Genomic DNA, 144,179 nt, shown 5'->3' with positions numbered 1-144,179 from the left:
TCCTGTAAATCATGAAGTTAAAATGCAATTTCATTTTCGTTCAAATTAGTAGATAGTACGTGAGATACAGGTACTGTCTAAATGTTACAGAATTTGTAATACATTGTTTTCGCAAAAATATCCCTTTGAAATTACGTGTTGGATCTGGTTCTGGTATTTTTGACGCCTTGTCACTTCCATCGGGAAGTGTAATTAAACGTGTAGACTATGTTCACTCAGGCCAAAGACTTCTGTGTAAATTTCAACAATCCAAAACCGATAGTTTTATATACATCAAATGCATTCTGTCGTCATACACTAAACAAATTGCCTTTTTTTTGTTTACAATAATGCAATATCACTGTCTTTATTAATGTTCACAGAAACAGAAGCAAATGTATATTGCGATATGTAATAACACTATTGGATATTTAGTGTGTCTAAACTGTTTCACAAACTTTTTACCATTCTTATCTACGTATGTATTTTGGACACATATACGCACGCACGCACATAAATGTTTACTGTTGAGATGGATATACTGGCACTGGCATGAAAAGCATCATAGTTAATATACTTACATGTCTCAGCCAAAGATTTGATGTCAAGATCTGGTTCTTTTCAGACTGAAAAGAAAAATAAATAAGAATTCCATACTGTATTTGATAATACCTATGAAATGCATACAGAAGGGTTAAAGCATTAAAAATATTGAAAAATGCTACCTTTTTTAGAAAATAACAGTCAAGTTCCAATGTCCCTTAAGCAATTAATGTTAGAACAATCAATTTAAATATTTATATATACACTACATATCTGGAATAACTAAAATGAATATTTCCTAATTGGTTTTGTTTAACACTCAGCAAATACTTACTAGTTTCTAACGCGCAAGTTAAAGTTCTGAAAGTAAATCAATCGGTAATATTTTGTTGTTCAAAATAAAAATCTCTAGTTCCAACGGACCATCTGGATAGAATCACATATGCCAATTCCAAGAGAATATCAAACGAACAAAACACACTGGAAAACTTTTCAGTAATAAAAATTGACAACTGTTCCTTTTCTCGTTTTAATATAGTTATTTTTGTCTGTCTCAAAGAACCTAGACTGGGCAAACTTGTTTCAGTTTGATTTTATTGACGTTTAACATGTCATCCAATTAAGAAAGCAGGGAGGTTGATGGAGTACTTCATGCTATGTCTCACGCAATAGCAAATTTATAATAAACAAAAAAAAAAAACAATTTTCTTTTGATTTTCTATTTCTCAAATAAATGATCGTACTTTTCTTTTAGGAAATGAAAAGTAGCGCTAATGCACAATACATCACGAACTTCATTCGTATATGCCATGGCTCAGTTCAATGAAATAAGTCTCAACAAATTTCCTAAAATTGGAGAAGACACATAATGGTTTAACTGGGAAGGATTGTTCTGTGTGCACTTCCTACATGATTATGTTAGTCAGTACAAAGTAATAAAACAAGTGTAAGGAAAACCTCCGACTTCATGTATGCTCTGTGTGAAAACAAATATAAATTCAAATTCAAGAAATTGAAGATATATCTAGAATTCGAAATTTGTATTTCATAATTGATTTATAAATATTGCATTTCCATATAATCTGTACACAAACTTTAGGAGAATAACACGTAAGATAATATGCTTGTAATCGAGCAATTTTACAAATTTCTCTTGACAGACCCTTTTATTTTAGATATGCCAGAGACAACCACCAATTATATCTTTAATTCAGATGAAGAGAAAAATAAAAACAGAGATTCCTCAGGCATTCTTAAAAGCTACTTCTGGTTTCTGGCTGATTTATAGACAATATTTTACAGAGACATGATCACCAGAAAACAGTTAATACATCTCCATTAATACAAGAAAACCATTGATATAGATATCTCTCAGTTACTATAAAACCCATAAAGATACAATTGAAAAGAATCTCTCCTTTCTCGCGTGATTCAAGAACATTAGAATTCAATCTTTTTATTAGAACATCTTCGAAATTACATACCTTGATCATAACGTGAGCGCTAAACGGGAACATGGACATTTCACTAATCGAACAAGTATTTGTATTGAAATACTTCTTGTAATCTTTGTATTCTTCAGTCAAATGATAAGAAAAGAAACAGACATTCTTATTTATTTATTTGGGTTTTACGGCGCACCAACACGGTATAGGTTATAACAAACAGTCTTAGCAGTTTTGCGGAAACGCTAGATAACGTATGATTTTGTTTTCAAAAGTTAAATGATGATCTAACCTTAATCTTAAGCTGAATCAAAGAAATTATTATTTTATTCCATAGATATTCTGAGAATTTTCAATTATTTCTTTCCTTACCGCACTATATATATTCATTTGCGTTAGAGAGTAAAATATCACCATCGTCACTAAATATAAAATATCAAACTGTTGTAACGAGGTATTTACTTTGTTATTTAAATGAAATCATTGGTAATAAAATAATTAGATGAAAAAGTATGTAGGAGAATTCTTAGTACATGCATTATAGTACAATAACAAATAGTAGTAGTAAAAACACACACTGAAAAGCTTTTGAAACACGCGTTTTTTAGGAAAACAGCGCTGACCTTTAATTTTATTTTTTATTCAAAACTTCAGCATAAAAGAGTCCCACTTTAACTATACGGCATGAGGATTCATTAACAACATTTTGTTTGCAATCTTGAATTTATGAATATGCAAATAAAATAGAGTAACTTCGGACGATAACATATTTGGTAACAACGCAAAGAAACTAAGAAATCTGATAGTAGATGGTTCCATTGTCAATGGTTGTAGAATTAAAATCAGTGCAACTAATGTCCCATAAATTTTATGCTAGAAAAAACAAATATAGTAGCTGTCCAAATAGACAGCATACACAATGACAGAGTTAGAAAAGCACTACATTTGATATTGCATTTTTTCTTACACAGTCAAAGCCATAAAGGGAGGTAATAAAACAACATATTCAATGATAGTTCGTAGTCCTACTAACTGAAAGAGATATTCAAACCTTTGACAAAAATATAAGTAAACAATTACCGACAAATAATTAATGACTTTTGTTCGTAACAAAACAACTGGCAGCCACATTAAAATCAAAGTATTTATGAAGAAAAAAACAGACGGATGGAAAACTGTTAGTGCACAATGTAAGTGAAATTCCGTATTTTGTTGTTCTGGGCACATACTTTATAAACCAGCAAAAAAGGCAGTCTTTGTGGCTGCTGTAAATATCTCACCGTTCTTGGACTAATTGTTGTTAAAATTTCTGTTCCTTTATGGAGTTCATTCAATGCATCGGTATACAGAATTCCACTTAAGTCTGTGCTAGGGGTGGGGGCATGAAGGTGTGTTGCATCTTTTATTACCTCTTGGGAACAAACTCTAACAAACCGAGTCTGCTATTAATATGTTTGACTGCTTCCAAAGGATCTCCTTATAGCTTTATTACTGATTCAAATGGAGTTACTATTGTCTGGAAAAAAAAATAGAAGAATAGAGAGGTTTCTGGCGGCATGCGACTCTCGAAGTATTTCAAAATCAAGTTAAATACTGAGATAAAAACTAGAGAAAAAAAAAACAAATGATATATAACGTCTTAATGTTAATCAAGCGGTCAACCAATATTCGTACCAAATATTCAAGAAACATCAGATGTCATAATACAATTATTCAAATAGTATTAACGATGCGCGAGTCTATTAGGAAGCAATTACCGGCTAGACTTTATCAAGCACCAGATCTGATAAAAGTCCTTGCACCAGAAACAAATTACAGAAATAGGAGACTTTGGAAAAGAAACGAAAGATAAACCGACGTAAGCAGATCAAACGGAAAGGGCTGGTCTAAAAAAACTCTTTGTTATTATTATCATAATTTCATATAATGGTAGGATTTTGTAAGGAAAGTGATATGAAATAATTCAGTTGACAGTGGGGCATGAAGACTTACCATTAAGGCCATTTAGTTCTTAAAATTCAGTTTTAAACCCTTAAGAAAATATGTGTATCATTTCAAATTTCAAAATAATCTAAGCTGTGTATTAAAGTGGTATAATTAAATATAGAACAAAATATTGACGGTGCATTTAAGAAGATATCAATCGTTGAGAGTAAAGATTATCCTTGCTATCGTTTGCAAATATAGTAAAATAGGAGTTTATAAAAAAGAGAAATTTGATAACGTTTTTCAAATATATCTTGTGAGCCAAGTAAATATCTCAGATATCAAATAATAGAAAAATACAATGTCTATTTCAACTTTTTTTTATTCATGTATCAAGTATTTTAATCACTTGTTGACATATTGTCTAAATATTTTCACTGTTTTGCTAACCTGTCAAGGAGATTTGTGAAAATTACATTTAAATAAAAAAAAATCAAATCTGTATTCTTTCTTACTCATACACTTGAAAACCCTTACTCTGGCTGTCTCTTTAAAAGAGTTGTCGTTAAATAAAATTACTTCCATCTGCTAAATTAAACTGGTACTTGTACTACTGTTGCATGTTACCTTGTATCTCCCTTCCAAACTTATCATATTCAACCCTTACAGATTTCATTTTTTTTTTTTCAAAACAGAAGTCTTTAAGTGCCGTGTGGCGGTCATAAAGAGTCAGGCAATACTTGGACTCATTGGTGTTGTTTATAATTGTCCTTTGGGATCATGGGCCCCGTTCAATGTTATTTTATTCAATGATATGGTAAGCTTGGGTTCATGTTCGAAAGTGGAGGGATGCTTGAACGTTGTCCCTCGTGGCCGGGCTTTGTCGGACAGAGGTATTGTTTTGCTTCGTTGCATTTTGTGCTATCAGTGAGTCTTCTTGTGAATTTAATTAGTATAATAGCATGAAATGCGAACAAAAGAATAACTTTTAACATCATAGTAAGATATAAATGACAAATTACTAGATCTCGTCATAACATAATTAGATTTTTGTTGTTGTTGATTTGTATATCAACTGTTTGTTAATTAGGTAGAACGTGACTTTGAATGGGTCCATCTTCCATGACTTAGTTATGAACCAGAACGTGTGTAATTACCGTAATTACTATGAACGTATTTTGAAAACATATCCCTCACTTCTGAGATAATATATAACAGACAAACATTTACAATACACCCCGAAATGAAAATATGTTTGAAAAAAAGAAAAAGAAATCTTTACATCGATTTAATTCTTTTGACCAAACAATTCCCTTTTAACGTTTAGAATCCTGCCTGTTGCGGCCAGATTTCTTTCTTTATAATCCGACAAAACCACGGAAAGATAATTATGAACGATGTTTTTGCTTAAATATGTTTTTTGTTGTTGTTGTTGTTTTTTGTATACGAAAGATTATTTTTGTATGATTTATGTACAACATTTAACAGGGATATGATAACAACAACCTTTCAAACCACTACATTTTATATGATATGGCGCTGTTAAAACTCGTTTACGACCCCAGAGTATCAGCGGTTCAAACAGCAAAACACCGTTAATATCTTGTTGAGAAGCATGTAACAAATCTTCAATGACTGAAACAACAACATAAGCTTTTAAAAGCCAATAAAATGGTCGAAAGGGAGTGCTTTTTACAGACCCCAAGAGATCGAACCATTTTATACGCGTTGGAGAGAATTGAGTGGAACATCATGCATACATAACAGGGCACCGAAGAATGCATTCTGTTTCCTAATGCTAGAAATCTGTCAGAATACTTGTATATGGTTTGAACATTTAAAATTAGTCACACTAAATGTGAACAATAGAAATAAATGCTAAAACTAATCAAAAGGCTGAATCAGACAGCACAGATATGACTGTCTGTAAACAGTTCTAAATCTTAAATTTCCACATGTATGTCCCAAAATGTTTTTGAACAGTAATATCACATTTTGTTACTATTAAGTTTGGTAATTTTTAATGGTGTCTGATTTAATCGGAATCACTAATCAAATTTAAATACGCATGATGAAAAAGACTCGAAGAATTTGATCATTACAGTAGCAGGTAAAATCATGCACATGGATAACATAGAAAAACAACATTTGAAACAATCCTGTATTTGGAAGAAAGGATCTCTTTCCTGTATGAGAAAAAACTCAATCTCTTCTTATCCGAAATTATATTTGTTACTAACACTCATACATCTGGGAAATGTAAATATGCTTTGATTTAATATGAACTGATGTATCGTATAAAAACCATGAATGCCTGTTGGATCGGAAGCGAACAACACTTATTGGCTAATAAACGATTCGAGCGCACATGATGTCAATTTTCGTGGATATTTGAAGCATTATTAGCTATTTGTTAGAAGTTTATTAGAATGCGTTAATGCGGCTGATTTCAGTGAAGAAGCGTGAGATGAATAAAATGCGAGGTCTAATAGACTCAAAGATCTCAAATCAGTACTAATGGATCTTTATTTGCATATACCGACATGGGATGTTACTTATATTACATTAGTTTCAAACGAATAAACAGCTTATATGATCCGATTGTTCTTGTTCAGCGATTGCTGGTCCAATGGTCTCGAGGAGAGAAGAGGAAAAAAAGTTATTTTCAATGTCAAATTTATGAAATCCAAAACAAAAGGTATAATTCTACAATATCTATACAAAATGCACAAATTGCAAAGGGCAAATTAGATCTGCCTTAAAATGTCTGATTTCATACTATCATACTCATATTCAGGCGTGTTGATAAAACGCAATCGCAGTCACAGAGCACTATATTGAGTTACGATAAACCCTACTCTGCGATAGTATTTATATCACATGTTTTCGCCAGAGACGCTAAGCAAGATACCTATTTCACCACAAAAGCATGTTGTGTGATAACTTTACTTTACTTTAACTTTAGCAGGAAACGAGATAAAGCGAAGATTTCTCGTCAATTAAACATCAGTCAACAATTCATATACTAGTCTTGGAGAATAACTTTGGCGTATATGATACTTGCGAGAAGATCAATCAAAGCTTGAATACGTGTGTGCGGTTTTGCTAGAGTATTTATTATATAAAGCCAACTATAAATATAATTAAGAAACAAATCACATGTGCCTAAATATCTAAGATAAACTCTGCCTGAACGCTGGAATCAGTGATGTACCATGGCCGAAGTACCTAATCCATTGACAGATATTTATATATCTTAAATGGCAGTGTGAATGGATAAGATGTATAGAACATGTTGATCATGATAATCATCCGCATTGTTTCATGCAATAGACTACTTGTAACATGAAGAAATTCCTTTGATGTGATTGGAATCAAATAAAGATGCTCATGTTCAGAAATACACTTAACTTTGGACGGGATAAACCTGCAACAAAATAAGTTGGAAGGAATAACTATACTTTTTCCTGGAAATATTTGACCTTTAATTAGAAATACTGTCTAGAATTGCCGTAGGATTTACATAGAATTTCATTTACAATAATTATAGATAGATGTCTGAGATTTTAATTAATAAATTAACTCAGAATGGTTAAGTATGTGAACTGTTGGCTTACTTTCATTTATCGCAAAGTAAGTAATCAAACATACACGTTTTGCCACGACAATTCCCTATTTTTATATTCTCACATGTGTGAACTTGCATTTAATACGAGCCCGAAACAAAACACTACTTTTAATTAATATTATATTATTTGGAGGGTGTTATTAAGCAATCAAATATATGAAATTCCGTGATGGTGTGTTTTAGTGCAGAACAAAACATAAAGATTTTTAAATGATTTAAAGGTTAATTCATATATTATATTTAGTATTATAAGTTGTTAACTTCTACTCATGTTTTATATGACAAAACAAACCTATTTCATTATGCACGTGGTCCTATGATGTAAATTTTTTTTCGATTTTGCTTCCATAACGAGATTAAACTAGTCTGGGAATACAGTAAAAAATGTTTAACTTTTTTATCTTTCGGAAATTTGACAGTATTAGAAACCTCTGTATACAAAGCCAGTTAGTACATATTAGCGGCAATTAAGAGGCATGTTTAATGCAAAAATATCTGGTACGTGTTATGGACAAAGTATAAATTATTATTGAGGACTGTAAACACATAATTATCATTTCAACTGTTTTGAATTCCAACTGTTTCCTTCTTTTCGCAGATTTTAATGAATTTCTCTTGTACTCTTCTTGACTATCTGAAACCTGAAGTCTACCACTAAACAGCAACTCTTGTTTCGATATATATACATATATAAAAGTATATTCAAATCTCTTTGTACAATTAAACACAAAACTACTACCGCATAAATAGAACTACTTATTTGATGTCTCTAGTCACGGAGCTTAAGACTTAGATAGGCAACAGTATAACTTTAATTACTTTGAAGCAAATTGGGAACGTCTGAAAGTAAAAAGAAAAAAGAAAACAAATACGCTTACAACTTCAAGTAACTGAGAAAGCCTCATGCCAAGTTTCACTGTCAGTTTACTGTCCGTTGTTCCATTCACCGTTCTTCCTGACGGTCGAATCAACTTATTATATGCGTTCTCCTGAAAATTTAAAAACAAAAGATTAAGAATTATCTAGATTTTGTTAGAAGTACTTTCGAAGAATTAAGTTAGTTTGGTATATTTAAGAGTCACTATTTTCAACAGTATTTCACTTATCTAAGAGCAGTCGGTTTACGTAACTGTTCATCCGTACTTTGGCTTATTTGTTCGGAAACTTCCCAACGTCAGAAGTGATGGGCGAATGCGACTTTAGACGTTTTGTGACTTGTTTGATCTTCTAGACCATTCGTCTCAAGTGGAGGATCGAAGCTAATTGTGACACCTCGAATTAATTTCGTTTATCTTACTTCATTAAAGTCCCAAGTCCTTGTTTCCTAGTAAATGCATACTTCTTTTATGATTAAGTGATAAAAATTCATTATGATACTGAGAAGGCATACTGACTCCACAGATAGTGTGCTATTAATGAAATTCTGAAAAGCTAAATCATAAGGGAAATATAAGCTACAAAATGTATGTGGAAATGTTCAAGATGAATTGCAACTACTACTGTGCCTTATAGACGTGTAGGAAAACATGTGATTATACTAAGAAGGTATATTTAGCTTTTCAATGTGGATTTTTTTTCAAACAATAGAGCTTTATTACATACGTCAATTTTACACAAAGAAATCATTTTGGACAAAGTAACTTTTTCAATAATCACTGTTCGCTAGTAGAGCTACTCTCACATGTCACTTTCAGACTACATCATGTTAACGATATTACTATTATTAACATAGTTAAAAATATTTAAATAATGATATATGACTAAGGAGGTACACGCACGCTTGAAAAGAATTCGTTTCCAATTAAACATTGTTACAATTACTTAATGGAAGCTCTTGTACCCCTTTTAATAGAGTTCATACTGAAAAGTTGGACAATTGATTTGAGAGATTATTTTGCATGACTTTATCTCATCAAAACAAGGTGTAATTTAGAATAATTGTTGCACAAGCTGAAGAATCTCATCAAGAAATGGGCACATTTGCATAAGATACTGCAATTTTGGATGTTAAAAACCATATTGCAGTCTTTGCGCCGCCGTTATATCATCTTAAAACCATCCAATATTTTATTAACTTCTTGAAATACCACTTAAAGAGTAGATTGCAAGCTGATGCTTGATTATAAATCAAATGTTTCTACCAAAAAACACGTTATGGGTCCGCTTCACCATAACGCTTAAATCCTGTTATTAGCTTAGATTTTCTAACACAAATTACTGTCTGGCTATATATTGCTGTTCCTTCCAAGTATAACCTTTCATCGCCCTAGGAAAATTTTTGGTTTGATTGTATGACGTCATGTTAAAAGAATCTATGAACTGTTGAAATATGGTGTTTAAAAAGTAAAGAAGAAAAAAAGTGCCAACTTCTTCTGTGGTATTACTCTTTCATACTGTACCTAGTTATACCATTGGCTAGTTATACATCTATTAAATGTGTTCAATTCAAACCCAAAATACAACAGTGTTTATACATAAAAAATGTTTATGACCGTGAAGTAGTTGACGAATTTTGGGTGAAATATAATTTTGATACATAAAAAAAAATATGTGACTCAACATACAGAGCAAAAGCTATTATCTGCAGTTCGGACGAAATTTATATGAAAAAAAAATAGCGACGCCTATGCAAAACAAATAGACAATAATTGCCCTAGATGTACTAAACTACAGTGATGCAGATTGGCTGCTTTGAGAAAGTAGGTATATAAACAGTAAATACTTGTTCATAATAGATTTACAGTCATTGCCTACTGAAGTTGAATGGATCTGTTCCTAAACATCCAGGCATTTTCAGAGATAACTTAGAAATGAATGCCAAACTCTGACAGCATGTTACTATTTTTATGTGTCTCAACAGTTATTCCAGGCTATGATGAATTACCGTCTCGGTTAAAACCGTCACCACAATATCGCAGAAAAATCCCTACAATAGGCTTACGAATATATGATAATAGATCAAGTTCAAGCATTGCATCAATACTTGATAAATGTTATTGTCCACTTTGCCAAAATGTAACAGGATAAACAATTACTTGAGCCGCGCCATGAGAAACCAACATAGTGCGTTTGCGACCGGCTTGAATCCAGACCAGCCTGCGCATCGGCGCAGTCTGGTCAGAATCCATGCTGTTCTCTTTCAAAGCCTATTGCAACTAGAGAAACTGTTAGCGAACAGCATCGATCCTGACCAGACTGCGCGGATGCTGGTCGCAAACGCACTATGCTGGTTTTCTCATGGCGCGGCTCAGTCATCTATTACATTTACGATACTCTATTCTGTGGGACAGACACGTTCAATATTTAAATATTTACATAAATAGAAACAAAAAATGCTTGTTTATCTATGTTGCAGTACCAGTGATAAAATTTCTCAAATGATGCGGCCATCAGACCAACTTAACCATTTGGCTGTATATTTAACGCTTTATTAAAAAGTTTCCATAAAATAATTTACTGTTGACATAAAGTTTCTAAAGTTTGTACTGCTAGGTACTAGTATTCTACATTAGCTTCATTTGAAATTCACAAGACGTATTACACTTCCTACTTTTCAATCTTCCAACCATTGTACAACGACACTTGCCTTATGTAATAATGGGATACCAGGACCCCTACCCGCGCATTTCTACAGGCGGACACCACAATACTCTCGACTTCCTTAATTTTCACAGCTATTTCAGCTAATTAATTACTTCAGCCAAATCTATTATTCATATTTCAATTTCAATTGATAATAAATAGTATTTTCCGTATTTTTTAAAATAATTGTTCCCGCTTAACTGAGCTGGGGTGAGAAATTGGAGTATTTTCTTCGTTTTATCGCTATGTGAAAAGGTTTTTGCGTAAATAATTACTGATTGGTCAGTTACTTGACAGGTGAGCAGAACAGCCTACCCTACCTTAAAGTGTTCAGCTGAACTCGAGGTGTGATTGGTCAGTTACTTGACAGGTGAGCATTACAGCCTACCCTACCCGAAAGTGTTCAGCTGAACTCGATGTGTGATTGTCCAGTTACCTGACAGGTGAGCATAACAGCCTACCCTACCCTAAAGTGTTCAGCTGAACTCGAGTAGTGACCGATCAGTTACTTGACAGGTGAGCATTACTGCCTACCCTACCTTCAAGTATTCGGTTACCCTACCCAAACGTGTTCTGCTTAACTCGACGTGTGATTGGCCATTTACTTAACAGGAGAGCATTACAGCCTACCCTATCCTAAGGTATTAAGCTGAACTCGAGGTGTGATTGTCCAGTTACTTGGCAGGTGAGCATTACAGCCTACCCTACCCTAAAGTGTTCATCTGAACTCGAGGTGTGAATGGCCAGTTACTTTACAGGTGAGCATTACAGGCTACCCTACCCTAAAGTGTTCAGTTGGACTCGAGGTGTGATTGGCGAGTTACTTGACAGGGGAGCATTACAGCCTAACCTACCCTTAAGTGTTCAGCTGAACCCGAGGTGTGACTGGACAGTTACTTTACAGGTGAGCAGTACAGCCTACCCTACCCTAAAGTGTTCAGCTGAACCCGAGGTGAGATTGGCCAGTTACTTTACAGGTGAGCTTTACAGCCTTCCCTGCCCTAAAGTGTTCAGCTGAACTCGAGGTGTGATTGGCCAGTTACTTGACTGGTGAGCACAACAGCCTACCCTACCCTAAAGTGTTCAGCTGAACTCGAGGTGTGATTGGTCAGTTACTTGACAGGTGAGCATTACAGCCTACCCTATCCTAAGGTATTCAGCAGAACTCGAGGTGTGATTGGCCAGTTACTTGGCAGGTGAGCATAACAGCCTACCCTACCCTAAAGTGTTCAGCTGGACTCCAGGTGTGATTGGCCAGTTACTTTACAGGTGAGCATTACAGCCTACCCTACCCTAAAGTGTTCAGCTGAACTCGAGGTGTGATTGGCCAGTTACTTTACAGGTGAGCATTACAGCCTAACCTACCCTAAAGTATTCAGCTGAACTCGAGGTGTGATTGGCCAGTTACTTGACAGGTGAGCATAACAGCCTACCCTACCCTAAAGTGTTCAGCTGAACTCGAGGTGTGATTGTCCAGTTACCTGACAGGTGACCATTACTATCTACCCTACCTAAATGTGTTCTGCTTAAATCAACGTGTGATTGGCCATTTACTTAACAGGTGAACTCGAGGTGTGATTGGCCAGTTACTTTACAGGTGATAATTACAGGCTACCCTACCCTAAAGTGTTCAGTTGGACTCGAGGTGTGATTGGCCAGTTACTTGTCAGGTGAGCATAACAGCCTACCCTACCCTTAAGTGTTCAGCTGAACCCGAGGTGTGACTGGCCAGTTACTTGACAGGTGAGCACAACAGCCTACCCTACCCTAAAGTATTCAGCTGACCTCGAGGTGTGATTGGTCAGTTACTTGACAGGTGAGCATTACAGCCTACCCTATCCTAAGATATTCAGCTGAAATCGAGATGTGATTGTCCAGTTACTTGGCAGGTGAGCATGACAGCCTACCCTACCCTAAAGTGTTCAGTTGGACTCGAGGTGTGATTGTCCAGTTACTTTACAGGTGAGCATTACAGCCTACCCTACCCTAAAGTGTTCAGCTGAACTCGAGGTGTAATTGGTCATTTACTTGACAGGTAAGCAATACAGCCTACCAAACCCTACAGTATTCAGCTGAACTCGAGGTGTGACTGGCGAGTTACTTGACAGGTGAGCACAACAGCCTACCCTACCCTAAAGTGTTCAGCTGAACTCGAGGTGTGATTGGTCAGTTACTTGACAGGTGAGAATTACAGCCTATCCTACTCTAAAGTGTTCAGCTGAACTCGAGGTTTGATTGGCCAGTTACTTGATAGGTGAGCACAACAGCCTACCCTACCCTAAAGTGTTCAGCTGAACTCGAGGTGTGATTGGTCAGTTACTTGAAAGGTGAGCATTACAGCCTACCCTACCCTAAATTGTTCAGCTGAACTCGAGGTGTGATTGGCCAGTTACTTTACTGGTGAGTATAACAGCCTACTCTACCCTAAAGTGTTCAGCTGAACTCGAGTAGTGACTGATCAGTTACTTGACAGGTGAGCATTACAGCCTACCCTGCCCTAAATTTATCAGCTGAATTCGAGGTGTGATTGGCCAGTTGCTTGACAGGTGAGCATAACAGCCTACCCTACCCGAAAGTGTTCAGCTGAACTCGAGTAGTGACTGATCAGTTACTTGACAGGTGAGCATTACAGCCTACCCTGCCCTCAAGTATTCGGCTGAATTCGAGGTGTGATTGTCCAGTTACTTGAAAGGTGAGCATAACAGCCTACCCTATCCTAACGTATGCAGCTGAACTCGAGGTGTGATTGTCCAGTTACTTGGCAGGTGAGCATTACAGCCTACCCTACCCTAAAGTGTTCAGCTGAACTCGAGGTGTGATTGGCCAGTTACTTCACAGGTGAGCATTACAGGCTACCCTACCTTAAAGTGTTTAGCTGAACCCGAGGTGTGTTTGGCCAGTAACTTTACAGGTGAGCATTACAGCCTACCCTACCCTAATGCGTTCAGCTAAACTCGAGGTGTAATTGGCCATTTACTTGACAGGTGAGCATTACAGCCTACCCTAAGGTGTTCAGCTGAACTCGAGGTGTGATTGGTCAGTAATTTTACAGATGAGCATTACAGCCTACCCTAAGGTTTTAAGCTGAACCCGAGGTGTGATTGTCCAGTTACTTGACAGGTGAGCATTACAGCCCACCCTACCCTAAGGTATTCAGTTGAACGCGAGGGGTGACTGGCCAGTTACTTGACAGGTGAGCATTAGCCTACCCTACCCTAAAGTATTCAGCTAAACTCGAGGTGTGATTGTCCAGTTACTTTACAGGTGCGCATTACAGGTTAACCTACCCTAAGTGTTCAGCTGAACACGAGGTGTGATTGGCCATTTACTTGACATGTTGGAGTAATGATATTAGCGTGAGGTCCTAGCTTACCCTTGGGTTTATCTGAACCCCGTCTTTCAATTAAGAGGTCTCCGGTTCGAAAATCACTATAGTCACCAACCTAATTTGAAACTTATGTTTCTGTCTCTAGACACCGATTCAAATGTAAATCTTTAAGCTGCTTATTTTCACAGCATTTCAGCTACAATAAATGTGAAAACAATTAAACTAAAAGAAGTGACGTACCTGTAGAAGAAAGTGATGAAGACGCTGCTCTGTCGGCGGTTTACTCCGGACCAGCATGAACACTATTAACAACACGAATAAAATATGTGCTGATTTCCCCATCGTCCCGTTAAGAATAATTTCATACGAATCAAGATGTTACACTATTATTAACTCTATATCAGTTTCATAATAAATTTGATATGGTAATATAGCCTACATACTTCAACAGAGCTCGATTATATATTTTTTACGACTCTAAAATCTTCTTAATTAAAAACAGCCCAGCATGTGCGTATAATTATGACTTTCAAACATTGCTAATATAGTTCAATGTATTGAAAATGCAAGAAGTGTACATAACAATGATCTGTAAACATTGAAACTATCAGACAAGTTTTATTTCATCTTACAGATATTTCACATTTTTAAAATTTTCTTTTAAAAAACAACTGAAGCACGCATGTGTCATAAAACATCCAAATCAAATGAAGTATCGCTATTTCCAATAACTATGTCTATTATTATGTTTCCATTCATACTCAGTTCTGAGATTTCGGACGAAGACATTACTGTCTATGTGGTTAAAGGGGAAGCGAGTTGTATCGAAAAAATACCGCCTGGTATGAATAGTCATATTACATCTCATGTCATAATTGCATAATGCAACACAAGAGGCTGAACTATATCGACCTTATGTCCAAATAAAAGCTAAAGTGAAATAACAACCCAATTATTGTAGCGGAAAGAGTCTTGGTTCAGATAGTACTGCTAGGCATGGAACAGATGCACGAGAAATTTACAAGATTCTGTCCGGCTGGCTTGCGGAAGGCCGGCGGTTCCATCCACCTGAAATAATGTCCGTATGGGTTGCTGTGGTCTTCAATCAACTTTTATTTTAAAATGTCAACGTTATTTATTTTATCAATAAACAGAGATATCCTGCTGATAAATAGATAAAACTTACATCTTACATACATGAGGTTTCCCTACTTTGGTTGTTATCAAATGGACATACGCACACGCAGGACGTACTTATCTTTCCGACAGCTTTTGAACAAGTATCTTCTTTTTAATTTCGTGGATTATTCTGACACTTGAAATGATTTTCAAAACACCAGTTTAATTAGTATATAGTTCACCTTAAGAGTGCTTACTGCCGATGGGCCCTTTGAGCGAATATAGTTCAACTGTATTCAAATCAACGTGTGTAAACTACACAGTTCATTGTACCATTTACTTGTTGCGATAACTGCACAACTGTTCATGTACATCATCGTTTTTTGTGGTTAGCCGGGCAGGGTCCACACTTGTTAGACTGGGCCGTCTTTTGAATGAATGTGTATAACACTCAATGAATTTTACTCTATTTAAATAAAGACTGAATTTATAATTATCATCATCATCATCATCACCATCATCATTATTATAATTATTATTATTATCATCATTATATTTATTATTATCAGTATTCTTATTAGGACATGTGTTTAAATCTTTCAACATTCGCCAATACTACAGCAAAATTAATGAGTAACTGTTGAAGTCTAAATGTATGCAGCCTCAATGTAGACAGAAAACTAATGAAGATAAAATCAGAATTTTCAGCTAAGGTCATCAAAAACCTACACTGACAGAGATGAAAAGTAAATCCATGGCGGCAGGGGCAGACCACTCAATAACGACATGTTTTGGTAATTTTAACCAAGACTGACGAAACAAAATATTGACATTGATTGAAATGTAATTCAGAACATCATATAAACGGGTTAACATTTTGTCAGATGTTTAATCCGTGTAGATGACAAGGCAATGATTGGGTCTTTTTGCAGTGCTATTGATTACCTTAGCAACAGCTTTTGTGCCAATAATCGCTACCAAAGAGTTTTAATATGCAAGTTACTTACGATTCGAAGTAGTTTTCCAAACAGGCTTGATATTTTAAAGTGTTCAGACAATATTCTTAAATTATGTCCGAAATTCCTGGAGACAACCCTTCCCCGAGCGACTCACAGGCCACGGCCAAAACGCAAATGCACGGAATACAAACTTGCATACAAATATTCGTACTACGGGTTAGAAAATGGCAAAGTACTGGGTTAATCATTGAAATGTATGTAAATATGTCCATTACAAAATAGCTCTAAATGTTCGACACTCTGCTACTTAGTCTGTCACAATATGCGACCAAATTTGCTTAAATAATTCTGTTAGTTTCCTTCCCATTCCCGCCACTTGCATCTTATATTAGGCACTTATAGTTTGTTTATTGAGCGGCAAATAGACCGATACATCAGCGCTCTGTAAATAATCGGGGCTGGATACACGGCATCAATCTACTTATTTCAGACGACTGATTCCACATTCCGAGTAATAAAGACGCATTCTTTGTTTAATGAAGGTGCTGTTGCATTTTGAGAAGAAAGTATCAAAGGCAGACACTTTGTTTATAAATGAGATCACTGGATGTTTTACAACGCCACAGGCGTCCCTCAACGCCAGAGTTAAGCACGAGTAAAACAGATCAGCAAGTCCAAAGAATTACAACCTGTTACAACAAAGAATACGGTGAAACAGATCTTGATGTGTAACAGACTATATAACAAATGACAAATACACAAACAAAGGTGTGTGCCTAAATAGCCAAAACAATTACAGATTATCAAATCCAGAGAACTGGAAATTTAGAGTTAAGCAAATGAAAGGAGTTAGATCTATGCAGACCCTTGACATCAACGTTAGACAAGTTATATTCTGCGAATAAGTAAAAAAACCACTGACTCATCTCAGCATCACCTAATACACAACCAGCCTTAGAACCCAGGCATACTTATACCGGCCTAAATTCCCCGTGCCAAGATGTCCAGTACCTGTAAGTGTAGCTAAACGCTCTAAATTAGTAAGGCAGTTCATAATGAGAAACAAATTATCTTATTTATTTAACAGGGAACAATGTTTACATACATCAAAAGTAGGCGAAGTGAGAGAGGTAATTAGTCTCTGTAACTAATTATTCTCGAATAGTTCCAGGAGAAATGTGAGAAATGTAACTGATCTCTGGGATATACTGGCAGTCAGAGACTTGCTGTAGAACTCGGTATCACGGTTTTGTACGCCTTGCTGTTTTTAATAATAGATAGTCATAGCTTCTATTCCGTCTAAACAGCTGATCGCATGTATTGACATTCTGCCGTTTGACTGACTGAGGCCCGATAGGGATAGCCGAATTCAGAGCTCTATGTATAGATCTAAATAATAGAGTGTCCGGTTTACTCACAACTTTGTCTATAATCTAAATCTTGCGATGATTTTACAATTTTTTGGGCGATGAAGCTTCCTCGCAGTACAGAATATTATCATAATTTAATTCAGTCCAGGCCGCAAATGTTTTTTTTTCTTCGCATCTGCACAATATAATCATCTTGATATGCAGGCGCCTCCAGTCCATTTCATTCATTATTGATAAACACTCTCCCGTACGCAGGCAAAGAGTCGGACACTTACCCTAGTAAGGGTCTCAGGTTCAAACTATTCTATTTTCACGACCATGCCTACTCCTAAGACGAAACATGTTTTTATGTGCAACAGACAGAAAAAAAAAAGAAATAAACGATCGATGTTTTGATCATTTTTACAAGATAATGATGTCGAAACACGTTTTAAAGTAATTAAACGTAAAACTTGTTTAAACCGCTTAATTCCTTTTAAACCAGTTTAACCGACCCCACTGTGAAAATTAAAGTATAGAAAAGATCAAACAAAACATATCTTTGTAACGTTAATCTTCATCAATATGAATGAAACGGATCGAATTTAACAGCTCATCATTATTAAAAGAATCTCTCTGTCAATAAATTTGGTTAAGACATCTATTATGCCTGGCTATTTATTGATTTGAAATATATTAAGTCAACAATACAATACAAAGAGGCAATTTTGTTTCAAGTACTTGCCTATATTGTATACTGTCAAAAGCTTTTAAAAAAAATGTGTTTGGTGTGTACATTACTTGAAAATCTGAAAGTGGAAGGTCATTTATCAATACAAAGTTCCTTTTTTGTGTACTTTTAAAAAGTGCTTTGACATAATATGAACAGATTAACAATATCATTCAGGTATCATCATTGATATGAGCGTTGGTGTTATTGGATACAATTTAAAAACTGGTCTACTGCCAGTATATACCTGACCTTATACATCTTTTTTGTTATTGGGATTAAAGTCACTAAAACAACTATGACTTTCATACAACGGCTTCAGAGCATTAGACCTTGCATATAATTCCGCTGGATAAGTTCCCCATGTGGAAAAACTGATTCTCATAAGATCCCAACATAAAAATTAGGGCAAATGACGGCCAGTCAGCAATGCGAACCCCTATCAAGTGCGAGGAGCGGAAACTTAGTTTCAAACAGACGGACGGCCAGCACAATAATATTGTCCATGACAGTGTCCATGACATCTGACAAAGAAACCTCATAAACAAAAGGGATCTATGGTGACTGATCTTTTTGTAGGAAAAATCACTATGAACTTGACTTTTGACCACATTACCTCAAAATCTTGTTATGTTCTTCCAATAGGCAACATGCTTCCTTGTTAAGTAAATCGGTCATAGGTAAAGAGATTTTCAAGACATGGAGTGGATATTCTTTTTGAATAAACAATCACTGTGATCTTAACCTTTTAAGCACTGACCTCAAGAGCAATATGGGTCATTCACTACCCATGTCAATGTGTCTGCCAAGTTAAGGGATTGTAGGTCAAGGGGATCCTATATCGAGTGGTAATGGTTTTTGATTCAAAAGTTACTTTGGCCTTGACCTTTGACACACTGACTTTAATCAATACAGATCAGCCATTTCCCTAGAACAATGTGCATATTATGTCTGAGGATTACATTTCAAATTCAATATTCATATATGAAATTGCTAACTGACATCTTAGCAGACAGATAATCTTTGACCCTATGACCTGAAATTCAGCTGGGTCATCAACTGCATACCAGTTATATATCTGCCAAGTTTGATGACCACATGTCAAGGGGTTCTCAAGATGATGAGCTGAAACTGTTATTTTACTAAGTCAACGGGGCTCTGACCTTTGACCCACTGTTCTAAAGAAACAGGGGTCATCCACTGCCCATATGCAATGAGCACATCAAGTTTGAGGATCATTATATATATTATGTCAAACTATTCATTAGCTATAAAACAGGGACAAAATTGCAAACAGACAAATGGACAACCAGTGCCATCTCATAATATGTCCCTTTGGACGTATAAAAATATTTTTTCTACTGACCATAAAGATTGATAAAAATGCTTATAATGGCAATATATTGGCACTGAAAGTAATAAATTTGAATTTAACTGCAATTTTGAACATCTAATCTCGTTTGCACTTTACAGGTACTATAAAGAGCTTCAACACCATGACCATCCCTTCCTCAAAAACAGGAAAGTGCAAGCACAAAGTCAAAAGGAGAACATCACTTTATTTTTTATATATACCTTTTTTATTCAACTTGGTCTAAACAAATAAACAACACTGAACTTCATTGTAAACGCATTTACATAGATAGGTACAAGTATTTCATAAAGTAAATATGTTCAATTATTGAAAATCATGTTTAAACATTTCTTAAACACTATAATTAACAATAACTTAATTCATGCTTCATTTCAATAAAGAATACTTTATCCTTTATAAATATAAGAAATGCATATAAAAACAAATATGCTCTACAAAATATATACCTTTCATTCAATTTTGCTTTTTTAATTTTCGGTTTGTTTACTTTGTGCCAAGGCACTGCATAAAATATTATTAAATTGAATTTTTGAGAACAAATTTCAGTACGTTTCATATATCAGTTTAATTACTACTGTCAGATGTTTACTTTTCTCATAAGAAAATGCCGCCTCCAGACAGCACAGACTGTCACTGTAAACAAATGGCAAATAACAGACACTTACAAAACAAAATTCAATTGAAAAATATTCAATTTAGATAAATATGACCTATCTTCTATACAACATGCTTACAAAAGTATACAAGGTGTATTTGAAAATATTTGATGACTGTAATGTAATTGATTCAGCAGATTGAAAGAGTATGCTTCTCATAAGGAATTACCCATGTTGAATACAAATATCTTTAGAGTAGACTGAAAGGGATTATTTCGAGATTTAACCCTTAGCCTGCTGGCGGCAGATGATTCTGCCCTTGCGACCAGTGCAGACCAAGATCAGCCTGCACATCCCTGCAGTCTGATCATGGTCTGCACTATTCGCTATTCAGTCAGTAAATTTTCAGTGTAAACCCCTTTTAACAGTTAATGGTACTGTCCAAATTGAAAGATGGACCAGTCCATTATAGAAATATAGCAGGGTAAGGGTTAAAAAAAAACAACAACAAAAAACAAATAAAAGCACTAAACATTATCTTTGATACAAACAAAATACTGTTACTTTTAGTGTTTAAAGGTAGGCTACATAAATATAGCAGTGTGAGATGCAGTCAATTGTTACCTCCCTTTAAACAGAATTTACACTTTTCTATTTGTACCCAATGACTTCAATGGAAGGATAGGAAGCAAAAGATTTTTACCTTTAAAAACAATACAAGATTTTGTTATTTACACACGAGTCTTTATTAGCACCTCTTTTGTTCAACAACAATGTATTTTACACACCGGACACCTCTTTGCAATGCTTTGTTTTCAGAATCAATCTAGTTCTCTTACTAAACTTATTTTCTGACTTTCAAGGTAACTGCCTATCAGTAAAAAATTAAGCCTTAATTATGGCTAAAAGATTGCAAAACATAAAACATAACAAATACATAAAGAAGCAATTGTTCTGAATAATGCTAACCTTATAATTGCTATTTTTTGCTGAAAAAGACACTAATTTTCATTATTGTTTCTTACACAATCAGAGTGAATTATGACATAAACAAAAAAACCCATCTACTGAATGTGAAATGTCTCCATTTTTTAATGACAGCATAATTCAACAGGAAATGTATGAAGATAATGTCGTCAGATTTTACTGCTTTGACTTGTGGGTGCCATTATGGCCAATACATCATAACCTACTGATCAATAGCATTTCCTGACTGTTCACATAACTCTGTTACTTTTACATGGAGTTTCGAATCCTTTCACCGAAGTCTTTGCTATACCAAGATCAGTCTAATGTGTATGCAACAGATTATCAATTGAAACAAGAGCTGTCAGAGGACAGCAATGCTCAACTATTCAACAGCCTTGTCAACTGAATGAATGTAAGTGGTGAAAGGGGCATAATTTTGTAAAAATGCAGATCAAGGTTACTGAACCTCATGAAGTTTTAATCCATTTCCACAAGTGGTTACTGAGTACAAAAACATAACCAAACTGGGATGCCGACACCGACGGGGATGCCGCAGAATGGACAAGTCCAATAGCTCTACCTATTCTTCCAATGGTCGAGCTAAAAATGAAAATTGATTTTTTTGTACCAATTATTTTTAATAAAATACACCTTTATGGAGCATGAGCTTTACTCTTGGTAAACAAACAATATGCAACAAGAGCTGTCTATAAGACATGGCACTCGACTATCTGACATCTTTCAAGTCAAACAATGGCAGTAACGTGACAAGACTTACGTAAAAGAGTCATTTTCTTACAATTTATTACAAATTAAAATTTCATTACGACAATGTAAAACTTTAAGCAAGTTTTCTTAGTCAAATAAGGGTCATAATTTGAATCAAATTCAACCAGAGTTATCTAACTTGGCTATTTCATTAGGTTTGATGGGAAATTTACTTCAGACACACACACAATTTAGATAAATATAACCTATATTCCATACAACAAACTTACAAAAAAGTAAAAGCTGTATTTAATCTTTACCCTGCTAAATTTCTGAAATGGACTGGTTCATTATTAAATTTGGGCAGTACCATTTAACATTTTGAAGGGGTGTTCTTTGAGAAGGCAAACCACTTGCCGCCAGCAGGCTAAAGGTTAAAAAGGTTGATGGCAAGTGTCTTAATTTTCTTATTCACTGATATATTCCAACTTAAATAATTCATATTTTTCAAAAAAAAATCACAGCAAGATTTATGCAATACCCTCGAGTAACCAGTTTCCATTATGGTAAGGAAACAGTGCGCAATTTCATGAATAATAATTCTATAAGCTCAAACTATTTTACTTAGATTTAAAGTGAAAATCTTTCCTGTTTTATCCCCACAGTTTCAAAACGTATTTTATGTTGATGGGTGCTGCCGTTTTTAAACATCAACCGGAACTGACTTCCGTTTAATCTGGTAGAACAGTTTTCGTTACCTTTGCGAAATGGTTGAATTAAACAGAATGAAAGGTACTGCAATAACAGAGACCCTGTAACATTCGAAATTTATTCATTTTCTATCACTTTTGACACAAATATACTGTTATAATTTAATATGCATACACAAATTAACACTCCCATTGGCTTTGCCAAAGATAGTTGGAGAATACTGCCTATAATATCGTTTTGCTAGAGATGGGCTTCTATAAACCTACAACAATTTTACAAAGAAGTTTACAATGAACAATTTAGCTATAAATAAATATGAGCGTTACCTGTGTATTAGTAAAATGCTTTGATTGACACAGATGAGCATGACCTTCTAAGTAACCTACAACAATACTTCAGGATTTTTTACACTGTACAAAAGTCTTTTCAAGTCTTTAGCCATATAAGGTAGTAGCTTTTCCTCTCCATTTCGCTAAATTAATTAAAGCGTTTGAACCAGTATTCCGAGGTCGTGACCTTCTTGTACAAAATGTAAACAATCGGCTGCAACATGCTATTTTAGGGAAACATCGATCATGTATTATATATAATTTAATGGAAGCAGTAAGGTGCATTATTGCATTAATATGTTTATACTATTTCACGTTAGTACGGGAAGTAAAACTGTTTTCTCCGCCTCCAAGTACTACATGGAGCATTTTTTGGGTGCAGAAGATGACTTGACGTTTCTGAAGTTGGCTTCCAGGTTATGACGTCAGAAAACAAAACAGTGCGCGAGCTACATGTAAATTTTCTGGTATCACGAAATGAAGGGTATCACGATTTGAGGTTAATCGAGTGTACACATAAGTACAGAGTAGTAAATACAGGGCAAGTTTTTCATAAAAATTACACTCATAGAGTACAAATGATTTTTTTAAAAACACACAAAAACTCCATGGTACAAGCAAAATACCCTATTTTTTTAGTGTTTAAAGGGAGGTTACACAAATATAGCAGTGCAAGAGGCAGCCAAGTGTTACCTCCCCATAAAAACAAACCTATTCTAGGTGCTGTTGTGCAGATTACTATCAAGGAATTCTAGCAATACTAGTAATCTGTATGCAACGGATTATCAATTAAAAAAATGTAAATCCTCACCATACCATTTTTGTAAGGATTTTTAAAAATAAAATACAATGTATATACCTTGAAACAGCAGTTTTCCTTTTGGAAGACAGATATCAACAGCCAACAGGTGCTGTCCAAACTGTGCTCTTAACTATTCATCAAGTCAAATGAGCCATAACTAGGCAAGATTTATGTAACCAGACATGAATTTGAATGGATATTAGGTGAGTCTCAGGAATGTCATTTGAAGTTCCATTCAAAAAGGGACATAATTTGAATTAAATCAAATCAAGAGTTATCTTACTTGGACAATTTAGTAGGTCTGATGACTGGAAGTATAGTGTGAATTTTAAATCCAATGCACAGCTTGTAGTTGCACTGAAAACTTTAACCAAATTTTCAAAGTTGAAAAAAGGCCAAAATTCAAATTAAATTCAACCAAGAGTTATCTAACTTGGTTACTTCTGTAGATTTGATGACTAGGAAGCCTTTTGTGAAGTTTCAATCCAATATATGCAATGCTTACAAAAATATGAACTTGCACACAAAACTTTTCCAGAAGTGAGACCCTGAGGCCGACGACACTGGTAACTGTGACCCAGGTTAATTCTGAATGTCAAGATCAATGTATTTAATAATTTATGTTTAAATATTTAATTTAATTTCAACAATGTTCATAAAAACATACTGTAACAAGAGATCACAGAGTGATCTTGGCGCCTACCAATGTGCCATTTTTGAGTGTTCCAAATTTCAAGACTTATTGACTAGCTCAAGGTCAAATTTCATTTCCGTACATAACACTGTGCATGTGGTCCAAATTCGAAAGCTGTAGCTTGAGAAATGCGAAAGTCATTAGATCAATCTTAAGATCAAAGTTCATTTCGGTAATCAAAACTATGCAAGTGGTCCAAATTTGAAGGCTGTAGCTTGAGAAATGTAAACGTAGGTCACTAGGTCAAAATCAAGGTCAAATTTTATTTCGGAATACAAAACTATGTATGTGGTCCAAATTTGAAGTCTGTACCTTCAAAAATGTGAAAGTAGGTCACTAGGTCAATGTAAAGGTCAAAGTTCATTTCGGTACACAAAACTATGCATGTGGTCCAAATTTGAAGACTATAGCTTCAGAAATGTAAAAGTAGGTCACTAGGTCAAAATCAAGGTACACATAAGTACAGAGTAGTAAATACAGGGCAAGTTTTTCATAAAAATTACACTCATAGAGTACAAATGATTTTTTTAAAAACACACAAAAACTCCATGGTACAAGCAAAATACCCTATTTTTTTAGTGTTTAAAGGGAGGTTACACAAATATAGCAGTGCAAGAGGCAGCCAAGTGTTACCTCCCCATAAAAACAAACCTATTCTAGGTGCTGTTGTGCAGATTACTATCAAGGAATTCTAGCAATACTAGTAATCTGTATGCAACGGATTATCAATTAAAAAAATGTAAATCCTCACCATACCATTTTTGTAAGGATTTTTAAAAATAAAATACAATGTATATACCTTGAAACAGCAGTTTTCCTTTTGGAAGACAGATATCAACAGCCAACAGGTGCTGTCCAAACTGTGCTCTTAACTATTCATCAAGTCAAATGAGCCATAACTAGGCAAGATTTATGTAACCAGACATGAATTTGAATGGATATTAGGTGAGTCTCAGGAATGTCATTTGAAGTTCCATTCAAAAAGGGACATAATTTGAATTAAATCAAATCAAGAGTTATCTTACTTGGACAATTTAGTAGGTCTGATGACTGGAAAGTATAGTGTGAATTTTAAATCCAATGCACAGCTTGTAGTTGCACTGAAAACTTTAACCAAATTTTCAAAGTTGAAAAAAGGCCAAAATTCAAATTAAATTCAACCAAGAGTTATCTAACTTGGTTACTTCTGTAGATTTGATGACTAGGAAGCCTTTTGTGAAGTTTCAATCCAATATATGCAATGCTTACAAAAATATGAACTTGCACACAAAACTTTTCCAGAAGTGAGACCCTGAGGCCGACGACACTGGTAACTGTGACCCAGGTTAATTCTGAATGTCAAGATCAATGTATTTAATAATTTATGTTTAAATATTTAATTTAATTTCAACAATGTTCATAAAAACATACTGTAACAAGAGATCACAGAGTGATCTTGGCGCCTACCAATGTGCCATTTTTGAGTGTTCCAAATTTCAAGACTTATTGACTAGCTCAAGGTCAAATTTCATTTCCGTACATAACACTGTGCATGTGGTCCAAATTCGAAAGCTGTAGCTTGAGAAATGCGAAAGTCATTAGATCAATCTTAAGATCAAAGTTCATTTCGGTAATCAAAACTATGCAAGTGGTCCAAATTTGAAGGCTGTAGCTTGAGAAATGTAAACGTAGGTCACTAGGTCAAAATCAAGGTCAAATTTTATTTCGGAATACAAAACTATGTATGTGGTCCAAATTTGAAGTCTGTACCTTCAAAAATGTGAAAGTAGGTCACTAGGTCAATGTAAAGGTCAAAGTTCATTTCGGTACACAAAACTATGCATGTGGTCCAAATTTGAAGACTATAGCTTCAGAAATGTAAAAGTAGGTCACTAGGTCAAAATCAAGGTCAAATTTTATTTCGGAATACAAAACTATGCATGTGGTCCAAATTTGAAGCCTGTACCTTAAAAATAAGAAAGTAGGTCACTAGGTCAATGTAAAGGTCAAAGTTCATTTCGGTACACAAAACTATGCAAGTGGTCCAAATTTGAAGGCTGTAGCTTGAGAAATGTAAAAGTAGGTCACTAGGTCAAAATCAAGGTCAAATTTTTTTCGGAATACAAAACTATGCATGTGGTCCAAATTTGAAGCCTGTACATTCAAAAATGTGAAAGTAGGTCACTAGGTCAATGTGAAGGTCAAAGTTTTTTTCGGTACACAAAACTATGCATGTGGTCCAAATTTGAAGGCTGTAGCTTGAGAAATGTGAAAGTAGGTAACTAGGTCAAAATCAATGTCAAATTTCATTTTGAAACACGAAACTATTCATATGGTCCAAATTTGACGCCTGTACCTTCAAAAAATGTGAAAGTAGGTCACTAGGTCAAAATCAAGGTCAAAGTTTTTTTCCAGTGCACAAAACTATGCATGTGGTCCAAATCTGAATGTTGTAGTTATTGACAAGAACATTTTAAAAGCTTTTCCCTATATAAGTCTATATGAACCATGTGACCCCCGGGACGGGGCCATTTTTGACCCTAGGGGGATAATTTGAACAAACTTGGTAGAGAACCACTAGATGATGCTACATTACAAGTATCAAAGCCTTAGGCTTTGTGGTTTGGACAAGGAAGATTTTCAAAGTTTTTCCTTATATAAGTCTATGTAAACCATATGACCCCCAGGGCGGGGCCATATTTGACCCTAGGGGTATAATTTGAACAATCTTAGCTGAAGACCACTAGATGATGTCACATAGAAAATATCAAAGCCCTAGGCCCTGTGGTTTTGGACAAGCTGTTATTCAAAGTTTTTCCCTATATAAGTCTATATAAACCATGTGACCCCCAGGGCGGGCCCATATCTGACCCCAGAGAAATAATTTGAATCATCTTGGTAGAGGACCACTAGATGATGCTTCAAACCAAATATCAAAGCCCTAGGCTCTGTGATTTTGGACAAGAAGGTTTTCAAAGTTTTTCCCTATATAAATCAATGTAAAATATAGAAATAAACAAAGGGCCATAACTCACTCAAAAATTGCTGAACCAGTCTGATTTTCAGGGGGACACAACTAGGGTAACAATACATCATTCTGACAAAGTTTGGTCAAAATCCCCCCAGTAGTTTCTGAGGAGATGCGATAACGAGAAATTGTTAACGGACGGATGGACAGACTGACGGAATGACGGACGGACAGACCACGGACGCAGAGTGATTTTAATAGCCCACCATCTAATGATGGTGGGCTAAAAAAAACAAAAACACAGGTTTGTTTTCCAAGCTGCAGAGTATAACAATTCTGTGATATCAGTAATGGTAGCCAATATGGTACAGCATCCCATTATAAATCATTCTGCTGAACTTGCTTTCAAAGTGTGTTGCATAGTTTACTAAATTATGTCATATCAAAAGAAAAGAATGGATCTAAAATGTATTAAAGTAAAAGAGTTAGTTGATAGCACTTGAAATGATAAAATTATAGTATATCAGATTTCTGGCATGATTCTTAGTTTAGTTTCAATATAGATACCATTTCAAAACAGTATATAAACATCTCTGAAGCCGTTTTTTTCACTAGGTGTAAATCTCTTGTAATGCCCATTCTTCTTCAAAGTGATGTAGTCAAGCATTTTTTCATATACAGTCGAAACACGGTATCTCAAACTCGCTTACCTCGAAATTCCACTTAAGTCGAAGAAATTTTCAAGTTCCGTCAAATTTCCTTCTTTATATATGTAATTCAACTCCGGTTATGTCAAAATTTGACTTACCGAGACTCCGGATGTGTCGAAAGGGATTTTCAGTCCCGTCAATGAAATTCAAGTGCATTGTGAACTTGGTAAGTCTAAGTGAGGAAAATATGCGATAAAATTTCAAACATCTCATTGTGAATGTGGTTGGTTTTTAACACCTGTCTATGCTTATTGCCTAACCAGAGAGCCATGATGCCGACATATCAAAGGTGCGGCGATAATCAAAGTGAGATGATGTCATACTTGTTTGCACGTGCAATAATGATAATTGTTTGATGTAAACATTAGATTTCTTAATCAGTGGTCATTTGTTTTTGAGACGTTATGAAAATTAATTTAAACTAATGAATGAATTAGTTTGAACAGCTGGGATCTTTGATAAGGATTATTTAGAGGTAATCACGATGTATAATGTATAAAAAATTAACTTCTTGGGAGAAAGCATCATTTGTTCAAAATGTCAGATCGAAATGCTGTCAATCCTCTGGGAAAGAAACGTGGTATTAAAAGGAACTTTGCTCAAAACATTTAAGGTTTGTATCATTTTCATTCTTCAAAAAAATAAAAACTTTGCTAAATACAAACTGTACGGAATTGTGTACATGTATAGTGCTGACAGCGTTTACACAGCATCACAGAAACAGCTTTTTATTTTTTATTAAAACTTCTCGTAACTAAACCAACTTTTTTCATCATTTCGTCCATACGTCCCTTTTCATAACTCAAATTTCGGTTATCTCGAAATAAAAAGCACGGTCCCTTGAAATTCGAGATATCGAGTTTCGACTGTATTAATTTTTCAGATTATTAAAGTGTTGGTAAGTTGATATTTGCTTAAAAATAGCCTAATTGTCAATTACTCCTGCTTAAATTCTGCTATTGCACATACTGCAAAATCTTGGATGATAAAATAAATGAATAAGGTAATTCATCCATGAATGATCACTTACTTCAAACAAATATGTCTGCAGACCATTAATTTTTTAAACTGTTTCTGTCACACAAACTGTTAGATACCTAACAACACAAGTAGCTTATTTCAGGTGTTTATTTTGGATATCTGAATCCCTTCATGGATCCCATTTTTCAATGGCCGTCATGCCATACTATGTACCATTGATTCATGACTTCACAATTTATCAGCTCATCACTAGTTGACACTGAGGTGATGTATAGCCCAAACAGAGGGTTCAAATATGTTCATGGCCACACATTCTAACTGTAGAAACGGTAAACACTGTGTAGAGATCCTTGATGACCCAGTATCAAATGTCTTCATACAAAACTCTGCAAAGTATGAATAAACTATACAGTCAGATTCTTGTCAACAAATGCAGTTTCAGTAGTTTTCTTTATAAAAGTTAAACGAACATGGGTATTTCTGTGGACTGGACTCGTAACCAATGTAGTTACTGTACAGTTTTTGGAGTTCTCAATACTGTCTGGTAAATTTAAAGAAATTGCATACATGTTCATTTAATAGCTAATGATTACTGTTTTATTGCAATTCAATAACAAGAGGGCCATGATGGCCTTATATCGCTCACCTGCTATCACTGCACTTGAGGACAAGAAGGTCCTCAGAAAAAAATATCTAAGTCCAAAGGACAGTAACAACAAAGGGAAGAAATTTAACCAAAAAGAAGAAAAAAATTCTTACAAGGTATAGATATGTCAAAAAACACCTAAAAATTGGAGGTATCATCCATGTTGTACCACAGAAAAGTGGTCTCGGTTTTTCCCTATGGCCAATAATAAAAAAGTTACTAAAAATAATCTATTTATAGTAACGTAAAAGGGAAGTAATTAAAAAAAAATATTGTAAGTGAACAAAAGAAGGATCTGCCAAATAAATATGGTGGCATAAATGAAATTTCAGATCAGTATCTTCATTAGTTACGGAGATATACCCATTTTAATTTGAAATAAAGGTAGGTAATTTGACATAAAATCAGTCCATAGTTATCTACCCTGATTGTCTCAGTCCAACTAATAACAATAATGAAATTTCAATTAAGTCCTATAAGTACTTACTGGATATAAATCCATTTTGATTACAATCAGGGGAGGTAATCAGATATAAAATAACTCAGGAACCTACGACTGGATCTGATTTGTCATGGAATCCAAGATTTATTGTTGTTGAAGATATTTTGGAAGTTTGTATCAAATAAAACCATAAATGAAGTCTCTATATGGCTGCAAAAGCCAAAATAGTCAATTTTGGACCTTTAAGGGGCCATAACACTTGAACCCAAGATGGAATCTATCCAGTTCAAGAAAGGAAGCAAGATCTTGTGGTGATACAAGTTGTGTGCAAGTTTGGTTAAAATCAAATCATAAATGAAGCTGCTATTTTACAGACAAGGTCAAAATAGCTAATTTTGGCCCTTTCAGGGGCCATAACTCTGGACCCCATTACGGGATCTGGCCGGTTCAAGAAAGGAACCGAGATCTTATGGTGACACAACTTTTGTGCAAGTTTGATTAAATTCAAATCAAAAACGAAGCTGCTATTGTGCAGACAAGGTCAAAATAGCTAATTCTGGCCCTTTCAGGGGCCATAACTCTGGAACCCATAATGGAATCCTGCCAGTTCAAGAAAGGAACCAAGATCTTATGGTGATACAAGTTGTGTGCAAGTCTGGTTAAAATAAAATCATAAATGAAGCTGCTATTGTGCAGACAAGGTCAAAATAGCTAATTCTGGCCCTTTCAGGTGCCATAACTCTGAAACCCATAATGGGATCTGGCTAGTTCAAGAAAGGAACCAAGATCTTATGGTGACACAAGTTTTGTGCAAGTTTGGTTAAAATCAAATCATAAATGAAGCTGCTATTGTGCAGACAAGGTCAAAATAGATATTTTTGGCCCTTTCAGGGGCCATAACTCTGGAAACGATAATGGGATCTGGCCAGTTCAAGAAAGAAACCGACATCTTATGGTAATACAAGTTGTGTGCAAGTTTGGTTAAAATAAAATCAATAATGAAACCACTATCGTGCAGACAAGAAATTGTTGACGGACGCACGCACGCACAGACGACGGACGAAGGGTGATCACAAAAGCTCACCTTGTCACTATGTGACAGGTGAGCTAAAAATAATGAAATAGAAAACATTTACCATCATGGCCAATTTTATTGATGTCTAATGATGTCCTTGTTCTCAATGTCATAAGCCAGGTCTGTTTTACAGCATGGTTGTCACATAACATGTAGACAAACCTCTCTACTGATGTAGATAGAGTAGGATTGAACTGAAAGAGATAGCTGTATCTAAATATCAATAAAGTATATACATGCAGAACTGAAATGAACAAATTATGTTTAAAATATAGTAATGAACTTAAAAGATACTACCAGTATGGTTAAAATATACCGCAATCAAAGAATTCAACTGAAGAAGATATAATATTGATGCCAACATTATGGACAATACGTCATATATTGAGGGTAAAGATAATTATGGCACAACTGTCTTAAGTTTAAATCAAATCCATTAAATAGCAATAACAGAAAAGTTCTTATAAAACACTGTTGGTGACAAACAATGGTCGGACATCAAAAGATCCTAAAAGCTCACCATGAGCACTTACCAAGTGCTTATGTAGCTAAAAAGGGTTAAGATTTTAAGAGAATTACTGACATGTACAAAAGATAATGAAGTTGTTATGCCTGTCTATTTTAAATGAGTGGGAAGGACTATCTTGTCTAGATAAAAGTTTTACAAACTAAACTTTCTACTGGTAATTTGTAATTACCTGCTGTATAAACACTTCTCCAGTTTGGCTAACTTCTTCTTCTAGACATTTCCATTGGTCATGTGACAGCTGGAACAGGCTCTGTACACTGCTTCCTGCTAGTGTTACCATAGCAACAGATGTGCTGTCATCAATTATTACACTAACAAATAAACAAACAATCAGATTAAGTACAGAATATTTATCAAACTGCCTTAATAGACATCATTTTATAGTCTAGCAAAACAATATTTATGCAGTGTATGCAACACTGACCTTTCTCAGACTTGCAAAATTTTTAAAGAAGTACTTTTTAAGCAGCCGTCTACAATAAACTCATCTGTTTGTTCAGATATGGTGAAACTGAACAACAGACTGTACCTGCCATAGCTCAAGGTAAAACTTAACGCTTCGCTTGACTTTCTATTCTTGAAAAACTCTACAAGATCCATTTGTAAAACCTATATACTCCCACCTTATAATCGCCTTTCGTAGGCAACTTGGTACTTAATCTTCAGCTTTAAGTATATACTCCCACCTCATGATCGCCTTTTGTAGACAACTTGGTACTTGATCTTCAGCTTTAAGTATATACTCCCACCTCATGATCGCCTTTCGTAAGCATCTTGGTACTTAATCTTCAGCTTAAAGTATATACTCCCACCTCATGATCTTCAGCTTTAAGTATATACTCCCACCTCATGATCGCCTTTTGTAGGCAACTTGGTACTTGATCTTCAGCTTTAAGTATATACTCCCACCTCATGATCGCCTTTCGTAAGCAACTTGGTACTTAATCTTCAGCTTTAAGTATATACTCCCACCTCATGATCTTCAGCTTTAAGTATATACTCCCACCTCATGATCGCCTTTTGTAGGCAACTTGGTACTTAATCTTAAGCTTTAAGTATATACTCCCACCTCATGATCGCCTTTCGTTAGCAACTTGGTACTTAATCTTCAGCTTTAAGTATATACTCCCACCTCATGATCGCCTTTCGTAAGCAACTTGGTACTTAATCTTCAGCTTTAAGTATATACTCCCACCTCATGATCGCCTTTCGTAAGCAACTTGGTACTTAATCTTCACCTTTAAGTATATACTCCCACCTCATGATCGCCTTTTATAGGCAACTTGGTACTTAATCTTCAGCTTTAAGTATATACTCCCTACTCATGATCGCCTTTCGTAGGCAACTTGGTACTTGATCTTCAGCTTAAGTATGCTAAGACCTTCACTTTAGACCTGATGACCTCTGACACTTTCCTTGTGATCATGAACTTTGACCTACTTTGACCTATTAATCTCTAATTCAATAGGGGCCATCTACTGTCTACAGGCAATAATTCAATGTTTCTTTAGTTACTGGGCAGAAACAATATTCAGTCTCTAAGTCAGACCTTCAACATACTTGCTCTCAAAACAATAGCTGCCCTGTACTGTCTACAGGAAATCATATTATGAACCATATGCTAAAGTATTCTTTAGGTATCAAGCACAAACTGTCTGCAGCCTCTAGGTCACTGTGACCTTGACCTCTGATCTCTTAAACATTTGCTGACCACAGTCAATAATGGTATGAAGTTTCACTGCTGAAGGCGTAAGCGTAAGTTATTGATGAGAAACCAATGAGAAACCAATAGTTCACCAATAGACTGACTGACAAAATGACAGACATGAGCAGATCAATATGCACTATCGGAGTATAAAAATGTTATGATAAACCTTCCAAGGACTTGGTCAATCATGTATTAGTAGTCAATATCAGATCATAGATAAAGGAACTGAACTTTCTGGTTACATATTTCACACTCACTCCTCTATATTTTTAACCCTTAGCCTGCTGGCGGCAAGTGATTCTTCCTTCGTGACCAGTGCAGACAAAGATCAGCCTGCACATCTGTGCAGTCTGATCATGGTCTGCACTGTTCGCCATTCAGTCAGTATCTTTTTAGTAAACTCCACTTAACTGTTAATGGTATTGTCAAAATTGAAAGATGGACAAGTTCATTGTAGAAATTTGGCAGGGTAATGGTTAATATATACATACATTTAAACACAGCCTCTATAATTTTAGTCTAGATTCTACTTCTGCCCTTTGTTGAATGAAAGAATGCAACATTTTTACTAGTCTACTCTCCCCAGTAATACAATCTAAGTCCTCTACACATACTGCCAGTTCAAAGACTCATTTATGGCTTTGTCTGATGTAATTCCTGTTGTCAGTCGTATTCGACAGATCTATTGTCATAGCTTGCTTGATTTGTCAAATATCTCTAAACTGACAACAACCTACCTTGCCCTGGCTAGGAATTTGTATGCTCCACCACCATTACATGCAGTATTTGAACAAGCTGTGTTAATCACTACACTTCCACAGGTCCCACACAAACATTTCAGAGAAACTTTCAGAATCTTTTCAATATCACAGATTGCCTGGAAAACGTGTCCAGTATTTGATGGAACCCACAAATCAACCAGGGACAGTAGTGGTATCTGTTTACTTCTGTCTGCTTGATTTTGGTTCAATATTTGTTTTCCAACACCCCTGAAATAAAATTTCATAAGCTACGTACGTCCACTTGTTTCCTTATACTGTGAAATCATTTAATTTCGTGGTTTTGGACAAAATGGGAATTTCGTGGGGATATGAATTCGTGGATTACAACTTTTGAACATAAAGTGAATAGGAATTTTACTTGTTCATTGGGATTAAATTTCGTGGATTGACTCAACCATGAAATCCACGAAAATTAGTCCCCCATGAAAATTAATGATTTCACAGTACCCCTGATAGAAAATATGGTAACATCTGTTTGGTCAAACATTGGTTTCCAAATACAAAATTTTCATGAAAATATTCTGGTAAATTTTGTTAGTCCAACATTTGTTTCCCAATACCTCTGAAATAAAATATGGTAACCTTTGTACTAGGTCAAAACATTTGATTCCCAACACTCCTAAAATTTAGCATTTAACATCCAAAACATTTGATTCCCAACACCCCTAAAATAAAGCATTTTAACATCCAAAACATTGGATTCCCAACACTCCTAAAATAAAGCATTTTAACATCCAAAACATTGGATTCCCAACACTCCTAAAATAAAGCATTTTAACATCCAAAACATCTGATTCCCAACACTCCTAAAATAAAGCATTTTAACATCCAGAACATCTGATTCCCAACACTCCTAAAATAAAGCATTTTAACATCCAGAACATTTGATTCCCAACACTCCTAAAATAAAGCATTTTAACATCCAGAACATTTGATTCCCAAAACTCCTTAAATAAAGCATTTTAACATCCAAAACATTTGATTCCCAACACTCCTAAAACAAGAGCTCGTCGAACACGAAATGCCCCCTTTGATGCATTCAGTAGTTGCACCAGAAACATAAATTATTTGCTCACTGTAAACAAAAGTTCTACTGTTCTGGTTCAATGTGACACTGACCTTTGACCTATTGACCTTAAAATCAACAGGGGTCATCTCCTGGTCATGATCAACCTCCCTATAAAGTTTAGTGATCCTAGGTCCAAGCGTTCTCAAGGTATCGTCTGGAAAGGGTTTAACTGTTCCGAAGCAATGTGACCTTGACCTTTAGCCTACAAATCTCAAAATCTATAGGGGTCATCTACAGGTCATGACCAACCTCCCTATCAAGTTTCATGATCCTAGGCCCAAGCATTCTCAAGTTATTGTCTGGAAATGGTTTAAATGTTCCGGGTCACTGTAACCTTGACCTCTGACCTTCTGACCTTAAAATCAATAGGGGTCATCTGCTAGTCATGATGAACCTCACTATCATCTTTCATGACCCTTGGCCCAAGTGTTCTCAAGTTATCGTCCAGAAACTGTTTTAATTGTTCCTGGCTAATCTGACCTTGAACTTTGACCAAATAACCTCAAAATCAATAGGGGTCATCTGCTGGTCAAGATCAATCTCCCTATCAATTTTCCTGATCCTAGGCCCAAGCCTTCTTGAGTTATCACCCAGAAACCTTTTTACTGTTCCTGGTCACTGTGACCTTGACCTTTGACCTACTGACCTCAAAATCAATAGGGGTCATCTTCTGGTCATGACCAACCTCCCTATCAACTTTCATGATCCTAGGCCCAAGCAATCTTGAGTTATCATCCGGAAACCGTTTAACTGGTCCGGGTCACTGTGACCTTGAACTTTGATATACTGACCTCAAAATCAATAGGGGTCATCTGCTGGTCATAATCAACCTCCCTATCAACTTTCATGATCCTAGGCCCAAGCGTTCTTGATTTATCATCTGGAAACCGTTTAACTGTTCAGGGTCACTGTGACCTTGACCTTTGTGATACAAATCTCAAAATCAATAGGGGTCATCTGCAGGTGATGATCAACCTTCCTATCAACTTTCATGATCCTAGGCCCAAACTTTCTTCAGTTACCATCTGGAAACAGATTGGTCTACATACAGACCGACATCTGCAAAACAATATACCCCTCCTTCTTCGAAGGGGGGCATAATAAAGCATTATCTGTATGTTCAGTATCGGTTTCCACAACACCCCTGAAATAAAACATGAAAACTTCTGTTTGGTCCAACATTCCCAACAACTCTGATTTTATCAATCAAAAAGCTTTTAAGTCAATTGCCGATGATATAAACCTGTCTGGTTCTCACCTTTCAGCTTCAGTACATAATATCTGGATGCTAGACAACGGAACAAGTCTACAGTAGATATTATTCAGTTGTGACAATTTTCTCTCAAGCCCATAGAACCTTACTCTGTTTCCTGGTATTAGACCTTTTTCACTGAGAATATTGCTGTCATTTAAATACACCTGAAATGATCAAATAACACTTGTTTAAAGTTTATTCATTGCATCACTTAGTTAACAGATATTTCACAATTACTAAATGGAGCCTAAATGGCTGAGGGGGTAAGGTGAATGGTTTGAAATCACTTGCCATGATTCTTCTATCATGCTGGAAACGACTGATTCTGCCTCTGCGACCAGTGCATATCATGATCAACCTGCACATCCATGCAGTCTGATCATGGTTTACACTGGTTGCCATTCAGTCAGTATCTTTTTGGTAAGCACCCACTTTAGCAGTTAAAGGTTCTGTCCAAACTGAAAGGTGGACAAGTTCATTACAGAAATTTAGCAGGGTAAGGGTGAAGTTCAAAAACTTGCTCAAGGTGAAAAATTCATTTCATAAAAGAAAGCCATCAAGGTGGCTTGCTGAAGGCTGGTAATTGCACCACCAAGATGGACTCCAGATTTTGAAACTGGAACAACATGTGGAGTCTTTCACCGATATTAAAGTTAATCATAGCTAATAAGGTCATCTCTGTAGGGAGCCCATTACACTTTGAGGCTATGTCTTAACCTTGACCTTTGAGCTAGGGGTCTGCAATTAGCGCATGACACATTGTCTCATCATGGGGAACATAAATTTTGTGCCAAGTAATATTAAAATCCCTTCATGGATGGCAGAGTTATGGACCAGACAGGAAAAAAGCCCTGTTGACCTTTGACCCACAACTGTGACCTTGACCTTTGGATCAGAGGTCCAGATTTTGCACATGACACGTTGTCTGATCATGGGGAACATTTGTGCTATGTGACATTAAAATCCCTTAATGAATGACAGAGACACAAAATAGACCCTGTTCATGCCATGTTTACATTTGACTGCTAAGTGTGACCTTGACCTTTGAGCTAGGGGTCAGAAAGTTGTGCATGACACATCATCTTATTGTGAAGTACATTTGTGCCAAATAATATTAAAATCCCTTTATGGATGGAAGAGTTATGGACCGGACAGGAAAAAAGCCCTGTTAACCTTTGACCTCCCATTGTGACCTTGACCTTTGAGCCAGGGGTTCGGGTCTTGGGCAAAAGTGATATTAAAATCCCTTTATGAATGACAGAGTTATGGACCAGATACGAAACAGACCCTGTTCATGCCATGTTAAAATTTGACTGATAAGTGTGACCTTGACCTTTGAGCTAGGGGTCTGAAAGTTAAGCATGACATATCGTCTTATTATGAGGTACATTAGTGCCAAGTTATATTAAAATCCCTTCATGGATGGGAAAGTTATGGACCGGACAGGAAAAAAGCCCTGTTGACCTTTGACCTCCAATTGTGACCTTGACCTCTGAGCTAGGGGTCCCGGTCTTGCACATGACACGTCATCTCATCATGGGGAACATTTGTGCCAAGTAATATTAAAATCCCCTCATGGATGACAGATTATGGACCAGACACAAAATTGTGGATGGACCGACAGACGGAATGATAGAAGAGCGCATTAAAAAAAGTTAGTACTTTCTAAATACAAAAGGGATAAAAAGTGGGAAATCACATATATCCCTTCTGTCACTTGAGTATTGTCATGTAAAATTTACCAGAAGGAAAAGAAAAGCTTTTTTCACAATGAAGTGTTTGTAATTAAAATATGATTAAAAGAACAGGGAAAGTTGTTCTACACATATACAAATAACTGTAACAATTTTAAAGCATTGTACAGTCATGTTTCATGAAGGACAATTATTTCTGTTTGTTTTAGAAAGGAACTACTAGATGTGTGTCAATAGGACACAGGTGCTCCCCTCCTCCTGTCACTGTACAATCAATGTTTCATAATTCTAGATGAAATATTTTTAAGACATACTGTAAAAGCATATATTTTCGCTGGGTCAAAATTTTGCGAATTTGAAATTCTGAGTACGTTCGCAAGGTTGAATATTTGCGAAACTGTAAGACTAGTATCATACTTGAATTTGAATTATACTAATGGTGAATATCTACACTAGGATTAATTTTCGCGATATGTAGGGCCTCGCGAATATAGCGAAAATTAAGCCCTCGTGAAAATTTCTGCTTTTACAGTATGCAAAACAAACTTTTAAGAACTTTATGTGCATTTTTCGCTAAGTGAAGGAGCATAACTCTGGCCTAGCTGAGTGAAATCCCAAAGAGAACACCATGTGCACAATGTTACATCCTCTAATGTTCTATGACTCTAGGTCAAGCATGGGAAACAGACTTTTATTTTTTTACTTATGTCAGATTACATTCTTACCCAAATATCTTCACTCCTGCTGAAATCCTGAACATGTAGTCTTGTATACATACAGGAACTACCTGCAACAACAGTTAAGCACAGCACCTTTAAGCTCTTTAAAAAGTAACAAAATTACTGTTGATAATAAAAAACAACAATTATTCATTTCTAAATATATAATTTTGTTTACACAGTGATTTTGTCTACTTAAACTAAACCTTTGTGGTGCAGAGGAAGGAAAATTTGCATAAGTAAGTCAAGTATTTTACTTTTTAAAGTAATATGTGGTCAAACCCTTTAAATAATTCATCAAATTTTATCCAAACCCCTCAAATAGGTTTTTATCCAAGTAATACAGATGCTTAAAACAGTCAGAAAAGAATTAATTGGCATTTAAAAGTCTTTTTTGCAATAAAGAACTATCTTTATTAATGGCTGACTGTGTAATATTAGTCAATGTTCTGTACTTTATATATCAGCAAGGTAATTAGTATACTTTCAATGATTGATAAATTCTGTATATTAAAGTGTACTGGTACACTCATGTAATGTGTGTGAGCGTGTTCGGGTTTAATGTCTTTTTCAACAATTTTTCAGTCATATAAATGACGGTGTCTACTTGTAGCAGTCAGCACAATGCCCAACTTTATAGCGCTGCCTCACTGGAATATCATTCCGTAGACATGTAACATGATTTCCCACCCAGTCACATTATACTGACACTGGGCTGAAGAGTCCTGGTACTATCAATTCTTAATACAGAGCGCCAAGCGAGGAAGCTACTAGTACCATTTTTTGTGTCTTTGGTATGATGTACTAATACAAATTAAACACTCACTATTTTTGTTTCTACAGGAATTTGATTGTTTGTTGAAAGTCAACAACTTTTAGCATAAATAACTGCTTATCTAGTATACACTAAAATCATTAATATTTTAGCCACTACATGCGATTTTGGGCCTTCCAGCGAAATTTTGTCATTCTGATCTGTAAAATACAGTCTATACCTAGCTCAATAGTTTTTGTTTCTTGAATTTTGACCCGTTATTAACAAATATATGGCGATTTTTCATTTCTACCAGTTTCTGAAATTTGAAAAGTCTGACGCTGTTTTGACATTCTGCTGACAACCAGCTGTAACGATCCTTGTTCAATACTAAGGATGGTAAATTATGACATTATGTCATTAAAATCACATTCTAAGACCCAAAATCGCACACTGTGGCTCATCTGGGGGACTGATTTTCATGCACTTTGTGTGGATTTCATATTGGTTCAGTGAAACCATGAAATTAAATTCCAGTAATCCTTTATATGCAAAGGTCAAAACTCACGAATTCATATCTCTACAAAATAGCCATTTTAGCAAAAGTAAAATATTCTTTACATTATGTCATTAAAGTCATATCCAAAGACGCAAAATCGCACACTGCGGCTCATCTGGGGGACTGATTTTCAAGCACTTTGTGTAGATTTCATATTGGTTCAGTGAAACCATAAAATTAAATCCCAGTAATCCTTTATATGCAAAGGTCAAAACCCATGAATTCATATCTCTACAAAATAGCCATTTTAGCAAAACTAAAAACTTTTCGTACCCATGAAATTAAATGATTTAACAGCACCTGAAATGCTAAATGATCAATCATAAAACTCCTGTTTTAAGCTCCTTTTATAACGCACAGTGTAGAAACAGTGAACAACCAAAACGGAAATAGCGATGTGATTATACGACATACACAGTATCTAGGTTTACACCCCGCTATTGTTTTCATTTATTTTACCGTTCAAGGGAGTTTACAAGAATTTATCTGTAAGTAGTCATTAGTTTATACATTGAAGAGATAATTCGTCTTAGATTTCATCAGTAAGTGTGTTAAGTACTCTCGTTATGTTACCGTAATCAAAAGCAATCACCAATTTCTGTTGAAACTTCAAAAAGTGTCACACGAATAAACAGAGTTTTCCCTTCCAGTTGATAATGGACGTGTACAAGATTCATATTAAATAAGTCCAGCATTGTCAATAAATTGTTCTTGTACTCATTTGTTACTAGGTATTTGTCATTCATGTAGAAATATACCGATATCTGTAGTCAAGTTTCATTTTCATATTGAATGATTTATTGAAAACTGCCCATAATGATGTGAACGATTTGTTGCGATTTTATTGAAAAAATTAAAGCAAATAACCGGAAGCGATAATAGTAATTCTTTTTCATTTAACTGTTGAAATTTGAGAAATTTTGTGGACATTGCCAGTGGTATTGGATCTGAAAGAAACATAAAACATTTGCATGCAGTTTTATCAAATACAAATGCACAAACAATAACTAAGTTGTACAGTATTTGTTTGTAATTTGACAGCTGTTTGGTTTTAGTGCCAGTTGGGTATAGTTTGGATATATATAGTTATTGTTTACTTAATATATAAGAACAAAATCGCAATTAGATTCTTCTGCCGGTGTAACATTAAATACTGACCCCGTTGAAAATAGACCCCATGGGTCCTTTTTCAACGTTGAGAATTGACCCCGTCAACATTTCAACATTAAATATTGATCAAAAGGTCCTCTTTCAACGTTGAGAATTGACCCCGTCAACATTTCAACATTAAATATTGATCAAAAGGTCCTTTTTCAACGTTGAGAATTGACCCCGCCAACATTTCAACATTAAATTTTGATCAACGGAGTCAGTTTTCAACAGGGTCAATATTTAATGTTACACCGGCTAGTTCACTTTTCTGTTGCTCCATATAAACTAAACGGTTAAGTAACAATTCTATCAACAGGCGACTGACTCCTTTCTGAATTTTGAAATTTGTAAACTGCGGACAAATTTCTGTGCTTTTAAGTCCATAATCTTTGTTATGCGACAGTATTTTGTGTGTTTGTCATCTATTTGTTTTGGGGTGAGAGTAGTGGCTTTCTTTCTCTTCCTGCGTTAATCTTTTGATCAAATGGCGAAAAAACACCCTGTAAACATTGGCTCCACCTCATTTTCATGTAATAGTCTTCAATATGAGTGGTATTACAACATATAGATTGTACATCATGCTTAGCATTTTGAAAATTTAAGTCATTTTAAAACACTCATCTTTTTTTCTATTTCTCAGGTTATAATTAAGCAGCTTATATTTTTTGACTGTTATTAGTTTGGACTGTTTAACTTGCCAAAGCCCTTTTTTTAGTTTAAACATATTTTATTCCCAGTAAAACATGTACAAATTAAATACATACATCGTAATTTGAACAAAAAAGGAAACAAGAGGGTCATGATGACCCTGAATCGCTCACCTGAGTAATATGAGCCACACGATTCAAATGACAAACTGATCCTAAAATATAAAGAAAGTAGGTCAGTAGGTCATATTCATGGTCACTATGCTTAACTGTACATGTCATCCAAATTTCAAGGTTGTATCTTAAAAAACAAGAAAGTAGGTCAGTAGGTCAAGGTCACAGTCAGGTGACCCCTAATCACTTGGGGTCATCAGGTAATTATAATTAAACAGTTTAGGAACTATGATCTAATAATTTTTAAGTACTTTTTCCTATATAACTCATATAACAAGTGACCCCCAGGGCGGGGCCACTTTTCATCCAAGGGGTATAATTTGAACAAACTTGTAAGAGATCCACTAGGCAATGCTACAAACCAACTATCATAGGCCTAGGCCTTGAATTTTAGGACAAGAAGATTTTTTAATTAAAAATAAAAACTTGAGACCCCCCGGGGCAGGGCCTCTTTTCACCCCAGGGTAATAATTTGAACAATTTTGGTAGAGGACCACAAGGCAATGGAACATACCAAATATCAAAAGTCTAGGCCTTGCAGTTTCAGACAGGAAGATTTTTTTTTAAAAATCCTATATAAGTCTATGTAAAACTTGAGACCCCCTGGGGCAGGGCCTCTTTTCACTCCAGGATAATGATTTGAACAATTTTGGTAGAGGACCACAAGGCAATGCTACATACCATATATCAAAGGCCTAGGTCTTGTGGTTTTAGACAAGAAGATTTTTAAAGTTTTTTCCTATATAAGTCTATGCAAAACCTGAGACCCCCGGGCAGGGCCTCTTTTCACCCCAGGGGCATAATTTGAACACTTTTCAGGGCCATTAGATGATGTAACATGCCAAATATCAAGGCTTTAGGCCTTGCGGTTTGGGACAGGAAGATTTTTAAAGTTTTTCCTTTGGGTTGCCATGGCACATGGCAACCACTGAGTTCTGCATGAAATTCAATTCTTTGAATAATTTTGAAAGGGTCATTCCTGTGAAGTTTGGTGTAATTCTGCCCAGTAGTTTTCAAGAAGAAGACTTTTTTAGAAATTGTTGACAGACAGACGACGCACAACACACGACGGACAATGAGCGGTCACAAAAGCTCACCATCAGCCTTTGGCTCAGGTGAGCTAAAAAGTCAGTTTAGGATTTAGTCAGTTGACTGGCTGCTATAAGCAAAGGGTTGCTGGATACAGATGGATGCAAAAGCAGGTTCAACTATATTTATTTTCACGGTTACAGACATTTTGGGAAAATTGTGAAAATTCTGAGTTTACAGTCCATGTTCAAAAATATTTTGGGCTACAAATGTAACACATAAGTCGTCTTATACTTAAATGATAAATTCCGTAATTTCAGTACATAATGTTTTATCTATAAACCACGTGTCATGTTTTATTATCATTATCTAACAACTGATTACTAACAAAACAAACTTTTCACTTATATGTTTCATACAGCGAGATCCCTATCAAAATTGTATGTTTTATTACTTTTTATAAAATCTTGTGATTACTTCCCTTTAATATCACAATATATTACTGCTTTTGATTTCAACAGAATTTCTAATTTTACATTTGCATTTGATATATACTGAAATATTTCAAGAATCTGAACCAAAAGGCTGGTTTAAAAACAGTGTTTAGCTTCTGATTTCATATATTTCCAATTGATCCTGGTGTGCAACCAGGATAGGTAAAGGGAGGTAATAATACTTTTACAAACTTGCATTTCTAATGAAAAGCAGCTAGATATATATTTGCCAATGTAAATATTTGACAAATATAACACAATAGTTTTTTTATTCATGTGATTTCTTATGCAAGGTACAATTATTTAACTCATACCTATGCTAAAATAACTCAATCTTGGTTGGGTGACCAAGACAGGAAAATCAAATTTTAAAAATACCTCAAGTGAAATTCTAACATGCATTTAGCAGTCAGTGAACACAAACAAGTGTAAATCATCATTAGTTAAACTTTCGACCAAATTTATTACTTCATCAAAATCTGATTAACTACCTTTAATTTCTGGCAGCAAAACATGTCACTAGCATGTACATGTACAATTATGTGATACAGAGAATAAAGCCTTATATTTTAACAGGAACAGACACAAGCAAGTCTCATGATTTTCTAAAAACTGTTATATCGAAAGTTTTAAAATTGGGTTAAAACTGCTTATGCAGGAAATTAATTAATAAGGAAGTATTAAACTACAGGCACTATTTGTTCCTTATTTGTTTATAGTGCTTTTAGTTTCATGTTAAAACACATTAAGCAGCTGTCAAAATAAAGAATATGAATATTTATATGGACAGAAAAACGCTACTTTATTTACTGTACAAGCTTATACAATCACAGCCATAAGGGAGGTAATAAAAACTGCTTTTGTATGATAATAGCTTCTTCTATGTTTGTGAAATATTCAAACATATTGTAAATCTTTGCGATAACATTTACTGAAAAGAGGAAACAACAAAAAATAATATGAGCCGTGCCATGAGAAAACCAACATAGTGGGTATGCGACCAGCAAGGATCCAGACCAGCCTGCGCATCCGCGCAGTCTGGTCAGGATCCATGCTGTTCGCTTTCAAAGCCTACTGGAATTAGAGAAACTGTTAGCGAACAGCATGGATCCTGACCAGACTGCGCGGATGCGCAGGCTGGTCTGGATCCATGCTGGTCGCATACCCACTATGTTGGTTTTCCCATGGCACGGCTCATATTTTTATGTTCATAACAAGTCTTCCTTATGACAGCAAGCCTAAAAGGTTTGTCAGTATAATTCATTTTATACCTAATTCCTGTAAGTGTAAAGGGAATTGATGATCTGGTCCTGTTCAAATGCCTATCTGTGTGAAGTTGCAACCTAGTATCTGCATTAGTCTTGAGGATAGCGATTTCCAAGCAAAACATTAACCTGCACTTTCCAAGTCCAAAAAGGGGCATAACTTTGCCAAACACATGTTTTATCCACCTCAATAACTCGAATAAAGTTTCAATTTAATACATGCATTGACTTTGGAGAGAGCAACTGGTATGCAAGATGAGTTTGAAGTTTTAACTTAGTATCTGCAATAAAACGTTAACCAAAATTTCAAAGTTAACAAGACGGCCAAGATGGCCCTAGGTCGCTCACCTGAGAAACACACCATAATACACCGTAACAGTGTAAACATAGACCTAGTGATTGCATGGAAAAAAATATTCTGACTAAGTATCATTAAAATTGGAGCAAACACAAGTATTTTTTTTTATTTGACCTAGTGACCTAGTTTTTAACCCCAGACCACCCATACTCTAACTTGACCTAGATTTTATCAAGGCAATCATTCTGACCAAATTTCATGAAGATCAATTGAAAAATACAGCCTCTATCACATACACAAGGTTTTCCTTTGATTTGACCTAGTGACCTAGTTTTTGACCCCAGATGACCCATATTCAAACTTGACCTAGATTTCATCAAGGCAATCATTCTGACTAAATTTCATGAAGATCAATTGAACAAGAGGGCCAAGATGGCCCTAGGTCTCTCACCTTAGAAACACACCATAACACACCATAACAGTGTAAACATGTTTGACCTAATGATTTCATGGAAAAAATATTCTGACCAATTATCATTAAAATTGGAGCAAAAAGTCTTGAGTATAAACAAGTATTTTCTTTGATCTGACCTAGTGACCTAGTTTTTGATCCCAGATGACCCATATTCAAATTTAACCTAGAGTTCATCAAGGCTATCATTCTGACCAAATTTCAAGAAGATCAATTGAAAAATACAGCCTCTATCGCATACAGAAGGTTTTTCTTTGATTTGACCTAGTGACCTAGTTTTTGACCCCAGACTACCCATATTCGAACTTGACCTAGATTTCATCAAGGCAACCATTCTGAACAAATATTATTTATTTATTTATTTTGTTGGGTTTAACGTCGCACCGACACAATTTAAGGTCATATGGCGACTTTCCAGCTTTATTGGTGGAGGAAGACCCCAGGTGCCCCTCCGTGCACTATTTCATCACGAGCGGGCACCTGGGTAGAACCACCGACCTTCCATAAGCCAGCTGGATGGCTTCCTCACGTGAAGAATTCTACACCCCAAATGAGGTTTCGAACCCACATCGATGAGGGGCAAATGGTTTGAAGTCAGCGACTCTAACCACTCGGCCACAGAGGCCCCGAACAAATATTATGAAATCCAGTGTAAAATGCAGCCCCTATTGCATACACAAGGTTTTTCCATTATTTAACCTAGTGACCTAGTTTTTAAACCCAGCTTATCCATATTCAAACTTGACCCAAATTTCATCAAGGCTATCATTCTGACAAAATTTCATGAAGATCAGTTGAAAAATACAGCCTCTATCACATACACAAGGTGTTTCTTTGATTTGACCTAGTGACCTACTTTCTGAACCCAGATGACCCATAATCAAACTCAACGTAGATTTTATCAAGGCAATCATTTTGACCAAATTTCATGAAGATCAGTTGAAAAATACAGCCTCTATAGCGTACACAAGTTTTTTCTTTGATTTGACCTAGTGACCTACTTTTTGATCCAAGATGACCCATATTCAAACTTGACCTAGATTTCATCAAGGCTATTATTCAGACATAATTTCATGAAGATTTATTGAAAAATACAGCTTCTATTGCATACACAAAGTTTTTCTTTGATTTGACCTAGTGACCTAATTTTTTGACCCCAGATGACCCATATTCAAACTTGACTAATATTTTGTCAATGCAATCATTCTGACCAAATTTCATGAAGTTCAATTGAAAAATACAGCATCTATCGCATACACAAGGTTTTTCTTTGATTTGACCTAGTGACCTACTTTTTGATCCAAAATGACCCATTTTCAATCTCGGCCTAGATTTCATTAAGGTTATTATTTTGACTTAATTTGGGAAGATCAATCGAAAAATACAGCCTCTATCGCATATACAAGCTTTTTCTTTGATTTGACCTAGTGACCTAGTTTTTGATCCCAGATGACCCATTTTCGAATTCGACCTAGATTTTATCAAGGTTATCATTCTGACCAAAATTCATGAAGATTAATTGAAAAATACAGCCTCTATCACATACACAAGGTTTTTCTTTCATTTGACATAGTGACCTAGTTTTTGACCCCAGATGACCCTTTTCAAACTCGGCCTAGATTTTATCAAGGTTATCATTCTGACCAAAATTCATGAAGATTAATTGAAAAATACAGCCTCTATCGCATACACAAGGTTTTTTTTATTATTTGATCTAGTGACCTAGTTTTTGACCCCAGATGACCCATTTTCGAACTCGGCCTAGATTTCATCAAGGTAATCATTCTGACCAAATATCATGAAGATCAGTTGAAAAATACAGCCTCTATCGCATACACAAGCCAAATGTTGACAGACGACAAACGACAGGCAGACAGACAGACAGACGACAGACGCCGGACATCAAGCGATCAGAAAAACTCACCTGAGCATTGCTCAGGTGAGCTAAAAATACAGCCTCTATTGTATACACAAGGTTTTTCTTTGTTTGACCTAGTGACCTAGTTTTTGACCACAGATGACCAATAACCAAACTCAACCTAGATTTTATCAAGGCAATAATTCTGACCAAATTTCATAAAGATCAATTGAAAAATACAGCCTCTATCGCATACACAAGGTTTTTCTTTGATTTGACCTAGTGACCTAATTTTTCACCCAAGATGACCCATATTCAAACTTGACCAAGATTTTATCAAGGCAATCATTCTGACTGAATTTCATGAAGATCAACTGAAAAATATAGCCTCTATCGCATACACAAGGTTTTTCTTTGATTTGACCTAGTGACCTAGTTTTTGACCCCAGATGACCCATTTTCGAACTCGGCCTAGATTTCATCAAGGTAATCATTCTGACCAAATTTCATGAAGATCAGTTGAAAAATACAGCCTCTATCTCATACACAAGCTAAATGTTGACGGACAGACAGGCGACAGACAGACGCCGGACATCGAGTGATCAGAAAAACTCACCTGAGCTAAAAATGAGCATAATCTCTAAAAATACTGCCGGTTGAGTTACACATCTTTTCAAACCAATGTATATTGTCACTACAAGCAACTACATTTTATATTATGTTTCAATTGAATTTCTCAAGTAATGAAGAAGAAATTAGACCTCATAACAAGAGCTGTTGGAGGACAGCAACGCTTGACTATTCAACAGCCTTGTCAATTGAATGAATACAAAAGTCAAAAAAGGGGCATAATTTAGTAAAAATGCGAAACAGGGTTATGGAACCTGCACAGTGCTTATCAGCTCATGACAGTGGACAAGTGTGTGAAGTTTCATTCCTTTCCCATTAGTGGATACTGAGATGCCAGCTTACATACAACAAGAAACGCGGCAATGCCACGAAACCAGGTTTTCAACACTTTTCATAAGAATAAACAAGAGTTCCAGAATGTCACAATATACGCCTGTCACAGCAAATTTCTTTACTCTAGCACCTGTGGTTGTTTAGTAATCATTGTAATTCTTTTGTTTTTCTAAGTCCACAAAAAAACTCCTTACCAGGTAGAGATACCTTAAAATACACCTAAAATTAGAAAGTAACAACTATGTCCACACAGAAATCCTTACCAGGTAGAGATTGGTCAAAATACGCCTCAAAATTGGATGTAACATGCATGTTGTACTACAGAAAAGTGGTCTCGATTTTTCCCTAAGTCTAGTAATGAAAAAGTTACAATATAAGCTATTTATAGTAACAACAAAGGGAAGTAATTCTAAAGAAGGAAACTGCGCAAGACACTTCGTCTCATGATGGTGTATAATTGTGCCAAGTTACATCAAAATCCCTCTATGCATGAAGAAGATATGCTCCGGACAAAGTTTTCATTCTTGTATCCTTTGACCTCTAAGTGTGACCTTGACCTTAGACCTAGGGCCTTGGTTCTTGCGCATGACACTCCGTCTCATGATGGTGAACAATTGTGCCAACTTTCATCAAAATCCCTCCATGCATGTAGAAGATATGCTAACCCTAACCCTAACCTAACCCTAACCCTATTTTTAGTAACAATGACCTTGACCTTGATCCCAGAAACCCCAAAATCAATCCCAAGCTACAACTTTATATAAGTTTTCTATACCCCAAGTTTCATCATGATAGCTCATTCCTAAGTTAAGTTATTGACCGGAAACCCTTTTTCTATTTTAAGTAACAGTGACCTTGACCTTGACCCCAGAAACCCCAAAATCAATCCCAGCCTTTGTCTTGATATAAGCTACAAACATACCGAGTTTTATTCAAATATCTTTACCGAAACAAAAGTTATTGACTGGAAACCCTTTTTCTATTTTAAGTAACAGTGACCTTGACCTTGACCCCAGAAACCCCAAAATCAATCCCAGCCTTTATCTTGATATAAGCTACAAACAAACCAAGTTTTATTCAAATATCTTTACCGAAACAAAAGTTATTGACCGGAAACACCAGTTTGACGCCGCCGCCGCCGCCCGCCCGCCTGACCAACGACATACCCCAATCTAATAACTCAGGTTTTCAACGGTTTTCGTTGAAAACCTGGTTAAAAACTTACCCAGTAAGTGGAACAAGAGGGCCAAAATGGCTCACCTGTTATCATTGCACTTAAGGACAAGAAGATTAAAAAATCATAATCAAGATCAATCAAAAGAATTATGAGAAAATATAGTTGAAATTTTCTTAATGTTACTTCAAATAAAATTATTTTCAAATCAGGCCAGTAGTTTTATGCCCGAATGATTACATCGAGCAAAATTTTGACTGATGAAGCCCAAAGGACAGGAACAACAAAGGAAAGAAATTAAAAATAAATCTAAGTCCTCAGAAAAAATATCTAAGTCCAAAGGACAGAAACAACAAAGGGCAAAATTTAACCAAAAAGAAATAAAAAATTCTTACAAGGTACAGATATGTCAAAATACACCTAAAAATTGGAGGTACCATCCATGTTGTACCACAGAAAAGTGGTATTGGTTTTTCCCTACGGCCAATAATAATAAAGTTACTTAATAAGCTATTTATAGTAACATAAAAGGGAAGTAACTGAAAAAAATTATTGTAGGTCAACAAAAGAAGGATCTGCCAAATAAAAACAAAAGCACTGCAATTGACGCAAATGCAGAGCAATATACACACAAAACAAAGTCATATGACCTTTGACCCCTAAGTGTGACCTTGACCTTGAAGTGAGCCATCCAAATGCGCTCTGCACATTGTTTCGATGAGGTGAACATTTGTGTCAGGTTTCTTTGAAATCCTTCAAGGGGTTCAACAGTTACAGAGCAGAAGGGAAATTGCTAACCAACAGACATACAGATTGACAGACACCGAGGCAATAACATAATATGTCCCTTTGGGCATATAAAAAGGAATCAAGATCTTATGGTGATACAAGTTGTGTGCAAGTTTGGTTAAAATCAAATATTAAATGAAGCTGCTATTATGCCGAAAAGGTCAAAATACCTAATTTTGGCCCTTTCAGGGGCCGTAACTCTGGAACCCATACAGGGATCTGGCCGGTTCAAGGAAGGAACCAAGACCTTATGGTGACACAAGTTCTGTGCAAGTTTAATTAAATTCAAATCATAAATGAAGCTGCTATTGTGCAGACAAGGTCAAAATAGCTAATTCTGGCCCTATCAGGGGCCATAACTCTGGAACCCATAAAAGAATCTAACCATTTCAAGAAAGGAACCAACATCTTGGTTCGATACAAGTTGTGTGCAAGTTTGGTTAAAATCAAACCATAAATGAAGCTGCTATTGTGCAGACAAGGTCAAAAAAGCTAATTTTGGCCCTTTCAGGGGCCATAACTCTGGAACCCGTTATGGGATCTGGTCAGTTCCAGAAAGGAATCGAGATCTTATGGTGACACAAGTTTTGTGCAAGTTTGATTAAAATCAAATCATAAATGAAGCTGCTATGGTGCAGACAAGGTCAAAAAGGCTAATTTTGGCCCTTTCAGGGGCCATAACTCTGGAACACATAATGGGATCTGGTCGGTTTAAGAAAGGAACTGAGATCTTATGGTGACACATGTTTTCTGCAAGTTTAATTAAATTCAAATCATAAATGACGCTGCTATTGTGCAGACAAGGTCAAAATAGCTAATTTTGGCCCTTTCAGGGGCCATAACTCTGGAACCCATAAAGGAATCTGGCCAGTTGAAGAAAAGAATCAAGATCTTATGGTGACACAAGTTGTGTGCAAGTTTGGTTAAATTCAAAAAATAAATGAAGCAGCTGTTGTGCAGACAAGGTCAAAATAGCTAATTCTGGACCTTTCAGGGGCCATAACTCTGGAACACATGAAGGAATCTGGCCAGTTCAAGAAAGGATCCAAGATCTCACAGTGATACAGTTTTGTGCAAGTTTGGTAAAAATCAATTCATAAATGAAGCTGCTATTGTGCAGACAAAGTCAAAATAGCTAATTTTGGCCCTTAAGGGGCCATAACTCTGGAACCCATAAAGGCATCTGGCCGGTTCAAGAAAGGAACCAAGATCTTATGGTGATACAAGTTGTGTGCAAGTTTGGTTAAAATAAAATCATAAATGAAACCACAGACAAGAAATTGTTGACGCAGAAAAATAGCAAATTCTGGCCCTTTAAGGGGCAATAACTCTAGAACCCATGATGGGATCTGGCCAGTTTTCGAAAGGAATTGAGATATCATGCCAATACAAGTTTTGTACAAGTTTGATCAAAATTGCTTACAAAATGTGGTCTCTATCTTGTTCAAAAGAAATTGTGGACGGACGACAAACGAACGGTGATCACAAAAGCTCACTCTGTCACTACGTGACAGGTGAGCTAAAAAGATAAGAATTAAATACACAGTGTTGTGGAATTCTTCTCCTTAATTTTTTCAAGTGTCATTAATTTGGACTGCTTAACTTGCCTTAGCCTCTGTATTTGTTTGCTAAGCACCAGTATTATTTGGGGTTTTTTCCAAGGGTGATTCTAATTTACTTGCGAATTTTGTTATTTTTATAGTTGTTTTTCCTTTAAATGGTATTCTAACAAGATTCGCAGTAATTGCTAAATAAACATATAGCGAAATCGCCTATACATTTTGATAAAATATGGTGGGCTGTTACATTTCATCCCCCATGATTGTGACATAAGAAATTCTACTTTTGTTCAGTTACACACAAAATATTTCAGGGCCAACAGGTTGAAAACAACATTTCAAAAACACAATTATGATAAAAAGTCATACTGACTTTTATGTATGACCGTAAAACACGTTTTGATCCCTACGAGCGAATTCAATTAGCTCAATTATGATTCAGCGGGGACGTCATACATGTATGACATAATGTATTGCTTCACTGTACCAGACAGAAATCAGAATTTAATCGTAATAATAACAATATGCCATTCAGTATGGACAAAATCGTATCAAAATACATTTTTGTATTTGCAATAAGTAGTACAATCTTGTGTGTAAGAATCAAAATAAGTCGTTCACTATCATTTCAATAGGTCGTGCTATACAAAGCACCACGAATTTGTGTTTTAAACGAAAAATCAGGGATGAATTAAGGCTAAAATTGTGATCAATGCAAAAGAAAATATACGAAATTCTTATAATGTGACATGCATTCAGAAAATTTGCCTTATTTTTAATAAAATTTATTTTTGGTATGCACCATCTAAACATTCACCCTTTAATCAACTGATTTCACTTAACCTACCGCTCATGTAAGTCATTTTGGACTTATATTGACTGGGAAAACTTGAAGCATGCCTTTCAAAAAACATCTCAAGGAATAAACATACCTTTATTTGGTAATTATCCAAATAACAATCGAAAATGTTAGACCACGTTTATCAGATTTCAACAAATTGTTGAAATCACATCGCTATTTCCGTTTTGGTTGTTCAATCGTTTCTACACTGTGATAACGTACTACACTTCGAATGCTCAGTGTTCAGAACAACAAGAGCTGTCCCTAAGACAGCCAAGCTCGACTATTCGAAATATTGTCCCAGAAGCAGGAAAATATTACCCAAAAAGGTTAAATATCAAAAGAGTTTTAAGTTCAAAAGGGGGAATAATTTGACCAAAATGCATATCAGTTATGGGACTTGCTGCTATCAACTAGTTTTATAACCCCGAAAGCACATGTGAAGTTTCAATTCAATATCTGCATTAGTTTTGGAGATAGAAACTTGCATGTAAAACTTTAACCAGAATTTTCAAAGTCCAAAAGGGGGCATAATTTGCCCAAAATACATGCCAGAGTTATGGGACTTGATCCAGTGAGGTTAGTAATTGATCTAGAAAAAGAAAAAATAAGTTTCAAATCTATATGCCTTTTAGTAATAGCTGTATGTACTTGCACGCAAAACTTTAACCAGAATTTGCTAAGTCCAAAAGGGGACATAATTTGGCCAAAATGAAGGTCAGAGTTATGGGACTTGCTTGCTATCAACTAGATTTATAACCCCGAAGACACATGTGAAGTTTCAAATCAATATCTGCACGCGTTTTGGAGATAATAACTTGTATGTAAAACTTTAACCAAAATTTTCTAAGTCTAAAAGGGAGCATAATTTGCTCAAAAAACATGTCAGAGTAATGGGACTTGACCCAGTGAGGTTGGCAATTGATCTAGAAAAAGAAAAAATAAGTTTCAAATCTATATGCCTTTTAGAAATAGCTGTATGTACTTGCATGCAAAACTTTAACCAGAATTTTCTAAGTCCAAAAGGGGGCATAATTTGGCCAAAATGAAGGTCAGAGTTATGGGACTTGCTGCTATCAACTAGATTTATAACCCCGAAGACACATGTGAAGTTTCAAATCAATATCTGCATTAGTTTTGGAGATAGTAACTTGCATGTAAAACTTTAACCAAAATTTTCTAAGTCTAAAAGGGGGCATAATTTGCTCAAAATACATGTCAGAGTTATGGGTCTTGACCCAGTGAGGTTGGTAATTGATCTAGAAAAAGAAAAAATAAGTTTCAAATCTATATGCCTTTTAGAAATAGCTGTATGTACTTGCACGCAAAACTTTAACTAGAATTTTCTAAGTCCAAAAGGGGGCATAATTTGGCCAAAATGAAAGTCAGAGTTATGGGACTTGCTGCTATCAACTAGTTTTATAACACCAAAGACACATGTGAAGTTTCAAATCAATATCTGCATTAGTTTTGGAGATAGTAACTTGCATGTAAAACTTTAACCAAAATTTTCTAAGTCCAAAAGGGGGCATAATTTGCTCAAAATACATGTCAGAGTTATGGGACTTGACCCAGAGAGGTTGGTAATTGACCTAGAAAAAGAAAAAATAAGTTTCAAAGCTATATGCCTTTAATTGATGGCTGTATGTACTTGCATGCAAAAACTTAACCAAGGTGTGACGCCGACGCCGACGCCAGGGTGAGTAGAATAGCTAGACTATTCTTCGAATAGTCGAGCTAAAAATACTGCAGCATCTTTAAATTTTGTGGCATAAAATTTCATGACTTTGCCCAAAATGACTATTTCATGAGGACATTAATTTATGGATTTTCACTTATTATAGTAAAATGAATGGGAACTTTGCTTGTTCGTTGAATTTGAATTTCTGCTAAAAATAGTCCCCTGAAAATATTAATGATTTCATACCAGACATAAATTTGCTTCCCTGGTACAACAAGCTGCCTAGAAGACAGCTATATCCCCCGCCCCTGTTATGGATAGCAAAAGGGTTGATGGTATTGGATGGAAGCATAGATGTTATTAAATATATTTTATAGTCCATTTATGACAACATCAATGAATTTGAAAATCATTGAAGGCATTCAGGAGATACAGAGCGAACACAAACTGGAAGGCTCAAACCTTTGACCTTGAGTTGTGACCTTGACCTTTGGCCGACTTATTTGTTCTACACATCAACTTGATGAGGTGATCATTTAACCCGAGTTTCAAGAAATTACTTCAAGGAGTTTAGGAGATACACAGTGGACAAAAAATGGAAGGCTCAAACCTTTAACTTTGAATTGTGACCTTGACCTTGATCCGATATGGCTGACTCTTCAGTTTTGCACATAGCCTTGATGAGGTGAGCATTTAACCTAAGTTTCATGAAAATCTTTCAAGGGGTTTAAGATATATGGAGCAGACAGAAGTGTAACAGGTGGACGGACAGACAAAGACAATTCCTATAACCCCCCAACAACTCATGGAGGGGGATTAATCAAATCCATTTTGGGACTGAGTGAAAGTTCACAAACACTTTAACCTAAAAATCTAAGTAAAAAGAGGGATAATTCAAGAAATATTGGTGCAAGATTTATGACCCTTGTGCCATATGATGTGGGCGATGATGAGGAATATCTATTTTAAGTTTGAAGCAAGTCCATCAAGTAATTACAGAGATAACTAGAAAGTGCATCAAAACTTTAGCCAAGGTATGTATGCAGATGGATGCTGAGGCCGGGCAGAGTAGAATAGCTCTCCATATACAGCTTATAATCTTTTTTTCCAACAGAAATCAAACTGAACAAAGAAATTGACACAAGGTGCCACAGTAAGCCATCCTGCTTACTGGGCATTTATTCTAAAAACTTCAATGTCTGATTTCATCATAAAAATAAATTAAACAAGGCAGTCTGAAAGACAGCTTAATCCCCGCCACTGCTATGGATAGTGAAAGGGTAAACCTTTGACCTTTAGCTGTGACCTTGACCTTGAACTGACGGCTGACTCATGAACTCTGCACAATGTCTTGATGAGGTGATCATTTGACCCAAGTTTCATGAAAATCCTTCAAGAGGTTTAGGAGATACAGAGCTCAAACCTTTGACCTTGAGTTGTGACCTTGACCTTGAGTTGACATAGCTGACTCATGAGTTCTTGATGAGGTGATCATTTGACCCAAGGTTGATGAAAATCCTTCAAGGGGTTTACGAGATACAGAGTGGGCATAAAATGGAAGGCTCAAACCTTTGACCCTAAGTTGTGACCTTGACCGTGAGCACGCATGACTGACTCATAAGTTCTGCACATCGTTTTGATGAGGTGATCATTTGACCCAAGTTTTATAAAATTCCTTCAAGGGGTTTAGGAGATACAGAGCGGACACAAAATGGAAGGCTAAAACCTTTGACCTTGAGTTGTGACCTTGACCTTGAGCCGGCATGGCTGACTCATGGGTTCTGCACATCATCTTGATGAGGAGATCATTTGACCCAAGTTTCATGATCATCCTTCAAGGGGTTTAGGAGATACAGAGCGGACAGACGGAAGGACGGATGGAAGGACGGAAGGATGGACGGAGATCATTACAATCCCCCACCATTTCTGGCGGGGGATTAATTAAAGTAAATTGAAATTCTTTCGAGATCCTTCACAATGTAACTTGCTGATGGATAGTGGCACAGAATGCTTTGATTAATGCACTCACAGAGGAAAATTTGATCACCAGATGTTTACATTTCTACTAACTATATGTTGTTTTTTTTCATTCCAAATAGACTTTTCCCCCAGATTTTAAGCTCAAATTGGAAGTGCACATTATAAACAGGTGCACATTTCAAATGGGTAATAGTGAAATCCAGTAAAATACAGAAACTACTTCAGTGCAATCATCAAATAAAGATTAATGAAATGTGCGACTAAATGCATAAAACAAAACAGAAATGCCCAACTGGAAAACAAATAACTAAGCATTACTAAGGAAGTGAATGCCAATGTCAATTTTACAACTGATATTACAAATTTATTTCCCTGATTAATAACTTCAAACCAAGAGAGGAAGTTATATTTGGGAAATACATTTTCAACATATTACGTCGGACAAATAAACTTCAGTTTTCTGTAAAATATAGGAAGTTATATTTGGGATTTACATTTTCAACATATTACGTCGGACAAATAAACTTTTCAGTTTTCTGTAAAATATAGGAAGTTATATTTGGGAAATACATTTTCAACATATTACGTCGGACAAATAAACTTTTCAGTTTGCTGTAAAATATAAGGTCAGTTATCTTATTCTATTCACTGTTTCTTATTTTAGTTTGTGACCTTTTCTTTCTGATTTTATTCACTATATCTTGTTCAATTGAGTGTCTTTCAGAACTTTATTCAATGTCTATTTCTTAATAACATGTGTTTTTAATTTCCATTTGTTTCGCATTATTGTAATATTGCCGAATTCTGTTTTTTGTTTTTTTAAGTTAAAACAAATTCTTTGTATAAACTGTTATAAAATAAGGCAACTGTACACACTAGCTTATTTTTTACAGTTTAATATGGATATGGGAGTAAGAGTGTGTGTGTGTGTGTGTGTGTGTGTGTGTGTGTGTGGATAGGGGGAGGAGGGGAATGGGGGGCACAGGTAAAACAAGCAACCCTCAGCCAGCTGGTTAGATTCCACTAAAGAAAGAGTTCTAAACCCCCAGTTATGAACCCAAAGAAGAGAGTGGTGATAGTGATTATTAAAAATTTGGCTGCATTTTTTTTTGTCTTTTCTTGTTCATTTTGGTATACAAATTTATTGACCATATCAGCATTATAAGACAACAAGAGCTGTCAGTGGACAGCGCGCTCGACTATTCTCAGTGCTTGATAGTATAATATAAGCAATGAGTAAACTTTAACATTACTATAAGCATATTATAAGTCGAAAAGGGGCCATAATTCAGTCAAAATGCTTGATAAAGTTGCCTCCTCCTTTTTACAGACTGGGGTCATGATGGTAAACAAGTATGCAAAATACGAAAGCAATATCTCAATGGACTTTGAAAATATTTGGGGTGGTACGCAAATTTTAACATTTATTCAAAGTAGAAAAGGGGCCATAATTCAGTCAAAATGCTTGATAGAGTTACCTCCTCCTTTTTACAGACTTGGGTCATAATGGTAAACAAGTATGCAAAATATGAAAGCAATATCTCAATGGACTTTGAAAATATTTGGGGTGGTACGCAAACTTTAACATTTATTCTAAGTCGAAAAGGGGCCATAATTCAGTCAAAATGCTTGATAGAGTTGCCTCCTCTTTTTTACAGACTGGGGTCATGATGGTTAACAAGTATGCAAAAACTGAAAGCAATCTCTCAATTGACTTTGAAAATATTTTGGGTAGTACGCAAACTTTAACATTCGTGTGACGCTCACGCTAGTTGAATGCTAACGCCCACGCCGACACCGGGGCGAGTAGGATAGCTCCCCTATTCTTCGAATAGTCGAGTTAAAAATCGTCCCCTGGTATTTCCATAAATAGGGTCAGGGGGCTGGCGAAATTAACCAATATAAAGACTACAATATTAGCGATTATTTTTATCAGAAGATAAGGATTTAGGAAAGTTCTTAGTTTCTCACAGTGAAAATACTATTTTACGACCTCAGCAACAAAATCTCTGCAAAAATAATTTGTTAACCTTGAAAAATGCGAATAATGTCACACCATCGGTATCGAGCCACAGAAGTGGCAGAGTAGAAATTAGAAGATAAAATTTCAAAAATAAAGTTATCTTTGAGGATATTTTTGCTACATCTTAATTACAACTATGTTTTATGATAATCTGCAATACTTTTTTATTCATTTTCTTTGTTTAAACCTTGAAAAAAGGATAATCTTATACCCCCCCCCCACACACACACACCGTAAAACCGGGAACTGGTGTTTATTAGTGGCTAATACCGGAAAACAGGATTTATCCTATAATGTTGATATGGAGAATGATGTGATTCAAGTACAATATCTCTGTCTTCTCCACAATATAATCACCTGCATAAAAAGCAATACTTAGGTAAACATGAAGTGCTCCTTAGAATTTTATTCCAGGCAGTTACATTTGTAAATCACCAAGTGGTCATGGTTTAAAAATTTAGCACAGCACTTACAGTAATTTATTAGGAATTGACTGAATGCTCACATAAAGTGGAATTTATAAATGCATTTCTCAAGTAAAAATCATGCTGAAATAGATGTGTGTGTAAAAGGGGTGGAGGAAATTATAGCCTTTAACCAAATATACCTAACTCTTCCTGTTACCAGTAAGAAATAATAAGTGTCCAAATATGACTTTTCTTATTTTGAGTGAGGCAGGCTTTTTAAGAAAAGTCAATCTGCATGCAGGAGTTGTTTTCCTTCAATTTCAGAAATATCTAAACATAGGTAAGGGAGATCACTGCATAGAAGATTGAAGAAAAGAGCTGTTATTTTATTAAACTAAGTCTGATTCCTTTCTTTCTAAAGCATCAACTTCAAATACTTTAATTGCTTTTATAAAACATTCACCAGAAGCACACTATGTGCAGTGCCAGTAAGATGCCCATCATGCCACTTTAAATATAAATGTTTCTTTTGCCGACAAGCTAATATAAACATTTTCAGTTGTTGTTAAAATCATGGGTCAGTATATAAAGGGCAAACACACTCTTTTTTAATTTATGCCTAAACTACTACACTAAATACATTAACTAAATAAAAGGAATTAATTTGTCTGCCTTGTTTTAGTTACTGCATTTCTGCATACATATCAAAGTCTCTGTTTTACATAGAGCTTGTATATCATACTTTACAATAAACATGACATTCTTATTTTCAGCTATTTTCTTATAAAAAAAACTACCATATACTTCCATACAATGTATTATAAATTTTACAAATTTAAATTGGATATCAACATGTAAATAAACAACATTTAGCATGAAATATATTTTATCAAAACAAAGTTATATTTGAAATTCTGTTTCAGGATGTTTCATACACCAGATCACTACCACAATATATCTATGAGGCTTTCTGAGGTCTTAGGTGATATTGGAGATAATGAAAAGATGTTGCTGAAGAGAAGAAGGGCAGCTGTACTGGATGAAATCAGCAAAACAATCATACACAGAGCAAGAAAATATCAAATGACTATCTATAATTTTGGCAGTTGGTCTGAAGGTACTACAACACCAGGACTTAGATCAGATGCTGACCAGCTTTTCACTATGGATGATTACAATGTGATACAGGACTGGTCAGAATGGACTCTAGGTAAGCATAACTACCTGATGATCCAAAATGAAACAACACCTCCTGGATATTGTCATCTACAGAGACTTAGACCTGATGCTCCACTTCCTGATACACATGAATATAATAATCACTATGTCAAGGACACTAGTGGACGGATATTGTTCAAGAATACAATCCTTGATCATATGATCCATCAACTTGCGACAGGAAGACAGCAGAGACAAGGACCATCATTAGCACGAACACAACCTGGTATAGCAGATAGTGACTTAGTATCAGCATTTCCTTGTACATCATGGCCACAATCAGCTAAAGCCTGCCTAGGTCATTTAGATGTAAACAATTGGCCCACAGCTAATATGTACAGATATATAAAAACTACAAAGTGTTTTGTTGTTAGTGTTGGCAACAAAGTCAGCGAAAATGCAGATTTTGAATGGAGACTTTCTACCTCATTAGCTGAACGGTGCTTGATGTTCAATTTGAACATTACTCAAATAAGATGTTATATCTTAATGAAAATGATTATAAAAACATACATTAATCTTGACAATGAAAGTTACATTTCCAGTTTCATGTGTAAAACTGTTTTGTTTCACTGTATAGCAAGTAAACCATTATATATATGGAAGGAATGTAACATTTTAAACTGTCTTACATACTGCATACTTACACTGAACACATGTATATCATGTAGAAACTGTCCACATTTCTTTGATCGTGAAAACAACTTGATGGCAGGAAAGCTTTCAAATAAAGTAAAACAAGAGTTACTTCAAACAACAGCAAACATGATACCATGTGATGGAATGTCACTTTTTGGAATTCAGATTGACGATGTTGGTGAAAGGCTTCAGATTAACATAATGATTGGAGTACATCATAACATTCCAAGCCCAGATGTATACACTATCAGTACTTCAGCTCATTTATTACGACAGACAGCTCGATTTATTTTAAGCACCCATAATGGAGTTATTCATGCGACAAAAGATGAAAGTTTCTTTATGAAATTGAGAATTCTGTTACATATAGTACAACATTTAACAAGATACAACAGGGATGGTGATATGTTATGTAAGGTATCAAGCAGACATCTAGCACCTCTATATTGCAGCTCTATAGGGTCCCTGATAGCCTCTCATAACATTCAAATAAACAACACAGTTTCTCCTCAAGCACTAGCCTGGCTTGAAACAGGACTGGACTCGGATGTTGCTTCAAGCAGACTTAAAGTTGCTTCTATATTGTATTGTACAGGGCTAATGGAAAGTGCAGCATTTATTCTTAATGATGTAGATCAACGATACAATATAGAAGTTACTGAGCCTCTATGTGGCTGTTACAATTTCCCTACAACACACGTCAAAACAGGATTTGGTCAGATTTCCAGTCAATATGATGAAGAAGCAGTCAAGTACATTCTAGCTTATTGTGTAAGATTTAGTAGAGAAGAAATAAACTGTGTACCACATGAACTTCAGTATGAGATGTTCAGATCAACACAGGAGGACATTCAACACAGATATATAGATGATAACTGGATGGACTGTGCTGTAGTCGACTCACTTCCATACCTTTATTTTCTACAATACAAGACATTAGGCAACCTAAACAGGCCCGAGGAACAGCAACAAGCACTGAACAAACTGATATGGGCGACTGAAACAGAGGACAATCTTGGACACAGAGAAACGGCACTGAATCTACTTGGACAGTGCATGGAACAGGAGAACAGACTAGATGATGCTCTACAGTGTTACATATTCTCCCTATGTGAAAGGGAAACAAATAATGCAGCAAAAATTCATATCTGCAGGTGTTTGGCTAACATACGTGTATAAAGACTCATTTATTGAACTTAAACAGATTAGCATCTCTGACTTATTTTGTTTTGCGCAATGGTTTTAATAGTTGTTATTAATATTGCCTACAAGGACTATACTTGTTCTTGTTCTGAGCCAATATTACATTATCTATAAGAGGGCCATGATGGCCCTATATCGCTCACCTGAGTTTAATTGCTTTCTTGAAAAAAATTCTTTGCTAAAGCTAAACAAGTAACCCCATGGGGTGGGGTCAATTTGACCCCAGAGGTCATGATTTGAACAAATTTTGTAGAAGTCTTATTAGGCAATGCTACATGTCAAACATCTAAGATCTAAGCCTTCTGGTTTATTTTTAGAAAATTTTTGAAGATTTTCCTATGTAAAATCAAGTGACCCCTGGGGTGGGGTCAATTTTAACCCCGGGGGTCATGATTTGAAATATATTTTGTAGAGGTCCGCTAGGCAATGCTACATATGAAATATCTAAGCTCTAGGCCTTCTGGTTTATTTTGAAGATTTTTCTATGTACAATCAAGTAACCCCATGGGGCGGGGTCAATTTGACCCCGGGGGTCATGATTTGAATAAATTTTGTAGAAGTCTACTAGGCAATGCTACATGTCAAATATCTAAGATCTAGGCCTTCTGGTTTATTTTTAGAAATTTTTTGAAGATTTTCCTATGTAAAATCAAGTGACCCCTGGGGTGGGGTCAATTTTGACCCCGGGGATCATGATTTGAATAAATTTTGTAGAGGTCCACTAGGCAATGCTACATGTGAAATATCTAAGCTCTATGCATTCTGGTTTATTTTTAGAAATTTTTTGAAGATTTTCCTATGTAAAATCAAGTGACCCCTGGGGCGGGGTCATTTTGACCTTGGGGTCCATGATTTGAACAAATTTTGTAGAGGTCCACTAGGCAATGCTACACGTGAAATATCTAAGCTCTAGGCCTTCTGGTTTATTTTTAGAAATTTTTTGAAGATTTTCCTATGTAAAATCAAGTGACCCCTGGGGCGGGGTCATTTTGACCTTGGGGTTCATGATTTGAACAAATTTTGTAGAGGTCCACTAGGCAATGCTACATGTGAAATATCTAAGCTCTAGGCCTTCTGGTTTATTTTTAGAAAATTTTTGAAGATTTTTCTATGTAAAATCAAGTGACCCCTGGGGCGTGGTCAATTTTGACCCCGGGGTCATGATTTGAAAAATTTTAGTAGAGGTACACTAGGCAATGCTACATGTCAAATATCTAAGCTCTAGGGCTTCTGGTTTTTGAGAAGAACATTTTTTAAGATTTTCCTATGTAAAATCAAGTGACCCCTGGGGCGGGGTCAATTTTGACCCTGGGGTCATGATTTGAACAAATTTGGTAGAGGTCCACTAGGCAATGCTTCCCACCAAATATCTAAGCTCTAGGGTTTCTGGTTTTTGAGAAGAAGATTTTTAAAGTTTTTCGTTTTGGTTGCCTGGCAACCAGAATTCTGTATGGAATTCAATTCTTTGAACAATTTTTAAAGAAGACCATCCAAGGAACATCCCGGTGAAGTTTCATCAAAATTGGTCTGCTGGTTTAGGAGGAGATGTTGTTTAAAGGAAAGTGTGGACGGCCGGACGGTGAGCGATCACAATACCTCACCCTGAGCACTTCGTGCTCAGGTGAGCTAATAAAGCCAACACTTACATTCATTTTGGCCATTTTTTCCAAAAGTCATAGATGTGAAAATCCCTAAAATGGTCCACCCCACATTTTGAACCAACAAAGTGAACTGTAAAACATGTTTCACTAATGTACCTCTCAAATCAGAACAAGAGTGCCAGCTAGAATGTCACAATATAAGCCCGTCACAGCAAATTTCTTTAAACCAGCACATGTATTTGCAAATGGAATTTTAATTTTGTGGTTGTTTAGTAATTATTGTAATTCTTTTGTTTTTCTAAGTTCACAAAAAAAACTCTTTACCAGATAGAGATACCTTAAAATACACCTACAATTTGAAAGTAACATCTGTTTTGTTCCACAGAAAAGTGGTGTTGGTTTTTCCCTACGGTCAATTATAAAAAAGTTACAATATAAGTTTTTCATAGTAACAACTAAGGGGAGTTAATCTTTAAAAAAACAAGAGGACCATGATGGTCCTGAATCGCTCACCTCTTCCCACATGACCCAGTTTTGAGTATGACGTCGTTTTTTCTATTATTGACCTATTGACCTAGTTTTCGAAAGTACGTGACCCTGTTTTGAACTTTACCTAGATATCATCAAGGTGAACATTCTCACTAATTTTCATGAAGATCTCATGAAAAATATGGCCTCTAGAGAGGTCACAAGGTTTTTCTATTTTTATATCTACTGGCCTAGTTTTTGACTGCACGTGACCCAGTTTCGAAACTGACCTAGATATCATCAAGGTGAACATTCAGATCAATTTTCATGAAGATCCATTGAAAAATATGGCCTCTAGAGAGGTCAAAAGATTTTTCTAATTTTAGACCTACTGACCTAGTTTTTGATCGTAGTTGACCTAGTTTCAAACTTGACCTAATTATCATCAAGATAAACATTCAGACCAACATTTATACAGATCCCATGAAAAATATGGCCTCTAGAGAGGTCACAACGTTTTTTCATTATTTGACCTACTGACCTACTTTTTGAAGGCACGTGACCCACTTTCGAACTTGACCTAGATATCATCAAGATGAACATTCAGACCAATTTTTATGGAGATCCATTCAAAAGTATGGCCTCTACAGAGGTCACAAGGTTTTTCTATTTTTAGACCTACTGACCTAGTCTTTGATCGTACATGACCCTGTTTCGAACTTGACCTAGATATCATCAAGATGAACATTCAGACCAACTTTCATACAGATCCCATGAAAAATATGGCCTTTAGAGAGGTCACAAGGTTTTTCTATTATTTGACCTACTGACCTAGTTTTTGAAGGCATGTGACCCACTTTCGAACTTGACCTAGATATCATCAAGATGAACATTCAGACCAACTTTCATACAGATCCCATGAAAAATATGGCCTCTAGAGAGGTCACAAGGTTTTTCTATTATTTGACCTACTGACCTAGTTTTTGAAGGCACGTGACCCACTTTCGAACTTGACCTAGATATCATCACAGTGAAAATTCTGACCAATTTTCATGAAGATCTCATGAAATATATGGCCTCTAGAGAGGTCACAAGGTTTTTCTATTTTTTGACCTACTGACCTAGTTTTTGACGGCACGTGACCCAGTTTCGAACTTGACCTAGATATCATCAAGATGAACATTCACACCAACATTCATACAGATCCCATGATAAATATTGCGTTTAGAGAGGTCACAAGGTTTTTCTATTATTTGACCTACTGACCTAGTTTTTGAAGGCATGTGACCCAGTTTCGAACTTGACCTAGATATCATCAAGGTGAACGTTCTGACCAATTTTCATGAAGATCTTGTGAAATATATGGCCTCTAGAAAGGTCACAAGGTTTTTCTATTTTTAGACCTACTGACCTAGTTTTTGATGGCACGTGACCCAGTTTTGAACTTGACCTAGATATCATCAAGATGAATATTCTGACCAATTTTCATGAAGATCTCATGAAATATATGACCTCTAGAGAGGTCACAAGGTTTTTCTATTTTTAGACCTACTGACCTAGTTTTTGAAGGCACGTGACCCAGTTTCGAACTTGACCTAGATATCATCAAGGTGAACACTCTGACCAACTTTCATAAAGATCCCATGAAAAATGTGACCTCTAGAGTGGTCACAAGCAAAAGTTTACGGACGGACCACGGATGCCGTGCGATCACAAAAGCTCACCTTGTCACTTTGTGACAGGTGCGCTAAAAATAACCCAAAAAAACAAGAGGGCCATAAAGGCCCTGTATCACTCACCTGATCTATTGACCTAAAGATAATCAAGATTAACATAATGACCAAGTTTCATTAATTAAGATATGGTCATAAATGTGGTCTCTAAAGTGTTAACTAGCTTTTCATTTGATTTGACTCAGTGACCTAGTTTTTGACCCCACATGACCCAGATTCGAATCTGACCTAAAGATCATCAAGATTAACATTTTGACTAAGATTCATGAAGATACAGTCATAAATGTGGCCTCTAGAGTGTTAACAAGCTTTTCCTTTGATATGACCAAGTGACCTAGTTTTTATGCCTACCTGACCGAGATTTGAACTTGACCTATAGATCATCAAGATCAACATTCTGACCAAGTTTCATTTAGATATGATCATAAATGTGGCCTCTACAGTGTTAACTAGCTATTCCTTTGATTTGACCTGGTGACCTAGTTTTTGATCCTACATGACCCAAATTCAAACTGAACCTTGAGACTATTAACATTAAGATTCTGACCAAGATTCATTAAGATATAGTCATAAATGTGGCCTCTACAGTTTTAACAAGCTTTTCCTTTGATTTAACCTGGTGACCTAGTTTTTGATCCCAGATGACCCAATATCTAACTCATCCAAGATTTTATTGAGGGTAACATTCTGACCAAGTTTCATTAAGATTGGACCAAAATTGTGACCTCCGGAGTGTTAACAAGCTTTTCCTTCAATTTGACCTGGTGACCTAGTTTTTAACCCCAGATGACCCAATATCAATCTCGTCCCAAGATTTTATTGAGGGTAACATTCTGACCAAGTTTCATTAAGATTGGGCTAAAATTGTGTCCTCTGGACTGTTAACAAGCTTTTCCTTTGATCTGACCTGGTGACCTAGTTTTTGACCCCAGATGACCCAATATCGAACTTATCCAAGGTTTTATTGAGGGTAACATTCTGACCAAGTTTCATTAAAATTGGGCCAAAATTGTGACCTCTCCAGTGTTAACAAGCTTTTACTTTCATTTGACCTGGTGACCTAGCTTTTGACCCCAGATGACCCAATATCGAACTTGTCCAAGATTTTATTGAGGGTAACATTCTGACCAAGTTTCATTAAGATTGGACTAAAATTGTGACCTCTAGAGTGTCAACAGTCAAATTGTTGACGATGGACAACAGACGGACGGATGGAGACAGACGGACGACGGACACAGGGCCATCACAAAAGCTCACCTTTGAGCACTTCATGCTCAAGTGAGCTAAAATCTGAATGTCCACACAAAAATCTTTACCAGGTAGAGGTCAGTCAAAATACACCTCAAAATTGGATGTAACATGCATGTTGTACTAAGAAAAGTGGTCTTGATTTTTCCCTACGACTAGTAATGAAAAAGTTACAATATAAGCAATTTATAGTAAAACTAAGGGAAGTAATTCTAAAGAAGGGACCTGCAGATGACACTTCATCTCATGATGGTGTACAAATGTGCCAAGTTACATCAAAATCCCTCCATGCATGAAGAAGAAATGCTTCAGACAAAGTCATTCTTGTATCTGACCTTTGGCCTCTAAGTGTGACCTTGACTTTAGACCTAGAGACCTGGTTCTTGCGCATGACACTTTGTTGCATAGTGGTGAACATTTGTGCCAAGTTATATCAAAATCCCTCCATACATGAAGAAGAAATGCTCCGGACAAAGTTTTCATTCTTGTATCCTTTGACCTCTAAGTGTGACCTTGACCTAAGACCTAGGGAACTCCTTCTTGTGCATGACATTCCGTCTCATGATGGTGAACAATTGTGCCAAGTTAAATCATAATCCCTCCATGCAGGAAGAAGATATGCTCCGGACAAAGTCATTCTTGAATTTGACATTTGATCTCCAAGTGTGACCTTGACCTTAGATCTAGGGACCAGCTTCTTGCCCATGACACTCTGTCTCATGATTTCGAACAACTGTGCCAAGTTTCATCAAAATCCCTCCGTGCATGAAGAAGATATGCTCCAGACAAAGTCATTCTTGAATTTGACCTTTGACCTCTAAGTGTGACCTTGACCTTAGACCTAGGGGCCTGGTTCTTGCGCATGACACTCAGTCTCATGATGGTTAACAACTGTGCCAAGTTTCATCAAAATCCCCCCATGCATGAAGAAGATGAGCTCTAGACAAAGTCTGTTGGCGTCGCCCGCCCGGGGCATTCCCATAATATGTCCCGTTTTTCAAACGGGCGAATAAAAAGGGCCATGATTCAAACCATGTTGACAGAGTTATGTACTCTTGCCTAGAGATGGAGATCATGATGATGAACGAGTTCAAAGTTTCAAAGCCACATGTCAAATAGTTTTGACAAAATATGGACTAATAGGAAAATTGTACCATTTTCGAAGTCCAAAAAGGGCAATAATTCAGCCAAAATAGTTGACAGAGTTATGTACTCTTGCCTACAGATAGGGACTGTTATAATCGACAAGTGATAAAAGTTTCAAAGCCATATGTCAAACAGTTTACACAAAATATGAACTGGCTTGAAAAACTTAACCAAGATTTGTAAGTTAAAAGGGGACATAATTCAGCCAAAATCCTTGATGGAGTTATGTACTCTTGCCTGAAACAAAGATCTGTGACATTAACCACTTTGCCCAAAAGGAGGACCCCCAAGTAAAATTTAACATATTCTATAATCATTTGATTGCAAAACCATACTTATTTATAAGTTTTCAATATATATCAAATATTACAATTTTAATTCATTTCCTTCACAAAACCTTTTGCTATGAATTTTATAAAACAGATGTCGATGTCAACTAACTGCCTTTATAATCTACTGTGTCTCACTGTTACAACTAGATGTAACTGACTTCGGTAAGGGCCATAAGTCCGGTCAAGCAAAGTGGAAAAAACAAATAACTCAGATGCACAAATTCACATGCTGGATAATATTCCTACATGAATTCATGACTAGGAGACTTTCTTGTAAAGATATATGCAACAAAATCACTTTTATGTGTATTTTTAACTAAGTCAAGGACCATAACTACAATCTGGCTGTGTGAAATTCCAAACAGAACACCAGGTGCACAACTTCACATGCTATTTAACAATCCCCAAATGTTTATGACTCTAGGTCAAATACTTTTTGAGATACAAGTGACACAAACTAACTTGTATCCCATTTATGCATAATTTTGCAAGAGCCATAACTCTGGTCTGACTGATAAAAATCCAGATCAAAATCCCATGTGCATAACTTCACATGCTGAATAATATTCCTATGATGTTTCATGACCCTATGTAATATACTCGGAGGACGGACGTTTTGGCCCGGACGTTTCGGCCTAGGATCTTTTGGCCTAGGATGTTTTGGCCAAGAAAATTTTTGAGGTAGGATGTTTTGGCCAAAACAAAATTATTTCCATAATATGCAAATTATGATTTGGACATTAATATGTTATCATATGTTACAGTATAATTGATCATTCTTTTTTAAAAAAATAATTGTGAATAAAATTTATTTTCATAACTCTTTTGGTTTGTTGTAAATGGCAAATATTTTCACATACACAAACACATACAATGTGTATATGTTTATATGTATACATATAAAAAGATTATAAAAAATAAAATACCATGAGTATGTTTTAGTATCAGTTTAATTTGTTCACTTATACTATAACATTCTTTAGAATAATCTCCAGACCATATCTTGCACGATATGGAACCACAATTTATTTTTGGCCAAAACGTCCTACCCCCAAAAAATGCCTGGCCAAAACATCCTAGGCCGAAAGATCCTAGGCCGAAACGTCCGGGCCAAAACGTCCGCTGGCCAAAACGTCCTACATTCAATATACTCTTAGATCTGTGTGACACAACTTTTATGCCTTTTTATGCATATTTTCTTTACTAAGTCAAGGACCATAATTCGGGGGGGGGGGGGGGGGGGGGGGGGTCAAAATCCCTCCACCTTTTTCTCTTTCATTTGCCCCTGCCACACACCCAAGAATAGTTGCTAAGAACTCTGTTTATTTTTTTCATTTTGACAACATGAACTGGCAATTATTTTATTTGATAGCTGCATGAATATTTATGCCACCTGCAGTCAGCTAGTGTAGAAAAATCCATAAAGAGGACTGTTTATTACCTCATGTATTCCACACAAGTGTCAACTATGCCGGTGACATTGTCTAAGACAACAATTAAACCTGGGCAATTTAACTAATCTGGCATTAAAGTCACATTGAACTGGCAGGCTACCTTTCGAGAACATTTTCAAACGCCAATGCAAATTTTCTTCAACTCGTTATTCGGCAGACGACACTTAAACCAATTTGCACACACTTAATCCAATTTGCACCGCAGTTTCCTGAGAAAACCTAAATTGCCTATATAATTACTGCTTATTTAATTATCTGTAAAGCCCATTATAAACTGACACAGAGTTTCAAAGTATCTTTAATCAGAATCTAGGTTATAGATTTATCCCTTTTTACTCTGAAATGCAACTGTTTGAAGCAATGAAGTATAAAATACTACAGTATAATAAAATTTATTTTTATAGCTCTTTGTTTGAAGTGAGAAAATCTTAAAGTTTTTCGAATTTACAGATTTTGAAAAGAACACAAATGTACGTGTTGAAATATTACAGGCCAGATATTTTTGAAAGTTTTTTTCACTAAGAAAATTCTGAGACAATTCTGACATAATAAATGTCTGTTTTGCACAATAATCATGAAACCCAGTCTCATTTCTATTTTAGTAACATGAACGATATGGGCAAACATAAAACCAAATAGACTTGCCTCCAAAATATAAACATGACTGGTACTCAAAAATTTCCGTGCCCATATTTTGTGTGCATGAATTGGGCTTGAGCCATTGCCCCGACAATGTCAGACAGTATTATTTCAGCTGCCTTACACAAACTAAATACATGTCAGAATCCATCAAAATGCAGCATTTTAAGGTTTTGAAAACATTTATAATGGGAGCCAACCCCCAACATTAGGAGGTAATTTCCCTGAATCCTGAATCCCCACAAACCAATTTCCAAGTCCAAAAAGGGCCATAATTCAGCCAAAATAGTTGACAGAGGTATGAACTCTTCCCTACAGATGGAGATCATGATGATAAAAAAGTGTTCAAAGTTTCAAAGACACCTGTCAAACAGTTTTGACAAAACTTTGACCTGTACAAAAACTGAACCAATTTCCAAGTCCAACAAGGAGCTGTGTTCAATAAACGCTTGATGCCCCCTTGCCTACAGATGGACATCATGACGATGAATGAGTGTTCAAAGTTTCAAAGCCACATGTCAAATAGTTTTGACAAAATATGGACTTGTAGGAAAATTGTACCATTTTCAAAGTATAAAAAGGGCAATAATTCAGCAAAAATAGTTGATAGAGTTATGTACTCTTGCCTACAGATAGAGACTGTTATAATTAACAAGTGATAAAAGTTTCAAAGCCGTATGTCAAACAGTTTACACAAAATATGAACTGGTTTGAAAAACTTAACCAAGATTTGTAAGTTAAAAGGGGCCATAATTCAGCTAAAATCCTTGATGGAGTTATGTACTCTTGCCTGAAACAAAGATTTGTGACCTTAACCACTCTGCCAAAAAGGAGGACCCCAAGTAAAATTTAACATATTCTCTAATTATTTAACTGCAAAACCATACTTGTTTATAAGTTCTCAAAAAATATTACAATTTTAATTCATTTCCTTCACAAAACCTTTTGCTATGAATTTTATAAAACAGATGCCAACTAACTGCCTTTATAATCTACTGTGTCTCATTGTTATAACTAGATGTATCTGACTAAGTTAAGGGCCATAAGTCTGGTCAAGCAAAATGAAAACCCCCCAAAATATCTCATGTGCACAAATTCACATGCTGGATACTATCCCTACTGATTTCAAGTTTCTAAGAGCCTTTTTTTTTTAAATACATGCAACAAAAGCACTTCTATGTGTATTTTTCACTATTAAAGTCAAGGACCAGAACTCCAAACAGAACACCAGGTGCACAACTTCACATGCTATTTAACAATCCCCAAATGTTTATGACTCTAGGTCAGATACTTTTTGAGATACAAGAGACACAAACTAACTTGTATCCCATTTATGCATAATTTTGACAATCAAGGGCCATAACTCTGGTCCGAGTGATAAAATTCCAGATCAAATTTCCATGGCATATTAACTTCATATGCTGAATAATATTCCTATGATGTTTCATGACCCTATGTAATATACTATTTTAGATCACAGGCACGGGTCCAGTGTATATTTTTTTGTTTAATATAAAAAATCCATTTTTTCACACAATTAACCTTTTATAATGTTAGTCAAATGAAAAAAAAATTGATGACAAAAAATCCAGTCACAGTATCATAATACATTGATATGATGTACCGTTTGGGTCAAAAGTCTGAAATCGCTCGAGCGATACCATAATACACGGTTAGCGTGTAAATTTACACGCTTACCGTGTATTTCAATCGGTAGATCTATAAAAGTACACGCTCACACTGTATTTTTACGCGTTTACCGGGTAAAATATACGCTTAGCGTACAAATTTATACGCTTAGCGCATATCGCTCGCTTGAGTTACACTTTTAAATAAATTAGCCAATCAAAATACATGTTACAAAGGAAGATATTTATAAAGTTTATGATTGAATTATTACTTTTAAGGAAACATACATAATATTTTCATTATATTACGAAATGTTTTGCCACTGTAAAGATGATTTCAGTCAAGTAATTTATTCTACTGTATATATGTTTTGATTAAAGACATGTATATTTTTTATTATATCTTACCTGAAAAGCCTGCTTATTCTTATTTTGGTCAGAAAAGAACAAGCATTTCAAGTCTAATTCCACACATCATACACATATAAAACTTGTACTTTACTTTTTAAAATGTAATTTGTTATCATATATCTATTTTTCTACAGCTTCAAATAATATACATGTATATATAAATAATAATAGTATTTATTTTTCTCCGACTTTAATGACATGTACATAATTGGGGAGGGGTGGGGGAATCGAGCGGCTCCATGTCACTGAAGTTGCTGTTTTAAGTGATCTACCGGAAATCATTACGTAACTTTATGCAAAATGACATGATAAAACATATGTCACCTAGGTTATCAGAACAGGAAATCCTTTCGAGGTTCACTAATTAGAGCGGATCATAAAATTTACTGAAGCATATAAGATGGCATTTAATGCCTTCGGTCATCAATGCCACTATATATGAACGAACACGGATTAATATATCACGTGGCGGAGCTGTCTTGTGAAACGAAAATAAAAATTTCACAGGATATCTAGTATTCTAAAATCTGTAAGAATATATTTGAAAATTTAATGGACATTTATTTTTAAAACGATGAACGTGTAGTAACAAAAAATGTAAATTCGTTAGATATGAACCAAGGACTTAAACTACTACTGATGGGAAATACCTAATGTCTTGAACAACTGATACGTATTAGACCTTCCTGCTAATATAAATCTATAATTTTCTATTTTTTAATTTACATGCTGGATCATTTTCATATTGAAACTGTATCGTGCGCAAAGTCATTATCCGTAATTTTAAGAATAATTATGATAAAGCTGAATTCCGCAAAAAATAGAACAAGATTTCAAGTCTAGAACACTCTTCCCTGCTGCTACACGCTCCCCTCCCCCCTCCTCTCTCTCTCTCTCTTAAATCTGACCGCTGCCATTTCATATTTTCAAATAAAAACTTTCAATTCGAAGAATCAATAGAAATGATAACAATTTTAAGATGATTACTATTTTTGAATACGGAATGAATTCATCCTCACTTTAGTATAAGTGGATACAATATGAAAGGCTGGACTTAATTGAATATTTCATTTTCAACTTTTTAATTATATTACAAGTATTATGCAAGCTTTTTGCGCAGGTTGTAAGTTCTGCGAGGTCGAGCAAGGAAATAAGACAAATACTTTGGTATAAATAATTGATCTTTAAATGTTCCATATATAATTATTTTCCATTTAGGTAATACAAATTTTAGCCATTTCGGCTATGAAATAATATTCTCCATTTCTTTGTATTTATTATCCATTTTAGTAATAAGTTTGTTAGTTACATGTACTTGTGGCCCAACCTATTTGTTTATTTTCTTGGCTGTACATGTACATTTTTGTTAGTATAAATGTAAACAGTAATAAGCAATAAAATATGATTTAACATTTTCTAGGCTTCGCGCGGCCGGTTGCCGGCTACCCAGAAATAAATATTATCCATTTCGTGAATGAAGTTATTCTCTATTTCGTTTTAGTTATAAATTATTATTCATTTCAGTAATAACTTTGTTAGTTACAGGTACGCATGATAAATATTACAGGATGTTCGCGCGGCCGGTCGTCGGCTACCCAGAAATAAATATTATCCATTTCGTCAATGAAATTATTCTCCATTTCGATGTAGTTATAAATTATTATCAATTTTATTTAAGTTTGTTAGTAACAGTTACGCATCAAATAAATAACCGGGACTTCGCGTAGCCAGTCGTTGGCTACCCAGAAATAAATATTATCCATTTCGCCAATGAAATAATTCTCCATTTTGCTGTAGTTATAAATTATTATCCCTTTCAGTGTAAGTTTGTTAGCTACAGGTACACATCATATACATAACTGGGACTTCGCGCAGCCGGTCGTTGGCTACCCGGAAATAAATATTATCAATTTCTTCAATGAAATTATTCTCCATTTGTTTTTAGTTGTAAATTATTTCCCATTTAATAATATACACTCATTTAAGAAACTACTGCTGTATGCATTCTTTTCATATTGATACAGAAGACGACCATACTACTGGTCCGCTGTGAATGCAGTCAATTTTTGCAGTTCTAAACTAAGTTTTGATTGGTCTATTCGCTCGAATTCTAAATTAGGAATCGGGTCAACGAAAATACACGTTGAGCGTGTATTTTATACGCTAACCGTGTAAAAAACACGCTTAACGTATAAATTTACACGGTGAGCGTGTAAATTTACACGCTTACCGTGTATTATGGTACCGCTCGAGCGATTTCAGACTTTTGACCCAAATGGTACGTCATACATTGAAAAGGTGAACTACGTGAGCGTAATGCTATGGGAAGCTACTTGGCAAACTTGTAGAACATTTCAAAATCAGAGTTTATACACTTGCAGCCGCCGGCCCGATTGCACCTCCGAAACATTTAAAGCCTTCCATAAATACTAAACTGACCCAATAAATTGCTTTGAAATGCACAGTACAAGTCTATACGAGCGAAATATTTCAGTTATCCCAAGTGATTTCATTCCGGATAGCAGACATGTTCCTGGTTTTTATCATTTTGTCTGGCAGCTGAAATCGCCGCAGATATTTGAAATATTTCGCTCCTATATATTCTATTGCGCTTTACAATTACATAACACACATTTAAAACATATATATTCAAAATATGAACGGAATTCTAGAACTTAGATTTAGACACATATATATTATATATAAACTCTGAATAACAAAAGAAAGTTCTAAGATACCAGGAATATATAACGGTACTTTACGGAATGAATAGAATTACGTTCCAAAATACCAGGTATATACTTTTTTTTATATCACTACAGATATTTTGTATTCAACAAGACCACACTCATTGTTTATGAAACTGTCTATACAAATGTGTTTTCAGTTTTGATCTGAAGCTAAAGGTCAATATACATCTAAAAATTGGCTGTAATATGCATGTTGTACCACAGAAAAGTGGTCTCAATTTTTCCCTCAGGCAATAAAAATTATATACAGACGGGCAACATGTCAAGCTTGCCAGCTGTTAAAAGGACCAACATTTATGATCTCAAGGTGGTGGAGATTTGTGAAATATCAAAATTCCTCCATGCATAAAGAAGAAATGCTCCATACAAAGTTTCTGGATGCTGCCCATCCCCCCTTCTGCCAGGGGCATTCCCATAATTTGTCCAAAGTTTTATGAAAATCCTTCAAGGGGTTTAGGAGATACAGAGCAATGTTATGTACAGACGGCAGGATGAAAGAATGGAAGTAGACCATTGCTATAACCCAACACCACTGGTGGCAGCAGATTAACAAAATGTTCCCAATGATGACTTGAAAGAAGGAAACTTACTCTCGTTTGAAGAACAAGCAAATATTGGTACAGAATAGAGGAAAATTGGGCGAGTTAAATAGATCAGCATTACACTAAATTAAACTCTATAAAAGACCCAGTCATAGCCTTTACTGAGACAGATAGAATATTAGACATACCTATATCTTTAGAAAAAGATTTAGGACCAAATCCTGGCTTCACTAATGTTTTGTTTATAATCCAACCTTCAAAGCTGACAAACTTATCTGTTAACCTGGAAAACAAAATATTGCCTGATAAGTACATTTTTTCTTGTAACAATTCAATTCTTTTTTTAAACAAGAGCCATGTTAGACATGGCCAATCCGCCCGCCGGGCATATTATAATTGAAGGCTAAAGTTCCTGGCAAGTTAGTGTCTGAAAGTATTCATTTTGGGGAAAGCTTTGAAGAACAGTTTAGTCGTGGTCCACATCAGGCGTTTTAAAGATGTGGAAGAAAGAATTATTCAGTGGTGAGGTGGTTTACTGCTAAATTTTATTAATTTTCATGAACAGTATAGCTACGATGTTTTTCTATATGGCTACTGTAAAAAGAAGGAATGGAAAGCTAACAGGGAACAAGAGTGCCAGAATGTCACAATATACGCCTGTCACAGCAAATTTCTTTACTCTAGCAGCTGTATTTGCAAATGGAATTTCAATTTTGTGGTTGTTTAGTAATCATTGTAAGTCTTTTGTTTTGCAAAACTTTAACCCGAATTTTTAAGTCCAAAAGGGGGCATAATTTGTCCAAAACACATGTCAGAGTTATGGTACTTGACCTAGTGAGGTTGGTAATTGATCTAGAAAAAGAAAAAATAAGTTTACTTTGAACTAGTGAGGTTGGTAATTGATCTAGAAAAAGAAAAAATAAGTTTCAGATCTATAAGTAGCTATATGTAGGCCCTACTTGCACAAAAAACTTTAACCAGGATTTTCTAAGTCCAACAAGAGTGCCAGAATGTCACAATATACGCCCGTCACAGCAAATTTCTTTACACTAGCACCTGTATTTGCAAATGGAATTTTAATTTTGTAGTTGTTTACAATGTTTTTTTTTAGAAATTATTGTAATTCTTTTATTTTTCTAAGTCCATAAAAAAAACTCCTTACCAGGTAGAGATATCTTAAAATACACCTAAAATTGGAAAGTAACATCCATGTTGTACCACAGAAAAGTGGTCTTGTTTTTCCCTATGGTCAATTATAAAAATGTTACAATAATATAAGTTATTTATAGTAACAACTAAGGGAAGACACCAGGCATGCTTCCCAGCTTTAACTGTGGAAGAAGACACCAGGCATGCTTCCCACCTTTAACTGTGGAAGAAGACACTAGGCATGCTTCCCAGCTTTAACTGTGAAGGAAAACCCCAGACGTGCATCCTGATATTATTTTAAACACAGACTAGCATCTGAGTAGAACTTTTAACCTTTTTCAAGCCAGCTGGATATCTTCCTCATATGACAATCCAAGACAGGCTTGATCGCACAAAGGACAAGAGCTGTCTGTTGAAAACGAGCTCAACTATTCAAAGAATTGATGGAAGTATGGAGTCAAAATATTACCAGGGATTTTCCAACAAAGGAAACACAAGAGCTCCGCCAAGCGGGGCAATATACACTCATAGGGTTACATCAGAGAATGGGAGCAAAATTAAAAGAACCTGATTGTTGAATCCCAAAGAACATGAACAACAAAGGGGAGAAATCCCAAATAAGAGGGTCATGATGACCCTGAATCACTCACATGAGTAATATGAGCCATATGTTTCAAATGGCAAACTGATACTAAAATATTAGAAAGTAGGTCAGTAGGTCACATTCATGGTCACTGAAAGACTGGTGTGTAAATTGACATGTCATCAAAATTTCAAGGCTGTATCTTAAACAAGAGGGTCATGACGACCCTGGATCGCTCACCAGAGTAATATTATGAGCTATATGTTTCAAATGTCAAACTGATGATTTTTAGAAATTTTTTGGAAAATTTTCCAATGTACAATCAAGTAACCCCTGGGGCTGGGCCAATTTTACCCCGGGGGTCATGATTTGAACAAACTTTATAGAAGTCTAATAGGCAATGTAACATATCGAATATCTAAGACCTAGGCTTTCTGGTTTATTTTAACCAAACTTATGAAGATTTCCCTATGTACAATCAAGTAACCCCTAGGGCTGGGTCAATTTGACCCTGGGGGGTTAAGATGTGAACAAGTTTTGTAGAGGTCCACTAGGCAATGCTACATGTCAAATATCTAAGCTCTAGGCCTTCTGGTTTATTTTTAGAAAATTTTGAAGATTTTTCTATGTACAATCAAGTAACCCCATGGGGCGGGGTCAATTTGACCCCGGGGGTCATGATTTGAATAAATTTTGTAGAATTCTACTAGGCAATGCTACAGGTCAAATATCTAAGATCTAGGCCTATTGGTTTATTTTTAGAAATTTTTTGAAAATTTTCCTATGTAAAATCAAGTGACCCTTGGGGCGGGGTCAATTTTGACCCTGAGGGTCATGATTTCAACAAATGTTGTAGAGGTCCACTAGGCAATGCTACATGTGAAATATCTAAGCTCTATGCATTCTGGTTTATTTTAAGACAATTTTTGAAGATTTTCATATGTAAAATCAAGTGACCCCCAGGGCGGGGTCAATTTTGACTCCAGGGTCATAATTTGAACAACTTTAGTAGAAATCCACTAGGCAATGCTACATGTCATATATCTAAGCTCTAGGACTTCTGCTTTTTGAGAAGAAGATTTTTAAAGAATTTCCTATGTAAAATCAAGTGACCCCTGGGGCGGGGTCAATTTTGACCCCAGGGGTCATGATTTGAACAAATTTTGTAGAGGTCCACTAGGCAATGCTACATGTGAATTATCTAAGCTCTAGGCCTTCTGGTTTATTTTAAGAAATTTTTTGAAGATTTTCATATGTAAAATCAAGTGATCCCTGGGGCGGGGGTGTCAATTTTGACCCCCGGTTCATGATTTGAACAACTTTAGTAGAGGTCCACTAGGCAATGCTACATGTCAAATATCTAAGCTCTAGGGCTTCTGGTTTTCGAGAAGAAGATTTTTAAGATTTTTCTATGTAAAATTAAGTGACCCCTGGGGTGGGGTCAATTTTGACCCTGGGGTCATGATTTAAACAAATTTGGTAGAGGTCCACTAGGCGATGTTTCACACCAAATATCTAAGCTCTAGGCTCCTGGTTTTTGAGAAGAAGATTTTTAAAGTTTTTCCTTTCGGTTGCCATGGCAACCAGAGTTCAGTATGGAATTAAACTCTTTGAACAATTTTTAAAGAGGACCATCCATGGAACATCCTTGTGAAGTTTCAGCAAAATTGACCTGGTGGTTTAGGGGGAGATGTTGTTTAAAGGAAAGTGTGGACAGATGCCGGACGGCCGGACGGTGAGCAATCACAATAGCTCACCCCAAGTACTGTGTGCTCAGGTGAGCTAAAAAAACAAGATAGTAGGTCAAGGTCACAGTCAAGTTATCCCTAATCGCTTGGGTCATCAGGTTATTATAATTCAACAGTCTAGGAAATATGACCTTATAATTTTAAAGTATTTTTTCCTATATAACTCATAATTATAACAAGTGACCCCTCAGGGTGGGGCCTCTTTTCACCTCAGGGGCATAACTTGAACAAACTTGTTAGAGATCCACCAGGCAATATGACACACCAAATAACACATGCCAAATATCAAGGCTCTATGCCTGGCAGTTTTGGACAAGAAGTTTTTTTAAGTTTTTCATTTTGGTTGCCACTGGGCAAACAGAGTTCTCACTCACGCAGCATGGAATTAAATTCTTTGAACAATTTTGAAAGCGGACCTCCCAAGGATCCTTGTGAAGTTTGGTGTGATTCTGCCCAGTGGTTTTCAAGAAGATTCTTTTAGAAAATGTTGCCTGACGCATGACTGATGACGGACGACACTGAGCTGTCACAAAAAGCTCACCATGAGCCTTTGGCTCAGATGAGCTTAAAAAGTCCATAAAAAATCCTTACTAGGTACAGGCATGACCTTTAACCTCTTAGTGTGACCTTGACCTTGAAGTGAGACATCCAAAACATGTGCTCTGTATGTCATCTCGGTGTAGTAAACATTTGTGTCAAGTTTCTTTGAAATCCTTTAAGGGGTCCAAGAGTTACAGAGCGGACACAAAATTTCTAACAGAGGTATGGACAGACGGACACTGGGGGTACTACATAATACGTTCCTTCAGGCATATAGAAATAGATATGACAAAAAATGTACCTGTCTTTGTGGATTTGGATAAGTCTTTCACTATATGGCAATGTGTGGCCATGATGGTAAGCAAGTGTTCAAAGTTTCAAAGCCATATTTGAAACAGTTTAGCCAAAATATGGAATGGTTTGTTAAACTTAACTACCAGTAATTTCTGTGTCCAAAAAGGGCCACAACTGTGCTTAAGTCCTTTTCCTAGTCCTTATCCTAGTTATTAAGCCTTGCCTACATTATGCAGACTATGATGGTAAAGCAGTGGTTAAAATTTCAAAGCCATATGACAAACAGTCTAAGCGATATCACGCCATGTACCCGGATAATCTTAACTCTGTTCAGCGACCCTAACTCAGTGCCAACATAGCGGGTGTAAAGCCGATACAACTTTGTTTTCTGTGTAATTACGATGTATAAAGGAATGTTTCTGTTGTTATATCTATCTCCATCGATCAAGTGTATATTTATTTCAAAATGTATCATGTTAAATATATCAACCCTTGTGTTTTCAGGTGGAAAAACGACGAACAAGGCAACTTTTTCAATGAAAACTTTTACAAAAAATCTTTAAAAATACTTCTATGCTTTTGATGCCTTGACTATTTTGTTGTTTGAAAGCAAAGATATACTGCTTTAAAGGCCCTTTTACACTATGTTGTTAACCCTCTACATGCTGACACAATACATGTTCAAATGTACTGGCAGCGAGAAAAGGGATAAAAACCTAACTTTGATTTGATAAAAACCGAACTCAGTTTACATGAGGAATGGATAAAAAACTAACTTACACGAAAATGCGTGTCGGATAAACACCTAACTGACTAGTATTCTATAGAAATGAATGAGTTGACATGTACATGGTCTGATTATTGTAAACATTACTTTATAAGCTTGTCTTCAAACTTTATCATTAATTTTACAAGATGTTATATGTATGCCCACTACAGTCAAACATTTTTTCATAATTTTAATATTATGCAAATAGCAATGTTTGGAAAAATCTGGATAAACCCTAAAAAATAACTCAGTATAAAAGTCAAAATTATTATATTTATATAAGAAATTATTTAATACCACCGATGTTCGAAGTTCTGTAGTCCAAAACCCTCTCTCTCTCTCTCTCTCTCTCTCTCTCACACACACACACACACACACACACACACACACACACACACACACACACACGATATTTTTATAGAGGTGTTAATGGAATATTTCTGATATTGTTTAAATGGGATTAGATTTATGATTAATTGTTAAATATGATATTTTTCAGATGGTAAATAGGGAAGAAAAGTATGTGTGTGTGGTGTAGTGGGGTGGGGGGAGTGATGCATGGACTGACGGGACAGGGGTGTGGGTATCCTTACATTTTTCACTTGTCCTTCATGAAAGCGCAAATAGACTGGAGATCGAGTTCTTTATTTAGGACAATGAAAAGAAAAGCATATCACAGTAACTGTGGTAAAAAATAAGCTGTTGAAATATTCGCCTTTTAACGTTTATAAAAGTCTGAAATCGCGTAAGCAGTGTTAGGGATCTTTTGAGGTCATGCCCGAAACACTGCCCATGCAATGGTGCAAAGCCAGATGAATTCAGAGAAAGACTCTTAAAACGTTCCGACTTGTTTTAGTCATTCTTACGATCTCTGTGTGCTTTTGATTTTAATTTGGCTGACTACTGGGTCAAATATTTCCTTTGACAGTGACTTATCGTCTCAGCAGTTGGAATTCTACTTACACACTTGTCATAATATTTTTTTAAAGTTGTTTACGTTTCTGATGTCTTTAAATGTCCTTTTAGTTCTCTGTGTGTAACCCTTGTTTTCCTTTTTTAGTTTTAGTAACAGAACGCTATATGCTAATGATGCAAATATTTTTCTTCAGCTACTTTAAGTAGTTCTTATGTTCCCTTTAGCATGTATATGATTTCTTCTTTTATGTTTTTTTTTAAATGCATGTTGTAAAATGTGACTCTTCTTATTTTTGTGTAGTGTCAGCTAATTCTTTTATGTTGCTTTAAATGTGCTAAATCTGTATGTGGTAAATTACTTTTTCCTTTTATTTGCTAGTACCTATGTGCTATTTTGTTTTAATGCGCTGTAACATGTATGTGATAATTTGTGATTTGTTTCTTATCTACTTAGAGCCAGATGCTTTATTTGATTTAATGTGCTTTAACATATTTGCATTTTATTACAGCTGTTTTACTTATGTTGAGCTTATTTACATGACTGTGTTTGTCGGAAAATAGCTTTAAGCTAGTGTTATATGTTTATACTTTTCCGACGTTAAATAAATCTGCTTGTATCTAAATCTTTTCTGATATTTTATCATAGTCACCAAGTTACAGTGTGTGCGAGACCTAGTCAAAGAACCCATTATCTTTATCACCTCCATACACTTGAAGCAACACACAATCTAAATGATATTTTATGTTTTCTCATTTTATACCTGAAAAAGTATGCTTGTCCGTGGACACACAGAATGAAAAATGCACTTGTCCGCCGGCAAAAAATCACGAGTTGGACATAGGAATCCCACATCCCTGCAGGGGTGGGTAGATCAAAGAACTTCGAGCATCAACAGCCCATAAACAAGAGGGCCATGATGGCCCTATATCGCTCACCTGTTATCATAGCACTTGAGGACAAGAAGGTCCTCAGAAAAAATATCTAAGTCCAAAGGACAGGAACAACAAAATGAAGAAATTTAACCAAAAAGAAAAAAAATTCTTACAAGGTACAGATATTACATATATAACAACCTAAAAATTGGAGGTACCATCCATGTTGTACCACAGAAAAGTGGTCTCGGTTTTTCCCTACGGCCAATAATAAAAAAGTTACTAAAAATAAGCTATTTATAGTAACGTAAAAGGGAAGTAATTACGAAAAAAATTATTGTAAGTGAACAAAAGAAGGATCTGCCAAATAAATCTGTTGACATAAATGAAATTTCAGATCAGTATCTTCATTAGTTACGGAGATATACCCATTTTAATTTGAAATAAAGGGAGGTAATTTGACATAAAATCAGTCCATAGTTATCTACCCTGATTGACTCAGTCCAACTAATAACAATAATGAAATTTCAAATAAGTCCTATAAGAACTTACTGATATAAATCATTTTGATTACAATCAGGGGAGGTAATCAGATATAAAATAACTCTGGAACCTACGATTGGATCTAATTTGTCATGGAATCCAAGATTTATTGTTGTTGAAGAGATTTTGGAAGTTTGTATCAAATAAAACCATATATGAAGTCTCTATATGCTGCAAAAGCCAAAATAGCCAATTTTGGACCTTTAAGGGGCCAAAACTCTGGAACCTATGATGGTCTCTGGCCAGTTCAAGAAAGGAACCAAGATCTTGTGGTGATACAAGTTGTGTGCAAGTTTGGTTAAAATCAAATCATAAATGAAATAGCTATTGTGCAGACAAGGTCAAAATAGCTAGTTTTGGCCCTTTCAGGGGCCATAACTCTGGAACCTTTTATGGGATATGGCCAGTTCAAGAAAGGAAGCAAGATCTTATGGTGATACAAGTTGTGTGCAAGTTTGGTTCAAATCAAATCATAAATGAAATTGCTATTGTGCAGACAAGGTCAAAATAGCTAATTTTGGCCCTTTCAGGGGCCATAACTCTGGAACCCATAACGGGTTCTGCCCAGTTCAAGAAAGGAACCAAGATCTTATGGTGATACAAATTGTGTGCCAGTTTGGTAAAAATCAAATCATAAATGAAGCTGCTATTGTGCAGACAAGGTCAAAATAGCTGATTTTGGCCCTTTCTGGGGCCATAACTCTGGAACCCATAATGGGATCTGACCAGTTCAAGAAAGGAACCGAGATCTTATAGTGATACAAGTTGTGTGCCAGTTTGGTAAAAATCAAATCATAAATAAAGCTGCTATTGTGCAGACAAGGTCAAAATAGCTGATTTTGGCCCTTTCAGGGGCCATAACTCTGGAACCCATAGAGGGATCTGGCCAGTTCAAGAAAGGAATGGAGATCTTATGGTGATACAAGTTGTGTGCAAGTTTGGTTAAAATAAAATCATAAATGAAACCACTATCGTGCAGACACGAAATTGTTGACGCACGGATGCACGGACTGACGACGGACGAAGGGTGATCACAAAAGCTCACCTTGTTACTATGTGACAGGTGAGCTAAAAAGCACAGACGAACAGCCGTTTTCGTTTGGTTAGGTGTTTATCCATTCTAAGATCGTATTTATCCAGCATTGTTTCCTATACCAGTTAGGAATTATCCGCAAATTTAAACCCACCTCATAATCAATACAATTTTTAAGCTATAAAAATCGATTTCAAACTTTGGTACTGTTAAACATTGTCAAAGAGATATTTATGGAACTAATACATTTAATAAGCAAGGTCTTACTGCAATTTCTGGTACTTTAAAACAGTTAGAAACATAAAAAGACCTTTTTTGAGTACAATTTTAATGAATTCCAGCCACATAATGTGACATTTCGATTGAAATATTTAGTACACAAAACATGTTATCAATACAGGATATTATGACTATCAAAAGTTTTACATACTCACATAAAAACACGAAAAAAGACCAGGAAATTAACTACATACATCGTCTTTCTGTCAGCCATGTTGGCACTGAGTTAGGGTTGCTGAACAGAGTTAGGATTATCCGGGTACATGGCGTGGATATGGACTGGTAAAAAATATCTAACTGATTTCCATGTTAAAAAAGGGCCATAATTTAGCTGAAATAGTTGACAGAGTTATAAACTCCTGCCTACATATGGAGATCATGATGATAAGCAAGTGGTCAAAGTTTCAAAGCCACATGTTAAATAGTTTTGACAAAACTTAAACTTGTACAAAAACTGAACTAATTTCCAAATACAACAAGAGTGCCAGAATGTCACAATATATGCCCGTCACAGCAAATTTTTTTACTCTAGCTGCTGTATTGCAAATGAATTTTAATTTCGTGGTTGTTTAGTAATCATTGTAAGTCTTTTGTTTTCCTAAGTCCACAAAAAAAATTCTTTACCAGGTAGAGAGACCTTAAAATACACCTAAAATTTGAAAGTAACATCTATGTTGTACCACAGAAAAGTGGTCTTGTTTTTTTCCCTATGGTCTATTATAAAAAAGTTACAATATAAGAGTTATTTATAGTAACAACTAAGGGAAGTTAATCTTAATATAAAACAAGAGGGCCATGATGGCCCTATATCGCTCACCTGTTATCATTGCACTTGGGGACAAGAAGGTCCTCAGAAAAAATATCTAAGTCCAAAGGACAGAAACAACAAAGGGAAGAAATTTAACCAAAAAGAAAAAAAATTCTTACAGGGTACAGATATGTCAAAATACACCTAAAAATTGGAGGTACCATCCATGTTGAAAAGTGGTCTCGATTTTTCTCTACGGCCAATAATAAAAAAGTTACTAAAAATAAGCTATTTATAGTAACGTAAAAGGGAAGTAATTAAAAGAAAATTATTGTAAGTGAACAAAAGAAGGATCTGCCAAATAAATCTGTTGCCATAAATGAAATTTCAGATCAGTATCTTCATTAGTTACGGAGATATACCAATTTTAGTTTGAAATAAAGGGAGGTAATTTGACATAAAATCAGTCCATAGTTATCTACCCTGATTGGCTCAGTCCAACTAATGACAATAATGAAATTTCAAATAAGTCCTATAAGTACTTACTGATATAAATCCATTTTGATTACAATCAGGGGAGGTAATCAGATATAAAATAACTCTGGAACCTACGATTGGATCTGATTTGTCATGGAATCCAAGATTTATTGTTGTTGAAGATATTTTGGAAGTTTCTATCAAATAAAACCATAAATGAAGCCTCTATATGGCTGCAAAAGCCAAAATAGCCAATTTTGGACCTTTAAGGGGCCATAACTCTGGAACCCATGATGGAATCTGGCCAGTTTAAGAAAGAAACCAAGATCTTGTGGTAATACAAGTTGTATGCAAGTTTGGTTAAAATCAAATCATAAATGAAGCTGCTATTGTGCAGACAAGGTCAAAATAGCTGATTTTGGCCCTTTCAGGGGCCATAACTCTGGAACCCATTATGGGATCTGGCCAGTTCAACAAAGGAACTGAGATCTTATGGCTGCACAAGTTTTATGCAAGTTTGATTAAATTCAAATCATAAATGAAGCTGCTATTGTGCAGACAAGGTCAAAATAGCTAATTTTGGCCCTTTCAGGGGCCATAACTCTGGAACCCATGATGGGATCTGGCCAGTTCAAGAAAGGATCCAAGATCTTATAGTGATACAAGTTGTGTGCAAGTTTGGTTAAAATCAAATCATAAATGAAGCTGCTATTGTGCAGACAATGTCAAAATAGCTAATTCTGGCCCTTTCAGGGGTCATAACTCTGGAACCCATAATGGAATCTGGCCAGTTCAAGAAAGGAACCAAGATCTTATGGTGATACAAGTTGTGTGCAAGTTTGGTTAAAATAAAATCATAAATGAAACCACTATCGTGCAGACAAGAAATTGTTGACGGACGGACGCACGGACTGACGACGGACGAAGGGTGATCACAAAAGCTCACCTTGTCACTATGTGACAGGTGAGCTAAAAAAAGAAAATCAAAAAAAAAAATTGTAAGTCCACACAAAAATCTTTACCAGGTAGAGATTGGTCAAAATACACCTCAAAATTGGATGTAGCACGCATGTTGTACTACAGAAAAGTGGTCTCGATTTTTCCCTACGACTAGTAATGAAGAAGTTACAATACAATATAAGCTATTTATAGTAACAACAAAGGGAAAAAATTCTAAAGAAAGGAACTGTGCATGACACTTCCTCTCATGATGGTGTATAATTGTGCCAAGTTACATCAAAATCCCTCCATGCATGAAGAAGAAATGCTTCGGACAAAGTCATTCTTGTATCTGACCTTTGGCCTCTAAGTGTGACCTTGACCTAGGGACTTGGATCTTGCGCAAGACTGTCTCGTGGTGGTGAACATTTGTGCCAAGTTGTATCAAAATCCCTCTATGCATGAAGAAGAAATGCTCCGGACAAGGTTTTCATTCTTGTATCCTTTGACCTCTAAGAGTGACCTTGACCTTAAAACTAGGGACCTGGTTCTTCATATGACATTCCACCTCGTGGTGGTAAACATTTGTGCCAAGATATATCAAAATCCCTCCATGCATGAAAAAGATATGCTCCGGACAAATATTTTAAGAAAATATGATAAAGGGAAATAACTCAAAAAATAGGCAAGGTAGAATTATTGTTCTTGCACAATGCACTTCCTCCCAATGTGTTCTATCAGTGTATGAAGTTTGAAGAAAATCCCTCCAGTACTTTTGGAGTTATGCTCCGGACAAAATTTTTAAAGAAAATATGATAAAGGGGAATAACTCAAAAAATAGGCAAGGTAGAGTTACTGTTCTTGCACACTGCACTTCCTCCCAATGTGTTCTATCAGTGTATGAAGTTTGAAGAAAATCCCTCCAGTACTTTTGGAGTTATGCTCCGGACAAAGATCGTTGCGGACGCACGGACGGACAGAAGCACGCACAGACGGACAGCATTTCTAATATCCCCTTCGCCTTTGGCGGGGGGATAAACAAGAGATCACAGAGTGATCTTGGCACCCACCATTGAGCCATTTTTGAATGTTTCCAATTTCAAGACTAGATCAAGGTCAAAATCAAGGTCAAAGTTCATTTCTGTACACAAAACTATGCATGTGGTCCAAATTTGAAGCTGTAGCTTGAGAAATGTGAAAGTAGGTCACTAGATCAATTACAAGGTCAAAGTTCATTTCTGTACACAAAACTATGCATGTGCTTCAAATTTGAAGGCTGTAGCTTGGGAAATGTGAAAATAGGTACTAGGTAAAAATCAATTCAGAACACAAAACTATGCACGTGGCCCAAATTTGAAGCCTGTAGCTTGAGAAATGTGAAAGTAGGTCACTAGGCCAATCTCAAGGTCAAAGTTCATTTTGGTACACAAAACTATGCATGTGTTCCAAATTTGAAGAATGTAGCTTAAAGTTATAATACTGGCCAGCGAAATTATGTAGCGAATATTTTTGGAAGGTCATTTTTCTACAGCAACGCATAAAACATCCGTTCACGAAGACATTGACTGGATAAATTTACCTGTAAATTGACAGATTCCACCGATGGAGGCGGATATAAAAAATGTTACTTTCGGTTTCAGTGACACAACCGCCATCATTCGGATACGTCCGTGACTACGCTTAAGGAAGTGGGCTAATCGTACGGTCCCGTATGAATAGTGAAATAAACCGCAGGTGGTTATTTGTACGACAGTTTTGTATTACATTGTACTGAAGTCATTCAACTGGTATGTTTTCAACCGATTTCTTTACTTTTCTTTAATTTTCAGTCGCACATAAACAGGAAATGATTTCGAATATAGAAAAAGGCTAATTTTATGTCTGCATGCAATATTGTTGTCATCGTATGACACATATGCAGTAAATGTGAAAAATAAAAATGTCATCTATAGAAGTTCATATCATCGTTTGAGTATCATGTAATATGCTTACTTTTTCTTTCATATTTCGGTTGATAAGACTAGAACTAATTATTGACAATAATAAGTCCTCTCTCTCCCTCTCTCTCTCTCTCTCTCTCTCTCTCACTGAAAGACGCTGCTAAATATCTGAGCGTAAAACTAAGTAAATAAATGTACACAATGTATCTCATTTGGTCAGAATATGTTGATAACATCACATCAAAAGCAAAGAATTCACTTAGATTCATCAGAAGGGGAATAAACAAAAAACAAAAACAAAAAACATCTTACAACACAATGTCCGCCCACACCTTAAACACTGCTCCTCTATAAAAATGAGACTAACATTTACCTGTCTTCACTTGGTATCAGCAGTGTTCCACAAGATTGTAGGACGGCTATCGTTGTCCCTGTATACATAAAGGGCCCACGAAGCAAAGCTAGCAATCACAAACCTATTCTCTTACTTGCAATTGCTTAATTCCAACTGATGGGGCATGTTTTAATATCAAATATTATTAATCATCTAGATAATAAAATTTGCTTAATTCCTTCCAACTTAGCTTCCGCTCAAAACACAGTTGTGAATCTTAATTTTTATTAAATCTTAGTCAAGAATTTTTTATTACCTTGAAGCTAGTAAATAGACAGACCTAACAGTAATGGACTTTATCAAATCGTTTGTCAAAGTCGATCACAATCGTCTGGTCTATTATTATTATTATTATACCTGATTTATATAGCACCCTTTTCATGATCAATTTCACGTTATTTTAATATTGCACACTAATTTGTGTTTAAATGAAGGCTGGATCTAGGTGCTAGGAGGCGTGGGCAGTGTTGCATTTTCCATTACTGCTCATGAACAGACTCGATCAAAACGAGTCTGCAATTTTCACTGTTTGTATTGTTCTCAGTGCTTCCGAGGGATCTACTTTTCAGATTATATTAATCATCGGTGTCGACCAGACAGTCGCCTCCCAGTCACAGTCAGTCATTGACAATGGGGACTATCTAGTTCTGGCTAACATAACTTAACTGACACTGTTTTTATTTTCTGATGGTCGCATTCATTTAGTTATGGCGAAACCCCATTTTTTAACTAACCAGTATCAAACCGCAACATCTCGCACAGTCTCTCGTGAGAAACTCATGATGTCATGCAACAGTTCAGAGCACGTGATTATTCTTGAAAATCAGTATCAAAATTTTACCTATTTATGAATTTATATAATCACATAAAATCTATAAAACAACATACAATTTCTCCGAAAATGTCAATAAATAACGATTCTCTACAGCCTATTGGTTTTTCAAAACGAAGTGTACCCTGACCAGGTGACAACTGAATGACGGACAAAATATTGCAGACAGGGGTACCAATTTGAAACTTGTGTTCAAATTATGTTGCATGGATTATTTATGCCAGATCAAAAGGAAAATTGATTAGAAATATTGTATAGTAAAAGGTGAGTCCATTGCATTTGATAAAATTATAGCACGACAGACTTCTGGAACGAAGGTGTTAGGTGTCAGTACGGGATTCATTTTAGCTCAGAGATCCGTAACAGCATATTATATAAACATCTTTGAGCTGAACTTTTAGCTAGGGACTACTGTGCAGATGTAGACAAATTGATTGTGAAACGTATGGGACCGTAATACGAGCCACGCTAAATGACTGTTCATACGGGACCGTACAAAGAGTCACGCTAATCTATTTTAAGAAACAAAACAACAACATGTCTAGCACATTCGTATCGCATTTTCTGGTAAACTGCCTTTCCTTTTATTTAACAACAGGCTAAATTTTATAACATTAATGCATTTTTTGTAGAAATGGCACCGAAAAGCAAAATATTTGTAAATTTCTGCATTTATCCGCCGTTTTACACAAAATCCTATCACGGCCGACCAGCCATTGTTGTTTTCGATGTATTTAAATTTTTGTCACGTGACACTGTCTTCGTTGGTTTACAGAATTCGGCGAAGCCTGGCGAGTGAATTAGTGTAAAGCTGGTCATTAAATATTTCATGGTTTTATATCCATTCGTATCTCAACAATATTTGGCCATCCAAGTCTAACTAACGGGCAAATTTGTTCATTAGACTGTCTTCTACAAATCTACAAAGTTATTTGCTTTATTTTATTACTCAAAATAAAAACCAATTATCTCATACAACACTCTTTATTCATCAAGAATATGCACTGATACTTACAACGATAGTTAAACATACGCATGATACATTTTGTAATAATTTAATTAAATTCAGTAAAAGTATATTGACAATATTGGGAGTTGATCGGCCGCTCATGACTCAACAAGGGTCTCACCGTGTAGAGTCGTTAAAAGCACAGCAAAATCCGTCGACCGAGAGGAGAACAGACGCACCAACCCAAGGCTTGCAAAAACAACGCAACTGCGCAATCCATCGAACTTCGAATTGTGAATCCAACCCAGCCCGGGTGTCACCGGGATGCGGTCAAATGCACAACCCTAGCCAATGTAAAGCGAGGCAATATAACACAACGGACCACAAGGCAAAGCAATGCAAGACACTTTGTACTTTGTAACAGGTATCACTCAAACAACGCAAAGTAACGCAAGACACTTTGTACTTTGTAACAGGTGTCACTCAAAGGCAAAGCAACACAAGACACTTTGCACTTTATAACAGGTATCACTCAAATGCAAACACACAACAATTTCAATTGAACGTCGAGCTACCATTCCACCCATTTCGGGTTTCACCGAGAATGAGCGAAACCGCAACACGAGTCAATGAAAGGCAAGGCAAAGTGACACCACTGAGAGCAACGCAACATACGCAACACACGCAACACTAGGAATTGCCAAGTACTAGGGCAAAACCTTTTACTATCCAGTTAACACAAACTGGTAAACATATGATACCCCAAAGTACGCAACTTGAATGCAAACATACAGACACCGTATCCGCTCACCTCACGGTCGACAGAATTTTACCGCCAACATATTATGAGCGACAATATCCATCAAGCCAGTATTATAAATAAACACCTTTTACTTATAGTATTATGACAAGATGAAGAAAAACTAATATTAAGGTCTATCAAATGTCACAGTTAAAAAGCCAGTGTCCTACATAATAATTGTTACCACAAATAATAGCAGAATTTTCTTAGTGATATCCAACTGTGATCACAAAGTTTTTAAGTTCACATGAAATAATATTTACGACAGTCAATACTTCCTACAATTATTTTCCTGTCCTTGAATTTCATGTCAATACGATACATTTAACTTAAAAAGTGAAACTTATTCTAATAATTTTATTACTTCACTATTGTCTTCTTGTACATTTAGTTTATATATTTTAATACTAGAAATACGTATATTAATATCAATCAACTATCCCGTGCCTTTTTAAAGAAGTATAAAATCTTTCAAATTATACTGGAGAGTCTTATACAAATAATAGTCACGCCCATGCTAAACCGTTTTCTTAAATACAAAATTTATATACACTGCATCAAAATGTCTCAGTTTTTTCTTCATAACACAGATTGAACATCTCACGTTTGGAAGTCCTTGGTCACGTAACAAGATGACATCTAGCCCGTCATACATTTTGATGGCTGGATGTGTTATCTCCTGCAGTGTTATTGCTCTCCGGTATATCACCCTCATCAATTTACTTTGGCACGGTTTAACCTGCAATTGTAAGTAAAAGACGGCAGTACCTAACAACTCAGTCGTCAAGACCGGGTGGACAATAACAATTAACTTGAACTAGAACATCAACGTTAGCTATTGTTAAATAGATGGACTTTATGCAAATTTCCTTTACAACTTTGAACCCAATTTCATAAAAAATTCACAGATGATGTAAGATCAACATAAATAGATCAGTAAAGTGTATATAAAATACTGACAAAGTATTCTAGCAAGTTGTTAAAACTACAGTACTAGCCCGAAATTAAGATGCAAAACTCTATGTTTCAAAGTTTCCTATAATACAGGGTGTGGCGGGCGGGTAGTTTTTGACGTTACGACGGTGTAGCTAGCAAAATGTGAGAGAACTGCACGAGATTATTGGTATTTATATTATATCGACTGGGTACCAGTATCAATAGGAACCAGTTCAGATCAGCCAAGTGTAACAATATCGATGACACGTTTATCTACGAAAACAGACGACAATTTAATAACTAGAGACGGTAATTAACGAGCAACAATTTGAGAAAAAATAAATTAAATTATTTTAATTCTAAAATAATTTCCATTATTTTATTACTCAAAATAAAAACCAATTATCTCATACAACACTCTTTATTCATCAAGAATATGCACTGATACTTACAACGATAGTTAAACATACGCATGATACATTTTGTAATAATTTAATTAAATTCAGTAAAAGTATATTGACAATATTGGGAGTTGATCGGCCGCTCATGACTCAACAAGGGTCTCACCGTGTAGAGTCTTTAAAAAAGCACAGCAAAATCCGTCGACCGAGAGGAGAACAGACGCACCAACCCAAGGCTTGCAAAAACAACGCAACTGCGCAATCCATCGAACTTCGAATTGTGAATCCAACCCAGCCGGGTGTCACCGGGATGCGGTCAAATGCACAACCCTAGCCAATGTAAAGCGAGGCAATATAACACAACGGACCACAAGGCAAAGCAATGCAAGACACTTTGTACTTTGTAACAGGTATCACTCAAACAACGCAAAGTAACGCAAGACACTTTGTACTTTGTAACAGGTGTCACTCAAAGGCAAAGCAACACAAGACACTTTGCACTTTATAACAGGTATCACTCAAATGCAAACACACAACAATTTCAATTGAACGTCGAGCTACCATTCCACCCATTTCGGGTTTCACCGAGAATGAGCGAAACCGCAACACGAGTCAATGAAAGGCAGGCAAAGTGACACCATGAGAGCAAGCAACATACGCAACACACGCAACACTAGGAATTGCAAGTACTAGGGCAAAACCTTTTACTATCCAGTTAACACAAACTGGTAAACATATGATACCCCAAAGTACGCAACTTGAATGCAAACATACAGACAACCGTATCCGCTCACCTCACGGCCGACAGAATTTTACCGCCACAATAAATTTATAATTTATCCGCCAAAATTCTACGGCCTTTCAAACTCTTCTTTAAAAAAATCGCATCTTTTATGTAATCACCAAAAAACAAAACTGTAGTCCTACTTTCTTATACTGTATTCCATCTGACCGAAACAAAATGTGGCATAGCATCAATATCGAGCCTAATTATAATGAATTTGCCACCTGAATAAACTAACTTGCGGTATGGCAAATATTACTAAATCTAATCTTACAACTTCCCAAAGCTATGATTTTGATATAACTTGCATCAACAATTAGACAGTACAAGCTCCCCTTTTAAAGATTTGGCTGAAACGGCAGAAAAAAGAAACAAACTGCATTTTACTCAGATTAACGAGTAGAAGTCCTGAATTTACGATCATTTCTCTATTAATTGAGATAATTAATGCACATACAGAAGACATTTTGTCTGCGCTATAGAAAAATTTATGTGACCCGATTTCTACTCCTTAATTCTGAAATAACGGTTTTGATAGATACATATTTCATTGTTTTGAAATTTTGTATACGCATATTTGTTCTCAACTACGGACAAGTCTGAAACTTGAACAATTTGTATGTTAATCGTTTGCTCACATAAACAAACCAAAGTATGATACAATAAACAAAGTCTAAATATTTTCAACTCGTATTCCTCGTATATCGTGCACGGGAAGCAGTCGCATTTGATCTTTATTAAAAACTTTGTCGATAGAGCCCGCTTGTCTCGGGTAGCACAATTATTTCGACAGCTGTCTAACAGTTTATTTATGACGAAACCCGTATGTAAATGAAAAAACCCGTGCAGTTTGTGAAATTAATTTAAAGCCCTGCTCCCGTCCTACATTTTAACCTTGAATCGTAACTGAAAAAGCAAGAAAATCCCAACTATGAACAGTGACACCTGTCAAAATAGAGTCTATTTTATATATAATTCTATATGAAATACCATTAGTTTTGCGTGCAACAGTGTGGTACGTGCCTATTATAATCATGGTTGCATACACACAACAGAATTAATTGAATAGCAGCGGGGTAGGATTTTAAGCCTGTAATGTAAGTTAAATTTGTCTTTCACAAAACAACATACACTATAAGAAAATAATGTGATGGGTTGATATCGGTCATTGTTAAGGTAAACGGTAAGTGATTTTTTTTTTTTTTTTTTTTTATAATGATTTAATAGCTGTATTGTATGTAACCGAGGTATAAGTGCTACTTTTATTTAAGATTGTAACAATGTTTCGAACTCTATGGATCTACATCAGGAGCTGCTTGTCTGAATCTGAATAACTTAAACCAAAAATGTCATCGTGACGACCTGGTACATGTTCAGCGTATATAGGAAAGCAATAAAATCTGACAACTACATGATAGTTTGTACAAGATACTTATAACTGCCCTATTGAGGCAAAAGAGCTTTTAGATTTATTACTTATTATTCAGCAGTTGTTTAATAAGTCTGATCCCCAAACCACAACCGCCGCTAAGATTGGAAACAATTCCGTCAATGTTATGTTTGCTGTAAATCAAGTCATCAGTGACGGTGAAAATAAATACCAAAATCGGAATATTCACCCGGGTACTATCAAAAGACAAAATTATAAATCTTAGTTTGTAACAGAAAAAACTGAAATCCAACTGATTTTTTTTTTTGTAAAAATCATAACATTGTTAAATATCCTAATTCTTGTATGATGATATAGTTTTGTCAGACCAAAAACGGCGAGTAAAGATTGACCGGTAAAAATTGTCATCGTGACGAACCGGTACAATCTTAGAAATGTGACAATTTATTAGTGTTCAACTTTGATTTATGCAGATTCTAAAATCTAGCAAACTATTCAAATGTTATGTACCTGGTAAAGTTACAAATGAAAGCGACTTTAATTGATATGTCAACGTCCTCGTGTATCTATAAATAAGTTTTAATTTGTGTTCGCCTGTGAATTTAATGTTTTGACATACTTCTATGCTACATAACGTAAACTATTTATAAATGGTTAAATTGAACCTGCTGCGCATGAATGACGTAAACTGAGATCCGAAGTGACCTAATTATTGAACCCATTTATATTAACCGTTAATAAGATCGTTCATTGTATGATAAATGGTGAGTTCCTCTATATTCACCTGAAACATTTTTGTGAAATGAAACATTTTACTGAAATCTTGAAATTTAGCAGTGGGACCGGCTACTCGGTCAGTTTCAATATTATTTTAAATTTGCGTATTGATTATTCTGAATTCAGTGAAACGTATTTAACTATTACTCTTAAAGTGAACATAGCAATTCAATGAAATTAGAAGACAGTTTGTGTAAGAGATAAGATGTTCCAACTGTTATGTTTCCTAAACTGACAGAATCTGAGAAGTGATCCTTTATGAAAGGGAGCTCAAACAAAAAGACGAAAACTTTTGATTACTTAAAGACTTTATATGCGCGTTGAAATTTGTACACTTTACATCGTAAGCAAATTTGCGAATAAACCACGTACGATTACAGAAATTACAGTCATAATACATATGCATAAAAACTGATGTTAACTGGTTTAACCAGTATGTAATGGCCCATAAATTATTGTTTGACTTAGACCATGGAGCTGAAGTGCTTTGACGTAAAAGAAATTGATCGTCATAACTCGTGGATGAATAAATTCTTCTAACGCAATGCGCGATCTCTGAAGTTATACATATAATGCAATATCTCACCAATTTTGTAAGAATACCTGGTATACTGAAATGTAAGTGATGAATTCATTAGTAGATTTCTCAAAAAAAAACTTAATATTTTTCTGTACATTCAATGCGCTAATAAGTATTCAGATTAACTACCAAACCCTTGCAAAATACGGACTTTTGACTGTGCATTTCGGTTGTAATACCTAATTTATCTACTCGCCTTAACATTTAATTAAAGCTGACCCTGAATCGCTAAGTAAACATCTGTCGAGCGTAAAGTTTGTAAAGAAATGTCAAATACAGTTCAATTACTAGGTCATTCGTACCACAAGTTTTCAAAACAAATATTTCCCTACATGCAAAATTCTTATAAATATCAAAATATGAAAATCGTAGCTAGGATACAAAAACTAAATCTAATTTTACAAACATGATGTTTACAAAAACGAACTGTTGTTAGACACCTGCCCAGTTCTACCTTATACCCTAAATTGACACTGAAAAAGCATGGAAATCATGACTATGAACAGAGACGCCTGTCAAAATAGCGACTATTAAATCAAATTATACATTTGTGTATACAAAACCTTTGATTTTGCGAGCTAAGTGTAGTACATGTTGCCTTATGTCATCAAAAGTTATATACACAGTAAATTTGAATAACCGTGGAACCGAGTTTACTGATATTGTATGCCAAATAGAGTGTAAAGGATAGCCTGTAGACGCGTGCGTAGATATATATTTGCGTCGCCACACCCCATTCGTGAATATTATGAAAAAACCTAAGGCTCTATGTTTGAACAACAAACAATCTGCTAAATCTGTGATATTATTTTTCGACATACCGGCAGAAGATTGGTAACACCGTCAACAACATTCTCTTCTAAAGCAGCTGCACCTAGCATCCCTCTTGCCATTGTCCTGAGGAGCATACTGCAGAATATTTCTGTTGCAAGGATTCCTCCGAAATATCAGTTCCCGCCTTTGACCACGAGGCATTGCAATGATAAATCAAAACATGTAAATAGTTTTGACGTTACCGACGGTGTAGCTAGCAAAATGTGAGAGAACTGCACGAGATTATTGGTATTTATATTATATCGACTGGGTACCAGTATCAATAGGAACCAGTTCAGATCAGCCAAGTGTAACAATATCGATGACACGTTTATCTACGAAAACAGACGACAATTTAATAAACTAGCAGACGGTTATTAACGAGCAACAATTTGAGAAAAAATAAATTAAATTATTTTAATTCTAAAATAATTTCCATTATTTTAACGGTGATTTTTACCAGTATTATAACTTTAAGAATTGTGAAAGTAGGTCACTAGGTCAAAATTCATTTCAGAACACAAAACTATGCTATAGACCCTGTGGTTTTGGACAAGAAGATTTTCAAAGTTTTTCCCTATATAAATCTATGTAAATTATGAAAATAAACAAAGGGCCATAACTCATTCAAAAATTGTTGAATCAGTCTGATTTTCAGGGGGACACAACTAGGGTACCAATACATCATTCTGACAAAGTTTGGTCAAAATCCCCCCAGTAGTTTCTGAGGAGATGCGATAATGAGAAATTGTTGACGGAAGGAAGGACGACAGACCACGGACGCAGAGTGATTTGAATAGCCCACCATCTGATGATGGTGGGCTAAAAATACAAAAAGATAATATTCAAATTCAAACAATAAATCACTCTATACATGCTATATGAAACTAAACCATTATAAACTATAAGTTTTTATACTTAAAGTTTGGCTGTCCAATCAAGACAGACTTTTTCAACATTTAATTAAACCAAACATTTGTGCTGAATAGTTTTACAATTTTGAAATAATGAAATGCTTTTAATAAATACAGGATATGGTATGAGTGTCTTTTTCGTACTGATTTTTATCAAATGAGTTCAATAAAATAATAAAATGCTAGTCTCTGCCGAGAATTTTATCAATTTTATTCAACAAGTTTAATTGATCAAGGTGGAAAGACACAAAATATAATATTCTTTTTATCACATGTTAGCTTCTCCTGCTGAAAAATTAAATTTATCTTTTCTTTACCTATCTTTGACAAAATCAATGCGACAAACATCTCTTATTCTTAAAATGAGCCACGCCATGAGAAAACCAACATAGTGGTTTTGCGACCAGCATGGATCCAGACCAGCCTGCACATCCATGCAGTCTGGTCATGATCCAAGCTGTTCGCTGACGGTTTCTCTAATTGCAATTTGCTTTGATAGCGAACAGCATGGATCCTGACCAGACTGCGCGGATGCACAGGCTGGTCTAAATCCATGCTGGTCGCAAACACACTATGTTGGTTTTCACATGGCGCAGCTCAAATGATTCTGATGTCAAAGCTTTATCACACTAGTGTAATACAAATGTACGGAAATTATGTAATTACTATATGTCACTCCAACAATGTCAAAAATATAATAAGTACTGTTTCAATGTTTACACGCAAATTGATTTGTGGTCTTCATAGTTGTCAAATGGAAGAAACATATTTTACCTATAGACTTTCGGAAAACAAGAGCATATTACATGCTCATGAGTGTCTTTCCATACTGAATTTTTTAAACAAGTTCAACAAAACAATAAAATGCAAGGCTCTGCTAAGCACTTTATCAATTTCATTCATATTGACAACCAGTTTCAATAAATTGGATTTGGAAAGACATAGAGGATATTTGTTTGTTTCAGTGAAATATCAATTTTATTTCACAAGTGAGCATCAAAAACTGATATTTTCACGAGTGGCGTAGCCACAAGTGAAAATGACTTTTTTTTGGTGCTCACGAGTGAAATAAATTGATATTTCACCGACACAAACAAATTTTCTTTTTATTTTATGTGTAAAACTCTACTTTTGTTGCGTAATTTATAAAATGTCGAAATTCGCGGGAAAGGTCGACAGAAAGCATTACACAAATGACGTCATTTTAACAACGTCATCGTTATTATGGTCCCCGGTATTCATAACGCTCAATATAGAATTTGACGTCAACTGCGACGGAGGACCAGAACTAGTTCGGCAAAAACAGTGAAAAGTAAAAATGATAATCTACTGTTTCAAAACTGTGGATTATCACTTTTATTTCACTGAGAAAACTCTATATTTCACTGGAAAGCATAAAATAAATAAATGTAATATTCTTTTTATCACATGTAAGCATTTCATGCTGTAACATTGACATTTCTTTTTCTATGCCCATTCAAGTCAATTCAACCAATAACTCTCATACTTTAAACATTTTATGTCAAAGCTTTATTACACTAGTGTAATTCCAAAATAATTTAATGGCTTTATTTCACTTCCAGCAAGTCAAAGAAGTGATAAGTATATAACATTATTGCAGCAGGATTTCAAAGTATTGTTTCTAAAGGGAGAAAAAAAAACTAAAACACTGTAAGAACATGCACCTTTGATGTCAACAGAGTTGTGACATTTCCCGTCCCTAGATTTGCCACCTCATGCCACTCTTTGCCACTTATTTCCATGAAAAAAGGGTGGCAGTTGGTGGAAATAGGTGGCATTAGTTGGCGTTTGGTGTAATTCAGCTCTTTTTTCACCTAAGTGGTAAATTTGCCACCAAAAGCCACTTTATTTTGGTGGCATTTAGGTGGCATTAGGTGTAAATTTGAACATAGTTTTTCTTTATGGTGGTAGAAAGGTGTAAAATTGGTGGAAAGTAGAACATAGTTTTTTTTCATGGTGGAAATCGAGTGGCATTTAGTGGAAAATAGGGACTTAGCAAATTTTCTTGGTGTCGAATAGGTGGAAAAAAAACTTAGAAATTTTTGTGATGTTTGATTTAAAAGAGAACTGTAAGACATTGGATTACCCTGTACAAAAATCTTCACATGGACTCAGGTTGGAATCAAGGTATAATGGACTTCAGGCCTAATTGACACGGAACCTGACTTTGCTAAAACTGCACATTGACAACAGCTCGTAGAACACAAAATGCTCCCTGCCCCCATTTGATGCGTTCAGTAACTGTACAAGAAACAGAAATCATTTGGTCACTGTGCACTGGACGTTTGATGTACTACCTTTAAATCAATAATTATGGGCCATTTACCAGTCATAAGTGACTTCTGTATGAAATGTGATCTTAGACCAAAGCATTCTCTAGTTATTGGGCAAAAAAAGTTCTAGTGTTCTGGGTCAATGTGACCTAGACCATTGACCGACCTCAAAATCAGTAGGGGTCCTCTGCCGGTCATGATCAACCTCCCTATGTAGTTTCATGATCCTAGGTCAAAGAGTTCTCAAACTAACATCCGGAAACAGCTTAACTGTTCCAGCTCACTGTGACCTTGACCTTTGACCTACTGAACTAAAAATCTATAGGAGTTATCTGCTAGCTATGTTCAACCTTCCCATTCACTTTCATGATCCTAGGCTCAAGAGTATTAGAGTTATCATCTGGAAACTGTTTAACTGTTCCAAGTCGCTGTGATTTTGACCTTTGACCTACTGGCCTCCAAGTCAATATGGGTCACTGCTGGTCATGTCCAACCTACATATAAAGTTTCATGATTTTAGGCCCAAGCATTCTTGTGTTATCATCCGGAAACCAATTGGTCAACATACCAAATGACCGACAGACTGACCAACATCTGCAAAACAGTATACCCAGGCTCCTTCTTCAAAGGGTTTCATTAAAATCAGAATAAGTCTATGCTGACTCTAGCTGGACAAAAATAATATTCAGAATGGTATACAGAAAATTTGAATTTTCGTTCTTTTGTGAGACAGAATATTTATTGCTTATTATAGCTTTGCATTATATTCAATGAAAGACAGAAAAGGTGGAAAATAGGTGGCAACTAGTGGAAATTGGCTGTACTAGCTGAATCTGAAAAGATCATTTTTAAATGTGTCTGCAGTGTATTATTTCTGCATGAGAGAAAGTTGGTTAAAGATAAGATTAATGATAGATCAAGTTACAAGCTCCCACACAAATGTATAGAAACAACCCCAGGTGGAATTTGGGTCAGTTAAGATTTATATATGCAGGCAAACATCAGGTCAGATGCAAAGAAATAGTTCTTGCCTATTCTCTTCATTAACTGAAAAAAAAAGAAGTGTTTATAAAAAGGATGTTTTTACAATAGCTTTTCAACTTAAGGATTTGACACCTTCTTTAGCTGACCAAGAAAGTGTATGTGTGGAATCAATTTATCTGTGTAATAATACCAAATTTTGAAATCTGGCATTTGATGAGTCAGCCTGGGAGAAACTGGAAACACATTGTGAGAGGTAACAATATTATACTGTTTATGTTTTTTTTAATTATTACTGTCTTTAACATTGTCTTAATTACTCTTAACAAATACTTGAATTTGAAACAACATTTACCAAACTGCTTTGAATTTAAGTCAAAAAATCTCCTTCTATGTCTTAGGAAGTTTGGCAGATGGATAAATCCCAGATATATTTTCTGGAATATAGCTCAATCATGTTTATAACACTGTTTGTAAAATTGTACCATTTTGTAATTTTTTACATTATTGATTAGCACTTAGGATACAATATGTACTTTAAACTGTTCATACCAGGTACCTTCTGTGAAAAAAGTGCAACTTTGTGACATGATATGCCTGCCTGACTGTATATACCTGAGCAGCACACAGCTTATTACTGCATAAAAGAAACATATCAAGAACATTTTGAATCAGGTAAATATTGTATGTTTTTATAAAAGCTAATGTTTAAATAACCCTTATTTTTTAAAGAAATACACCAATTAATAGAAATTCCTGGCATATTATATGATAAATGTTAATTATAAATGTGATGAAAAACCCAAGTGCTATTACTACCTTTTGCCAAAGGCGGAGGGATATTATTTTTGGCGTTGTCCTTTCTTTTTTATCTGTCCGTCAGATTAACTGAAAATGCTTGTAATTGGAATAATATTTTTATAGCTTTGTCTATAGAATCACTAAACCTCATGTAATTATTATAAGCTCATTAACACTGCTCAATTATTTACCTAATAAAAGAAGAATTTCCCCTTGATTTGGTTAAAAATAGGGATTTTTCCTGCATCTATTGATGGATCTTCATGAAACTTTACAAACATGTAGATCACTACAGGACATGTGCATGTGCAATTTCCATCAGGATCACTTCAGTAACCAAAGTTATTGCCCTTTAATTGTTTTTCAATCCATAAATTCCTACATAACAAGTAATCCATTGATAAATATTCATGAAATTTGACACAAGTGTAAATCACCTTAGAGTAATTGTGCTTCCACATCTTTCATCAATTCTCAAGTTCTTGTTATTGATTCAAGATGCATATATTTCCACAAAACAATGGAACTGTTTGAGTGAATAGAATTTTTTCTACAATGTAGATTTTGATGAAACTTCTCATAGTTATAATAAAGATGTTGCATATTACTGTGAAATCATTTTTATTTTCGGGCTAGAACCGATGGGTGAATTTAAGACCGCGCTGTTATTTATTTTTTCATTTATTAATTGAAAATGTGCGGATTAAAGCCCGCGCGAAACAGTCCTTTTTTTACGTTTGCTTGAAATTTGATGCCAGCGAATTTAAATGATTTCACAGTTTTTGGCATAGATTAAGTTTGTAGAGTTCTTTGTTATGTCAGTGAGTTACAGTTTAGTCTTTTAAATTCATATATTTTCTAGAGGAAATTTACAATTTTCTGCAAAATTATTCAGAATGTTAGAAAAATATATCTATTAATAGATGACATTGTATGGTTTGCTGTTACAGACTGTGTGCTGGAAAAATGGCCCTACATCTGAAAGGAGTGAAATTTGGAGAGTCATTCGCCATCTACTTAAGCCATCCTGGAATATGAAAAAATAAGACTGCATTGACAACATCCTGATCCTCGTGTTCAGATCTTTTGTGATTTCTTGTGAAGAGTCTTTGATTTTTCATAAAAACAAAAAATATATTAATATAATTTGATTTTTGCTTACTACTGAGTTTTTTCAGATTCAGCAGGTGCAGCCAATTTCCACTAGTTGCGACGTATTTTCCTAATATTGCCAGCTATTTGGTGGCATTTAGTGGAAAATAGGACTGCCACCATAGTGGCGTTTTGGTGAAATTTTGTCTGCTTACTGCCACCTGTTAGGTGGCGATAGGTGGAAGTAAGTGGCGTTTAGTGGAAAATATTTTTACACCATAATGGTGGCATTTTAGTGGTAATTTGTCTAAATACTCCACTTACTGCCACCATGAAGGTGGCTATTGGTGGAATTAAGTGGCAAACACATTTTCCACCATAATGGTGGCATATTGGTGTAAAACTGTCTAAATACTCCACTTACTGCCACCTAAAGGTGTACACAAGTGGAAAGAGGTGGAATTTAGTGTAAAACGGGTTTGCCACTGTCCTGTTCATTTTTTCACCATTTTGGTGTCATTTTAGGTGGCATTTTGGTGGAAAATTGTCTAAATACTCCACCATTGAAAAGGGTGGCATTATAGTGGCAAATCTAGGGACGGGTTAGGTAGGACTGGGAAGATTACTCGGTTAATCGGATCTGATTCGATTACTATGTGAAACCAGTTTTAATTTTGCAAAACCGCTAATCCCTTTCAAACAATAAACATCACAAATCGTACTTTATTTTTATACATTTCTCTGACTAGCACATAGACCCGCAGTATATTTCTGCTAAAACACATTGAACATAGTCAATAGTCTCAGATTTGCCTGTCGTGATATGTGTAAAATAAAATAAACCAAAATATGACTTTTCAAACGATAAAGTCTGTAAGTTCCTAATGTAATCAGCTGCTGGAAGTACTTTGATACAGTCATCAGGAAAGAAAACAGAATTTTCAATATGGCGGCCGATTAACCGGTTCGGTTCAATTTCATACAAATGATTAACCGGTTCCAAAATTTTGAAATCGTCCTAGCCCTACATCTAGGTGTAAAGAAAACTTACTCTGGTTTTAAAACATCTTGTACAGACATGACTAAGGATGGCATCAAGCTGCATGACTGTGGGGACATATTCCATTGTCTGGTAACACATACATTCTCATTGACAGTAAGGCATCTCCTGAAAGTAAAGTGAGTTTCATCTGCTAAAACAAGCATACCCCAATAAATATGCACACCTTAGTCTCAAAACTAAGAGATAGCAATTTCTGCAAATGATGAAATATTTCAAATCATTATATACCCTATATTAGCAAAAAGTAAAAAAACTGTACAGGACAAAGTCAGAACTTATGCCAATAACTAGAATCATACACAGTAAAATAATCAAAACATTTTGCCTGAAGTCCAAAATACCAACAAGACTCGATTTTTGATATAAGCCAAGCAAATCTGACTTCAACTATAGACCAGTCCATGGCACAAATTATGGACCAGAACATTTTGTATAAGCAGTCATGTACAATAAAGCAAGTCTATATTATTTTTTTTTAGTATTATTAGGTAGGTAAGGTACATGAACAACTTAATTTCTTCTATTCTACAACAAAGCTTTGTTTGTTTTTTGTTTGTTTTGGGTTTAACACCATTTTGCAACAGTATATCAGTCATGTTATGGCAGGCAGTTAACCTAACCAGTGTTCCTGAATTCTGTACCAGTACAAACCTTTTTTCCGCAAGTAACTGCCAACTTCCCCACATGAATCAGAGGTGGAGGACTAATGATTTCAGACACAATGTCATTTATCAAATAGTAACAGAGAACATACGCCCCGCCCGAGGATCGAACTCGCGACCAACTCTCTTATCTACTGAGCTAACTCTCTTACCTACTGTTCAAAGCTTTGTTGCATTTCAAAAGTGGCTACTAGCTTTTCTTTTTTTTTTACACTACTTGAGTATTTAATACACTATGCAAGTATTTCATACACTTTGCAAGTATTTCATATACTATGCACGTATTTCATACACTTTGCAAGTATTTCATTTACTATGGAAGTATTTCATTGACTTTGCAAGTATTTCATACACTTTACAAGTATTTCATTCACTATGCAAGTATTTTATACACTTTGCAAGTATTTCATACACTATGCAAGTATTTCATTCACTATGCAAGTATTTCATACACTTTGCAAGTATTTCATACACTATGAAAGTATTTCATTCACTATGCAAGTATTTCATACACTTTGCAAGTATTTCATACACTTTGAAAGTATTTCATTTACTATGAAAGTATTTCATTCACTTTGCAAGTATTTCATACACTTTGCAAGTATTTCATACACTTTGCAAGTATTTCATACACATTGCAAGTATTTCATACACTTTGCAAGTACTTCATACACTTTGCAAGTATTTCATTCACTATGCAAGTACTTCATACACTTTGCAAGTATTTCATACAATATGCAAGTATTTAAACACTTTGCAAGTATTTCATACACTTTGCAAGTATTTCATACACTATGCAAGTATTTCATACACTATGCAATTATTTCATACACTTTGCAAGTATTTCATTCACTATGCAAGTATTTCATTTACTATGAAAGTATTACATACACTATGCAAGTATTTCATACACTTTGCAAGTATTTCATTCACTATGCAAGTATTTCATTCACTTTGCAAGTATTTCTTTCGCTATGAAAGTATTTTATACACTTCGCAAGTATTTCATACACTATGCAATTATTTCATACACTACACTATGCAAGTATTTCATACACTTTGCAAGTATTTCATTCACTATGCAAGTATTTCATTTACTATGAAAGTATTTCATAAACTATGCAAGTATTTCATACACTTTGCAAGTATTTCATTCACTATGCAAGTATTTCATACACTTTGCAAGTATTTCATTCACTATGAAAGTATTTCATACACTATGCAAGTATTTCATTCACTTTGCAAGTATTTCATACACTTTGCAAGTATTTCATACACTTTGCAAGTTATTTCATTCACTATGCAAGTATTTCATTGACTTTGCAAGTATTTCATACACTTTGCAAGTATTTCATACACTATGCAAGTATTTCATTCACTATGCAAGTATTTCATTTACTATGAAAGTATTACATACACTATGCAAGTATTTCATACACTTTGCAAGTATTTCATTCACTATGCAAGTATTTCATTCACTTTGCAAGTATTTCTTTCGCTATGAAAGTATTTTATACACTTCGCAAGTATTTCATACACTATGCAATTATTTCATACACTACACTATGCAAGTATTTCATACACTTTGCAAGTATTTCATTCACTATGCAAGTATTTCATTTACTATGAAAGTATTTCATAAACTATGCAAGTATTTCATACACTTTGCAAGTATTTCATTCACTATGCAAGTATTTCATACACTTTGCAAGTATTTCATTCACTATGAAAGTATTTCATACACTATGCAAGTATTTCATTCACTATGCAAGTATTTCATACACTTTGCAAGTATTTCATACACTTTGCAAGTTATTTCATTCACTATGCAAGTATTTCATTGACTTTGCAAGTATTTCATACACTTTGCAAGTATTTCATACACTATGCAAGTATTTCATTCACTATGCAAGTATTTCATATACTATGCAAGTATTTCATACACTTTGCAAGTATTTCATTCACTTTGCAAGTATTTCATTCACTATGCAAGTATTTCATACACTATGCAAGTATTTCATTCACTTTGCAAGTATTTCATACACTATGCAAGTATTTCATACACTATGCAAGTATTCCATTCACTATGCAAGTATTTCATTCACTTTGCAAGTACTTAATTCACTATGCAAGTATTTCATACACTTTGCAAGTATTTCATTCACTATGCAAGTATTTCATTCCCTATGCAAGTATTTCATTTACTATGCAAGTATTTCATACACTTTGCAAGCATTTCATACACTTTGCAAGTATTTCATACATTTTGCAAGTATTTCATTCCCTATGCAAGTATTTCATACACTATGCAAGTATTTCATTCACTCAGCAAGTATTTCAAACACTATGCAAGTATTTAATACACTATGCAAGGATTTCAAACACTTTGCAAGTATTTCATTCACTATGCAAGTATTTCATACACTTTGCAAGTATTTCATTTACTATGCAAGTATTTCACACACTTTGCAAGTATTTCATTCACTATGCAAGTATTTCATACACTTTGCAAGTATTTCATACACTATGCAAGTATTTCATATACTCTGCAATTATTTGATACAATATGCAAGTATTTCATACACTATGCAATTATTTGATACAATATGCAAGTATTTCATTCACTATGCAAGTATTTCATACACTTTGCAAGTATTTCATTCACTATGCAAGTATTTCATACAAATTTGCAAGTATTTCATTCACTATGCAAGTATTTCATACACTTTGCAAGTATTTCATACACTTTGCAAGTATTTCATTCACTTTGCAAGTATTTCATACACTATGCAAGTATTTCATACACTTTGCAAGTATTTCATATACTATGCAATTATTTTATACAACTGCAAGTATTTCATTCACTATACAAGTATTTCATACACTTTGCAAGTATTTCATTCACTATGCAAGTATTTCATACACTTTGCAAGTATTTCATACACTTTGCAAGTATTTCATATACTATGCAATTATTTTATACAATATGCAATTATTTTATACAATATGCAAGTATTTCATACACTATGCAATTATTTTATACAATATGCAAGTATTTCATACAATATGCAATTATTTCATACAATATGCAAGTACTTCATACACTATGCAAGTATTTTATACAATATACAAGTAGGTTTATGAATTATTACTCCCTAGAACTGGCCTGAACACTTATAAAAACAACTTCACCCTTAAGATATTGTTAAAGATACCCAGACATTAAGGGATGTATCAAAATTACATTGCATTTCTTCTCTCCTTTCTCAAATTTGCCTTTCAAGTCAAGAGCAGAAAGTTATTCTGTATCAAAGTTTTCACAATAATGTGCACAAATATTATCACATTAACACACTGGTTATTATTTAATCCCTCAAGCATATCACCCAATGTTTTCCAAATAGTCATCATCAGATAAACTATACATGATCCTCACCTTGATTTATTTTTCAGCAACATTTTCTGTAGTTTATTATTAGTCAGCCTGCCGGTAAGTACTGCCTGATCTTCCAAACATACTGACAATGTGTAGACTGTGTCCACATACAAAACTGGGTACCATTTCACAGATTTACCCAAGAACTCTAAAATCAACTGAAAATAAAATATTACAAATGATACTTCTGATTTCATACAACAAAGACAGACTATCTTCAAAACACTATTTCAACTTTCAGAAAAGAGGCACTGTCATGAGAATTTAGATATTTGATGAAGAGCTAGTCATAATGCTAAATAACCCTACAAATAATGTTCGGTCTACACTTTAAAGAAATTGCTGTTAAATGTTAAAAGAATAACAAAATCTTTATATGAAGTGGTAGGACATAAACTTCAGTTAATATACTGTTTGTAACAAGGCAGTCTGACATGGCTGACTCAGGAATTCTTGATGAGGTGATCATTTGACCCAAGTTTGATGAAAACCCTTCAAGGGGTTTAGGAGATACAGAGTGGACATAAAATGGAAGGCTCAAACCTTTGACCCTAAGTTGTGGCCTTGACCTTGAGCCGGCATGTCTGTCTCATAGGTTCTGCACATCTTTTTGATGAGGTGATCATTTGACCCAAGTTTTTTTAAAATTCCTTCAAGGGGTTTAGGAGATATACAGCGGACACGAAATGGAAGGCTAAAACATTTCACCTTGAGTTGTGACCTTGACCTTCAGCCAGCATGGCTGACTCATGAGTTCTGCACATCAGCTTGATGAGGTGATCATTTCACCCATGTTTCATATGAAGCCTTCAAGAGAATTAGGAGATACAGAGCAGACACAAAATGGAAGGCTCAAACCTTTGACCCTCAGTTGTGACCTTGACCTTGAGATGGCATGGCTGACCCATAAGTTTTGCACATTGCCTTGATGAGGTGATCATTTGACTCAAGTTTGATGAAAATCCTTCAAGGGGTTTAGGAGATATAGAGCAGACATAAAATGGGAGGCTCAAACCTTTCACCCTAAGTTGTGACCTTGACCTTGACCTGGCATGGCTGACTCATGGGTTCTGCACATCGTCTTGATGAGGTGATCATTTGACCTAAGTGTCATGAAAATCCTTAAAGGGGTTTAGGAGATATATAGCGGACACAAAAGTGTTACTGACAGACAGATGGAAGGATGGAAGGACAGACGGTGACCATTCCTATAACCCCCACCACTTGTGGCAGGGGATTAATAAACAAGAGGACCATGTTGGTCCTGAATCGCTCACCTGTCCCCACATGACCCAGTTTTGAACTGAGTATGACATTGTTTTTTTCTATTATTTGACACAGTGACCTAAGTTTTGAGCTCATCTGATCCAGTTTTGAACCTGACCTAGATATCATAAAGATAAAAATTCTGACAAATTTTCATGAAGATCCATTGAAAAATATGGCCTCTAGAGAGGTCACAAGAAGGTTTTTTATTATTTGACCTACTGACCTAGTTATTGCCGGCATATGACCCAGTTTAGAGTTTGACCTAGATATCATCAAGGTGGACATTCTGACAAATTTTCATCAAGATCCATTCAAAAGTATGGCCTCAAGAGAGGTCAAAAGGTTTTTCTATTTTTAGACCTACTGACCTAAATTTTTATTGCAGTTGACCCTCTTTCGAACTTGACCTAGATATCATCAAGGTGAACATTCAGACCAACTTTCATACAATTCTGTATCAAAGTTTTCACAATAATGTGCACAAATATTATCACATTTACATGCTGGTTATTATTTAATCCCTCAAGCATATTACCCAATGTTTTCCAAAAGTCATTATCAGATAAACTATGCATGATCCTCACCTTGATTTATTTTTCAGCAACATTTTCTGCAGTTTATTATTAGCCAGCCTGCCGGTAAGTACTGCCTGATATTCCATACATACTGACAATGTGTAGACTGTGTCCACATACAAAACTGGGTACCATTTCACAGATTTACCTGAGAACTCTAAAATCAACTGAAAATAAAATATTACAAATGATACTTCTTATTTCATACAACATACAACAAAGATAGACTATCTTCAAAACACTATTTCAACTTTCAGAAAAGTGGAACTGTCGTGAGAATTTAGACATTTAATAAAGAGCTAGTCATAATGCTAAATAACTCTATAAATAATGTTCAGTCTACACTTTAAAGAAATTGCTGTTACATGTTAAAGAATAACAAAATCTTTATAGGAAGTGGTAGGACATCAACTTCAGTTAACATACTGTTTGTAATAAAAAAGTCAAAGTCCTAAGTTACAAAATAAACTAGCTGCTTTAGAGAAAAGTGCAGTGCCACGTCTCCCACAACTGCATAATCATCTAGATTGGTATTTCTTCTCAGTCAACCATGCACCAAGACCTGTATCACTGGCATCAGTATTTTCAGTAATTCAAGGGCCATAATTCCAACCTGGCTAGTTATCGAACTTGGTGGAGGACTTATTGGCAAACACATTTTCTTCAAGTTTGGTGAAGATCAGATGAGAAATATTCTTGACTTAAGAGTGTGGACAAGATTTGTGACAGACGGACACACACACACCCACAGACAGGAGTAAATCAATATGCCTACCACCACAGTGGTGTGGGAGACATAATTTGCAAATTCAAACGCTATAGCTGTTGAGCAAGCCATGAACACACTGACACTTCCCTGTTGAGCTACTAACAGCCTAGCTCGGCATAAAAAGAAGACAAAAATCATAAAAACGTAAGTATGCAGGTAAATGCTAATTGATCTATTTTCTATACCTTTTCATTTCCTTGTCTTTTCAAGACTGTACATTCTATATCAAATCTCCTCAGTCCATCTCCAGGCATTAAACTACCTTTATTTTCAATGTAGATAATTACATCCAACTCTCCAGTGCCATCATCTGTGGTTCCTACTTTATCTAAGTCTGGCTGACACGAAGAATCATTTCTTGGTATTTTATGCAAATCTGAATCAATCTGAATATCTGAACTACTTTCACCAAATTGTCTCTTCCTGGTGGAAACAGGTTTTACTTTAAAAGCTGTATTACTTAATTTATAAGGCAGCAAATTAGAGCCACTACATTCATGTTTAGAGCTGACTGAGCAATTTTCCTTGCATGTTTCAAGTTCTGAAGTTGAAGTTACCTTTTTGCCATTGTTATTCACTTTCGAATTTATTTCACATCTCGAACCAAATACATTCTGTTTATTACAACATTCTGCCTTCCTACAAAACACAATGCTTCCATCTGGCTTTACATGCTTGTGTAAAGTTGATGGTTTGTGTTTCGATATACATTCAACACTATCAGTTGTACAATTATTACTTTCTTGTACAGTTCCAACTTGGATGTTACTGCTAATGTTACATTTTACCATTTCTGTTTTCAAAGATTCACTATTTGAAGTAGTTTTCGCAGTATTACTATGTAAAGTTTCTACTCCATCTGAACTTAAGCTCTGGGCACTACCTGTGTTTTTATGTCGACTTCTACAAGAATGATCAACTTTTACACTGTTCCCAATATAAACTGCACTTCTCATGTCAAAAACCAAATATTTATCACAGCTGCTTGGCCTTGACCTTTCACTTCCATTCAAACCTTTTAAATTTTCTACATTTCTTGTTACCATGGTTTCACTTATCATCTCATATACAGAAATAGCCACTATTTTGCCTATGCAGCATGTCTGCACATAGGGGCATGGAAAGTTTTCCCCAATTTCTATTTTATCACAGTTACAAGACTCTGTGCAAGTGTGACAGCAGACAGCCATTTTATCTCTATTACCATGGTAACAACAAATCACAATGTCAATGCTGCATGTATTATCACAAAGTAATGTCTGGCCTGTTTTCTCACACACATTTAGGATACCAAGAACAACCTGAAAAAAAATGGAACAATTTCATACCAACAGAAATACTGCATGCAACACTTTTATTGGTAAATCATTTTATACCAACAGAACTAAAGTTATATTTTTAGATTTATCTTTTTTCTTTAATACCTGATAAGCATCTTAATTACACCACCATTGGTAAAACATGTGTTTTACATATTCTTACCAGTATAAATACATAACTGACAATACAAATGAGTTATGAACTTTGCAAGGTGCTAAACATTAAAACACACAGAGGATATTTGTTTGTTTCCATGTAAGACTGATATATTCTTTCACAACTGAACACCAGATGCAATATGTTCATGAGTGGCAAAGCCACAAGTGAAAAATGTAAGATATGGTTTTAAGGACTCTAGTAGTTCAATGAGTGATCCAAATTAATACCCACCTGCTGATCATTAGCTAATTGTCTAGAAAACTTCCACTCCATACTGTCACTTGAAACATCAAATATGCTTCCTTTTATATCTATAATGGTTGAAAACTTTACTTTCACCTGAAAAACACCAGTTACTCTCGAAGTAAGACTTCATTCATTAACACAATATAGTACTGTTTACATTCTTATCTATGTTTTTAGTGGACACCCTTCAATGACACCAGGGCTTGGTTCAAACCCAAAGGTTAATCACAGGAGATTCAATGTCAGCCACCTTAACCAGTCAGCCAAAAAGGCCCTTCCCACTATAAGGTAAAGTGGAATTGAAAACTGCCATGGAACTTCAACTGATAAACAAAATTGAAACCGATGCATGGGCAAAAATAATAGCACTCAAAATGTTTATGGTGTGCTGATTGCATTTTGAATGTGTGACATTAGAGTGCCGAGTGTTCCAGCTGAGTAAAACATGTTTAAGGCACCACTACATTTTCACAAGGAATGTATAATGTCAAATATTCTTGGGTTTTTTCCAGCACAGGCTGAACCAAAAGATAGTGTCTGTAGTGCTGGCTAAGGATGCATGACACCTTATTTTACTTTATTTTTTTTTCTATTAAATTAATACCTTAAAATACATAAAACTCGCTACCTTAGGACTGGTACTTTAAAAATTAATATCAATACCTTAAAATGTATGCAGATTGCTGTGTGTGGAATGCTACCTTAAAAATAATACAGCATGTATGCAGATTGCTGTCTGTGGAATGATACCTTAAAAATAATACAGCATGTATGCAGATTGCTGTCTGTGGAATGCTACCTTAAAAATAATACAGCATGTATGCAGATTGCTGTTTGTGGAATGCTACCTTAAAAATAATACAGCATGTATGCAGATTGCTGTCTGTGGAATGCTACCTTAAAAATAATACAGCATGTATGCAGATCGCTGTCTGTAAAATGCTACCTTAATTAAAAATAATACAGCTATCTTAAGATGAATTAAGGTTAATTATTTTAGTAAAAAGGGACATGCAGTTTTGTTTCAACAGAGCTACACCTTTAAAAACGTAAGTTCACCTTTAAAATTCTTGAATAATATAGTGAATACAGAACTGACAGAACTGTTAATTCTGAATTAATTTTGTATTATAATATTATCGGATTGTGGTGGTGCTTGATGCATTAGTGTGGTAGTGCTCAACAAAAGTATAATTATACTTACTTCATTTGAACATTTGGATGCGGTGACTTTGTGTTTACATTTAGTTTATACATAATTTATTTTAGGTTGATTGTGAAGGAAGTTCTACAACTTATATTAATCACTCTCGACACCTCATTCCTGATGGTATCCACCGCCACGAGGGTATGAGAGAAGAGGCCAGATTCCCTTTTAATGCTGAGCGCCAAGCAAGGGAACTACTGGTACCATTTTTCACGTCTTTGGTATGACGCGGCCGGGGATCGAACCCACGACCTCCCGCACTCGAAGCGGACGCTCTACCACTATTTACATTTAAATTTGGAATATTTGAATGGCACTTTTCTGCATGCCTGTTCATTCATTTCATTATTACGGCTTGATGTTGCAAGATTCATGAATACAGGGTGAGGGTCCCTGTCTATAAGGGCCACGCCAACCTAAACAAATACAAAACTGCCGTGGAACTTCAACTGATAAACAAAATTGCAAAATGGGCAAAAATAAAAGCACTCAAAATGTTTATGTTGGCTGATAGGTTACTACAGACGTTCCTCCTAGTAACCACAAACAGACAACAAACATTTTCTTGCATTAAACAATTGATGTGCATCAGCAACAAGTTCCAGGAAGTTAAAATGAACAAGCAAAGCATGTGTACCTTATCAGCCCTGAGAAGTGGACAACTGTGTGGTACATTAAGGAATTCATCTATGAGCATCCTCTGTAAAGTTGTCCTGTTTCCAGCAGTAAAGTTTGCATGTCCAATCACTACTGAAAATATTCTCTCTGTACACCTACAACAGAATCAAAACTCTTATTCTGATTCAGATATTACCCCACCCCCCACCCACCCCTTAAACATAATAGAGACAAATTCCTTGGGTAACCTTGACCTTTGACCTACTGACCTCAAAATCAATAGGGCTCATCTGCTTGTCATGATGAACCTCTCTATCATCTTTCATGACCCTTGGACCAAGCATTCTCAAGTAATCATCCAGAAACCGTTTAACTGTTCCTGGCCAATGTGACCTTGAACTTTGACCTAGTGACCTGAAAATCAATAGGGGTCATCTTCTGATCATGATCAATCTCCCTATCAGTTTCCCTGATCCTAGGCCCAAGCATTCTTGAGCGTTTTACTGTTCCTTGTCACAGTGCCCTTGACCTTTAACCTACTGATCCCAAGATCAATAGGGTTCATCTGCTGGTCATGACCAACCTCCCTATCAAATTTCACGATCCTAGGCCCAAGCAATTTTGAGTTATCATCCATAAACCGTTTAACTGTTCCGGGTCACTGTGACCTTGATCTTTGACATACTGACCTCAAAATCAATAGGGGTCATCTGCTGGTCATGACCAACCTCCCTATCAAATTTCACGATCCTAGGCCCAAGCAATCTTGAGTTATCATCCATAAACCGTTTAACTGTTCCGGGTCACTGTGACCTTCATCTTTGACATACTGACCTCAAAATCAATAGGGGTCATCCGCTGGTCATGACCAACCTCCCTATCAACTTTCACAATACCAGGCCCAAGCATTCTTGAGTTATCATCCGGAAACGGATTGGTCTACATACAGACCGACCACTGCCAGACATCTGCAAAACAATATACCCCTTCTTCTTCGAAGGGGGGGCATAATAAATTGTTGCTAGAAGAACAAAATCTCCATCAATAAACATGATAAAGTGAGCAACTGCTATTTTTTCTTAAACTGTTACTAAATATAGATAATGCAATATTTTTATTATCAGAAATATATTGCATGGTAATGTATTGACAAGACATTCAGTAAAACCTAGAATACTATGTGCCAACTTATCCAGTCTATGGCAAACAAAAACTGTATGTCATTTAGTTTAATGACTTTGAATTTCATTCACTATTTCTCCGGAATATCCATATCTAGTATCCATAATACTGAAAATACTGCCTAGGTTAAATAACTCCCATCCTTTGAGATCAATGATACAATAATGCCAAAAAAAGACAATTCAACAAAAGGCATTGCTACAAGATTTACCTATCTTTTAGCTCTGGTGGTGGAAAAAGAAATTAATTTGCTCCCAACTATAAATGAAATTTTACCTTTCACCAAGGATATCCAGGAACTGCCTCCTGAGAACCTGTCTCAGTGCAAACATGTGGTCTAGCTGATTCTGTGATTGGCCAGTTAAATACAACAACTTCTGTAAAACCTGGCTTAACTTTACTGGACTAACCTGAAAATTGTGAATAACTTGTCTAAATATATTATATGAAAGACATGCTAAAGTCCCATAAAATTTCTTCATGAATCAAAATATTTCACAGAGTTTTTAAAAGATTCTGTCTCAGTCTATGGACTGAAGTATAGAGTTAAAATAAGGTCACATATGCTTAGATCAATTATGTCAGCTAGACCATGTCTATTTTTATTTTTGTATGTGCTCTTTTTGTATGTGATGATTAATAATATGCATCTGTCAGCATTTTCTACGGAGAACATATGCCCCGCCTGACGATCGAACTCACAACCCCGTGATCCATAGACTAACGCTCTACCTACTGAGCTTAGTGGGACAACAGCCAGTGCTGATGCTTCTTTTTAGTATTTTCTCCATTTTTATTGTAAAACACTTTTCTCGAAATAAAAAGTGATCAAAACTTGATTTCTCCAAAAATAATTTAACAATACACCCAATAATACGCCATAAACTTCCATGAGAATACTTTCGAAGGGTTATATATCCACTAAAAATCTCAATGTAAATCTTTAAAACTAAAATCCATATTTCTATGTCAAAATATGAGCTAAATGGAAAATATAGCTTAGACCAGGTGCCATAACCTTCAACCAGAATCAAAATAAAACAAGATTCTCATGCTAAGAAAGTTTTCAGAAAGAGAGAGACAGACTGATATTGCCATAATACTGTGTTGTTTTTTGGTTGTTTTTTTTCTCAAAAATATCACTTCTGACTACAATGACTAACTAATTCATAATTGCAATGAAAGCTTCAAGCTTATTTGAACCACACTCAAGTCTGCTTCCTTGAAAAGCAAGCACTGATGTCATATGAGAAAGTGTGAAAGTGAACTCAGAAGGGCTCTGAACGAGCCCTGGGTTGAGCGACCAACTCCATAACCCCTAACCACAGCTCCCCTTTTCAGTTTCAATGAGTATCATAGCATTACACTTGCAAACTGAAGTCAAGATTTTGTCGTACAAAATAACCATAGTTCTTTTTCATAAAAAGGCTTCAAATGACAAAATAGAAAATGTTAAATTTAAGACATAGACCTGTGATGTGAACAAGATCTGAAATACCTGCTGAACAATTTCATCTATACACTGTACTTTGGTCAGCATACAGCAATACACACTAACTCTGGGATACTGAAATTATATACATGTTATACATGTATATGAAGCTATTCTATAAATGGCTAAATCTGAGATTCTTCAAATGTAGAGACATTATAATTCGTTCTCATACAACTATACGTTTGCTCTGGGATACTTGTAAAGAACAAGCTGGCTATGATGGCCGTATATTGCTCATCTGACTCAAGTGAGTAAATAATTTTAACAAACTTGGTAGAGAACCCTCTAGCTAGGGTCAAGGCCTTGAGGTTTTAGACAATGAATTTCAAAGTTTTTCTTACATAAGTCTGTGTATGTCGATGTAAAACAACAAGTGACCTATGGTGGGGGGGGGGGGGACACATTTTTTATGCAAGCAATGTTTATATAATAATACAAGTATCAAATCTTACCTGTTTAGAAGTGGTGTAGTGTGCATTTTGTACAAGAACTGTCATCCCCACCTTCAGCATGGAGAACTTGTGTACAGCAGGCACAGGACCAACAAACAACCTGATTTCAAATTGATAATCATTCTATGAAAGTCCACAAACAAATATAATATGAAACACTGTACCTTTTGATTTACCATTCTACAATATAAAATGGAAACATTAATCAAGATTAAAAACCAGTGCTGTTTGTCTTTTTTTTTTAAATATTTGAATTAATTTTAAAGTCTTTTTCCACTGAATTACAAAATATTTAAGTAGTATAAGCACAGTAAGACTTTTCCATTTTTTGAAGACATTTTAAATTATTCTCCCACTTACAATTACACAGTCTTAATCCTATTTTTTAACAAGGAAAATTGTATGATGTGCATGCCTCACAAGATCTTTATATGCAATGTACAAAAATGTTTAGTTTTTAAAGTTTTTTCCCTCAGGTTGCCATGGCAACAAAAAATTTTCATTGATGACTTAGATTTGAAGGACTCTGAAAGGGGCTATCATGGAGGAAGATTGCTCTGAAGTTTTGTTGAAAATGGTTTAACAGGAAATTTATTTAAAGAAACAGTTAACACTAGCACATTCGCATGTCAGCTAAAAACTGCAGATCACAATCAAGGTTTTGAACCCGCAATGGTAATGGTTGAGTGATTCTTTACAGTAATGTTCCTACCTTACAGTGCCATCAAGTTCAAACACACCCAGCCCCTGATCCAAAACTGCTGTCACCTTTCCCTACAAAATACAATTTTAACTCAACTCAGCATTTATTCACAAATACATCTATGTTAAATACAGTTTTATCCTAAATTTATACATTTGTATTCAGTAGGAGGCTGAAGATACAGGACCCTTACCCTATTAAATTTTTATAAAAGACTTGTCCATCTTTCAATTTGGACAGTACCATTAACTGTTAAAAGGGGTGCAGCACTGCTTACCAAAAAGATACGGACTGAATGGCAAACAGTGCAGATCTTGATCAGACTGCATGGATGTGCAGGCTGAAAATGATCTACACTGGTCGCAAAGGAAGAATTAACTGTGTCCAGCATGATAAGGGTTAAACCACTCTATTCTGTGATGCTATAAAATTAATTAATAACAAGAGCTGTCCTTAAGACAGCCAAGCTTGACTATTTGAAATATTGTCCCAGAAGCAGGAAAATATTACCCAAAAAGGTTAAATATCAAGAGTTTTAAAATCAAAAGGGGACATAATTTGACCAAAATGCATATCAGAATTATGGGACTTGCTGCTATCAAGAGTTTTAAAATCAAAAGGGGGCATAATTTGCTCCAAAATACATGTCAGAGTTATGGGACTTGACCCAGTGAGATTGGTAATTGACCTAGAAAAAGAAAAAAATAAGTTTCATAGCTATACGCCTTTAAATGATAGCTGTATGTACTTGCATGAAAAAACTCAACCAAGGTGTGACGCCGATGTGAGTAGAATAGCTAGACTTCTCTTTGAATAGTCGAGCTTAAAAATTGAAAGAAATATCTGCATAATGTGAACATTTTCTTTTCCTTTTTAGTTTCCTTTTTTTTCTTGAAGCAATTGCCCAAATCGCTTTTACAGACTTTTAAGTTTCAGACTCAGTATGGAGAAGTCAGCTACAGAATCAATACTGAAAAGTGACTTGCTGACTAAATACAAACAATTGAGTCATAGACTGGATACAGAATTGAGGAATTGAGTGAATTACACTAAGTCTTGATACCAACTGGTGAATTTCAGACTCATTACAAAACCACAGGTGCTTGAAGCAGTATCAATAAATACATGCATTATCATATCCTACCCACTTAATATACTAGATTGAGAGATCTAACAAGCTTCAAATACCTGTGACAAAACTAACAGACAGCCTTGAAAGTTAGATTCTAAAAGATGATACTGTTGATTATATACCTGGTAGGAGAATAAACTATCAATTACTATTTTATACCTGGTAGGAGAATAAACTATCAGTTACTGGGTCCTGTTTGTGAACACTGGATACTTGTTCTACAGCACCTTGTAAGCCATACTGTTTCAACATTTCAGATTCTGTCATAAATCTCATGTCAACATCATCTGGCAGAAGCAGCTTACTACTACTTGTCACTGTAAACACTCTCTGTCGTGTACTACTGCCCTGAAATTCATTTTTATAAAAGTTTGACACTGCAAATGGACTAATTTGTCTAATACAAAATTAATGTACAGCAATGGGTAAATTTGTTAAGTTAGGGAAAACTGGAGCAAAGATTGTAGCGGATGTTGATTTCATGCTATAAGTTTTAAGTACTTGGACTCAGTGTTCTTATATTTTCTGGTCCTTTGGGATCATGAGGTCTATTCAATTGTACTGACTACTGTAATAGTATTTTCCTTAAGCCGGCACTAGGGGGGCAATGAGAGGTGTTGCACATTTCATTACCTTTCATGAACAGGCTAATTTAAAGCTATTATTTTGTTTGCTTTAATTCCATACTTCCAATAGATCTCCTTACAGACTTTATTAAGAAGTTATCATTTTAAAAAGCTTTTTTTGCAAAAATAATCAATTAAGATTAATACACCCTTTCTTCTTAAGAAGGAAATCAAGACAATTTTAAACTAGAATGTGTCTGTAGGACACAGGGTGTGCCCCCCACTGGTACATTTGTTACAAATAAGGGGCAATAATTCAAATGTTTGCAGTCTTAATGGGGTAAAGCCTCAACAAACATTTTATGCAAAGGATTCATTACTTTTGAGCTATGAGCATCACAAACAAAAATCCACTATTTTGGTTTTTTAAAGGGCCATAACTCTGTAATAAGAGCTAAGATTCTCAAGAAGAATGCCAAGTGTGCAAGGTCACATCACGATAAAGACTCCAGCAAGGTTTCCTGAATTTACATCTAAATACTTTTTGAGCTAGGCACATAATTAGGTGAAAAAGTGCATTTTTTTACTATTTCAGGGGCCATAACTATAAAAAACAAGAGGGCCAAGATGGCCCTAGGTCGCTCACCTAAGAAACACGCCATAACAGTGTAAAACATGTTTGGCCTAGTGATTTCATGGAAACAAATATTCTGACCAATTTTCATTAAGATTGGACCAAAATATTGGTCTCTTGCGATAAAACAAGCATTTTCTTAGATATGACCTAGTTTTTGACCCTAGATGACCCATGTTCAAACTCGACCTAGATTTTATCAAGGCAATCATTCTGACCAAAATTCATGAAGATCAATTGAAAAATACAGCCTCTATCACATACACAAGTTTTTTCTTTGATTTGACCAAGTGACCTAGTTTCTGACCTCAGATGACCCATATTCAAATTCGACCTAGATTTCATTAAGGCAATCATCCTGACCAAATTTCATAAAAATCATTTGAAAAAAACAGTCTCTATCGCATACACAAGATTTTTCTTTAATTTGACCTAGTGACCTAGTTTTTGATCTCAAATAACCCATATTCAAACTCAACCTAGACTTCATCGAGGCAATCACTCTGACTAAATTTCATGAAGATCAATTGAAAAATACATCCTCTATTGCATACACAATGTTTTTCTTCGATTTGACCTAGTGACCTAGTTTTTGACCCCAGATGACCCATTTTCGAACTCGGCCTAGATTTTATCAGGGTAATAATTCTGGCTAAATTTCATGAAGATCAGTTGAAAAATACAGCCTCTATTGCATACACAAGGTTTTTCTTTGATTTGACCTAGTGACCTAGTTTTTGACCCCAGATGACCCATTTTCGAACTTGGTCTAAATTTTATCAAGGTAATCAGTCTGACCAAAATTCATGAAGATCAATTGAAAAATACAGCCTCTATCGCATACACAAGGTTTTTCCTTGATTTGACCTAGTGACCTAGTTTTTGACCCCAGATGACCCATTTTCAAACTCGGCCTAGATTTCATCAAGGTGATCATTCTGACAAAATTTCATGAAGATCAGTTGAAAAATACAGCCTCTATCGCATACACAAGGTTTTTCCCAGATTTGACCTAGTGACCTAGTTTTTGACCCCAAGTGACCCATTTTCGAACTTGGCCTAGATTTCATCAAGGTTATCATCCTGACAAAATTTCATGAAGATCAATTGAAAAATACAGCCTCTATCGCATACACAAGGTTTTTCTTTGATTTGACCTAGTGACCTAGTTTTTGATCCGAGAAGACCCATTTTCGAACTCGGCCTAGATTTCATCAAGGCAATCATTCTGACCAATATTCATGAAGATCAATTGAAAAATACAGCCTCTATCGCATACACAAGGTTTTTCTTTGATTTGACCTAGTGACCTAGTTTTTGACCCGAGATGACCCATTTTCGAACTCTGCCTAAATTTCATCAAGGTTATCATTCTGACCAATATTCATGAAGCTTAATTGAAAAATACAGCCTCTATCGCATACACAAGGTTTTTCTTTGATTTGACCTAGTGACCTAGTTTTTGACCCGAGATGACCCATTTTCGAACCTGGCCTAGACTTCATCAAGGTAATCATTCTGACTAAAATTCATGAAGATCAGTTGAAAAATACAGCCTCTATCACATACACAAGCTAAATGTTGATGGACGACAGACAGACGACTGACAGACAGACGACAGACGCCGGACATCGAGCGATCAGAAAAACTTAGGTGAGCTAAAAAAGGGGGTGGAGCCAGCCAAAAAATTAAAGGTGTAAAAGTTTATATCATGATAAAGACTTACGCAAGTTTTCAACCATTTATATTAAATACTTTTTGAGCTAGGTGTGTCACAAGGTGAAAATGTACATTTTTGACTATTTCAGGGGCCATAACTCTAAAAATAGGGGGTGGACCCAAATAAAAAATAGGAGGTGCGCAAGTTCATATCATGATTAAGACTCATGCAAGGTTTCATGAATCTATATCAAATACTTTTTGAGCTAGGTGTGTCACAAGGTAAAAATGTGCATTTTTGACTATTTCAGGGGCCATAACTCTGAAAATAGGGGGTGGAGCCAGATGAAAAATAGGAGGTGCGCAAGTTCATATCATGATTAAGACTCATGCAAGGTTTCATGAATCTATATCAAATATTTTTTGAGCTAGGCATGTCACAAGGTGAAAATGTGCATTTTTGACTTTTTCAGGGGCCATAACTCTGAAAATAGGGGACGGAGCCAGATGAAAAATAGGAAGTGCGCAAGTTCATATCATGATTAAGACTCATGCAAGGTTTCATGAATCCATATAAAATATATTTTGAGCTAGGTGTGTCACAAGGTGAAAATGTGCATTTTTGACTATTTCAGGGGCCATAACTCTGAAAATAGGGGGTGGAGCCAGATGAAAAATAGGAGGTGCGCAAGTTCATATCATAATTAAGACTCATGCAAGGTTTCATGAATCTATATCAAATACTTTTTGAGCTAGGCGTGTCACAAGGTAAAAATGTGCATTTTTGACTATTTCAGGGGCCATAACTCTGAAAATAGGGGGCGGAGCCAGACGAAAAATAGGAGGTGCGCAAGTTCATATCATGATAAAGACTCATGCAAGGTTTCATCAATTTATATCAAATGCTTTTCGAGCTAGGCGCGTCACAAACTTCGGACGGACGGACGGACAAGACCAAATCTATATGCCCCCACCACTCATGGGGGGGGGGGGGGGGGCACAAAAACAAGTTTGAAATAAATTTTGTGTGTATTATCATTTTTACACGTTCTATAACCAAGAAATGTGTTTTGATATGTGCACATGCAATCATACTCTAGTACATCGCCCACGCCCAACCCTACACCCCAACACAAGTGGGCTGTGCTGATATTTGTACTACTGACAGATATAAACCACAGTACCTTCTGAAGGGTAGTGGGTCTCAGGTCTGTTAGTATATACTCCTTGTAAGGTGTCAGTTCAAGCTGCCAATGCAGAAATTCTTTTCTCTGAAAGAATAAACCTGAATGCATCACTACCTGACATACAAGTATAAATCACAGGTACGTCTTCTTTTATCTTTGTCATCCAATACGAAACAGGCTGCAGCATGAGATACATGATTTTGAAGACTTAAGTGTAAATTTTAGATTAGAAAGCATTTAGTCCAGTAGTTTCTTCCTGCTTACATACAAAACATTTGTAATGCAGAAGCAAACATTAATGAAAAGGGGACAGCAATAGCTTTACTACTAGATAAATTTCAAATACAAGAGTTAAACACATATTAAAAAACTTTCCCCCCAAAATAAAAAAAAACTTTGTCTGGAGACCAGTCTAAAATAGCCCAAAAGTATGAATCTAGTTACCTCCCATGTTCTGTACACAAAAAAATCTAAATCATCGTATAATAATCTCAATGGCATAGCCTTGGTAGACTATTATGTATTTCATAGTAAATTTAAAGGTTTTAAAATTTTTTGTTGTATTCTCAGGCCTACTGACCCAGATTAAGAATATCTGAATGTATACAAATGAAAATAAAGCTACAAAGGTATATATAAATGTGTTATAATAATTAAAAAAAAAATATATGGAAGTCAGTCATAACATGTAAATTATTATACCAATATTCAGACATGATATTCATGCTGATAACTAAATTAAGATTAAGTAATTAGCTGTACTAATCAATCAGAGTTTTCTCCATTAATCCTTTTATAACTAGAGCTATCACTAAAGGTGATGAATGTACCCCCCCCCCCCCCCCCCCCCCCCCCCCCCCGCATGCACTGATACAGTACATTGCAATTTGACGCACACAAGATTGCATAATTATGTGGACTGTATGTATACAGTATAGTAACAAAAAACAAAGTCCCATAACTATGCAGAATATTTATCTAAAAGAATGTAACATGCACCATGCACAACTAGGGTTGGTACTGATCACTTGTGTGAAGTTTCATTAAATTGTGTGCAAGGGTTTGGTAGATTAGGCACGCACAAGATTGCATATGCAGACTGTATGTACATAGTATGTTAACAAGAAACAAAGTCCCATAACTCTGCAATTTTTGTCGCTGAAAGGACCTAACATGCCCCATGCACAACTACTGTTGTTACTGATCACTTGTGTGAAGTTTCATTAAATTGTGTCAAGGGGATGAGGAGAGATGGTGCGCACAAGATTGTGTCTATGTATATAGTATAGTAACAAAAAAACAAAGTCCCATAACTCTGCATTTTTTTTTTCTAAAAGAACCTAACATGCCCCATGCACAACTACTGTTGGTACTGATCACCTGTGTGAAGTTTCATTAAATTGTGTCAAGGGGATGAGGAGAGATGGTGCGCACAAGATTGTGTCTATGTATATAGTATAGTAACAAAAAAACAAAGTCCCATAACTCTGCAAATTTTTTTTCTAAAAGAACCTTACATGCCCCATGCACAACTACTGTTGGTACTGATCACTTGTGTGAAGTTTCATTAAATTCTGTCAAGGGGATAAGGAGAGATGGTGCGCACAAGATTGCGTCTACGGACAGACGGCCAGACGGACAGACAGACAGACGGACAGACAACCTGAAACCAGTATACCCCCCCTTACAGCTTTGTTGTCGTGGGGGTACAATAAGATTTTATACTGTCTGAGTCCTGGCTTCTCCCATTCTGGTAAGTCCTTGGGCAAGGCATTTAATCAGGAATGCATCAGTTAACCCAGCTGTAAATGGGTAGAAGCAAATTGCTGAGGATAAGGTATACAAGTTATCTGCTTTAACTGTTCTTAAATTGACACTGCTCGAAAGATCTACAGAACTTATGTCAATTGTTTCACAAAGCAACGGTAAATGTACATTTGGAAGATTATTACTGCTCACCTTAATAATAACATCAACATCTGGAATAAACTTGACCATGAAAATATGGTTATCTTTAATCCTAACCACTTCACTCACACATGTCACCTTCCCACAGACACTGACCGAACAGTCCGCCCCTTCTCTGCATCTGAAATAATATCTTGTATAAAACTGTGCTTGGAAGCTTTCTAGACTTAAGTGCTTAAGAACTGGACAGAACTCTGAACTAACCATAAAGTCAATATCTATTAACATGCATTATCAACATAATTATCTAGGTAATCAATACACGTTGGTAAGAGATAATTTAAAAGAAGAAGAAAACAATCAATTATTAAAACGAGCATATGTAATTACAATTTAACTACAGAGGTTATATGAAATGTCTAATTTCCATTTAACCTATAATACTGATACATTATGAGAACAGTACAAATTTCAAAACTACAAAGGGTCATTTTCCAGATTAAAGAGATCAACTAAATGCTGAAAAATGTTCATTGTTTACACAAAACATTTTATACTTCAGCAAAGTAATACTGTTGAAGAACACAAGAATACAAATAGTATCAGACTGAACACTGCACAGTCTATCAAATTAAGTCTACTGAACACATACAATCTGTCAGAAATGAAATGTGTGTAAAAAGGATTTTAAAACATTTATTCTAACATGGCTCGATTTGATTTCCAGTTAAACAAAGAAGAAAATGAAGCTCTGTATATTCTGCGATAAACAACAGTTGACGCGCGGACCGGTAAGAGAGCATTATGATGTCAATTATGACGTCAGATTGCCACATGACGTCTGATATATTACTCCTCGCATAAATGAACTCAGGTAAAATATTTATTAAAGTATATCAATGAGCATGTCAGAATGAAAACAGTCAAGGCCTTCTTGTGGCATCGTTCAGATGCTTCAGTATTTAACCACGAGGGCTAACGCCCTCGTGGTTCAATTCCTACGCATCTGAACTCTGAACCGTGGTAAATCAGACGATAAAAAACGCGAAGGCCTTGATTATTTGTTAAGTAGAAATCTGTACCTTCCATTTAAAATTCCAATGGCTGTTTCGGCACTGACCACAGAAAATGACATTCTGTTCAAAGTTCAGCTTTGCGGTAACTTTTACATCACATCTCTTGAGTCTGCAAACAAATAAATACTGTGACACCATTTAATTTCATAAGTATGAATTCCATGGTTTCCCACTAAATGGCTGTTTAAATTGGTTTGTGTAAATTTTATTTGTTTTCAAACATCAAAGATGAAATTAATGTGGGTATTATTTGTTTGTTGGTATATAATTTCTATGAATGATATGACAATCTTATCCGTCTCCCAGCTCTGACAGCCATCCTTCTTGCTGAATCAAAAGAATTTAAAAAGTAAATTGCAGAACTTTTGGAAAAAACTAGCCAAAAAGAAACAATAAGCATTAAGAAAATTTGATGGTTAGGAGACATCAACAATCTTAAATAACAGGGGTGTCACTATTAAAATATTCTACAATTTTTTGTCAGTATCTTTTTGGTATGCACCCCTTTTAACAGTTAATGGTTTTGTCCAAACTGAATGGACAAGTTCATTATAGAAATTTAGTAGGATAAGGGTTTGCAAGAAATATGTAAACTACAAACTTTTAAGTGTATAATGTAAGAAACAGAAAACAATCTGAATTTTTTCGCTCAGAAGTTAACATTAATTGGTCTGAAAGACTTCTGCATTGCAGATTGCAGGACACAAAATACATACATGATTAGATAATAGATTTAATGTAAAGAATAAACATGATACTAGTTATATCAATCTCACCTAAAAAATAGCACCATTATCTAATAAATTATCCCCCCTTCCCTACTTATGGCAAGCCAATTGTCCAATTATTACGTGAACCCTAGTTCATGGTCGAACAAGAGCTGCCTGATGACAGCGTGCTCGACTATTCGAAGAATAGATTGAAGAATGGGGTCAAAATATTTCTACGGATATTCAGACAAAAGAAATAAATAGATACTTCGATAAGTCTTGCACTAAATGGCAATATATGAGGCAATTTCAAAGTCCAAAAAGGGTCATAATTCAGTCAAAATAGTTATGTACTCTTGCCTACAGATGGAAATCATAATGATAAACAAGTGTTCAAAGTTTAAAAGCCATATGTCAAATAGTTTTGACAAAACATGGACTTGTATGAAAACAGAACCAATTTCAAAGTCCAAAAAGGGCCACAATTCAGCCAAAATAGATGACAGAGTTATTTCCTCTTTCCTACAGATAGAGACTATTATACTAAACAAGTGATAAAAGTTTCAAAGCCATATGTCAAACACTTTACAAAAAATATAAACTGGTACGAAAAACTTAACCAAGATTTCTAAGTCAAAAGGGGCCATAATTCAGCCAAAATCCTTGATGGAGTTATGTACTCTTGCCTATAACTGGACATGGTGATGGTAAACAGGTGTTGAAAGTTTCAAAGCTTTATCTCAAAAGACTTTGTCAAAATATGAACTGGTACGAAATATTAACCCAGATTTCTAAGTCGAAAGGGGCCATAATTCAGCCAAAATCCCTGATGGAGTTATGTACTCTTGCCTATAACTGGCTATGGTGATGGTAAACAAGTGTTGAAAGTTTCAAAGCTTTATCTTAAAAGACTTTGTCAAAATATGAACTGGTACGAAAAACTTAACCATGATTTCTAAGTCAAAAGGGGCCATAATTCAGCCAAAATTCTTGATGGAGTTATGTGCTCTTGCCTATAACTGGCCATGATGATGGTAAACAAGTGTTGAAAGTTTCAAAGCTTTATCTTAAAAGACTTTGTCAAAATATGAACTGGTACGAAAAACTTAACCATGATTTCTAAGTCAAAAGGGGCCATAATTCAGCCAAAATCCTTGATGGAGTTATGTGCTCTTGCCTATAACTGGCCATGATGATGGTAAACAAGTGTTGAAAGTTTCAAAGCTTTATCTCAAAAGACTTTGTCAAAATGTGGACTGGTACGAAAAACTTAACCAAGGTGTGACGCCGACGCCGACACCGACGCCGACAATGACGCCGACACTGACGCCTACACCGTGGTGAGTAGGATAGCTCTACTTATTCTTCAAATAGTCGAGCTAAAAACTGGGATTAACGATCGATAAACCGGGTTTTTCGAACATAAAACCAGGTTTTTCGAATACTAAGTAAACCTATATTTTCGAGCGAAAACATAGGATAACGCTGTGAACCATAGTTCACGCTCGTAAATGTAGGTTCACGCTCGTAAATGTAGGTTCACGATCGTAAACATAGGTTCACGTTTGTAAACTATGGTTTACGAGCGTGAACCGGGGTTTACGAGCGTAAACATGGGATAACGATCGTAAACATAGGATAACGACCGAAACTCAATCGAGAAACCTAGTTTACGTTCGATATATTAGGATTATAGAATCAACAATGAATTTCGGGCGTGAACATGGGTTTACGGCCATGAACCTATGTTTACGGACGTGAACCTATGTTTACTATCGTGAACCATAGATTACGGACGTGAGTCTATATTTTCGAAAACCAGGTTTTTCAAATACTAACCTATTTTTTCAAGCGAAAACATAGGGTAACGTCGTAAACCATAGTTCACGCTCGTAAACCTAGGTTCATGTTCGTAAACCCAAGTTTACGGTCGTAAACATAGGATAACGACCAAAATTCATAGTTCAATCGAGAAACCTAGTTTTTCGAACGTAAACACCATGGTTTACGATTGATATACTAGGATTATCAAATCAACTATCAATCCAGGTTCACGCCTGTTTAATGTAAACTATGGTTTACGACCGTTACCCTGTGTTTTCGCTCGTAAATATAGGTTAATATTTGATAATCCTAGTTTTTCGACCAAGAACATAATTACTGGATAACTGGCGGATGTGAACCTATGTTTACGAACGAGAACCTATGTTTATGACCGTGAACTTGGGTTTATGAGTGTGAACCATAGTTTATGAACGTGAACCCAGGTTTACGTTCGATAAACTAGGTTTTTCGATTGAACTATGAATTTCGGTCGTTATTCTATGTTCACGAGCGTGAACCTATACTTACGGTCATAAACCCATGTTCACAGTCATAAACCCTAGTTTACGTTCGTTAACATAGGTTCACGTTCGTAAATCATGGTTCACACTCGTGAACCCAGGTTTATGCTCGTAAATATAGGTTCATGCTCGTAAACTTAGTATAGCGGCCGAAATTCATAGTTCCATCGAGAAACCTAGTTTATCGAACGTAAACCTGGGAAATAAAGGTTAGTATTTGAAAAACCTAGTTTTACGTTCGAAAAACCTAGTTTATCGATCGTTAATCCTATTTTTTCGACTGTGAACAGGGGTTCAAGTAATTACTGGACAACTGGCTTGCCGTACCTACTACCCATATTTATTTTATACTTGCCATGTTATCCCAATATTTATGATCTGTGCTGCAGCATCACAGGCCTTGATACATAAACAAATGAAACATAACTATTCAAGGAAATGACTGAACAAGGGAAAAACTGGGTTTCTAATGCAGTAATTAAGGAGGGATTATAGTCAAAACGTACCCAAACCAAAATGTACCCAAAATGAAAAAGTCAAAATGTACCCACAAAGAATCATAATTTGATAGTATTTTTTCGTCTGTGTCCCGGCTCTGTTTGTAAATTTGACTGCGCAACATCAAGCTGGGATCTATACTCGTATTCCTTGGACATGCTATTTGTGTTGAAAACGCTCGGAGTAAGTCGTCTTTAGTTTTTCTGAGCATTGATAGAATATGGGAGTTTTTTAAACATGTTGAAAAGGTAACAGAAGTTGTGGTATGATCGAGACATGTGCTCAGTTTGTTTTAAAAGACGAAAATATATTGGCTGAAGGTTGGCAGGGGCGGATTGGGAGGGGTGCTGACCCCCAAGTGTCTACATGGTTAAGAATAGCATGGTTATAGAGGTGCGGGGTATTACCGGTATACCGGTAACCGTGGTACCATCTTCTCGTGGTACGATACCACGGTACCATCGGGGAATACCGGTATTTTATCAACATTATCCCTACTTCTGTTTATTTTTAATTTACATTGTCTATGTAGCCTTCCGTAACAGCAATTGACACCATGCATGATTTTCCGATTTATATCTCTGGAATTCCCATGCTACTATTATTAGTTTCCAAAAATAACCACACAATGGTGCAATTGAACATGTATGATCGCCCGCGTGATCCCCAATCAAAACCTTCGAAAACCTCCAGATTATTCCGTATAGATGGATGACGTCATGGTCGCACTTGTTTTTACTTTGAGTCTGGTAAATTCGGCGAGTCCCGACTTCTTGTTTAAACGATGATAGTTTAAAATATCCCAGTATGTATTTGCACGTATTAAAAAAGAAATAAATAGTATTGAAAATGTTGAGTCGAAATTTATTATTTTTTGTTTGAAAACGATCTGACGAAGCCTTCATAAACGTTACTGGTTTATCAAACGGGTGCACGAATCGAACTTCAAACAAGCGCGACCTATATACAAATGACACAGTGCTTCCCCAGAGACAATATGGCATCTTCCGACGAATACACACTGGTAAAAAATACTAAGGGTCATTAATCTAACTAGTCATTAGTCAAGTTAATATTCCAGTGTATCTTTTTCTTTAATTCTAGTCAAGTAACTAGTCTTCGTTGTTGCTCATAATAAATGAAGTATTTCTAAAAGTTTTTCAATGTTTTTATGACCACTACCATAGCTGTATGTCTTACGATAAATATGGTGGTATACCGTGGTATATACCGCGGTAATTAGGTAAAAACTGTGGTATTCTCGGTTTCGGCATGACGTCACAAACAAAATGGCTGCCTAGCTACGGGTAATACAACCGCTTAGTTACGTATACTCTATAATGAAATGAAATGCCGATCGCAAGAATTTCTCGTGATTATTACCGTTCAAATAGGTGTTAAAGTTGTTTTTCGCAAATAAATCATGTCTTTTGAGTATTTTGATGGTCTTGATTCAATGTCAAAAGCTAGATATAATGATAATTTGAATTTAATAGGCTTAACAGAATGTCCTTATAATATACTCGCCGGTAGGTCCGTCTAAGTGGCCTTCGATGGAATATGGAGATATACACAATTACTTGATCGAAACACCTAGTAAGATATTTTTTTAAAAACAAAATATTAATTATAAATGATCAAAAAAACTTACCTTTACAGTAAACTTTTTATTAAGAATAACATTTATGCTAAAATTTAATGTTCATTTGACGAAATCGCACCAGAGGTACAAAAATCTAATGAGTATTTCAAAAATATATTTAGAGGTCTAGTTTTTAGATGTTAACAATATTATTGTGTTTAAATAGATTATCTAATTTTTCTTTTATTTAATCTTTTAACTGTCACTCGATATGTGCGCAGAAAGCGGCGAACATAATATATACATGTATGCACTTTAGGTATCGTGGTTGACTGGTGATAAATAAAAAACTTATAACTATTATGTAAGAGAGCAATGGTATGGAACTAACGGAATCTTATACTACTTAAAACATACCATTACAATTAGATCTAACTTGATTTTTATTATTTCATTTCGCATAAATTGCCATTTAATGACAGCTGTTGTTAATTGTTGTGTTGTGTTAACACATGTCATATTGCACGTGGAGTAGCTGAAATTAACAAAGGAAATGACAAACAGGAACACCCCCCTATGTGCTGCCTGATTAACGAGCAATCACAAAATATTACATGAATGATTAAATCAATATTTGGTGATATTTTACTTTGTGTAAAAGATAAGATTAACATAGATTCTAAATGACATTCATTATAAAATGTTTGAAAACACATACTTTTTAACAAGCTGGAATTTTATTGTTGTCTACACAAAAGACAATAAAAACTGCATGAGTCTGGCACCCATCTTTATGTCTGGTTGGGTTGAGACAGTATAATAAAACAAGCCAGGATATTGTTTCCCTTGTAAAATTTTCTAATCATATAGATCTACCAGTGTATCAATTATAAGGCGAAACTTCTGCTCATAGATCTACTATGGAAAATACGCAGACCAGAAATTAACAAAAAATGCGTCAGTAATTGACAATGCAAATACCGCAAAAATTTAAATTACAGTAGATTATAACGTGTCAGCAAGGGATATCTAGTTAACAGTCAGGGGTGTAACTGTTTTAAGTTATGTAACCTATTTCAGTTACTTTTTCAAGCATTTTATAACCTGTATTAGTTATAAAATATAGTTAACTCAGGTAAGTTATTTAAAAAAAGTCTTTTTGCTGTTCTCACAAAGTGACCTTTAAAGTGAAATTAGTAGCAAACTGAGGTTAATCAAATTCTCTTTTAGACTGAGCATGACCTGATAAGCATAATGGGATAATAATGAGATATTAAGAGTTTTATATGCCCAATGTCAATAAAATGAGCATTTTCATTTTCGTGCTGTCCCAAGCTTTCAGTTTTTAATGTTTACTAGACAAGATGTTGTTAGATGTTGTTTGGGACAGACCATGACTAGAGGTATGGGTACACAGCACTTTTTACCAAATCAGGAATGAATTTTATTGAAAAATTTGACAACATATACACAAGAAATGTATGTTTTTCGTTGTCCTGGCCGCGGGTTTTAATAATATGAAGTATAAATAATTGTAAGAAAGTTCTTTAGGTAAGAGTTTTCTTTTTGGATTAAGAAAAACATAAGCTGAAAACCTAAAATTATGTACTCTAATAGTTAAATCTAGATATTAGGTTCACACTATGTAATTAACGTATGTCCCTGAATCTCCGGTAAGATACGTTAACAATTTTTTTCATCATCAGTCTTGTATGAATTAACGTCATTATAGCACAAAATATACATATATGGCATTTGCAGTGATCAAACTATATGTTCAAGGTAGATATAAGGATCGTAAGTTTATATTTAAAACAGCAGAACTCCATAAATCTCAAACTCTAAATTGTTGCGATCATTTTGTGTAAGATACGTTAATCTTAAAGGTGATAAATAAACAAAATGAGTACGAGTAGCATATTTTAGGACAACGTATCTCAATGTCCACTATATAACGGCAATATACAGTGCATATAGTGTATAAGCAACGACTGACCTTATCTTTATAATGAAATTTAGAAACATTGGTAAGATACGTTAAAGTAAGATACGTTAATGTGCTTACTTGGAATTAATTTTCTTCATTGTAAAATCCAATATTTGGACTCGTAAACTGCACCTGCGCATAAATACTGTTATATACATCCGGCGGAACCATGTGCATATGTATGGCAACCAAAGTTTTTAAGCGGGACGATTTAAATTTTTGATACAATATAACGGTGATGAGATAAACACACAACTACCAAGGTAAGTAAGTATTTTAGAATTATTATAAATGTATTTTATGACACAATATTATTTATTCTTTATTAAAACGGCATTGTTGATAAAAAAAGAAATGTCTTTCAGTACAGAAAATGTAAACAAACAAGTTTAACGTATCTTACATAAAGTTAACGTATATTACACATTGTATGCTATGTGTAGGGCATAACCTGTAGAATATAGAAATGTATGTTTAAGTAAATGTGTGTCTGTTTCATCAATAAAGGATTAAAGTTACATATAAATCTAAGAGTAAATATTTTAAATCAGTATTTGGCCCAGAGTTAATGCTGTTATATTTAACGTATCTTACAATATTGTTAACGTATCTTACCGTGTTTTCAGAACTTCGTCATGGGCAAGACTAGAGCTGAATACCAAAAGGAGTATAGAGAAAGAAAGAAGAAAAATGATAGTACATACCTTGAAAAAGAACGGAGACGGGCCAAATCGTATAGAACTCCAATAGATGCTGTAAGCAAACATAAACAAAATCTAATAAGAGAAAGAAACAGGCAATATGTAAGAAATTTTAGGGCCAAAAGGCGAGTACAAAATGAGCAAAATGAACTGTCTAATAACCAAGTAATACAACCGGAACTTTCAACAAATGAAGATCAGCCAGAACAATCAGGAGCAGTATCCAGTTCTTCGAACATTACAAGTACTAGTGAAAGTTCAACACAGCAGCCCTTAGTTGTTAAAATGAACTTTGAGCCAAATAAACGACAAACTTCTAAGAGATCAAAAGCACTGAGAGCTGCATCATACAAAGTGAACAAGCTTACATTAGAGTTAAAGAGAATCGCCCGAGAGAACGAAAGGCTGAGAAAGAGAAACTACAGACTTTCAAAGAAGTGCCAGTCCACACCTGTTACAAAGATAAAGGGTAGTGTAAGTCCAAATAAAGCACAATGCAGTACACCAAGATCCAAGACCAAATTAGAACTGAGAAATGCTGGAATGAGTCCTACTAAAGTTCCGAAGAAGATGAAGAAAAAGCTAGAAATGGCTAACGCTATGATTGAAGAGGTCAGAGAGGCCAAACGATCTAATAAAACACAGAAATCAAAAATGGTTCTTGCGAATATAATCAGCGGCAAGATCATGAATAAGTACAGATGTATAGGAACTTTAAGTGGTGAGACAGGAATAGCCAGAAAAAGTCTACAAAAAGCCTATACAAAACGTGTCATAATAAAACCCAGAAATAGGCTGAGAGAACACAAAGAAAAAATGCAGAAACTTGTAACTGAATTCTTGGAGCGAGATGACGTCAGTGTTAGCATGCCTGGAAAGAAAGACTACAAGAAGACTGAAGGAAGTAAAAAGCAAACACGTGTATTAAATGATTATATGTCGAATTTGTATGAAAAATTCAAATCTGAAAATCCGCATGTAAAGATATCTAAGTCCGTTTTCTGCCGACTTAGACCAGATAACATTCTTTTGACAAAGTTGATATCCAGAAATACGTGTCTTTGTAGCAAACACCAAAACATGGCCATGAAGCTAAAATCTCTCAGAGCAACAGGGATAGAAGTGTCTGCTAATCCTGAAACAGTCAGCAAAAGTGTGTCACTAGAAGAAATGGCTTCTCTTTTGAAGAATGGTCTAAAAGCTGGTGAAAATATTGAATTTGAGGAATGGAAAAGAGTTGATGTTGACGGCAAAAAGAAAATGAAAGTGGTGAAAGTGACAATGACAAAGGAAGAATATGAAGCCTACATGACCACACAGTACGATGAATTCTTGCAGCATGTAGAGAGAGTTAAATCACAATATAAAGCCATCAGACAGCTGAAAGAAAATCTTCCAGAAAATGAAGTTATTGTCCATATGGACTTTGCTGAAAATTTTACTTGTAGTAACGCTGATGAAATTCAGAGCGCTTATTGGAATAGCACAGCCGTAACGCTACACCCAGTAGTAGTGTATCACAGAAATGGGCAGGATATAGGACACAAGAGCTTGGTCTATGTATCAGAAGTCACTAATCATAATTCCGTGGCAGTTTACACAATTTTGAAGAAATTAGTCCCTGAATTAAAGGCGACCTTTCCAAATACCAGCATGATACACTACTGGACTGACAGTCCATCATCACAATACAGAAACAAGTATATGTTTGATATTGTCCTGCATCACTCAGAACTGTTTGGTGTAGATGCCAGATGGAACTACTTTGAATCTGGTCATGGCAAGGGGCCATGCGATGGCATAGGTGGAACTGCAAAACGACAAGCAGGAGAAGCTTGTAAACAAGGAAAAGTGATAATTCAAGATGCACAGGACTTCTACAGATGGGCAACTAGCCAGAAGAAGAGCATAGAGTATGTGTACTACTCTACAGATGAATATGAGACAGCATCAAAGGAGCTTAATGAAAGAAACCCGAAACCTGTGTACGGTAGTATGAAGTTACATGCTGTATTTCCAAATGAAGGAAAGCTGTATACAGGAATACTTTCCTGTTACTGCAATAAATGCCTGACTGGGATACCATGTGGTCAGTGGAAAATAAGCACTAGCAGTAGCACCGGAAACGCACAGGGGTCTGAAGTTAATGGTGAACTCGTAAAAGATAAGAGCAAAAGGGCTGCACAAGAAGTGGATGATTTCCAAGTGAATCAAGTTCAGAATAAGAAAATGAGAGGTACTGAAAAAAGAAGTAAATTAAGACAAATGCCAAAGGTTAACAATTACGTTTTAGTGAAATATGATGAGGAGATATATCCTGGTAAAGTTCTAGAAGTTGATGAGAACGAGGAGGATGCCAGAGTATCTTTCATGGAAGAAAGTAAGGGTAAAGGTTGTCTCAAGTTGTTTAAGTGGCCTGCTAAACCTGATGAAATATGGGTTGATTTGGAACAATTTGTTTGCGTCATAGAGGAGCCAGTACCATGTGGTAAGACGAAGAGGCAATTCAAGCTTCATGACACAGACTACAGCTACTTAAAAATCGAATGATACGGGTTATTAACACATAATGAACAACAGAGTACAACTCTGTATCAAGTTTTCATTCATGAGGCATGATGATAAACATGTAAGATACGTTAACATTTGTATTGTTTAACAATGTAAAAATGATGCTATAAAATAATGATTCTACACAAGCGTTTCAAAGTATGATAACAGTTAGTATAATACAATATGTTTGTAGCTGAAACTGACAAACGTTTTAATGAAGTGTAGAAGGTATTGTTACTTCTAAAGTAAGTGTAAGATACGTTAACTAGTTTGTATTTGTTTGCAATTTTTTGTTAAGTGGTCATGTTTAGACTTCTAACATGTTTAACCTCTGATTTTATATCACACCAAGGCAAGTCAGCCATTTTCACTTGTTGTTTCTTTCTAAAAAGTTATTTTGCACAATACCTTTACCTAAGGTAAGATACGTTAAATGGTATGACAAGTATAATAAAGGAAATACAGATTAATCGGTAAATACAATAATAGTAGATTGTCTCCCTATAAATGAAACATAGATTTACTGTTGTAACGACAATGTTAACTTTGAAGGAACGTCATTTCTTACTAATACTGCACAAATGATGGAGGACAAATAATTATCTTATTTAATTTTATTTGTTTTTAACTCTCCATATTGTAATCAACTTCTTTAAAACCAAAGAGATACGGGAAAATATACCATAATAAGTTTACCATGTCTTTCCTAAACACAACTGAGTAATGTGTGCCAACACGGTCACCTGTATTATAATTTGAACGTGAATGATAAGATATTTAACGTATCTTACAGTGTAAATTATAGATGTTTTCTGCAGATACTGCCGCGTTACATTGATCGCTCATACTGTGTACCCATATGCGTTTTTTCAATGTTCAAATGTTCATGTTTCGATCTGTTGCAATAAAATTTGGGAAAACTCAAATTGTTTTTTACTCAGTTTTAAAACCGAAATTGTCCTTTTAATTGACATTGGGCGTATAGCTTTAAAGCTTTTGTGTAAAACTTTATCAGCCTTGCGTAAAAATTTTTACTGCATAGCTGGAAAGATAAAAGGTCAAGGATTCAGGAAATAATTGCATTAGTGTCATTCAAAATGAGGAATTGGCATAGGAGGGCTTTGTAATATTTTATGATAACTGAAACAAGTTATGGAAGTTTAACCAATAACTCAAATGGGTTATAAATTGCGATAACTTGAAACAGTTACACCCCTGACTGGTAAAAGAGTTATGAGGCATTCGCATTCTGAACCATCAGCTGCTTAAATCACAGCTCTGATCCACTTTTCCCTCCGTTTGTCATCTTTTGAAAAAGTGAAAAATGATAATTTCTTAAGCATTCTGCCGTGGTTACTACTAGGGGTGGGTATTGCCACGAAAATTGGTATTGCGATATATTGCAATATTGTATGTGGATATTGCAATATACTGGGATATATTGTACCAGTTATTTAATGAACAAAAACATGACGAATCATACTGTATTTTTTTCAAATTTATTCAATTAAAAATGAGTAAAATGACTAGTATCAACAACACGAGTGTTTGCTCGACCTTCTCAATAAATAAAAATACCAGTAAACAAAAACAAAAAAAAAGTTTTGACTAGATTATGGGGAGTATTGTCAAATACTATTAACTGTTGATGATTTTGCCTTTTTATTTTCAACAATCTCGAAGTCCGACATGTTGCTATCATGCTATGACGCCGATTACCGGATATTCAAAAGCGAAAGTAGACTGCGTCAAAATATTATTTAGTTTATTGTGCGGCACTACATTCGGTTTACGGATACAATCATATAACACAGGTTGCTCAATTCACCGATTATAAACGAGGAAAGTGGTATGAATAATAAATTCTAGTTGATAGAAAAATTACTAATGTGTCGCTGACAAATACGAAATTATATTTACCTAAATTTTCTTATTGGTTTTATTATGTGGAATTTGGTCCGTAAAATAGCTGTAAACCAGTCTGCTACCTGCACCGGAAATGAAAGGAGAAAAATGAAAACAAAGTTGAATCATGCTGGCTAGAAAAGGATTTTTTTGTGAATTTTCTTGGTTTATGTTAGTGTTACTTAATGTTATAAAATAACCGGTATTCGAAAATCATATCGCAATATCGTATCGTCGGAAAAAACATCGCAATAACCGGTCTACCGTGGTATATCGCCCACCCCTAGTTACTACAACCAACGGCACAGAAATTATTTGGCATTTTTATTATTTCAAAATTTTCCATTTTATTGAGAAAAACATTCTATTTCTTCCGGCCTCAACAGTAACTCTATAGCGAAAATGGCGTTTGTTTAACCCAGTCGTCAAGGGGCGCGTAACTCTTATCGACCGAAGTACCCGGATGTGTGAAGTCGAGAATACCGCGGTATTTTTTTCAAGGCGGTACCCAGCCCTACATGGTTATATGATTAAAACAAACTTACATACATAGCACATATAAGCACAAACCTGTAAAAAAAAGTACATATGTAAAAGGGAAATGACATCCATATAATACACTACATAGTGAGTTTATTGCATAAATTCACAAATAATTTGAATATTCATCATCATCTTCAGTAATCGCCTCACTCTAGAAGAATATATTTAAGCTCCGGATAACCCTCACTTCAAGGATCTTGGTTAGAAATGCAGGTATAATCCGTATTAGAAGATTACGCCATTTTTATGGTGGTTACTTACACAGAATGTCATCGCTTCTCAAAAGACCGACAAAAATCAAAACTTTATTGCAAATGGCGTATCACCAACAAAGGGGCGAAACTCCTTACTGTACAGTACACTAAAACCTGAAGTAGACGTCTAAGCGTCCAGTAATCAGTTCACTTACCCAAGTCTTAAATAGAAATAATTTCTCGGATATGATTGAAACAAATGAATATCAATATATCCGTTTTCGGTATAACATCAAGGCCATTATGAAATAACTTAATAATATTATAAAGTCTTTTATTTCACTTCCATGGCGTCTGTCATGTGATCAGACAAATGTACACTTTGTATGTGTGAAACTCGTAAACTTGTGATGCTGTAAATTACTATGTTTCATCTTTTTGCATTTTATGTACATGTGCAAATTTTCTTAGCATACTCTACTGAGAAAAAGACACCAAAAACGTGTATAAATACACCTTCCTTAAACACACTGGCCATAGTTTATCAGATCAAGTGGTCCCAGCGTTGTTTGAGCGGTGAATTTTACGCCAATCAGATGGAGAAATATGGCCGATACTACAAATTTCCGGTATTGTAAGTATGATTTAAAGGAATTTCTACCCGTTGAATAACGACTCAAATGAAAACGATGGGTGCACCTGGAGCGCAGATGTGTCTATGTTTTAGCGCATGTGTCCATTTAGCTGAGAAGTGCCATTTATTCAAACACTTCTGTAGTCCGGCGGGGGAAGGAGATTTCTGACAGTTTTTGACAATGTCGCCTCAAATATAGTGTTTATCGGGAACAAATAACTGTTAAAACACTTTTTATGTAAAGGGCTACCTCTTAAAACAAAGCGTGTGTATTTTCATAGAAAACGAACTATTACTATTATCAGGAAGGTCTAATACGCGTATCAGTTGTTCCAGTCGTATCAGTTGTTCCAGCTATTATTTACTTAATGATATTGTTCGATGTTCATCCTTGCTTTATGTTTTTGTGTTGATGTTTTCTGACAATGTCCGCAAAAACATGTTAAATGTTAAGCGGGCATAAAAATGTAAAAGTACCATATATTAGAAATGGCGGGATCATTATAATGATATAAAACTCTCTAAATTTATTCATTGTTAGGCTTTAATGACTGTTTTTAAGACGGATAAGCTTAAGATTTAACTATGACAAATGCTGTGTACTCAAATTCGGCGGAAAATCGCATGATAACACGTTCCAGGCGAAATTCGGCAATTCTGAAATAAAATCTTGCGACTTAGTCACACATGTCGGTATAAAACTCAACAAGTCATTATCTGCTGCAGATACAATCGATCTACGTGTATATAAAGGCCAATCATCGCTCTTCTCTGTGCTAGCTCTTGAAAACAATGTAGGTGATATAAATCCTCTAACTCTAGCATCATTGGTCAAGAAAGTATCGTCTTCAACCGTCCTATATGGATCGGAATTATGGCATAATATGTCGAAAGCTGACATAATAAAAATCCAAAGATTTGAAAGACTAGCTGCAAAGAAAATTCAACATCTCCCACAAAGCACTAGAACAGACATGGCTCTAAGCGCATTAGGATGGTTTTCTATTGAAGCAGATATTGATCAAAGAAAACTGAGCTTCTTACAAAAACTGTGCACAATGCCAACAAATACTCTTTCTAGAAAACTTTTCAACTCAGACTCAACTTGTTTGCCATGAAAGGCTACAAAAACCAACACGGCTTCATTCCTGAAATATGCAAAATATTATATAAATATGAACTATTTCATTTTATTGTCAACTATATGAAGGATTCAAATTTTCCAAACAAATATACATGTACATGGAAATTAGGAAGGTCTAATACGGGGAGTAGAAACTCCGTATAAATCAATACATTTATCTGTATTATGCTGTCGTCCATACCTGTAAATATCGACCAGTCCTTAGCGATCGATATTTTGTTTTCGCCACTATCGATTAGCGTGTAATTAGCATATTACCTCATGTTAATCATGGAGCTATAACACTTATTGTTCAAAGGGTTTACCAGTCACATGTTAAGTGGCGATAATTAGATGATCAGAGATTGATATAAAGGGATTCTGAAGCAAAAACAGCATGCGACTGCATGTGGTGATATGCTTAATTATTATGAATTAACTCGAGCGCACTTCCCTGAAGAAATATTTTACCACGTAACTTCTAATCTTTATCAAAGGGCCGATTTTTGTTGGATTTGAATAAAAAAAATGGAAAATAACAGAAAGCTGACACTTTTCTTAACCTTGTAGAGCCATAATTATAATTATTGTTTATAATGTCAGATTTCTACATACAGAAACAAACATTCTTCTAGAACGTATGGAATGTTTCAAACTAAACTGTTGTTTAAACTCCAAAAATTAATTTAATAAATTTAATCTTAAAACTGATGTGTGAAAAATACAATGTATTTAAACTGAAATAACAATATTTTTTTTAAAAAGGCCGACAACGAAGTTACATTTAGTATTCCGAACTTTTAGATAAAACTGCAGAAAATCATCTAGGTTTAACACGCATTTAAATGGTGAAGAACAGAGCAATATCATAAACAAATATTTTCAGGCAACAGTTTACAGTTTTGACTTGCTATTTTCATTAAAATATGTCCTAATTTTTTTGTTCTAAATACTCTGAATCAATAAGGCAAATATCATGTAAAAACGACATCTTTCTCTCTGGGTAAGACAAGTCTAGATTTAGCCATTTTCACAGGGCGAAAAGTTACATTAATGTAGATATTTTCCATTTAAAAACAGATGCAGGCAATAATTTCATGGCAGAACTTTTGTTTTCAACAAAAAATTCAACAAATGCTTTCCCAGTTTTCACTGAAAGGACGAGTTAAACTGTAAGGCGTAAGTGTTTGAGTAATAGCAGAATAACCTACGGCATACGCTTCGGTTGGACGACAGCATAAGTTAAGATAAATGCCGGTTTCCAGTCCCCGTATCAGTTGTTCCAGATGGAAATGTACCATTAAAAAGGCGATAACAAACAAACAAAATAACATGTGGCAGGACAGAACAAATAGTGATAAAGAATTCGAAAGATTTATTGCAATACATGAATCGGTAACACCATTACATCTATGGCTTTTCTCAAATACAAACAGTGAAATTATCCATGCTATAAGTGCTGTGAAAATACTATTCTATCGGCACTTCGTAAGAAACTATTTCTGCAACAAGTGTCGAATAGAAACTGAGGATATAAACAGACATATATTAGCTGAGTGTGATGCCTATATAATTGAAAGGACAAGATTTACTCAGTCCATTCATGCAGAAATAAGTTCTGATATTTGCAGTTTCTTTCTCAGAGTAAATTCAGAAGCATTCATTAGAGGTCTCTTTGATTACAATCTACTTGCTGTATTTGGCGTTAACCCAGAACTCCAAAAGAGCTTCAACACTTTATGCTGTAAATACATACACGACGTATCAATGGAATATAAAAATAATCTTAGATCCATCTAGTGATATCCTCCTTAGGAGGTTTCTTCTTAGATGACTAAAACTACATGAATCTGTATTGTGTATAACCTGATTGTACATTCCCTGACATGATACTTATATTTCGTTTTTCGATAAGTTATGTAATGGGGAATGCAGGGAAATGCTGCGTAAATGTATTCTATTGAGCTGAACAAATTTATTTGTCAACAACTTTTCATTATACTTTGTATATGTAACTACCATTCTTGTAAATGTACTTACATATGTTATATTGTCA

General features: G+C 35.4%; 4 protein-coding genes and 1 long non-coding RNA gene across 5 annotated transcripts in view; 2 read left to right on the top strand and 3 right to left on the bottom strand.

The window, feature by feature from the left end:
• LOC123566500 (acetylcholine receptor subunit alpha-like 1) overlaps positions 1-15,209 on the bottom strand; it is a 19,041-nt gene extending 3,832 nt beyond the window's left edge. The window contains exons 1-4 of the mRNA XM_045360660.2: positions 14,672-15,209; positions 8,400-8,510; positions 561-605; positions 1-2 (exon numbers count right to left, since the gene is read on the bottom strand). The exon at positions 1-2 is cut by the window's left edge and continues 108 nt beyond it. Coding sequence (XP_045216595.2) covers positions 1-2; positions 561-605; positions 8,400-8,510; positions 14,672-14,773 — 260 coding nt within the window. The 5' untranslated portion in view covers positions 14,774-15,209. The remainder of the gene's footprint in view (positions 3-560; positions 606-8,399; positions 8,511-14,671) is intronic.
• Positions 15,210-25,252: 10,043 nt separating this feature from the next.
• LOC123565392 (CST complex subunit CTC1-like) lies at positions 25,253-111,016 on the bottom strand. Its single transcript, XM_053549124.1, has 10 exons — positions 110,996-111,016; positions 109,192-109,349; positions 105,082-105,198; positions 76,649-76,743; positions 39,336-39,397; positions 36,920-37,080; positions 34,548-34,799; positions 32,272-32,413; positions 31,635-31,767; positions 25,253-29,796 (listed from the first exon to the last, which is right to left on the bottom strand). Exons 1-10 carry the CDS (start codon positions 111,014-111,016, stop codon positions 29,660-29,662), a joined length of 1,278 nt encoding a protein of 425 aa, XP_053405099.1. The 3' UTR covers positions 25,253-29,659.
• LOC123566501 (uncharacterized) lies at positions 57,454-62,533 on the top strand. The gene is made up of 2 exons (XM_045360662.2): positions 57,454-57,644; positions 60,372-62,533. The coding sequence occupies exon 2, from the start codon at positions 60,373-60,375 to the stop codon at positions 62,482-62,484; it is 2,112 nt and encodes a 703-aa protein (XP_045216597.2). The 5' UTR covers positions 57,454-57,644; position 60,372; the 3' UTR covers positions 62,485-62,533.
• On the top strand, positions 100,588-104,634 carry LOC128559020 (uncharacterized). The gene is made up of 3 exons (XR_008372034.1): positions 100,588-102,393; positions 102,693-102,812; positions 103,889-104,634. It is a non-coding gene; the product is annotated as an uncharacterized LOC128559020 (long non-coding RNA).
• A 24-nt stretch (positions 111,017-111,040) lies between the features above and the next one.
• On the bottom strand, positions 111,041-127,479 carry LOC123566502 (uncharacterized). The gene is made up of 12 exons (XM_053549123.1): positions 127,355-127,479; positions 126,324-126,453; positions 124,362-124,448; positions 120,478-120,666; positions 119,196-119,257; positions 118,484-118,583; positions 118,035-118,103; positions 116,813-116,946; positions 115,374-115,509; positions 113,515-113,622; positions 111,990-113,105; positions 111,041-111,202 (listed from the first exon to the last, which is right to left on the bottom strand). Exons 1-12 carry the CDS (start codon positions 127,405-127,407, stop codon positions 111,041-111,043), a joined length of 2,346 nt encoding a protein of 781 aa, XP_053405098.1. The 5' UTR covers positions 127,408-127,479.
• Positions 127,480-144,179: the final 16,700 nt, after the last annotated feature.

The sequence above is a fragment of the Mercenaria mercenaria genome, chromosome 8 (assembly GCF_021730395.1).
Source record: "Mercenaria mercenaria strain notata chromosome 8, MADL_Memer_1, whole genome shotgun sequence".
In the NCBI taxonomy this organism is placed as follows: Eukaryota; Metazoa; Mollusca; class Bivalvia; order Venerida; family Veneridae; genus Mercenaria; species Mercenaria mercenaria.
This window is presented reverse-complemented; position numbering and strand designations above follow the sequence as displayed.

Coding starts and splice junctions, on each gene's coding strand:
- LOC123566501 (XM_045360662.2), top strand. CDS start 60,373: ATGTTTCATACACCAGATCACTACCACAATATATCTATGAGGCTTTCT.
- LOC123565392 (XM_053549124.1), bottom strand. CDS start 111,016: ATGACTTTTGGAAAACATTGG. Junction 76,744..105,081: donor CAAGATGTTTTAAAACCAGA/GTAAGTTTTCTT, acceptor TTTGTTTTCCAG/GTTAACAGATAAGTTTGTCA. Junction 39,398..76,648: donor ATCTTTTTCTAAAGATATAG/GTATGTCTAATA, acceptor CTGTTGTTGCAG/GTAGTTCCTGTATGTATACA.
- LOC123566502 (XM_053549123.1), bottom strand. CDS start 127,407: ATGTCATTTTCTGTGGTCAGTGCCGAAACAGCCATTGGAATTTTAAAT. Junction 116,947..118,034: donor TAGATGAAATTGTTCAGCAG/GTATTTCAGATC, acceptor CACAATTTTCAG/GTTAGTCCAGTAAAGTTAAG. Junction 113,106..113,514: donor AATTAGCTAATGATCAGCAG/GTGGGTATTAAT, acceptor ATTTTTTTTCAG/GTTGTTCTTGGTATCCTAAA.